This window comes from Corvus kubaryi, unplaced genomic scaffold, assembly GCF_017639235.1.
Source record: "Corvus kubaryi isolate FWS band 111438036 unplaced genomic scaffold, C.kubaryi_AGA036_p1.0 133, whole genome shotgun sequence".
In the NCBI taxonomy this organism is placed as follows: Eukaryota; Metazoa; Chordata; class Aves; order Passeriformes; family Corvidae; genus Corvus; species Corvus kubaryi.
In genome coordinates, this window is record NW_024580667.1 from 10,986,060 (window position 1) to 11,109,251 (window position 123,192).

The 123,192-nt window shown below is 40.2% G+C and overlaps 2 protein-coding genes and 1 long non-coding RNA gene across 7 annotated transcripts; 1 reads left to right on the forward strand and 2 right to left on the reverse strand.

Moving 5' to 3' along the window:
* Positions 1 to 4,905: 4,905 nt before the first annotated feature.
* SMS (spermine synthase) lies at positions 4,906 to 49,655 on the reverse strand. The gene is made up of 11 exons (XM_042036312.1): positions 49,489 to 49,655; positions 34,254 to 34,374; positions 27,246 to 27,339; positions 26,758 to 26,822; positions 24,161 to 24,336; positions 22,213 to 22,367; positions 21,215 to 21,304; positions 20,119 to 20,233; positions 19,544 to 19,623; positions 9,105 to 9,220; positions 4,906 to 7,788 (listed from the first exon to the last, which is right to left on the reverse strand). The coding sequence occupies exons 1-11, from the start codon at positions 49,538 to 49,540 to the stop codon at positions 7,746 to 7,748; spliced, it is 1,107 nt and encodes a 368-aa protein (XP_041892246.1). The 5' UTR covers positions 49,541 to 49,655; the 3' UTR covers positions 4,906 to 7,745.
* LOC121668469 lies at positions 48,742 to 60,610 on the forward strand. Its single transcript, XR_006017394.1, has 5 exons — positions 48,742 to 48,919; positions 50,867 to 50,946; positions 51,248 to 51,462; positions 55,632 to 55,679; positions 58,409 to 60,610. It is a non-coding gene; the product is annotated as an uncharacterized LOC121668469 (long non-coding RNA).
* A 10,330-nt stretch (positions 60,611 to 70,940) lies between these two features.
* Positions 70,941 to 112,179, reverse strand: MBTPS2 (membrane bound transcription factor peptidase, site 2). 5 transcript variants are annotated; one of them, XM_042036343.1, is made up of 12 exons: positions 111,541 to 111,790; positions 110,636 to 110,833; positions 106,922 to 107,070; positions 105,095 to 105,233; positions 101,175 to 101,278; positions 98,650 to 98,777; positions 94,743 to 94,861; positions 93,721 to 93,901; positions 91,166 to 91,260; positions 88,736 to 88,931; positions 78,078 to 78,153; positions 70,941 to 76,773 (listed from the first exon to the last, which is right to left on the reverse strand). In XM_042036343.1, the coding sequence occupies exons 4-12, from the start codon at positions 105,218 to 105,220 to the stop codon at positions 76,551 to 76,553; spliced, it is 1,248 nt and encodes a 415-aa protein (XP_041892277.1). In that variant the 5' UTR covers positions 105,221 to 105,233; positions 106,922 to 107,070; positions 110,636 to 110,833; positions 111,541 to 111,790; the 3' UTR covers positions 70,941 to 76,550. The 5 variants fall into 5 exon arrangements, 4 of the variants coding, with proteins under 4 accessions (XP_041892277.1, XP_041892259.1, XP_041892288.1 ...); XM_042036325.1 differs by lacking the exons at positions 110,636 to 110,833; positions 111,541 to 111,790 and adding an exon at positions 111,961 to 112,176; XM_042036354.1 differs by lacking the exon at positions 110,636 to 110,833.
* Positions 112,180 to 123,192: the final 11,013 nt, after the last annotated feature.

Consider the following 123,192-nt stretch of genomic DNA (forward strand, 5'->3'; position numbering starts at 1 on the left):
TCCTCCAGGCTAAGTAGTCATCAGCAACTTGAAAACGGTTTGGACCCATCAGTTTTAATGAGGCTGTCTCTTGCCCTACTTACCTAGAAGAGTACTAAATTTCTCTTACCTTGTTTTGTTTTCCCAGTCACACCTAATGTATCACCTTTTTTTTTTTTAAAGGTTGAAGGTGTTCCAGGGAGGTCTTCCTGCAGCTTGCATATGGTCCCCCAGAGGAATCCAGGTGAGCAGTGTCTACTGCCTCACCCACCCACTACCAGCAGGGACCCCATAGACAGGCTGCGGGCTGCAGACTTCCCTTGTGGTGAGGACAGTGGTGTACCCACAGCCACCAGTCTGTTTTGTCCCTCTCTCTGTCCTGCACCTCTGTCTCCTGTGTCTGGAACTTCCAGAAGGGAGGCTCTGGGCAAGCACTACACCTCACATCTGAGTTGGCCTAATATATCCAGTGCTCCTGGCCTGTTCTATCCTTTGTGCCAAGGTGCAAACAGCACCCACAGCAACCTGGCCACACCACACAGGGAAAGGGCCTAACTGTGGGCACACAGGGTGGGATAGGCAAGCCCAGTCACTTCCCATTCCACATGTTGATGCCCTTGGATTGTACTCAGAAGCAACATCTCCACAGTTCATGGATGGTCTGGACTCTACACCAACTGGAAGGCAACCTTTCTGTTCAGGCAAACTCGTTTTTGTCGGAACTGGTATAGATATCAAGGCGGGTGCTAGAATATGACACCATCATCTGATGTTTTGCACTATTAGGCATTTGCAGTTCTGATTCAGAAGTCCACGAATGTGTTAAGTGGTTTTGTATCTGTGTGTCCCATACCTGCCAGCTCCATCTCCCTTGCACTGAAATGTTTTGGGCTAGCTTGGTCAGCCTTCTGCTTCTGAGGTACATTCAGCAGTTCATAGCTCACACCCCAGTGTCCGGGACAACAAAAAACATGCATAAAGAAAATACAATCTGCCACATCTGTACTAAGATCATCAGGGCTCCAGGACGTGTGAATGCATAAATGCATTATCAAAGGAGGCCTAAGAAAAATGTCCATCTGACAGGCCTCCTGGAGAGGTGATGAATGCCTCAAGCCTGTCAGCATTTAAGAGGCATTTGGGCAATGCTCTTTAACAACACACTCTAACTTTTGGTCACTTTGAAGTGGTCAGGAAGTTGGACTAGGTATTTCTTTTTGCTCTAGATGTTCCTTCCAGCTGAGCTTCCATTCCATTCATCATTTTACCCATTACCAAATTGGGTCAATGTGTTGCCAGTTAAAAATGCAGGGAAGTGAACAACAAAGATAAACATCTCTCACACCCCGTTTTTTTTTCTTGGGCTCAAATTCACTCCTGCCCCTTCCTCACCCCACTCCCCTGAGGGGTGCAAGGTACCAGGGACTGTGCTCAGTCACTATCAACTCCACCCTGCTGCTCCATCTTCCACACACTTTTCCCCTGTTCCAGAGTGGGATCCCTCCCAAGAGCCACAGTCCTCGAGGAAAAATCTGCTGCCAGAGGGGCTGCAGTTTTTGCAGGAAATACCCACATGCCCCAGTGCAGGTCCTGTAAAGACCAGTGTGGATCCCACCTCCAGCCTAGTCCCCTCCAAGGGCTGCAGGACAGTCCCTGCTCCATTGGAGCCCTATCCAGAGCAGCAGGGGAATCTCTCCTCTGGTGCCTGCAGTGCTTTCTCTCCTTTTCCTCTGACGTTGCTGCCCGCAGGGTGTTCCCAACTCCACTGTGCAGCATTTTGCCACTTGAAACCCAGGCGTGCAGCTTCACCACTGCCAGGCCCAGAGACACCCATTTACCTGCACCATGAGCGACCTTCCCAGCTGCCTGGGAGACACAGGCCATACTTCTACTTTGGAGCAGTGCAGGAAGAAAAGTGAAAACCAGAAGTCTGTGCACAAGGCCATCTCCCAGCAGCCATCGAACTGCATCCAGATGTGGGTGAGGATCCAGCTGTGGGTGAAGATCTGACAGTCAGAAACAGTAACTCAGTGGCCTCTACAGGCCTTTGGGGGTTCACTTTGTGGGACCCTAGAGCACAAACTTTAGGAGGAGCAGCTGAGGCAAGAGGGTTGCTCTAGCCTTGACAAGAGACTTGGGAGACGTTATTGCTCTCTGTAACTACTGGAAAGGAGGCTGTAGTGAGGTGGGGGTCACTCTTTTCTCCCAAGTAACAAACATCAGGACAAGAGCAAATGGCCTCAGTTAGCACCACTGGCAGTTTACACTGGCTATTAAGAAAAAATTTCCTCATTGAAAGTGTTGTGAAGCACTGGAACAGGCTGTCCAGGGAAGCAGTCAAGTCACCATCCCTAGAGTAGATATGGCACTCAGGGACACGGTTTAGTGTTGGCAGTGTTAGGTTAATGGATGATTATCTTCATGATTCTATTAAGTGAATCTTGACTGTAACTTAAGACACATGGCTGTCTGCAAATCAGCTCTAGAAAATGCCAGCAGATAGCTTCCTTTTCCTTAGTATTTAGCTGTTATAGATACAGTAAGAATTTTACAATGGTAGCAGGAACATTTTACTTCAAGACAGGTAAAAAGTCCTAACTAAATTCCTAAAAATTCCTAAATTTCTAAAAAAAAAAGTTAATGAACATTCCTATAATTATCCTGTCAGTCTTCATTGGGATTTTAAACAATGAGCTGTCAAAAATTTGTTTCCTGAAAAAAACCTGTCATCCTTCCACCCCAAATAATGAACCAGTAGTTATAAAATATCATTGAAAACACGAAAGTGTTACAAGACATGCCAACCATTAGAAAGTAACTTCACAGGAGGTCCCAGTGTGGAGCTTAAGAGCAGAACCAGGACAAAGCATAGAATAAAAGAAAATAATTTTGAAAAGCAAAACCATCATGTTTCATAATTAACTGAAGTTAAATGGGAAAGCGTTAGATAACATTAGCAGCTACCAAAACAACAAAAAGCATCACAGAGCTGTATACACTCATCTTTGTTATTCCCATCTACTAAAATTATTGTTTTAGTCCACTGGTGCATTTCTGTGCCTATACAAAGAACAGTTGCACATAAATACTTGTGTATTTGGGTGCTACCCAGGCAATGTGGCACACTGTGCTGTGCATTCTCCATTGAGTCATGCAACATCCTCTTGAGCAACACACAAAGTTGTCATGGCATGCTGAAGTCAGATGGCTGTAGCAGTGCTTTTTAATCATTATTAATGTACATTTGCCAGTTCTGATCAGTATTTCCAGTTCCATGAGCTGAAGACAGCAGAGACACCCCTGGTATCCTTCTGCCTTCCACCCTTCCATGCTCACTGACAATCCATGACCATTAAATCCCACAGCTGCCTTTCTTTTGGGCTTCATGAATTTTGTATTTATTTGCTTCAGTAATCAGTCTACCCTTAAGCACTCCCTAATCTGAAGTTTCCTTTTAGTCTTCATTTAATTTCCAGCAGCTAAACTCTTTTCCTTCTAAAATACTTAGAAGGCATCTTGTACTCATTACTCAGTTAAAAAAAAAAAACCAACAAAACAAACCCAAATGTTTCCAATTTCTCCAACTTCTCTGGCCAACAGCATCAGAGGACAGCCTGGGCAGTGTGACTGGCACTCTCTTTTCCATATCCAGATGCGTTCCCCAAATCCCCATACCACTTCTGTTGTGCTGTCCTGTTCCTTGGCTCCTCCTCCCAGCTCATTTCCCCAGTTCCTTTCCATCTTAATGCCTCTTGCCCCTACATCCTTACTGCTCTTGTCACTGCACAGGAATACTTCTCATCACACTTTCAATTATGAAGTTCATTTCACTTTTTTCTTTTCCCTCTTTCTAACATCTCCACTCCCTACCTCTGAAGCTCAAGTTCACTGCAATGTACAACCACTGTATGAACTTCTTCACATCCCCCAGTTCCCATGCCACATTTCTCATTCCTTACTTCCTAAAGCATTCCACGTTTCAAAAAGGCACTTCTAAGTTGCTCAGTGCTATTATTAATCACTGCAGCACTTGCTTACTTTGCTACTTCTCTCACTTGCTCCCTCAGCATCTCTAATGACTCCAACTATTCTTCTCTTTGTGGGCAAAGTTTGTCAGCTTTCTCAGATTACCCACAGGCATCATCTGCAGTCTCCTATACCTCAATTAAAATAAGAAATTGAGTTATCTTCCTCTCACCCATCCCCTCGCTCCCTCCAGCAAGCTGTCAACACCTCAAATTCTCAAACAGCAAAAATAATAAAGGAAGATACCTTTCTTCCCTGTCATGCATGTAAGCACTCCAAAATTACTCCTTATTCTACCCTCAGTTTATATGTGAGACTTTTTTCCCCTCAGAAAGTTAAGGCTTCCCCTTTCTTTTTCTGAACTATCAAGCCTTCTGCTATCACTGTACTTAATGCAGATCTAAATACTTCTCCCTTCCAGTTATGTGGAATTCGTGTAAATCTCTCTACATTTTCTGGAAGTCACGTTTTTCTTCCATTGTATGACATTACTCTGGGGTGTGATTCAGAAAGGTTAATAACTTCTTTGATGTACCCATCCTGTTCATGCCCCTCTCCCTGTTACCTAAATTTCTGTGCCAGTTTCCATCATTCTCAATGTCACAGTAACTTCTCCTAAGCCTGTCTTTTCTCTGTGCCACACAATGAGTCACACTGTCACCCAAAGCCTACTTACCACTTTAGCAGAAAAACTCAAATTTCCACTTAGAGACCTCCAAAGAATTCACATCTAAAACACTGTACAGAAAAGCAACTCTTTCTAGGCAAATATCTCTGAAGCTTCAAGTGAGTCCCCCCATTACAAATATCAGTGTGCTGTTCCATACTACACAGTATCTTATCTGAGCATTTATTACATGGAAAGTAACAGAATTCATCTGAGACAGAAAAGATACTCAATAAAAAGACCATGAAGAACCTTTATGTGACAAAGAAAAAGGAGGTACAATGGTAAGCATCATACCCATCAATTCTGTCATTTGAACACTGAATCCACAATGGATTTAACAATTCAAACACACAAGTAACGATAGCGTACCTTTATTTTAACACGTGCACTGCACTGATGCAGTAGATACAACGCCAGCAGTTTCTCCTTGCACAAACTACTATCAGTCAATAACTTCTAGGTGGAAGCAGCATTTAGTGCAAAGAATAATTAAGAAACTTCTAATGTTAACCGTATCTCGGGAACTGTTTGCATACATGGCGCAGCAATTACAGCTGCTTCCCAACTGGCCTTAAACATGGAAAACCGATCAGCTACAGCAGTTTACATTTGGAAATTCTAACACAGAGACTTGTTTTTCTTTTAAAAAAATCTACACTACAGCAACAAATAAATAAAGACCGACAGTGTGTATATATTTGCTCAGAATCAATTCAGCAACTTAAAAAAATATAATGTTCAGTGTTTGCTGAATTGCTTTATACTGCATCTATCACTTCAAAACACTACATTTAAAAAAAGTTAAAGAAAAAATAATTCTTCCAACTCTCTTCATACCCTATTAGTTGAAAAGCTTGCAAGCACTGCTGCCTCTCAGCTATTAATATGCAATTCAGGTCCCCTGGTCATTCTGGGACTCTTTACAGAACATCCCTGCACACCCAGCAGCTTCCTGTGCAGTAATGCCAAAGGGAAGTACAAGCCCTGGTACAGTGAGCACATTAAATCATCTTCCAGTTCACAAGTTTCCTTGCTAAAAACCAAACCACCCCCACTTGTTGTGACTGATTTCTACATCTGCCAAGCTCACCCAGGAACACAGATGCTCTGAACTCTGTGTCCCTGTGTGCTTCATTTCACCTACATGAGCAATCACACTAAGAATCAATGGAAATATTCATGCTTGCAAAGTTATGGATACACCTGTTTACAGGATATCTGCATTCATCTGCGGCTAGACAAACTGACTGCAGTCCTGGACCATAAATGAAGAGTCTCTACTATATTATAGGTTATAATACCAACATCTTTTCTGGGATGCCTACAGCAGAGCTAAAACACTCAGGGAAATGCAGAAAACTATTCTGTTTAGAGGGAAGCTCTGTTCTTTGGAAGTATTTAGTGATTCACAAGCTGTAGGCCATGGAAGAACTGTGCCCTGTGTATATTCAAGAATTAACATTAACTGTGATAATTTAAAATAGTAAGACTGAAAAATGCTTCTGTTGGCTCTCCAAACTGAAAACATTTTAACAATTTTAGACCAATTATGGACTGAAGAAACAGCAAATTTTTGCAAGTTTTCTAGTATCAGTCTGGAATTCCGCACAGGCTACTCAGGTTCCATGAACAGTTTATATATGTGGGATGCAATAAAATTACTCCTTACGTGTGGTTTAAGAATATAAAGGACAGCTTTTGTTTGGTTTGTTTTCGTTAACAGTATCTTGGGGGGGGCAAATGAACTCTCTCCAATAAAACTAAGAAAATGTGAATACTGTGTGTTGAATGAAACATCATTACTGTTCAGGATTAGAGTGTTTAGGGAAATAGAATAAAAAAATGCACTGTCTTGGAAAAGTAAAAAATGCACATAATAGTCATATCCCTCCTACCTCAAATGGGATTTTTAAACACAAATATCTTAGTCAATACACAGCTCTTACAAAAATATAACTTTTGACAACATGAGAAACTGCTAAAGAAAAATGCATCTTCTTCCAGAACAGAATCACAATGCCCCCCAGCTTCTACTGATTTTTACACTGCAAGTGAGTCTAACTGAGCAATAGCCTCACACAATATGGGCCATCTGTGGCAATACAACCAGCACTGATCCTACTGAAGCACACACATACTTGCCCCTCAGAACATTCAGTACAGGTGCATATAAAGACAGATCACCCACATTTCTTCATCCTCTAAGCCAACCTTTACTTCAAAAATCTAGTGCTTCCTGTAAGGCTGGGGAGAAGATATGCCCACAAGAACCTCATTATGCTCAATTACTTGCACTGGCTGGAATGAAAACCCAGCCTTGATCTTCATGCTTCAGTACAAACCTATTGTTAAATCCATGTCAGAATCCAAATAATCAATATGGCAGCAACTGAAGAATTCCAGGATGTAAAAGGCCAAAGATTCTTCTGCCGCAGAGATTACAGCAATGATGAAGAAAACTAGGGTAAATAGAAATTTAAGACTGGCTTTCTTCCCTTTGCAACAAAGGGCTTGGAGTATTCTCACAAGATTTTTTTCTTTTTAGTTATGCCCTTGTCTATATGGAAGCACTGCAGTGTTCATTAAAAAAGCCAAACAAAAACCAACACCACACAAAAACCCTCTCCCATTTTTAAAAAGCACTATAGATGAAAAATCTACTGGAAAAACAAAACCAACAAGAACTCCATGGACCACCTTTGAGGGATGAAATGCTAAAGATGTCTTTTTTAATCAACCAGTTTGTGAAGATCTACAAAAAAATAAAAAGGATCACATTCTAAAGGTTCAGTGCAGTCAGCAGCTATATAGTTTTGCTGCTTATTCATCTTTAAGTTGACTTTCAAAAATAACACCCTAGCTTGTCAAAATATACATTTTCCATTTGCTTTTAAATTAAAATAATAATAAAAAAAACATTTAAAGAATTCACAATCAATAGCATGACTAAGCTTCAGGATCATCTACAGCATATAATTTAAAGGTTCAAAATGCCAATATGCAGCATGTGGCAGGCCTATATGCTCCATGCAGCATGTACACTTAGGATAATTTCAAATAATCTTGATGTTCAGATGTCAGTCTGTTTCTTCCAAATTGTGTAGAATACCCATCTGGAGAAAATAAGCAGTTAAGGAAAAGAAAAGGCAACATTTGTAGTACACGGTTAAAATGTAGTTCTTTTTACTTATATTTAAATTCTGAAAACTTCCAGTAGCTCATGAAGTAGGCAAAACACTCAAAAGTGAAATCTCCCTGGATTCTCTTTTTGGCTCAGCAGTTCAGGGATGCCTACACTTCAAATCACATACACATTCAATTAAGGTCTGGCAGTTGTAAAGGCAAAAATAACCTGTTTCTCTGAAACCACAAGCTTTTAAGGGCAAGTATCTGTATATCCTTCACATTCTTTTATCTTGAAAATGCGGGGTCAAATCTGAGTTTCACAGAGAGCTGACAATAATGAGAAGCAGGAGGAGCTGACTATAGTCAGTCTGGAGTCAGTAAGGGGTCAGTATGGAGGCTGCAGCATTGAACACTACCAGGGTTAGACACACAGAAGGGAGGCAAAATGAACACATGCAACAGAAGAAAGGCTGTCAGAGCATCACATGCTTAATGTATTATGAATAAGCAGATCCTGGAAAGATGTTTCCTGTCAAGAGAGACAGCCACAGCAGGCTTTACCCTGCAAAACATTTCCAGGGAGATCCCATAAAAGCAGTAAACACTCAAGGCAAAATGCAGCCAGCAGAACCACCTTACAGCAGATCAAAATGCTCCTCTCAAGCTAAGGGCTTGAAGGTTAAACTTCTAGCTCCTTATATAACTTCCCTGCTACCCACAAATTGAAGAGATTCTGAAGGATTATTTTTAGGAATGGGATGCTTCTGAGAACATGCATACCCCTCCACTTGGAATACTTTTTTCCAGTAACACTAACTAGTAATGATAGGTATCATTCTCTTCCCCATTCCCCAGTCTTAAAAATCAAGTCTGAGCTGTATGTTCGATATGTCAGACAATATTTAAAGATCTGGATCATGCTAATCTGTATGAAGTTAGTTTCTTATTTTTGTAAAACAAAAAAGAAAATAAGAAGATACATCCTTGTCAGAACTCCCAGGCAGCATTACCCTTATCGAACAGTTTATCCCACATCACACACACCACTCAAGAACATTAACAAAAACACAGCCTGTTCATGGAAGGTGCTGATCATTTCACCAGCTGTGAATTTACAGCACTTCTAGAAAACAATTCCTACAATTATCCTTAAAATAAAACTGCAGCAGTTCATTTACTATGAAAAAAAATAAGTGTTTAAATCAGAACTGCCTTTTTGCTTGAGTTCATTACCTCCAACCAATCTACGCTTGCTTGATTTATTAATACACACTCTTCAGTCTTCTTCAGTCTTTAAGGATACAATTCCATGTAGGAGGGAACGCACACAGTTTCTTTTGAAAACTCCACAGGACAGTAAAGCCTGCTAAGCTGTTCTTCGTACAGAGTCAAGGCATCAGTCAGATTGATACAGTTTCCCTGAAGAAAAAAGAAGTTCCAGTCACAATCAAGCAAATAAGCAAAATTTCAGATGAATATATACATTTTGACATTACTGCAAGGCTTCCACATACTTGAGAAGCAGATACATGCTGTTCTCAATATTTAATATTTACAAGGCAAACAATGAACAGCTTGTCTTCATTCTGCCTACAGCAAACAACAATTTGTATCCTTTCAACAAAGGGTAAGTAAGGGGGCATTATCTATATTCTCATTAGCAGAAGGAACCATTATATGAGGGCTTCCAGTTCACAGACCACCATGTGTTGTTTACCTATAACATCCACTCCCTAACCATTTTCTTAATGATTGCTTACATTTATTAGTAAACAGTATTACAACGTCCAGATTCTTCTGTTATTTAACATTGCCTAGATCTTAGTGTTTAAATGCACTATTAACAAAACTATAGCCTATCTATTTTAAACAGATTCCTCCACAAAGCACTATGACTAAATACATCAAATTATACAGAAGTTCTCTGACTGCGGGCTACATTGTCTTGAGTTTTCACGTCATGATTCTGAAAAGGAAGTGATTCCTATGATACCTTTTTTTGTCTTAGGGGTGAAACAATATTACCCAAACACATCATTCTTGGAATACAAACACATTGAGGATTACAAAGAATGAGGAATTAAACAAACAAAAAAAACCCCAAAACAAACAAAGAACCCCCCCCAGAAAAACCAATCCCCCAGATGAAAACATACAAAAAAAACCCCCAAACCAAACAAACCCCAATAAACAAAATATCCACCCCCCCCCCAAAACAACTCAAACAAAAGAACTCACCCAACCCCCCCAGCAACTCTTTTATGCAAGCACTACCTTGTCCCAAGCTAACTATTAGTAAGAAGCAGAAGTTACTGTAATGTATATCTGGGATGCCCATATGGAGAAAGCTCTGATTAGAAGACTGAATTCTCCATATCCTGGAGAACACATTTGAAGATTTAGTGGTAACAGTGAGTTCACAGAACACCAGACTGAACAAACACCAAATATCCAAAGCAATAAAAGTTATGTAAGTTCAATTAAAAAATAAAAACCTTTGTCAAGTTTCTTGCCTACATAACTGAGTAGGCTAGCAAATACTTCACAACCTTAAATTCAATGCTCTTAGGAATGAGCGAGGCAAATACAAGTTATCTGGACACTAATTTAAAATCAAGTGAAGTTGAATACAATCACCACTGCGTGGTCCACAAATTGCTCAGGTTTTTTCCAGGTATGAGGCACTGAATGAAGACTCACCAAAAAAAAAAAGTGTACTGTTGCTGTGGCACAGCACAGAGATAATACATTCTGTAATTGTGGTCACAGTGGAGATATTGCAAAGGCCCTTGGCACACTGACAGCCAAATGAATTGATTTGTGTGGTCTTCTATGTCCACCACTTTCCTGAGGAATTTTAGCTCAACCTACAGGCCCCAAACATGATAAACCAACTATGCTGTAACACTACGCATGAACAGCAAGTTATATGATGACTATAAATCTCTATTGCCCACACAGCATGTGCCAATCTGGCCATATGCAGGGCAGGATGAGATCTTCAGGAGATACATGTCCCCAGCTTCTCCTAATGGTTGGGTTTACTAACATGTAGTATAAATGCCTTTTACCTTGATGTAGCACAAAGCCTGCTTTCCATTTCTGATTTCTGATCAGCAGAAACAGAAGCATTAACTAGCATTTTCCAAAGTAGCTCTCAATATAAAAATCATCAAGCTTCCCCACGTTTTACCACTTCTAGTGGAGGAATGTTTGCCACAGAAGATAAAAAGGAGAACAAAAAGGAAATCTTTATGTTAATGAAACAGCTCCTAATAATCCAGCACAAGAGCCAAAGCCCCACAAAATGATGGCAAGAAATGCAAGGCACAGAAGTTACATATTAGAAAGTGTCTAAAGCAACAGCCTCCACCCACTGTGGAGTGGCAGGATCCTCCTGCTGCTCTGAATGACACTGGGAAGTGTTTGTGTGTACCCACAAGTACACAATTTTGGTTTTTTTTTTTTTTTTACTGACCATTGAATGCAGTATCTTGTTCTTCCTGCCCTTCAATAACATGTGTAACTTGCACCTGACTGAACCAGATGGTTCAATAAGAAAAAGCTAATCTAATAAAAAAATTTAGTTCCCTTACAGTCACAGCTTATTCAATATTTTAGGATCTCTAACTCGAAATGAGGACCCCAGGAACCTGGACTTCCTCAACGCTTCCTAAGTGTCTGACTGCCTGTGTTTCACACATCGTATTGCTCTGCTAACACACTGTGAAGCTTCTAAATCCAGAACAGTCTTTCTTAGACTCATTTTACTGTGTAAATTCTTCATGGCACTCCCATATTTTTTTAAATAGCCTTAAAATGATTATATGCACACAGGTGCAACTAAAAGTTAATTTTCACAAAGCAAGGAGCTAAGATGAGTTTGAACAAGTACTATCTGTGCTCTTTAAAACATACAACAGACAGAGGCCAAAACAAGCAGAGGTCACATTTGAAATCAGTATTTCTACACAGCTCCATTTACACTGATTTTTCCATGTAACAACATCAGATGATAACTAGAACCAAAGTGTAAAATAACTAAAACCAAAGTGTAAAAAAAAAAATTCCATTCTACCTTGGAATTTATACTATTTCTCCTACTTTTTACTGGTAGGATTTTTTCACAGTGTATTTAAAACATTTCTATTTCCAGAGGAAGTGAAAAGATAATTCATTCCACCAATCTTCCTCTGAATTTTTTGCATCATGCTCAATTTTTTTTTTTTTTTTTTTTTTTTTTTTTTGGATTGTGCTCAAGTTTTCACAAGTGAAGAAGAAAGCCTCAACTTAAAAAAATCTTAACACAGCATCTTGACAATGCTCTTAGGCACATGATGTGATTCTCGGGGTTGTCCTGTACAGGGCCAGGAGCTGGCCTTTGATGATTCCTGTGGGTCCCTTCCAGGCCACGAAATCCTATGATTCCACTCTATCATTCTATAATCTTTTAAAAAAAACATGTTTGGGAAAGCCCTCCTTCAAAAGAACTTGCATAAAACATGTTTGATTATAATTTTGATCATATTGCACAAACAAACCTGTACTTGCTTATTTGGTAAAGGAAAGTGGCATGCTTTATATGGAATTTTTCATATTTGGGTTCGGCTATCAGAAAACAAATGAGATTTGTAAAAAGGTATAAGACTAACACTTACTGAGCACAACAATGAACAGACTGCTGCAGTACAGTTCAGTAACCTGTCATTATCCAGAGGATTGTGGTGGGTTTTTTTGGTTCAGCTGCCCTTTACCAAACATATCATTTTGTTTCAACATCAGACTGAATGCAAAAGGAAACTGAAAAACAACCTGTGTGTGTAATTTGAGTCATAAATAGAAACGCTGCTAGGTAATTTACAGAGCATACCACTATTACGTAGGAAGTTGAATAGGATACACAGTGATAGAGAAGTATCCAGTTTCCCAGACTGTTGCTTCAGTATTTCATCATTTCTCCCTTCTCTAGCAAGAGACAAATCACTGCAGACACCATGGAAAACAAATTACAGGAGCAGTGAACATGCCAAGAAACAATTTTTGCTTTTCAAACCCACAACTCCCCAATTTCCAAATCAAGATCTTGCCTAAAGGTTCAGACAACCCACCTGGCTCTTCTATCAACCTGTTTCTTCTGGAGAAACACCACAGGATTTTATAGTTCTGCATTGTTACTATTTTTTGTAACTATCTGGCTTTACTCAATACAGAGTTAAGCATTTCAAAAATCAATTCTACAAAACATAAGGCTTATTTCAATAAAGTTATTGAAAAATCACTATTATTAACACCTTTCTTTAAAAGGTGACCAGCTTTACCAACCAAGGCTACAGTGTTAATAACAATGTCAATCACACTTAGATGTTCTAGTATCACTAGAGTGCCACAGGGAACCAAGCAGAGATCAGTCTAATAACCTGTGTCCACTTTAACTGCCGCTGCCTAATGAAGAGTTATGTGGTAGAGTAATGCATTGTTTGCTCTGGACAGACACCATATAACTCAAACAATAGCTAATATTGAATGCTGTTTAATAAGGTTTAAAGCAGATGACTCACTAATTAAATGCTTTCAGAAGGAAATAACCAAAATCATGTTCTTTTTTCTCCCACAGGGTTCAGTCAAATTTTCAACACACACAAAACCCTACCCAACTCCTCTGCCCAGCCCCCCGTACTTAATCTCTGTTCCACGTCAAACAATTTGACAGGTAAGAACTAGGAGATAGATGAATTTTTTTTTACTCCTTAAGAAGCATCTTTCAGACAGAAGAGTACTTGAGGCGGTTTAAACTTTGAGATTAACAAATCTTTATCAGTAAGACCTTGTTTAAGACAGATGACTCCTGAACTGTTTCACAGCCTTTGCATCCTGAGTCTGCTCAGGGCTTGCACTCACTCCAACAGCTCATGCCTGTCTCCCAACATCAGTTTTTCTGGGCTCTCACAAGGCATATATTCTGTAGACCCATGAGTTTAGTTTTTAGGTTTCTACAGCACAAGGCACAACACATTTAAATAACAAATACAGTTCTGGACCGACAAAAAACATTCCTTAAAATAAGTAGTGAAAAAAAAATTGTTTAAATTAACCATGTAAGTTCCAGTTAACTCTGCCCACCTATAAAGGGGATGTGTCCATCAACTATTAACAGGCTGAACTTGGGCCACTATGCTTCCTCCAACCCTCAGAAAGTAAACCAGTGACTTGAAAGCAGGTGAAAGGGTCCCTTTTCCATACTTGACCATTTCTTACATGTCTTACCCCACATGTCATTGTCACTGGACACCTTTGTCTGTGACTGTACGCCAGAGAAGTTTAATTTTTAACATGGGTTTCTGTTTTTGTTTTGCAATAATGTGCCAGAATTTGACATCGCCAAGGTTCGGTTTTATCCTTCCTCACTTCACAGTGACTAATAAGCAGTGAGACACTGATCATGAAACACCTAGCATAAAAGCTAGGCTTAAGTTTGGGGGGACACAGAGGGCTGTTAAGGAAATAATGGAGGCAAACCTGACTGTTAAGTACGTCCACTGGCCAAAAGATCAATTAATTTAAAGCTGAACTCTCAGTAACAAAGGGAAATGAAAATGTCTGTTCCTTAAAGCCTCTCAAACTACCAAGAAATCACAGAGGCTCACACAGCCATTCTTCCAGCATCCTTTCATGGTTCAGTCATAGAGAATCTTGCTCCCTCGTTGGAAGTGCTAATTAGAAAGCCCACACAGCAGCCAAAAAAAGGAGTCTAACTATGGAGCAACATGATGATTGTCTGGACATTCAGAGGGCTGTGTAGGAGAGTGGCCAGGAAGAGACAGCTTAGTGAAGGGCCACATGTTCATGTGGGAGACACATGATCCCTTGCACCAGGGGTCAGTGCTGTTTACTGGAACGTGTGAGTGGTCTGAGTTTCTATCCTGCCTGGGCTGAATGACCCCAACCAGGAAGTCACAAATTCCTGTTTAGAGGTATTTTTAAAGATTCCACTTTATAAACAGGCTGAAAATGATAGCCTTCTCAACCTCAAAAGATTAGATCAACAGAACAAAAACTTAGCACAGAAAAAGGCATTTTCTTAGCTACACAATCCACTGACACGCAGAAACAACCTTACAATCAGTCTCTGCATCTGCTAGACCATGGTTTCACAGCTCTTGGGACAATCCTCACATGCTACTTCGAAGGCACAAGAGAGGGATGGTTCAGAAAACAAAAGCCACAAACATATCATCTACAAGAATACATACTCACTTGAAAGAAATCACTTGGGCCATCTAAAAATCATATTTTTATGAAGTCCAATACTGTAAAAACACTTAACGTGCTCAGAAACAAGTTGCTGGGAAGGTGTATTAGAGATGAAACTGCACCTCAGGATTTTCCAAGGTCTTACATCCTCACCAACTCAAATTTCTCTCCACTGTGATGGCTGGGAACATGTGCCTCTAACTGGCTCTGCCTTGGAGAAGGTTAACACCGAGCAGACCTGGCCTCATATCGTATCATATTGTATCGTGTCATATCATTACACATTTCAAAGCACCAACTTCAGAAGAAGAATGGAAATAAGAGCATGCCATATGACCACTGAACCTCAGAGTGGTGGGATTATGTTTAACAGTAAGTTTTCATAAACAAGCTTCAAGTCTTAAACCTACAGACAGGTTTGCAAGTTCTGCAGGCTAAGGGCCCTGAAGCTCATGACTCTCTGTGTAGGCTCCAACACTCAATATGGATGATGCAGCTAGAAAAGCAAGGGCATGTAAAGCACAGCTGCTACTCGTACAAGTTTTTTTTCTAAGCTGTGATTACTATGTGCACAGAGAAAGTATGAAGGCATTTTTCCCCAAATACACTCAGACACAGACTTAAAGCAGCAGAGAATGACATTCATTAACTTCCCCTTTTACATCTTTCCAGAGCTGAAAAAAAGGTAGTCCCTCCTGCATCTTAAAATTGGCCACATAAGTTCTTATAACTCCTAGGAATACAAATAAATAGTCTGAAAAATCTTCCACAGGCAGAATGTCTAAAAATCTTAATGAACTGCCAGGCAATACCAGTTACCTGCCTCCACCTAGTGGTGACAGGACATTCTGCACCAGCATTTGGAGACTGCTTTGAGGATCACCAAGGAAGGAATCCCGAATGAACCACCAGGTGTGTTAGAGCAGCATGCGAGAAGTAATTCTTTTTACAATCTCAGATAAATTATATCCATCTGGAGTTCAACAGCACTAGACCCTGCCTGCTGAAAATTCACTTGCAGATCAGAACATTTTCTAAAACTTGCGCAGAGCTCAATGAAGAGGTGATGAGCATTTCCCTTTATTTTTCCCAGCAGTGGCATTTAGACAGCAGGCAGCAATACAGTATGTGAAAGGATGGCATTCTGTGAACACAACTCCACTTCTGGGTAAGGAATTTCTTTGGCACTGAAATAAATGACATCCTAACTAGATGCACATGATTCTGTTCAGGGTGCAAGGGGACATGCTACAAACTACAAAGAACAAAAATTTTCAATGTCAGTACAATATAATGCCAAGGCAGAAGAAGCAACTATAATTACTGGCTAGTAGTCCACAGAACAACAATCCTTTTGCTGCATTTTTCCTATGAGACATTTCCTCATCATAGCAAAGATGAGGCTCTAACAAGTAAGTGGACATTCCCTCAGCCACTTTTCTTGGTGATATTTAATATTTTTTGGTTTAGAGAACCAAAATGCAAAGAAGGGACTGGGGGGGCACACGGAGTCCTGTATTTTAAAAACATAACTGCCTTAAAAGGCACATGATGTCTTCAGCAAGGCCTGCTGTGTAATATATGCATCCTGAAAGTAGATAGCGGGTACAAAAGTAACTTAAATTCCCAATGTTAATACACAGAGCTGAAACCACTGGCATTCAACAGCAAACACAACAGAGCATTCAAAATCATTTATGAGTTCCCAGTGTGTGACTAAGCTGCCAAAGTTCATAGCAGTCATGTTTGAACTTCCGACCATAGTCTAACCCAATACTCTGAGTAGCCAGCTTCAGATAGTTTAGTTGAATTTAAATTTGTTTAAATAATTAAAACAAAGTTATAGACAGCTGATTTTCTTTAGAGCACCCTGGTAAGTCTGTTCATCCTATGACCAGACTACTGAGTTGTCTGAGGATGTGGTGGGTTGAGCCTGGCTGGATGCCAAGTGCCCACAAAAGACATGCTGTCATTCCCCTGCTCAGCTGGACAGAGGAGAGAAAATACAGCAAAAGGCTCACAGGCCAACGTAAGGATGGGGAGAGAACACTCACCAGTTACTGTCACAAGCAATCAGACTCACCTTTGTATTAAACTCAAGTTCCTCATCAAATCAGAGTGGGATAATAAGAAATAAACCCAAATTTTAGGAACATCTTCCCCTACCCCTCTTTTCTCCCCAGGGTGAACTTTACTCACAAACTGCGCTAATGGGGAATGGGGATGGTGGTCAGTTCATCCCATTTTATTTCTAGTGCTCCTTCCTCCTCCCACACTTCTCTGCTCCAGTGTGGGGTCTCCCCCCATGGGAGACAGTCCTCCATTAAGTTCCCCAACATGAGTGCTTCCATGGTCTGCAGTTTTTCATTAATTGCTCCAGCATGGGTCTCCTGCAGGGTCACAAGTTCTGCTAGCAAGCCTTCTCCAGTGTGGGTTTCCCACAGGGTCACAGCTTCCTTCAGGTATCCACGTGTTCTGGCATGGGGTCCTCCCAGGGGCTGCAGGTGGATCTCTGCTCCCCTGTGGAGCTTCATGGGCTGCAGAATGACAGCCTCCTACATCATGGTCTTCATCACAGGCTGCATGGGAATCTCTGCACTGGTACATGGAGCATCTCCTGCCCCTCCTTCTCCACTGACCTTGGAGTCTGCAGAGCTGTTTCTCTCACATATTCTCACTTCTCTCTCTGGCTGCAACTGCTGCTGTGCAGCAACTTTTCGCCCTTCAAAAATCTTATCCCAGAGGCACTACCACAGTCACTGATGGGCTCAGCTTTGGCCAGAAGTTGATCCACCCTGAAGCAAGTCTGGCATTGGCTTTGTCAGACATGGGGGAGCCCTCCCCACTCCCCCCCACTATCAAAACCTAGTCAGATAAACCCAGTACAGATGGTTATTCCATTCTTACAGAGGATTATTTTGTTTTTTCAGGCCCAACTGGGAAGGGGCTACAAGAACCATCAAATGGGCTGGGTAGTGTATCAGTAGATGTATCAAAAGCTCTGAAAGCTGTTTGCCCCAGTATTAATTGTCCTTTTCTCAACACTTTCAGGAAGACGAAGCTGCTTGAGAACACTGCTTCTATACTCCAGCCCTTTCATTGGCTACCCATTAGCCACAAGTCCAATTTTAAGCCATGTCAATTTTAATATTGTTTCTTTCTCATCCTGCCATGTACCACCTTGTTGCTTTGGGGCCACAAAATATAATATTGCATAGTTTCACAACAGCTAAAACCCACCAGGGCTGGTTCAGAACTGCTGTCCTTTCTTTCTGTGCAAGCAGATGATGGAGAGCCAACTTATCTCCTCCCGTGAGGACAGGACAGGCAGCAGGGGCTGCACCAGTCTCCACCTCAGCTGGTTTCAGCTGACACAAAACAACCCTTCTGTCCTCTGGCTACAGCACAGCCATCATTCCAGCTTTCAGCACAACCTTATTCTCAAGAGCCCTTCTGCAAAGTCCAAAAAAAACCTGTCCCCAGACATGTCTACCTTTGTCCCAATAAGGCCAGCTAGTCTCACTGTGTATGGTGTAAGTACAGTAACTGCAACACAACTTGCTCTGTTTCCAAAAGATTTAGTGTCCTTTTGATATCAAAGTCTGCCATAAATATTTCCACTAGTAACAGGACAGAAATGCCATTAAAATTTAGAGTGTGGTACAACCATGTTAATCGTATCTTATATTTCAACCACAAGATCATTTCTCCTGCTCATAAAACCACAGTATTTTAAAACAGAGCAGCATATTAGAATTGCCAGAAACCTCATCCCACAAGTTTTTCGTTTCTTTTAAAACCTGCACAGTTTTACAGTAGACCAATTTCTTTATATTTCAGAGCTTAAGGATATTATTCCAAAATACAGTACTTAGATTCTCCACACATCAGAAGACTAGTTTATGAGCATGACAAAAGAAACACAACTTCAGAGACTTAGACTTCGCTGAACCATCTGCTGGCTCCTGTCACATTCTTGTATTATTGCACACAGCTTTGTGGCATTCCAAATTCAGGATTACATGAAGTATTTTCAGTGGAAAGCTATACCACAAGTCTATTATCTATGAGGTGGCTATATTAATTTTCTCATCCCCCTGCACCTATGCCAAACTCTTACGCCTTAATGAACGATAAATTTTCATGTTTTACACTCTACAACTGAAGACATTAGCTTAAAAACCATCTCTCTCTTCATAAAGTACATCTGTTCTGCTTTTCAAAGAATTGTTCAGCTGCAATATTCTGTAGCATGCCTTGCTAAGTCTTACAATTATGCTTTTAAACTCCAGACAAAAGTTCATGAAATAATGAAAAAAAGACAAGTCAGTTAGCAAAACCTAACTTTCATGCAAAAGTGCTTGGTAAGTCATTAAAGGAAGAAAACCAGCTTGTAGTAGATTTTTAGGTAGTTTTGTCTTTTTTTTTAACTGAAACAGTGCAAATTGCAATACATACAAAGCAGTACTTCATTACACCCAGATATCATACCTGTGTGAAGTATTTTCCATCTTGTTTCAGGACTTTCATTGAGAGGTCAAGAATCAATCGCAGAAATTCCCATGTAGAATCTGCATATGGGGAGTGATTGAAAAACAACCGCACATTATTGGCTTGTTTACCTATTACATATTCAAGACTTGCAAAGTCTTAAAAAAATTTTAAAAATAAAGCCTGGATTAAAAAACCCCAAATGTAAACCATATGCAACAGCAGTGATGGCAGGAGTGCTGCTGGTTTTCTTCACAGGAATTCTCCAGAAGTTTCCAATAAACTCTAAAGTGAGGAAAATCTACTAGAGTATGAACTCCAAATACTTCTCAAGAACTACATGAGTTCATATTATTCTGGAATAAGATTTAAAAGAGTGCTAGGCACATGCTAGCCTTTTCTAATATTCAAAAAATTTTCAAAAGAACAGATGTCTTACTATCTTTTTTTTCCTCTCAGATTTGTTGTTTAAATGGAAAAAATGAAAGCAGTTATGGTGTAAGCTGTTATGCAGCAGAAGAACAGAAATGTTGAAAATTCTCTGGAAGTTTAAGAAAATAAATTACAAGATTTACCTTCTTCTGGAGATGTGGAGATTGGAACAGCTGTCAGATCATTAATTACATAATCAAACATTCTTCCTTCTTTGGCATACCTCTTCAGTACAGGAATACAGTCCTCAATTAGGACCTATAAGAATGAAATACTGTAGCTAGTCTTCAAAATACCCTAAAACTCACCAGGTAAAAGGAACAAATGTGGATTCACAGAAATTAAAGCGGAAAATATCAAAATTAAATACATGTTTAATTTTAGGCTCCACCTTCAACTTTTTACATCATACAGAAAGAAGGAACTTTGTAGGAATTATGACAATGACAACACAGGCACTCTAGGACTGAATTTCCTAGATCTGTGACCACTGTTCTTCCTACCAAATGCTGACAACAGTTAGCAGTTCCATGTAAGTATAGTAAGTTATTCATATGAAGGGTCACTGATTTCCACAGTAGCATGTGACTTATCTGTTAATTTTTTGTGTGTTTTTATTAGCTCACTCCTGTAAGTTACTATCTATCACAGCATCTATGGACCAGTAATGAAAACAAAAACAGGCTACACCTGGGCTCATTTTTAAGTGCTGTCAGATGCAGCACAAAGACCTCAACTGCAGGAATGCATGACATTTGTTGGGGTTTTTATTTTTAATATAACAGCAGTGTAATACTAAGGGATTTTGCCTGCAAATTAAAAATAATTGTTAAATGTGTATTACAAATCCGGGTATTTCCAACTGTATAGAACACCTAAGAAATACACATTTCTTCTATCTTTTTAACAGTTTAAGGTTTAACAGTTTAAGGAATGATGTTAAACACTACGTTCTTACTGCTATTTCCTCTTTATTTCTAAGTTATAGCAAACATTCTCCTATTTCACATTCCTTAAAAGCTGCATATGCATTTAATTTTAGAAGTCTGAAGACAGAGTTAAAATACTTCCAACATGAATTCCAGCTATTAAAATATGCAAGTGTCATACAAAAGGAAAAAATGCTTCCCAAACTTGAGTGAGAAAACTTGTCCCCAAAACTTTGCCATAGCAGTCTTCCAGACTAGGTCAACATGTATTTAAAATATTACTTGTAATGAAAGAAAAACAAAACATTACCTGGTAGCACTCTCCTTTCAGATTGTCTAAGACATCTCCGCACGTTTTACGCATGTGTTTTCTACACCCGTCAATCACCATTTGGTCAATGTTTGAGGTTTGTCAAGGCATAATACACTCCAGAAGTAATAGAGGTAACAGCTTCTACTTCTTCAGAAACAAGTTCTCAAAGAGGTGGCATTCACAAAGGAATAATTGGATGTGTCTATTGGTGTATATACTGCAATAGCCAACCTTACGTTCTGGCCTCCAGATTCAAATAGATTATTAGGAAGTGCTTATTTTTGGTTTTAACCAAAATTTTTGATACTTTAGGTTATCATCACCATGAAACCCTGAAATGTGAACTGTAAAACTATTAAAAACTCCATAAAGTTAAAGTAGGTTCAGATTTTAACCTGCACTTTTAAGACAATTATTTTTAGTCTTAGCAAAGGGATCCCAAAATCTAGGATGATCAACATTTCACATGGCTAACAGCAGTTTACATTACAAACTATATGAACTACACAATGTTGAAAACTTGATTTGTATTGGTATTTTTAAAACAGGGTTGGTCAATTCATCAATACAGTTCATCAAGTCCTGGCATTCCTATTGATTAAATTTTTTTGCTTCTAGGCACTATTTTTTTTTTACAGCTTTCTTTAGGAAAACAGAAGAACTCAAAAAGGCAGAACTGAGCCCAAAACACAAACTTGACAGATCTGTCTTCTGTTACTAGAGAAAGCATCAGAATGATGACAGAGGCATCCCTTTCCAGCCTTATTTAAACTACTACTCAGAGTTATAGTATGGATTGGGAACCTGAAAGCAGGTGTTGCATAACGATGCACAAACATGCAGTCACTGGTCTCTCTAAGCTGACAAAAAGAAATTTCATTTAAGACCCCATCTCCTCATGCAAGTCAGAACCTGACAGGTAACTGTCCTCAGTGCTAAGGTATCAGCAGAAAGCTCTGGTTGATATGAATAACGGGCCATTTGTCAAAGGATATCTCTACCATAGTAACCATCTTTGGCTTCAGTTTGACTATCTCATAGAGTATACCTCCATCACCACCTCCTAGGATTAGCACTTCTTTCCCAGTGTAGTCTTCCTTTCCACTGCCCATTATGGCTTGAGTATATGCCAGGTCACTTTCTGCCAGATCTGAATGGAAGGAAGAGAGAATTGGACAGCAATATTAAGTCTTCAGTTGTTCTCATTAACTGGTATTAATCCAGAGGTGATACAATACAGACGAAAGCAAGAGCATCTACAGAAACAACCTGGCTCTCAGAGACAGTGCAAGTAGTGAGATCTTTCTCAGAATCCCACACAGGATTTCTCCAGTTCTCCATGTGAACCCAACAAATGGCCACCTCAGCATTCGGAAGTACTGTGTACCAAAAGAAGTAAAGTAGGAGACCAAAACCATCAGTCTTTGTAACTTGATACTTCAGTGGCTTTTTATCTCAGACTCATCCTGAAAGAGACAGATCTGGAAATTTTTGAAAATACATTGTGGACACCAGCTAAAAAGAGCAACCTAGCCTAGATGCACACCAGTCGATCCCTGCACAGAAACAAACATGACCATTAACACCCAGGTGCTGAAGGGCCCTGCAGCTTGCCTTCTGCCAGCATCAGCTTCAAAGCAGGCACTAACACTCCCAAGCTGCAATAACAGATCTGCACTACAAGGGCCAAGCTTTGTGCAGCAGCACATCGTGGCATATCCTATCACTCTGCCTGGCAACCACCACCTCACTCACGAGTGCACAATAACAAAATGAGACAAAGCATTGTTTTAAAATCCCATGGAAGGGAAATAAGTAATGGCATATGTCCCTTTCTACAAGGCACATTGTCACAATGTTCAAGCAAAACCTCATCTCCATATTAAACTCTGATGAAAATTTCTGGCTAGAAGTACTGAGTACTACATTTGATGATTTCTAATACAGTTCTATCTGGATTAGAAAATACCTTGCTAATGCACTCAGTAACAGTGCTTTTCAGCTGTCATCTGCACAGAAGCCCTCTTGACAGTTGCAGAAAGCTAACTGAATGGTTAGAGGTACTTCCAATGATTTCAAAAAGCTGTAGTTTAATTCCTTAATTTCTCTGCCATCAGAGTTAAGACAGGTATTCTATCCCTGGGCAGCAACAGCCCTCATTTACCACAGTCAGTCCTTTTTCAACATAAGAACTAAGATTTTACAAAGCACAATCCTTTTGTTGCCTAGATTTTTTAGAAAACAGCAGTCTCCAGTTTTAAAAAACAGTAGTCCACTTTCTTCTAAGTTCACTTTCAAAAATACAAAGGTCAGCAGGCACAAAGTACAACACAAAAACCCTCACAAAGGTTGGGTTGCTATTCTGATTAACTTAAGAGTTATTATTTTGAAGAGTCAAAAGATGTTCACCAATAAAGCAGCTAAATGGTTTGAGATACAGCTGCCCTATACCTCACCAAGCAGGAAATTCCCTTAGAGAATCAAGGGAGCAGCAGGGTTATACACATACACATATGCCAGCTCCCATTTCTTTGTATTTGTTTAGAACTACATTGTGTTTTGAAGACTGACAAAGTAGCTTGTTTTGCTGTCAAAGAGAAGCTCTCAGAAGGTTGGACTGGCAACAAGAAGGAAAAGCTCATATAAAAGAATGGAGTAGAGCAAGCTCTGCTACAGAACACCATCTATTCTCCTCAGCCACTTTCTGCAGCAAAGATACTAACTCTGGAAAAATAAATCTTTTCTTTTTCAACTCTAGATTTTACACTGGTCAGCCTGATTGACATCCTTAATATAAAGGAACAGATACACATGTACATGCATAAACAGTTTCCAGCATCAGAACCATGACTCTTAGACATCTAATTAAACTGCCACAGCAGGACAGAAAACAACACTTCTGACATTTTCACACCAGAGATCCTTAAATGAGATGGTACTTACTAACATCCCCACTGAGAATAAGAATATTCCCAAATTGTTTTGAATGCAGAATTTTAATATTCTGAAAAGGTGAATCTTCATCATAAACAACTTCATCTATGTCATATTCCACCAGGCGCCCATCAGCTGTAGGCCAGTATCTATCAATGACACCTCCTCTCAAAATGGCTGGCAACCTAGAAAGAAATAATATGAGAAAAAGATTACAAAAATTGGAATGTTTATTTTTTTTAAAAATCCACTTTAAATATCCCGTGGATTCACCATAATAAGTAATATTTACAAGAGGCATCTAAGAAAACTTGCTACATTTAACACTCAACAGATACAAGAAACCTACCAGCCATATGTTAAATATACATAAGTTGCTAAGGCACAGATAATATAAATGATTCTTCTTTATGTACAACTTCTACAATGTACCTGTGAATTTCACTCTATTCAAAGAGATGGAATTTACATAACATACAAGCCTCTGTAGAAGAAACAGCTCATGATCAGAAAATAATACAAAAGCAGAAGGCAGGCAAAAAAAACAACAAAAAATCTTCAGTTAAGAATGCCATTTCTTTAAGATTAAGTGCATCTTACTCAGAAGCTGTACTGAGAGACATTTTAATACATAGAGAAACAAAAAGTGAACTATTACAGTGTTTCAAACTGAGCTGGGTCAATCTGCAGTGCATAAGCACAATCCTTGATATCAGCAGATAGTCTGTATTACTTTTTAAAAGTGGTTCAAGCATCTGCAAAGATTGTTTTGGGTTTCTTGTTTGTGGGTTTTAGGGGTTTTTTAAATTCCATAGAGATGGTTCAAATCAGTATTTCACCTGTAAAGACAAACTATCTTTGAAATGACAGCAAATGATCAAAGGGATTGTGTTTAGGCAAAAGTGCAGACACAGAGTTCATCAGATCTCCCACACACACTTGAAAGAATAAAGGGGTTTTTTTTCCAGAGGAGGGTGTAGCAGAAGACCAGAGACAAGCTGCTTCTCAATTCCCTAGTGATTCCCAGTCAACATTCCAGAAACACTTCCTACCCCCAGCGAGCCGCCAGATGGCGGCACACAGTGGGAGCAAGAGCAACCCTTCCTTACCTCAGAACAACAAAAAGGCACGAAAAGCTTCTCCAGCTACATTCACTCTACTGCAGCTGCGTGTGTGCAGCTGACACCAACACGATGCAAAACAAATTTTAAAAAAGGCACAAACGAAAAACAAGCAAAAAAAGACGCTGAGGAGCATGTGCCAAGATCCATGCCAGATACACTGTTTGAAGAGGTTCATCCTCTATACTACAGTAACCAAAAGATCTAGGTCACTTCAGGCAGATGTTTTCCTGACCTGTTTTTAAGAAATTCCTATCACAGGGATTCCACAAACTCCCTGTATCATTTCAGCATTAAAATAACCTCAAAGCTTCTCCTCAATAACACAGATTGAGGAGATCAATCTATGAGATCATCTATGTTCATACACTGTGCACCTTGTGAGCCTTTACCAGGTTGAAGTAAAGCAAGATAACTACTCTGTTTTACACACAACTGTAAAACAAATAATACTCAAGTATAATACCACTTTTCAAATTACTACCATTTTACTTGTGGTCTCTCAAACTTCAGATCTACTTTCTGCCATAATACTGCTTAACTGTTTTCCTGTTTTGTAGTTTGTTCCTTGGCTTTACTGAGCCTTGCTGATTTTACACTTCCTTTTTACTTTTCTTAACCCATTTTCACTTCTACGGTCCTTCAAGCACCCACTACATCTTCCACCATGGGCATGCCTACAGTAAGTGCTCTCTGGCTTCACGGTATCAGTCACTGCCAGACAGTCACCATGAAGACAACAACAAGCCACATCCAGTATGAAAGTTATTTCAGCACCAGGCCATGAGCCACAATTTGAGTCCCTAAAATTTAATATACAGCCTTGAATTTAAATAATCCAAATTGACAGAGGGCTTGCAAAGCCTCCATCCTTGAGTTTTATAATAAAAGTTTGCTACAAAACATATCTATATTCTTGTCAGGTCCCTAAACCACACATGCCCACAGTGAGCACCATGAGGCACACCAGAGGCAGAGATGTGAGAGAAAGAGCCACAGGAAACCTTCTCAGGGTGGGGTCTCCTCTATGGGCTTGAACTCCATTTTAGCTCTAAACCTCAGCCCTGGTCCCTGAGCTCTATCCCACCTGCCCAAGTGTTTGGCCAATCCTTGACACCCAGCTCGCCCCCAAAGCTGCCTCAGTACTACAGCCCAGCCTGGCAGTCACAGGGATGGGTCTCATGCTGGTCACCATCACCAGCTCACCTTCTCCATGGGCTGTGGGATGTGGCCCATAGGGTACAGTTTATGCCTTGGCCTATTCCCCTGCCACCCTTGGCTGCCCAGCCCTTCCAGAGCAGTCTGTTCCCACTTCCAGGCTGCATTTTCTCTCACTATTTCATGCAATCATCACAAGAAACTAAAAAAATATCCCATCTGTATCTTCATACTCCAGGCTATTCACGCATTACAGCAAAGCACAACTTGCTTATCTTTAGTAACTATGCAGACAAACCACACACAGAAGAAGAGGTACAAACTTACCGTTTCACCCTTTTAATGTTACCATGAAACAATTCTTTCATTCTTTCTTCTACTTTGTTTAGAAGCTGCAAAAAATAGCAAACATGAGGTAGAATTTGTAGATCATCACTTAATGCAAAATACCTGTTAAAATTACTCTACCTGGAAGGCAATAAAACATAGCACCTGCTATGAAAAGGCTTTGAAATGTAACTAGAAGCCCATGAGTAACTATCTTGCCTCCTCAGGCTGGTTACAAGCAGGATTGTCCATATTACAGCAGCTGTAATACGAGACCCAGTACTTGCAAAAGAGTGCGTGCATTCATGCACTCACGTGTGTACACAACTTCAACAGGTGTTACTGCTCCTCGTCAGTAATCCAGGTTTGAACTGACTTTAATATTTTTAATCTTTTACCAAGATAGACTTTGATCGACCTGAAAAAAAAAAAAAAAAAAAAAGGTGCTCCCCATGCAGTCAGATAATCCTAGTAAGCAGCACTCATACCTGATCAACTTCCTCTCTTCCTTTCATGTGATCATTGTAGCTCTGCAGATCCACCAACACTAATCCATGAGGATGAATTCTCAAATTGGCAAAACTACAACAGAGAGACAGTGATGACAAATTTATTATCAAAAATCAGAGTAAGGAAATAAAATCTGAAACGAGTTACATTAAAATTCAGAATGCATGTTTTTTCCCCAGCATCTGTAACCATTGGCAGTGACAGCTCAAGTCTTCCTCTGCAAGGAAGAGCAAACAAAGTTGCAAGAACTTGCCTATCACTACACAACTAATAAAACCAGTAGGAAGCAAGGCAGTGAAACCATGTTTAAGCCACAACAACCATGGTACAATGAGAATATGCTGCTTGCTAGTCTCAGTTCTTCAAATAAGGCCTGCTGGAGCAGGTGTGTTGGTTTGGTTTGGGTTTTTTAATTGAAAACAAGCCTTAAGAAAACAACCGGACCTTTTCCTTTTCACTTCTAGGGGTGTGTTTGTTTCATTTTGTGGGGAGGGTGGTTGGGGTTGGTTGTTTGGCTTTCTGTTGAATGGGGTTTTTTTTTAACTTTTTATAGCAACTATTCAGAGACACTGATCACATTCAAAGCTGAGTAAAAATCTGTGAGAAACAATACACATCCTGGGGCAAACCACAGCTTTCACTGGCAAAGAAATTGCCGCAGCAAACTCTCATTGATGAGCAGAGATGCAAAGTCAACATAACTCCTACTGTATATCTACTACAGGAACATTTCAAGACCAAAGAGCAAGGCTTCACTATGCTACACACATGAGGCGAACAAACAATGAATCTTGGAGAACTTGCAAGAAACAAAACAAGAGCTAAGGGCTAAGGGCAGTGGGGAAGGACACAAGAAGAGAGGGCAGCCGAGGCAATATCCTTCCCACTCTAGGGAGGAGAGAATACAAAAAGAAACAGAAAGGCTAAAAGGGGACTACATAAAGGAAATGGAGGGGAAAAACCATACACCAGAAAAAAGGAGCAGAAGAGGGGATGAGAACAGAAATGACTGAACAAAAAAAGAACGGTATTCAGAGATAGAAATGCACTAGTACAACACAGAAACCTCGGATAAAGCTGTATCGTTCTCTGAATGCTCTTTTCTTTGCCTGTCTGCTCTTATCACCCCACTCAGCCCCAAAGGAAAACACAGACTAGCTCTTGTTGTGACAATAAGTTTAGATGACCTCCCATCTTCCCACCACTCCCACCTTTGTCTCTTCCAGAGCTCCTTTTGCAAACTGTCAGCCTAATATGAACACCACCTCTCCCATGGTGCTGGGAACTTCAGCCCTTAGGTGCAGTCAGAAATAAAACCCTAATTATTCCGTTTTATCTGAAGACAACTTTTGGTAACTGTAAAATGATCAAATTATGGAAACTGACTGAAGCAATTTAAGAATAAAAATGCTCTTGCTGGCTTTGGAACAGCAGTGATCTGCAGCTCTCACGTGTTACTACTGTCACCCAGTTCTCTTCAGAGGATAGGCCCGGAAAGCCTGAGGCTTTCCTCACGACTCTGCACACAGGTCTTGCTTCCAGGAAGGAAAGGCGCTTCTATTTAACACACACATGCACACCCAGAGCCCACAGACTGTCACCACCTTGGAGCAACCCTCCCTCCAACCCACAGCTTCCCCACTAGGTGTCCTCCAACACAGGTTTTTGATGAGGGAACACAAAAGCCTACCAGGATTCTGTTTACATGATGGGTTGGGTTTTTTTAAAGGAGAGAAAGACAAAGAGCAGAACTCAGAAGATGGAAGTACTGGTCACTCCAGCAGGTTTTGGACACAACCATTCACAGTGAAAAGGGTAAATTCCATAGGCCCTCAGAGCTGTGGAACTACAGACAGAAATACATAAACACAGTTCATATGACAGCTCTGTAATTTGATTCCTTGAAAACTGGCACAGTGTCAAGTATTTTCACTGTTAGAAAAACTTTTTATCAGTTCATTTCCATATTCCAGGAGTTGTTGTTGGCACAAATAAGCAACAGATTTCATTATCCCATGACTCGAGTTCTTTTAAATTAATTTCCTCCTACAATCACATAGCTGTCATAAGATTTGACAGCTGACATCTTCACTTCCCCTTTGACTCCATGAGAGGATATTCCTGCCTCCGCTTTGAGGTAAGAGGCAAAGAGGCAGAGAGGAGAGTTGCTCTGAAAGTATAGCCACACAACTTCAGATTTGTAAGTGATGCGATGGCATTAGAATACAGTGACAATGGCACTGCAGAACCATCATTCATTTTATCAAATTGTCATCTCTACCAGAATAGCAGGGTCCTGACACCTGGGGAAAGGGGGAAGAGATGAAAGGCAGGCAGCAGGCTGTGTAATGAGACAAAAATTCAAGTTCCAAGTTTCTGGCTGATATTCTCCATTAGTTTATGATAAAAAAAAACTTGAATGAAATTCGTAAGTCTCAACAGTAATACAGGTCCAGGTTGGTTATACCTTGGCTATAAGTTATCTCGATGAAAACAGACACCTAAAGCAAGCTAAGATGCCTGTAAAGATTTAAACACGCAGCCAACAGTACAAGTGTACTCAAAAAAGGGAACAGTCCAGTATTAAGTAGTATTAAGGCAGTAGTGGTGGGCCAAAGCTGAACCCACAGAAGACTTACTAGCTTCAATCAGCAGATAGCAAAGGCTATGCTGGCTTTTGTCACTTTACATTTGTCTGCTTGGCAGAACATATATGAATGCAGGTTTTTATCAGCAGCAGCTCTTTTAATATGTGGAGGAAGGTTCTTTAAAACAATGGTATAGTTTCCATTTTCTACCTATGCAAATACAAGAAAGATTATTTTAGAATCCAAATGAGGGGAAAAATAAAGTTTGCTTCAAAATTAGCCCCTCCTATCTCATCTTTCTGAAAAATATAATTCCTGTTTCAAAAAATAAACCACTTGCCACACTTTTGGTGTGTGCTTGCATGTAATTTCATAGAAGTAGTGAGGGGAAAAAAAAAGGCTCAGTGATGAGGTATCCTCTTCCCTTCCATCTGGCAAGGAAATCTGCATCTGAAAAGCAGCCCCCACTACAATAAGGCTCCACTCTTTGCTGCACCTGCATATCTGTCACATCCTCCAGTGCAGTACTCAAGCTTTTTGTGCTTGTATGCAAACAAGCACCAACTACAGAAACAATTCTACTGAGTGCTGCATCTTACCACCTGATCATCAGGAAACTTCAGATGTCAACAAAATTCCAAACCCCACAAATCCAGAAGTAACTGCTGGAAACAGAACTAGGAAGCAAAGATCTAACCCAAAATGCGTATCATCCTACCTTACTTGCACTGCGGAGGAAGAAGCATTGCAATCTCACGTATCCAAGAAAGGTTTTCCAACACCACAAACCCAGAGAATAAAGCTGGATAGACAGACAGGTACCTACAAACTCCTATTTATCCATCAAACCTCTGATCTGCTGACTAACTTTGAGTCACTATAAAATAGAATAGTTCAAGTATTTCAAAAACAGCTTGCCACTAAAAGCATCACCTGTCAAACAACTCAGTGAGAAAGGAAATAAAAATCTGTTAATATTAGGAAAATATAAAATTTTTAAAAATGGCACGACATTGTTTCCCTAAAACATAGCCTTTTTTAAGTGTTCTTCATCTTAATTACAAAGTACTTGAGGGACCTTAAGGAACTAGGCAATCACATTTTTTCATTATACCATCATTCCAGTTCTCTTCTTACAGAATAGGAAAATTAAACCAATGACATAGTAGCTGCTGCTGATTCCTACCAACTCCTTCCTATTCTTCAGTCCATTTTTATACTCTGGGTAACTCCACAGGCAACTACAACACTTCACCCTGTAACAAAGAGCTGAAGAATGTTCATCCTGCTCCCTTAAAATATGCTGACTAGCACACAGAGTGGTTAGCAAAAGCCTAACAGAGAAAATAAAAAAGTAAACACACTCCCCTCTCCCTTCACAGTGTTAACATATTCATCAGCATCTCTGTGATATACAAACCAAATTCAACTGGGTAAAGCTTGCACTGTTGTGAACAGTGAAGTCAAATGCCAGTAGGATTATACTTCTCTAAACAAGAATTCAGAAACTGAAGTTAAAAATGGGTATGTCTATAGGGGAAGTCAAAGATTTTCTAAAAGACACTCCTCTACTGTAGAAACAATGACTTAAGTTTCAGGTTTTGGGGGTCTGTGAAGGGGGAACATGACAAAAGAGGGAGCACAGATGCACAAAGGAAAAAATAAATCCCTCATAGCTCTATGCAGTATAACAAAAGACTACTTGCACACAAGCAGTAAAGACATTAAAACAAAGTATTAGTTGAGAAGATATCAATTTCCAAAGATTAGCTTCACTGATTTTTTTTCCTTAACCTAGATTTAACACTTCTCAATCTGTTGAAATATACTGGGCACTATACAAAGTACTGTATACATTAAATAAGACAAAAACTTCACATTTTTTTAACCTAACTTTTAACAGTTTAGTCCAAGATAGTGACATTTCAGTAAAAGCATGCTGCTTAATGTGACCCTAAAACCATCCTGGAAGCAATCTAAAAACACGCAGCTCAGAAAAATGAGACTGCTGGGACCCCAAAACTCAGAGACCCAGCTCCACTCTGGCACATGCTACTGTTTCCCAAGCAGTGTTTGGGCAAGAGGATTGGCAAAGCAGAGAGGAATTGCATCCATCACCACTTCAGAGGAGAACATGAGTGGCTCAAGAGAGCCATTTCCTGCTCCACTCTAGAGTCTTGTGTTGACAACTCCATTAGTTAAAGGTTTTCAGCTGAACCTCCCTCAATTACGTTCTTTGTCAGAATAAATCACAAAGTAAATGGACCAGGTAGAGTTGCCACATATGACTTTTGCTTGCTTAGCTTTGGACAAAGGAGAACAGGGATCTGTTGCTTTGGTAATGACAATAGGAAAGCACATCTTAATCCCCAAATCAGCTCCACTTCGTTCAACCAGCAAAGTCCTTCATGGGGCTGTTCACGTGGTATCCTCATCACAGATGAAGTTTTGTCAAAAGCAGTGCCCACAATTCCACCATCTGCAGCACAGGGCTCCCTGCAGGTTATGGGGGTTATCTCAGCAAACTCTGGAGTGTAGACACTGTTTAGCAACATGTTACTATCTCATCTCAAATATTTTTCCCAGGGATTAGTACCCAGCTTTACATCAACCACACATCTTCGTTTTGCAACGTCTCAGTCACCTTTGGCTGGCTAAAAACACATTTGTGTGCACATGCTCCCAAAACCCTTACTCACATACAGCACCCACTCCATCTCTCATTCTAGGGAACTTGTGACAAGTGGCAGCCAGCCATCCTTACAAGAGCTGCTCATGACATACCTACCCCTCCATCACAATTCTTTTTTTTCCATGTTTTACTACAAGCTGCTGGGGGAAATGAAGTACACTGTTTTGCAGGGAAGGAGGAAGAAACTGCATGCCCTGGCTACTTTCTGTCCAATTGCATCAGGTAATATTTTTACACTAACTAAAAATGGATGATATTTTAGGGCACTAAGATTAAGTGCAGACAAACTTGCTGGTATTAAAATACAGCCCATTTAGTTAGTATGAAATCCTCCATATGCTCATCAGTTCAGTCTTACAACTTGTGAAATGTGTTTGTTTTGCAAGGTTTTTTAACTGTCCAGTCTGTTGAGTTTTATGGGTTTACAACCTCATTTGTTTAAGTTAACTGAAACTACATCAAACAGAAATACAAACAAACTACACTAACAGAAATACACAGTTTGGGGCTACCTTTAAAAAAAAAAATATTCAGGCTTTTTCTATAACCAGAGGAAACAAAAGTGCTGAGGTCCCAAAACACAGAAAGTTCTCCTGCACACATGTTCCCTAATTGGGAGCTTAATGGGTCTGGCAATGCGCAAAAAATACTTTAACTCCATTACAGACAGTAAGTTGTCAAACTGAAGTGAGCCATTTTCAAGGAAGATAAACCCAGTATGCACCAGAGTTCAGACAGCAATGAATATACCGAGAGAGCAATAACCATTCTCTATTAATTATCATTTAACACTGCACCGTTAAAAAAAAAAAATTGTTCACTTTGCAAGTGCCACATTTGAAAAGGTAACTGAAATATACAAAAACTTCCCAGAGCACAACTGAGAATGATAAACATAGAACTACTCATATCCTCTTACTTGTTACCTTAGTTTGGATCCCAAGAAACCCCCCACAAAAAAATCCCAATCAAACAAACAACCCACCAAACAAAACAAATCCTACCAGCAAAAAACAAAAAACAAGCAACTCCAAAGCAGCAACTGCCACCATGATGTCCAGAACAGGTAACTGAATAACTGCAAGGAACCTAAGTGCAATAAAATCATGGTAGTTACGTATAAATAAACCAGATCAACGTATACCATAATCAACTAACCCTCACACTGTGAAGCAGCATGAGGAAATAAAGTGAATGTAGTTTTGTTTTTCAGTTTGTCCCAGCAGTCTCAGCTTTTGTGTCACTAATGACACCAACCACCCTTACATGCTGTTAATTACTTCAGAAGCTGCTTGAGAATTTGCAGCATATAAAGGTGTGTAAATGCAGACAGAGACACAAAGCAGTCATTGTTCACATGCTAAGGTTAGATTCCAACATGTTTAGACATATTTAATGGTCAGAAAAATTACAAATACATTGAACTGACTGGAGCTGTCCTGCATCTGGAAGGACTAGTGCTGAGACCAAGGCACCATTCTATGGTACGGACCAGACTGATCAGTTCAACCTTCTGATATCCGAACTGCAAGATGACATAGTCCAGATTATGAAAAAGATTCTGCTTTACCATAGCTACTTCATACACAAGGCTGATAAAAGGACAGCTTACCCTGTCAACACTACAGGAGGTCCAATAGATGGAAAAATAGGTATTTTAAGGAAAGATAGTGGGGACATAATCTAGAGGAAGAAAATCCACTCACCTGCCATTTTTTTTGATGTAGGTTACTAAATAACCATGGTCTTCCCAGTTATGAACTGTTTCTGTCATTCCCTGCTCCTGAAAAATGGGCTGTAGAGCTTTAAGAACGGCATTACAATCAGCTGCAAGATTAAGAGAGAAGAAATAATCAGTGAGGATTTTCCACTCAAGTTACTTCTGCCCTTTTTTAGGGGCTGAAAAGTTTATCCTGACAGATTGGATTAACTTTTCTTTAAGTACCATGTGAACAATCTTTCATTTCCTCTTCCACCCACCCCCATTCTCCCTAGAGATATTTCTCAGTGCATGGGTATCCAAACAATTTTCCTTTAAATCAGTTTTTACACCTGAGCAAAAATGATTATCTACTATGGATGTAATGAGAGTATTTTAATTACGGCTACTATTGGTCATCTACTGTATCACAATCCACACAAGTCTTTATTCATATAATTACTTTTAAAATCACTTAACACACAAACAGCAATCCAAAAAAACCCACAGCACTGACAAGAAACTCCAAAAAAATGTTGAGCTGTAGTACTGGGAAATTACAAAGGCACTGAAAACTAACCTATCCGCTCCACCCCTACACAAACAGCCTTTTTTCTAATATCCAGGTGAGAGCAAGTTCCCAGTTGAAATCTTCATGACGCTATGGAAAAGATCACTCAGAAGAGCACACAAAAACTCACTTGGAAATAACTGACATTACTCTGGTACAATTACCTTCAAAAGCAAGGTGATAATTTGTCCATAAAGGTATTTAGTCAGTCAGAATATGCTGAGTTCAGAAGCCTTAAGTTTGCTGTACAGTTTTGTGGGTTTTTTGTTACCCACAACATAGCTTAAATGAACAATTTTAGTTTCTTCAAACAAGTGTCTCAAAAACAAGTTGCAAGTTTTGCCCGTTTATTTTGGAATTCACAAGGTGAATTAGTGGAGGATGCTCCTAAAGCTGCACTTAGCAGAACAGGAACAAAACTGGAAAGACTATTATACCAGTGTCAGTGAGGAGACCTAACATAACATTCATCTACAGGCCATCTCATTAAGGCAACTAGCATAATTTCTGCTTCACAAAACACAGAACTAAGCCACTATGGTCAAGCAATACGTCAGCAATGTAACCAGGATTTAGAGTATCTCTACCAGAGAAATCAGCTGGCACAGCCACATACATTATGGAGGCACAGCTTACAACCAAATGCTTCAGCACAGACACAGTCTTCCCCATCATGACTTTCCTAAAGAGTTATTCCCAACATATGTACTTTGTTTTACCCCCTGCTCCCAAAATGCATATGCATTGGAAACCAGTAGAGGTAGTCTGCAGACAATCAGAAATAGTTTCCAGGATAAAATGGAGTTGTACTAGCTACGAAGAACTGAAAAAAAAAATTCTTACCAAATTACCCCTGAATGTTTTAACCAGACAGACTGAAGTAATTGACAGTATTTACTTTTCTTCAAACACAAAGTCAAGAGCAAACCAACTCCCCAACAGCCAAGGATATTTAATAAAAGTTGAAAGGATTTGCTTATTGCTCATATTATCTGATCTTGATGCATGTTCTGAGATAGATTTATTTTTCACCTTCTACATCTCACTCATTAACTCCGTGTTGCAAACTAAAGGAAAATAGAACCAACAAAGCTATTCTGTGAGATCACAGTATATTGTTTAACTGTTGGTTCCTTCTTAGTCAGTAGCACCACTGACAAAACACCACAATCCACTACCATCATGAAACTTCTTCCTTTCTCTACCTTCCTGTAAAAATCTGCATCATCTGTACCAGCAAGATTTTAGGCTTCCTGTCCAGTGTCAGGTTCTACCATGGCACAGGCAATAATTAAGGCTCAGAGTACAAAGCTTGTCTGCCCAGTAACCACGGTTACAGTAGTAATAAGTGGGCCAGCAATCAAAGCAACATGTTTTTCAGACATTGAAAGAATAGATACATGGGACCATAACTATGAGCCACAGTTCTTAAACTGGTTCTGATCTCTGCAGCCTTGCACGGGGAAGGGAACTTTGCAATGCTCACTTTAAACTTGCAGCTTCTGCCAGGCATCAGCACTTGTTGGAGAAGGTAGGAGCAGCTGCTCCAACTCCAGTACATTCACAAAGAATTTGTCACTTCAGACAAGTGCTCCCCCCTTCTTCAGTAGCATTTGCTTCCTTGCCCAACTCCTTTACTTTCTCCGTCTTTTTCAAAACAAACACCTATTTCCATCCTTTACTTATGTCACTACCACAAAACCATTAAAGAACTCTGTTTACTAAAGCATGCCATACCCTCCCAGGGCCAAGAGTAAAATGACATGAAACCCAAGTTGAACTAACTAGTGTCCAACCAACCCCCAAACCACTTCACTTCTGCAGCTCCTGCAAGATAGTAGGAAGATGGTGAACAGACTGAAAACTGAAGTGCCCATAACACATTTAGCCCATTTTCAACAGCTTCAAGGAATCCTGCTAGGTGCATCTTGGCAGACACTGAAGGACAAATCATCACTGGTATTTTTCTGCTTCATGAACATACCAACCCCTCACATACTGTTCATCACTCAGCAGCAGAGTTCTTTGCTAAGAACCCAGGCACAAGGTTGATTAAGCTCTTCCTATTATGCTATTAACTTCAGGAAATTAAAATAACAACATGCTCTTTCATCAGGTATCCTTTCAGTTATACCACACAAGATTTGCCTTGGAGGGCTAATTAATTCTCCAAAGTTGGAGATTCCTTTATAAAATGTTTGAGGCGTAACTGGTTGCTTGAAGGCGTCAGGAAGTTTCAGCAATCTCAGAATCTCTCACCCAAATCCACTTGTCACCACCTCACTCCAAGCTCAGATATGCTCTTATCAAGCATTGATAAGCAAAAAGGACAATGGTGATTAGAACAATAGGAACACCTTTGAATCTACATCTACGTGTTTATTCAAGTAGTCAATTTTTGTTGTTGTTTTTCAGGAACAAAGGAAACAAACTCTGGATACCAAGTATAAAATACTGGTTTAGGTGCTTGATAATTATTTGCCGGAAGGAATGAAAAATGCCCAGAGTTTCACCCTTAGAGAACAGGAACAAAAACCACTGTGTATAGGATTTGAGATATGTATTTTTCAGGAGTTAACACTCAGTCAGAAAGTTTTTGAATCCCAGCACATTTGAAGAGAAGACTTGCAGCAGTTTCAGATGTTCCTCTAAATCTGAGCAGCAAAGCAATCAGTACTTGAAAGTAATCTGTGAATGTGATGCCAAAGTCTAGAGTCACTGTAAGCACCAAGTCTGGGCTCAAGCATCACACTGGCTAGTTCCACCCTGATACTTAAACTCAGTGTTGGAGCGATCTGCTATCGAGCCAGACTATCTCTAAAAATATTCTGGTTTAAGACTTCTTCATGCCCTATGATTAACAAAATTTAGTAAGCTATGAAAACAGATTAGTACTTATTCGAAAATATTCACCCCACTTCCAACTTCAAATTTTTCTTACCCTGATTTTAAATAACTTCTTCTAACAAGCAAGAATATAACATAACCAAAACAATAGAACACATTATAGCACTTATATATGATTCTGCATCTGATGCATTTTTCCCTTGGTAGCTAAATATTCAATAGAGAAAGGTGAAGAAAACAAATCAAATTAAGTGCTTCATTAAGAATACATTAAAGAGTTGGCATACATTAGGAATCAAGATGCAGAATATGCTAAGAGTAAACAGCAACCTGAGCTGCTGGCATATTGTTTCAGTTTAGAGCTGTTTAAGTTGTTTCAACATAGTAAAATCCTTATGTTTTGCAAGTCTAATATTCTTGCACACAGGCACTATTGATCAACTCCAATCTTCAAAAATCTTACAGGAAAAGGAAATACAGAGACAGGGTGGGAGGGCACTACATATAAATGATGAAGGGAACACACCTGATAGAAGAGATTCATTTCTAGGCAGCTGAGGTCCAGGGGCAGCTCAAGACGAGCAGCAGGAGGTGCCTTCAACCTGCTACAGCTGCACACCTGACTGCTCTGGCACTGAGCTCACTACAGTGAAACTGCTGGCCCCCTTCACCACCACCTCTTACTGAAAGTAGTGTCCTCAGGCTCATAGGTGTACAGGGAATCTCTCATTCACAGACTAATCCAAGGCATTTTTCCAGTGCCAATATTGTATCTCAATTTTAACCACGAAAATACTGCAGAATTAAGAGACGTGCAGCAGAAATGTTTAGTGAGCAAGTTGTTCATAATTAAAATCCAGAACCAAGGAGAAGCTTCAGGCTTCTATGTATTTTCCACATCCTAGATTTCCTTTAGCACTAGAGAAAATAGAAAAAAAACCAACAAAAAAGCTAAAAGTCACAACAGTTTATGGCAAGTCAACAGCCACCTCCTCCTCCTCCTAGGTCCCCCTCTCCATTGTACATGGAAGATAGAGCAGTACATAATAGTTTGCAGATAACTTGTTAACACTTAGTCATCAACATCTGCACAGCAATCTTTTTCTTAAAACTAGAAAACTTAAGAATTGTACTACTTTTGTCCTAGCTAAAAGGATCTGCCTGCATGGAAAATGAGTGAGCAGAGCACACTGGTATTTGAAACAGACTATCTAGAAAAGTTTCCACAGCAGTATCACAGGCTCAACTAAAGTCAGAATGCCAACAGCTGCCTCAACAGGTCCTTGTCCAACAACAAAATACCCCCATATCTCACAAGAATGAAAGTATCCCCTCCAAGCACACTTCAAGACCCTGCTTTCATTACTGCCCAGAACAAAGCAGGTAGCTTTTTCCTGACATGTTAACAGATGCAAATGAAAAAATGGCTTTAGCAACAAAGACCTTCTGAGTATTAAGTTTCAAAGTCTCCCATCAGAACACACACACGGGAAGAATCCTTTGTTTTGTCCTTGCCAGCTCTGCAAAAGAAGAAAACAGCAGGAAGCAGAAAACTATACTAAAATTACTCCTTTCAATCAAATTGCACCTATGAGCATCATCCTCATCATATTGGTTTAGACACAGAATTCAACAAACCATGTATGGCATGAGGCTTAAGCGGGGAGCAGGTGGAAATAGTCATCTACTACTCATCCATGAGAAAACAGATCATCGAGTTTCCTACTACACTCACTCTATTGCATTATGTATTACACAAATTTAAGAGTAGAAGGCTGCTCTTTCCAAAAGTTTCCACAGAACACTTGCCACACTCCTAACTTTTAAGGATTTCCAGCTACATGTGAATACAAGCAAATCCACCCACACTGTCACATCAGCAAGTCCATGAACTTACTGGCACTTCCATGTGATCACCACAGCCAACAGGAGTCATTCTGTGCATCCAAGTGTCCTTTAGGAAATTATGGGTAAAACAACTATGAGTCAGAATGAGCTCTCAAAATGTTAAAGATACCCAGCTACAGACGAGAGAATTCAACCCTCTCTCCTCCCCAAATACAAATAATACAAAGGTAGGTGCACTACCACCACCTCTGTATTAGCGCCCTAATCACCTTCAGGAGAGAATTCTACAGAAGATCTCAAGTTTTCAGCAAATACAGGTCTATGAGATCCATCCACTTCCATAATGGAATAAATACACTGAAAAGAAGTTATTCCTTCATCCTTCCTCTACATGATTTGTTGTATTAGGGATATCAAAAATCTAATTTACTGTACACAAAACCAAAACAGATCTTGTGTACTGAATAACCCATGTTGTTTTGTGAATCTAAAGTTCCTGAAGTTTTCTGTAAACTCACCTCAATAAAAATACATTCCAGTATCAGGTTTAGGCTGTTGCCCCTTGAGACGTAAAATCCTAGTTACTGGATTACAATATTAAAAACATCTACTATCAAACTGCAGAATAAACTAAGTACCACCAGTAAGCACATATACAGAGCAAGACTAGTCTGAAGCAGTTTTACACACAACAGCCATTACTAACTCTGAAGTCCACTTTGTAAGGGGCCTTATAACTTGACATTCATTGCATGAAAAGAGTAGGTTTGGCTCCAAATCCTAGTATAAGTGATGTAGCAAAATGCTTTCATTGGTAGCAATATTCCATTTCCATCTAGTATTTTAGGCAAGAACTTATTTTTTAAAAGGTTAAATTGTGAATTTCTGCTACAAGGATAGATAATGCAGTTACAAGAATGATTTCTGTACTTTCAATCAAAAAACACCTCAACATGGAGTTTAATTAAATCTGGGAGAGCAGAACATAAGGTTTACTAGACTATGCCACAGCATTCCCAATCTTTATCTGTATCCCACGAATTTTCAGTCAAACACATTGTAGGGAAGAAGATTGCTACTAAGGTTGCGTAGTTTTATTCATCATTGTGTAGGATCTCTGATACAAATGCATTCTTAGAGATAAGAATCCTTGTATCAAGGAACTTTTATTACTTTAACATCACCTCTGCTGCTTATACTTGCAGCAAAAGCTGAGTACCTTCACTAGAAAGGAGAGAAAGCATACAACAACTTTCTTGTCACTGTCTCTGAGCAAATGCCAGATACCTGGCAGCCATGGTCATTCAACAGCTATTCTATGGTTTGGTGTAAAATAACCATGCTGTTCAGTGCTTCTGAAACACAGCACAGGGCAAGCAACCTAGGTAGAGGGTACAGCAGAGACCAGACCAAAAGGGAAGAATGAAGTACTGAAGAAACAGACTGTAACAGCTCCACAAAACACTTTTTTGTTTTGCCTTCCTCTTCCCAGGACAGCAACCCTTCACACGAGCCAGACTGAAAAGTAAAGCATCAAAATAAAATTATGTTCTCATTCTTTCATGTAAAGCTGGTCACTAAGTCAATGTAAGTGTTATCTCAACAAATAATTTTGATGTTTGCATAAAACACAAGCACATTGCACATGAAGTTAAGTACGCTAACAAAGTCTTTTCAAGCACAAATGAGGGCCTGTCACTGCAACACACATATTGAAAGAACTAGAAGAAAGCACTTGCTACCAATTCAGAGCTCATTCACACTTTGAAGAACAATTTAACATTAGCTGTGAAAATGAAAACACTTAATACATTTTATAAACAGAGGCCATTTCCCCCCCACCCATCAACCCACAGACTGACTTCCTAATACATGGTTCACTCATGGGAAAAAATCAGAGCCTTACTGAAGGCATTTTGCATTTTAAGATCACTCAGGATGGATAAATCCTACTGACCAGTTGAGGAGTCTATGCATGGGACTGTTAACACATACTGCCATGCACTTGTACGCAGATTATTTTATTAAGTCATGTGCACATCGACTCAAGGCTTCAAACAGCTCAGCTAAGTGAAGCAGTTCAGCTTTATTACTCAACTCAACTAGTAGTAGGAAATATTTACTAGTCTCCAAATTTCTGGTACCCAGATCTTGTACCCATGCATTGGACAAGGCACACCAGCCAGAGATCAGAACAGGGCCTCTGCATTACGCCATGGTCCTGCAGAGACACCTGCAGCAACACCTGCAGCAGCCAGGATGCATCCTTTACAGGACTCTCTCTGAAAATCTGTACCAGTACAAATAGATAAGTAATCAGAGGCAGCTCAATTATGAAGAGGAGAGCTCAATTATGAAGAGCATCATCACTCTCATTCACTCTGACATCTACAAACCATTTCTATTTTTGATAAAATAGATTAAAAGAAGTTTTCCTATATGTGGCATCTAATTGCAGCTAGTTATGATGTAGCATCCTACTACAGTTAACAACTTTTTAAATGCCCATCGTCTGGAAATGTGCACAACATATCACAGAAAGTGATTCTCTGGTACCTCTGGAAAAAAACCCAAAACAACAACTTATGGCTCCACTTGAGCCTTAATATCAACAAATGTGATTTTAATGCTTCAACTCCACTAGCTACATTTGTCTCCCAGTAGCACACAACCAAAGTCCATCAACTGGCGTACAAACCTCATTTTATTTCTCCCATTTTAAACCTTAGCATCTTTTGGAATACCTGCAGCCTTTCCACCCAAAAAAACTGTAAAAGAGAAAATACACTTGGTAACAGAACTCCAGCATGTCCAAATAATATCAGCTCTCCTGGTCACTTACATCTTTCAAGCCACTTTAATTACCTATGACCTGACCATCTTCTAGAAACATGTTAAGCAAAGTGATTAGTACTTGTCCTAAAAACTTTCCTCACCTTTCAAGGATTTTGGTATTTAAAACGCATGGTCAGAGAAATGTATCTGAAATAGGAAATACTGATGTGTCAAAAGCAGTCTTCATTTCCTGCAGGAATTTGCTCTACAGCCTCAAACCAGAGCCTCATGAAGAGTATCTCCCACACTGTTAAACCTTCACCTTTGCAGGTGACAGCTCCTTCATGCCTGAGCAAGCAGCCATTGAGAACTTGACATCATGCTGGAGAATCAGATAATTATATTTTCAGAGTTCCAGTCACAAAGCATTTTAATCTTCCAAACTAGAAACCAACAAAAGCAGGGAATGAGTTCATAGCAGTCCTTACTGCTAAAAACGGAAAGCTATTAATTCCTGTATTAACACCTCCTGACAAGCCCCATTTGTGCTCTAACACTCACCAGGGCAGTTCTCGGTCCAGGCCTGTCAGGACTAGACAGTGAGACCTGCAGGGCTCAGCTCACAACAGCCCAGACAAAAGCAAAGGCTGAGCCCACACCACTCAGGAAGCTGCTAAGGAAACATAACCAAAACAGACCCATTTCTGAACTGCCAGTTGCAAACACACCTTTAGCCAAGGTTGATTACACAGTTGCAAGCTCCAGAGATATCTGAGCCTTGTTTAATCCTTATTTACATGGTCTTCACATACAGATCATAGCTAAGGAGTCAGCAAATTTTGTTCACATACCATAAATCAATAAAGTAAAGAGATAAGCCTGTCATCTGCATGTTATCACTGCAATCAGATGTTTCAGCACTTCAGACAATCCAACACTTGACAGAACCAGTCAAATTTAGCTACAAGGATCAGAGACGCCATTCCCTCACAAGAAGTTCAAATATACTTAATGTGTTTTTACAGCTAACGGCAGCCAGCTCCAGCCACAAAAGCAGAATCCGTCTCATAGGAAAAACAAAGCCCTAGCATCTCTAGCATATCAGGCAACAAAAGCACCCACCAGAGAACATCAAATTAAAAATAACTCTCTACACAGGCAAGAGGTTTTACTGATGAGTTTCATTTATAATCTTAGGCTTAAGCTAGTACTGATCTTGACAGTTTCTTGCTCTTTCATATACAAGATTGACTTACTTGAGAAAGAAACCACAAGTTTTCAAGAAAAATATCACATTTTCAATGCCAGTCATCTTTTCCTGCATTCTCTGCTATTTCCGCATTTAGCATGGAATGAACAATGATTCAATATCGAGAACTGCTGATTATCTGCTAAATAAACCAAACCAGCACCAGCTCCAAATTGTCTTTACTACAGCAAGACAGCTCAAAACATGCAAGCAACTGCATTCATGCAGCATTTTCCCAGGTAGAAATTCAGGTAGATGGTGGCAAGAAAGAGCCAACACAGCACCTCCCCCTCAGCATTTAGTTCTCTTAAACACTCCTCTTGCTGGGAGATTATCCCTTCAGAAAGCCATTTTCTTAATTAGTTCTTAAAGTAAGGAAACTCAGCAACAAGGCTTTAAAAAGCTGCAAAACTCAAAACCTTGTCAACTCTTCCCCCCCCTTCAAAAGTTTAGATCAGCACAGCCAAAAATAAGTACATAAAACTGTAGCTCTGCTCTATGAAGAACATTAAGACTTCCAATCCAAACAAAGACAAGAATGGAAATATTATTTTAACTGCATGCAGTTCAAATATTTAACGATTTGACAGCCTAAGTAAAACCTTCAGTACTGAAAGAATATTTAGTAGAGTAGCTCAGACCATCTGATAATTAAGACTTCCGCCCCTGCAGTCTCAGAATTGAGCAATGGACCCAACTCTGCAGACAGGACCAAAGCTACTGACAGAGGATGCTCAGCCCTCAAAGGTCATTCCCTTCTATCTCCATGAAAACATTAATTTGAGGAAAACCAGATCGTGTGCACACAACACATTCACTTATAATTTTTCTTAAAAATTTAAGCATTGCCCAACCCGCACTCTCTCTAAGCCCAGCATTCCCAGAGTGTGTAATTTATCCAAGAGCTTCCTAAGCATTTGTTTTAGTAACTATAGCAGCTCAGGTAATCACTGCTCTCCTCCACCAACTCACTCATCTATGCCCTGGCCCTAAGTATTATGGGCACCACTGTTTGTGCCACTGTACCCTATATACCATGTATAATCCCCCCAGCAATAATCCCAAATAGCAAACATGGAGACAATTAAAACTGATTTCTAACTAATTTGCCTTTCAAAGCAATTTTCTGAAGCAAATAGAAGAACCCAAACCTCACAAAGAGTCTCCACATTACCTCTCCTCCCACTCTTAAGAATAATCTGAAGAACATTAATCAGTTCAATACTCAACAACCAAGAAAACTAAGCTTATATGACACATTCACACATGGATGGAAACGCTCCCATGCGCAAGCAGACTTACAACATACAGTAAATCTAAAATCAATTCTGTACAAGTATAAGGCATCAAATATCTATATACTTTCATAATAAAATCCTCAGAATAAATAACTTGAGGAGTCTCAATTTCATCTCTTCTGACTAACAAAAAGACAACTAAAGCTTTCTGTGCCCCAATTAAGGAAGGCCAGTGATGTGTGTCCATTTTTATAAATGTTAACATAGTCTTCTTGTCTTTTAGGATAGGGAACACTATGGTGTTTGCCTGCTAAAGTTGACTGTTTATCTGCAGGGTCACAGATAAGCAAAATATTTCTGTTCAAAGGCCTGTGATCTACAGTTACTAATTTAATCAGCTCTTGAGAAGACTATCACTGGAAGTCAGGTTATGCTATCCAGCTATCAAAGATTCAACCCTGCTTATATTTAACTATTATTATTTCTAAAAAACTAATCAGATGCCTAATTAGAGTAGATAGTTATAAGGACAGGCAAAAGGCCTTTTTCTCTTTTGACTAGTATATAGATTTTTGTAGTATATGAAAAAATTTATTGAAAAGATTGAAAAAAAGGCAGCTTTTAGCAGAAGTACATGGCTTCATTCATCTCATGCAAATCCATTCCCAAGGCAGTATTGTGTCCCCCCCATCTCAAACCAATACAGAAGGACTTATTTTCTCTAACTCCCCAGATCCATGTTTTTATTGACATTTGCTGGCATTTCCAACAATCTTACAGGAGTGATGACCACAACACTAAGAAATGGCTACATAACAAGTTATCATTCTCAAGATCCTTACTGAGTACATTTGAATCCTAAAGAATGTACATGACAAGCTCCAGAGTCCAGTACCCCAAGACAACTGGACTGCCTGAAAAAACCAGAGCTGTTAATCGAAAGGGTTTGTAACATGCCAAGTAAGTCAGCTAGTGAGAACAACCCACCAGAATCTACACCATTCTGCAGCACAAGCAGTTGCTAATAGCTGCTCAAGTATTAACACTTGACAAAATCCCATCTTCCTCATGCAGAGCTGTGTCCTGTGGATCTTCTCCCTGCCAGCAACAAAGACAGCCTCCATCCTTTACTCACAGAGAAACTCAGAAGACTGAGGATAAAGACAAGTCACACATACCAGAGAACAAAGTAATAAACAGATCCCAGAGAATTACTAACATCTCAAATACTATTTCAGCCTTTATAATCATCTTCAGTCTTGATGGTAGACAATTACAACGATGCCTTTGGATGGCTGCTATGTTAAAAGTGAACAGTCAGAAACATATACAGATTATTTCAACCATGTATAATGGCCCTCAGACAAGCAGAATTCTTAAAAAAACCCCATGTACAGTTATTGCAAGATGCATTGCAATGAAACAAACTATTGTACAACCCTTCTACAAAGTACAGATGGCATTTATCTGGACTTCTTGTAAAGCCTTTGACACAGTTCCCTGCAACATCCTGGTCTCTAAATTGGTGAGAGCTGGACTCAGTGCATGGACTGTTTGGTGCAAAAGAAAGTGGTTGGACAGTCACATCCACAGGGTTGTGGTCAATGGCTCAGGGTCCCAATGGACATCAGTCACAAGTGGTGCCCCTCAGGGGTCCTTACTGCCACCAGTGTCATTTAATATCTTCATTAATGACAGATTAAGGGAGCAAGTGCACCCTCAGCAAGTTTGCAGGTAACACCAAGCTGAGTGGTGTGGTTGCCACACCTGTAGGATGGGATGGCATCCAAGGGGACCTGGACAAGCTTAAGAAGTGGCCCATGGGAATCTCATGAGGTTAACAAGACCAAGTGCAAGCAGCTGCACCCAGGTATGGGCAGCTCCTGGTATCAACAAAAGCTGGGGATGAACAGATCAAGAATAGCCCTGCCCAGAAGGACTTGGGGGTGCTGGTGGGTGAGAGGCTGGACATGACCCAGCAACAGGCATTTGCAGCCCAGAAAACCAACAGTGTCCTGGGCTGCATCCAGAGCAGTGTGGGCAGCAGGGTGAGGAAGGGGATTCTGCCCCTCTGCTCTGGCAAGACCCCATCAGCAGTGCTACACTCAGCTCTGGGGTCCCCAGCACAGGAAGGAAATGGACCTGTTGGAGCCAGTCCAGAGGAGGACACCAAGATGCTCCAGAGGGATGGAGCATCTCTTCTACAAGGACAGGCTGAGAGAATTGGGATTGTTCAGTCTGGAAAAGAAAAGGCTTTGAGGTGTCCTAATCACAGCTTTCCAGTACCTGAAGGGAACTTAAAAGAAAGCTGGAGAGAGACTTTTTCAAAAGGGCATGGAGTGACAGGGAAGAATGGCTTCAAACTGAGAGTAGGGTTCAGTTAGATGTTAGGAAAAAGTTCTTTACTGTGGGGGTGGTGAAGCATTGAAATGGAATGCCCAGAGAAGCTGTGGATACCACATCCCTGAAAGTGTTCAAGGCCAGGTTGGATGGGGTTCAGTGCAACATGGCCTAGCCCAAGGTGCAGCTGCCCATGGCAGAGAGGTTAGAAGCAGATAACCCTTAAGGTCCCTTTCAGCCCAGGCCATTCTATGGCAACTTTAGTTATATTAATACCTACCCAAAAACATACATTTGTCAAAAAGCAAGGACACAGTTATGTTTTGAGGAACAAGAGTGTGCATTTACCACGTTTACAGATTTTGCCTTCTCCAGAATGCAAACAGAGACTCAACAGCTTTAGCTGAGACCTAGAAATAACATGTTATCCTCACAAGATCTGAAGGTCCAAAACCACACATTTTACTAAATGCCATTTCATGGCATTCCAGACCCTTCAAAAGTCTAATTGTCCACCTAAATTGGGGAAAAAAACTCAATTAGTTGACAGTCTATGATTAAGCTTTGAGGTTTAACTCCTGTGACACAAACTACACATGCACATGTCCTATTTAGATAACTCTTTGTGCTTCGGACCCTAAACACTAGATGAGGGGAAAAACTCCACATAAAAAGTACAAACCAACTACTGAGCTGTCACAGCTAAAAGAAAGTTCTTCATGTTTCACTGAAGATGCCTCTTGCGCTAAGACAAATGTAAGCAGGGAAAAATGTTTCTTCCCTCCTTTGATCTACACAGCAACACTTCTACAGTTGGGCCCATCACCCCATCCCCATTTAGGTACATCCATCTTGGTCAGAAAGACCTTCCCCAAATGTACAGGGAAGTGGAAAAGCCTAACTAAACCCAAAGCAATAGTTAAGAATATTACTACATTCTCTTCACAGTTAACGGCATTGATTTTTATATCACAGGGGAGCTAACACACCTATAGCCTATTTTCAATACACCTACTTTTCTCCCCAAAGCAATTTTGATCCTTCTGCAGAAGCCAGTCACTGATGTAACTCCTGAACCCATGACAGTTCAGGGAACCACACAGGCAAAGAGGTCATTGTGGAGGCCGGTTGGTTTCCATGAAACTAGTTTTTACACTAATCTGTTTTACCAATTCTGCTCATACTAGATTAGTCCAGCACAAGGAAAACAGCAGGACTATCTCATTTGCCATTAGGTCACCATTAGTGGCTAACCTGCCCTGAAAAAAACTCAGTGTAAAAGGGAAACGGAAAGGTTTTCACTTCGAAAACCAGAGAACGCTATCCTAAAGCACACTATCTGGGAACAACTGCAGTAACACCTTCCCCTCCCTGGCTCTCAGAAGTGCACATGTAGCAGTGCCACAAAGGGCACGCTTCGCAGCAAAGCCCCTGTGGTCAGGAACCTCTTTCTTGAACCAAGCTTTTAACAGATTTTGTCTGCAGATGCAGGGAACTACCTCCACTGGAACTACCAAACTGGGAAGGAGAAAGGGGTTCGACACAGGAGGCCAGGCCGGCCCCGGGCCCCAAGGGCGGGTGCCTAGAGCGGGAAGGCCACACCGAGCCCGCGGCCTGGCTCAGCACTCAGCGAGGCGCTTTGGCGCCCACGGCAGCTCCCCCCTTCCCCCATCAAACCCTTCCACCCAGCTCGGCCGCTGGGAAACGTGGTTGTCGCCGCGGCCCAAACGTGCCCCCTACAGATACCCGCGGGGTCAGGCCTCGCCACAGCCAGCGGCTCCAGCGCTAATCGCGTCCTCCACCAGGTTCGAGCAGCCCCGCAGTGACACCGCACTCCCGCGCCGCACCCGCGCCTCGCTCGGCGGCAGCCGCCAGCCCGGTTCGTCGCACCGGCCTCAAGGGCGGTGCAGGGGCGGCACAGCGGCAGCGCCGGGGCGGCCTCACGGGTGGCCGGGCCCGGCCGCTCGCCAACAGCCAGGCTCCCCTTCCCTTCGCCCGGCCCTGCGGTTCGGCACCTCCCGCCCCCCCTGCCCCCACGGGGAAAGCGCGCCCTGGGGCCGCCCGGAGCCGCCGCGACCGCCCGGGCCAGGGGAACCCGCACGTCCCCCCGCCCCCGGCCCGACCCCGCGGGCTCCCCCCGGGTCAGGCAGCCCCCGGCGCGGCGGGCTCAGGGCAGGAGGCCGCAGCGGGCCGCCCGCCTGCCGGGGAACAGAGGCGGGTACCAGGGGCTAGCACGGCCCGGCGGGAACGCCGGGGAAAGGCCGGAGGAGGGAGGTGGCGCCCGCACGGGCCTCATCCTCGGCGGCCCTGGCGAGACACCGACACGGGGGGGGTGGGGAAGGGGTGCGCCCCCACCGTCTTCTAGCCCGGTTACCTGTGGCGCCGAGCAGGAAGTCCAGGGTGCTGTGCCGCGCTGCTGCTGCCATAGTGAGATAGAGCCTTGTGCCATACCTGGAGCGGCGGCGGCAGCACGGCCGTGTGGCGGAGCGGCCCTATATGCGCGGGGGCTGCGGCGGCGCCGCGGGGGGGGAGCGCGGCGGGGCGGGGCCGGGGCGGGCCGGGGCGGGCCGGGGAAAGCGGCGGGCCCTGAGACCCCGGGCTGGGCCGCTCGGCATGGCCGGAGAGTGCTGCGGAGCTCGCGGGGGTGCGGCTGACCCGCACCTACCCCCTGAAACGCTGTAATGGTGCCCTGGCGCTGAGGCCACGGAGCGGTCCCAGCGGCAGCAGCGGCGGGGCTGCTGCGTGTCACCTGCTGCCCGCCGTGGGCACGGAGGAGGCCTGCTGTCCCTCCCTGCAGAGGGACCACCACCAGGGAGTCTTCAAAGCCTTTTGTTTAAAGTCTTTTTTATTCATAACGGATAACTGTAAAACAGCGTGCTGAAGCCACAAATTACCTTAATCACATGCAGTTAGTTACCAACCCAGAAAAATAGTATCCAGAAGTAGTTAGCTATAAGACTGATCACAGAATCACAATATCACAGAATCAATTATGTTGGTAAAGACCTCTGAGATCATGGAGTCCAACCTGTGACCGAAAACATCACCCTGTCAACTGGACCATGGCACTGAGTGCCACATTCAGTCTTTCCTTTAAAACGTCCAGGGATGGTAACTCCACCACACCTCTGAGCAGCCCATTCCAGTGTCTAACTAACCTTTCTGTGAAGAAATTCCTCCTAATGTCCAACTCAAATCTCCCCAGGTGCAGCTTAAGACTGTGTCCTCTCGTCCTGTCACAGGCTGCCTGGCAGAAGAGACCGAGCCCCACCTGTCCACAATCTCAGGGAATTGTAGAGATCATAAGGTCACCTCTGTGTCCTTTTCTCCAGGCTAAAAAACCCCAGCTTCCTTTGCTGCTCCTCATCAGATTTGTGCTCTAGACCCTTCCCCAGCTCCGTTGTCCTTCTGTGGACACGCTCCAGCACCTCAATGCCCTTCCTGAATTGAGGGGCCCAGAACTGGACACAGGACTGCAGGTGTGGCCTCACCAGTACCGAGTACAGGGAAAGATGTTTGACTGTCAGTTACTAGGAGCTTTGCCAGCTGGCAAATTCCTTTCATTTTATTGCATGAATGAGAGTGGATTTGCACAATGCCATAGCATCAGTGGTTTCACATGATTCCTCAATTAAATGAAAAGATTTACAAGTAATTGTTAGTGTGTAATCTAATGTGCTACCGTGATTATTTCTATAACTTTCAATAAGGTTTTTTTCAGGGCAAACTTACAGTATCCTTGTTTTCAACAGTTACAGTTCCACACAGGCACCCTGAGCAAAGCAGAAACATTCACTGGAGGTGTGCATCAGAGACGCACAGACATCTGCAGGTCTGTAGTAACTACACTTTCTTCAGATGGTCTTCATTTGACACAAGTCATGCATGAGAGGCTGGGGGTTTTATGATTAATTAGCTAAAATATACAGCTTTGCAGATTCCCATTCAATATCTTTGATCCAATCCTGGATAGTATAGGGGATTACGTAGTTCTGTTTGGGTGGCTTGTGTATGCTTGTTGCCGTTCCATCAGGAACTCTGATTTTTCTTAGTGCCATCTATTTTTTATTTTTATTTAACCAAAATAATTGCTTCCATACTGCTGACTTCAATCTCTCTACTGTTTGTTTGAGGTTTTTTTTTCCAGATATGCAGCTGCCACAAGACAACCAGTAATATCCCTGCAGTTTACAATCTCTTACATCTCAGCTTCAGTTGTGGCTGCTGCAGTGGTTTCAGTTACCTCATTCCATAAAGGATTGATTTTGACTCTCTTCAGTGGGAGCAACGCCTTGTGTTCCATTCAACCTATTACATTGTCTTTCCACTGTGGAATAATTGGAAGAAGGTAATATCAATGCTGCCACCTAAGTACCTTCAAATGTAATTGTTCATACATGCCAAGTGCCTTGCTAAATTATGCCCTTACAAACAAACAAACAAACATCTTTCCTGGGTTTACGGGGGGGAAAAAAAAGGAACATCAATATGTCATCCAAATATTTTCCTGGCATTAGCTTTGCAATTTAAGGTTGACCATTCCAGACTGGCACTTAAAGAAAGTTGAAACATCATCTTTTCAGTTAAATTTGCTGTGGAAAAAAGAACAGTGGCCTTACTGTGTCCTTTTTTATATGGATGAGAATTTTGTGGTTTAGTAGTAGGTTGAAGAGCTGAAGAGGCTAATGAATTATTACAAAGAACAGTATGAAGCCTCTCTTTCTTAAACTTTGATTTAAAGAACAGTTATTAGCCATAAATGGCTTTTGCAGCTGCTCGTTGGGCTAGGTGGAACTGGGAAAGCTGGCAAAACAGCATGAGCAAATTCAAAAAACAGCAGAAAAGAAGAGGTTCATCCTGGAAACTTTGGTAGAGCTGAAGGAAAACATCAACAAGAGGAAGAAACCTGCAATATCAACATGTAGGAACGAAAGCAAACAGTAAATTACATATGGTTTTACAGAAAAATGTAACAACAAAGCCCACAGAATTTAAGCCTCCGTGGGAAGAATCCCATCACTGAGGAAGGAACTAACAGAATTCTCTTCCACTTCTTTGGCATGAGTACTCTGTGCATACTACTTAACTAGGTCATGCCTGGGATATTTTTGGGAATCTTCTTGTTAGAAAATTACACCGAAGGGAATTTTAAAAAGAGCAATTAAAATAATTAGAGAGATGAAGGGATTGATTTATGAGACAAGATCAAAAGATCTGGAATATTAAAACATGTTTCACAAATGCTGTGGAGTTTGGATGACATCATGTTGTTAAGATTAGCACAGACTATTTGGAAAGAGTTTATTCAGTGTGAGATTACGTGCATATTTTGAAACTAGTAGAAACTGAAAAAGTGGGAGAGAAAAAGGTTGAGGCACTGGTTTTTGAAAAGCTTTGTGCTGAAAATCAAGGGCAGAGACCATACCCTCTACAGGTAGATTGGACAGATTAGATAAAGATACCAGCTGATGGGAACAATCTTGCACTGGCAAATAGCTGGAACAAAGGCCTTGCACAGTATGCAATAACCTGCACTAGATGTGTGCTTTTGGCTGAATAACCTCTGTTCTTCATACAGGACCACAGCAGGCTGAAATAGCAAGTGTTTCAAGTCTCAAGGGGTTTTTTTAAGCAGAGTGTAATAGCATTTTCAACCACAGGTTCCCAGTTCATCCTCTCTGACTACATCCACCTCTGATCATTGTTCTGAAAATACTTCACTTACAACTGCCACAGCCCAAAGTTCACCTAGGGAATGAAAGTTAAACCCAACTTCTTCTCATAGACAGCTAAGAAATATCCTTTAAGAAAAAGATTTTTCCTCATTTTTACTCCCTGTTCAGAAATTCATTAACTTCAGGTCCTTCTGAGTCCAGCCTAGAGTTCACTAGGGTTGCTTAAGAATAGTAGACTTTTTTCCTGAATGGTTAAAAAGTTTCTAAAGTGATGACACATTTAAGACAGGAGTTCACAAAGGCTGTGTTAGCCCTTGTTTAGGAATACTTGTGTATCTCACAGATTTATCACTGAGGAATAATGTGGACATCTCACAATGTGAATTGAAACCTTGAAATGAAATGTATTTATTTAAAATATACATACACATGAGTTCTCCCTCCATGCCTGGTTCTGTATATTCAAAGTATTGTTAAACATTAGTGCAACACAATTAAATAAGCAGAATAACATGTGCAAACATGTTACCCCATGCTGAAGTGCCTGCTAGAAGATGATACCAAAATGGGAAAAGCAGGGGCTGCAAACAGAAGAGGCGTAGAACTTGATGCAAACCCTTGAAAGTGCCTTCATCATCTTCGCTGTTTGTGCATCTGGATCAGTTTTTCCCCAGGAATTTTCTTTTTTTGAGCACAGCTCTAGTCCTTAAGTATTTGCTTATCATTGACAGAAGTCATGGTAAATTTTGAGGGGTAGGAGAGGGAAGATAATACTTAATTTTAGAAAAATATTGGTAGGGTGGGATGGGAAAGGATCTTGTAAGTTAGTGGTTGTTTTAGAAATTCTTTGAGGTAATAATGTGGTATCACAATTTTGACCAAACATGAAATTCACCACTTTGCAAAACAGCATTATCTTACTATATAAGACGAAATTAATGTTTTCTAGAGGTGAATAACTGTTTAATACAGCTAAGAAAACTAGAACTGATTGTTGTAATGAATTTACTTCTTTAATTCTTATTTCTACTTTTGTGCCTGAGCATGTTACTGTTTACTAAAACAAATACAATTTATCTCCCCTCTCTTGGACGCTTTCAATCTGATATGTAGGCTTGCTGGGGCATAGCTCTAGAGGCTTAAGAAAAAAAAAAGATAGAAAACTGTCAGTTTCAAATTAAATTTAGGCAGTGTGGAGGCTACATCATAGTGGAAATTATGAGAAAAATCTCTAACTTTAAAAACAAGCATATTGAGTTCAACAGGAAACTTACTCAGGTAGATTACAAGATGAATAAAGACTCTTTTCTTTTTTTCTTTTTTTTTTAATTCTGCAAAGAAAGACCCAGGAGAGTCAAATTATATCATAGGATGTAAGAGTTCTCACAGAACAAGAGAACAATTTCAGGAAGTTAGCAAACTCAGATAAGAGTTGATTACTTAAATAAGTGCTACTATAAATTATAGCAGCTATTATACTCTCTGCTTTTTGAGAACTCTCTGCTGGATTTCAGCCAGAGTGCTGTGTGTGAACCCTTGGGATTTCCTTTGGTCCAAATAGACTCCAGTCTGTTCTCTTTGTGCAGAGGTTATTTACCACAGAGGTGAGACCTCAAGTCCAGTCATCCCAGGATCCTGGTGATCCTGCACATCTTCTTCGGAGACACCTTACTTGTGTTAGAACACTCGCTAATCAGGTTTCAATCTTGACAGAAACTAACAAATTATTTTGATAACACTGAGAAGTAGCCACAGAAACCACTGACAGACCCTTCCTTACCTTTGCCTTCCCAGCAGCATCCTCTTAGCTTAGCCCAGGCCATGCCTCTTAACCTGCACATAATGCAGGTTTGGGGTTGGGGTTTTTTCCTAACTGCCAAAATGCCACAGACGCGGCAGAGTTTCTTTCTGTGTTTCTCTATAGATGTTTGACCATTTGACAGAATTCTCCAGAATCCCAATAGTATTTCCTCACCCCCAAACCAAATACAAGGAAAGGCTAGGTGAACACTGCTTTTCCATCCCAACCACAGTCTTGCCTGTGAACTCACCACATGATGCAGCAAAATTTGATCAAGCTTTCCCTTAACACCCATGTCATCTCTCAGAATAATTATATCCTCTAAGAATTCCCTCTTGGTGTTTGAAAACAGCCTTTGAGGACCCTTTTTTATAACTCCTATCAGATTATCTCCACTATTAGCTCTTTGTCCCTAGTCATCATCTGATCCCATGGGCAGCTCATCAGGTGATTCCCAGTAACACATCAGATGATCATGATCTTGAACAGCAACCAAAGGACTTGCCTGGCTTGTCCACCGTCTGTCATGCCTGTCACATTGTCTGGAGGCACCTCCTCAGGCATCGATAGGGCTTGCCAGTGCTAGTCTTTCTTTATGACCTAAGCTATAGAAGTTACATCTGATGGCTGCATCAGCTTGTTAGAATTACCTAAACCACTCCCAAGTGGTGACTTACAGAGTACAGGACAGGACCTGTGGTTCACAATCAAAAAGAATATAACAGAAAAAATTGGATTCTGTTGCCTCATTTCCCTTCACACAAAGCAGAATGATGGCAAGCTCAGGTGAGGTCAGAAAACTAGTGCTGGGGGTGGCTGTGTGTGACATGGTTGGGACTTTAGGATAGCACTCATTTCCACCAGCAATACAACAGAATCTTTTTTCTTTACATTAAGCTGGTTTTGTTAGTTTGGGTTTTTTTCTGTTTTCTTTCTGCTTTGTCTCTATTTCCTAATAATTACTGTCACAAAACCAGTCATGCACTGGTTTCCCCTGTTACAGTATCTTGTCTATTGATTATAATTTCCCATGGTATGCAGGTGACTTCAGGAAGAGGTTACCCCCAGATATCAAAATACACTGAAAAGGTAAATCTCTTCTTTTTCATCACAGCACTCTGTATCCAGTGGACATAATTCTCCTTTCTTTTTGACCAACATCAGCAGCTACAGTTGAAATAATGTAAATATTATAGCAAACCAAAAGCAACCTGATCAGGGTGAAAGAATTTCTTTTATACCTTGTAAAACTCTTTATATTATGGAAAAATATACATGGGGTGGTAATTTGTAGTCCTAACCTCTCATAACATGAAGATAATAATATTCTTTCTGATCAAAGTGTGTTTATGGAGGGATGGAATCCCTGCACAGAGAAGAATGGATAGTAAATTGATTAAAATTAGAGTAATGAATTAATCCAGACAGCATGGAGGCAGTAGAACAGATGAGCAAAAGAGAAGCAGTGTAAAAAAAACCCACCACAATAGAAAAGATGTTTTACCTTAACTAGATATCAGTAATATGTACTTTATATGCATGTTTTACAGTATTATTTATCATAAAACTGTTCCTTTTAGTTACCTTTTCCAATTCTCTTTTGAGAGATGATGCCTCAGTATGCACTCTCTGAGAAATGCTGATAAATTATAGTGTGAATTTTATTCTCATATCTGTATTATATATATTGGATTCAGGGCTTGCATGAAATTCTGTTGCCACTGAAGTCAAAGAAAGACTTAATGCTGACTTCAAGGGAGCCAGAATGTCAGCATTTGTCTGGTGCACTGCAGACAAGGTTAGACCAATACTCTTTGTCACCTGGTCATTTGACTTTCCAGGCAGAATTGTATGTAACAGCATTCAAAGTATAAAACCAAGGAAAATGAACAAAATGCTTAAAAACATGCCAATAACTCATACTAGCTACAATTTAGTCATAAACTCAACTCAACCCGTCAGAACTCTATAAGGGGTATTACTTTATTGATGAGTTCAGCTTTCTTATTATGAGACGAGGTATTACCATTATGCCTGTGATAAGTGAACCTTTTGGTTGCAAGTGTAATACAAATTCCAAATTAGAAAATGGTCTCTTCCTCAAAGGGATTTCCAGATTAAAGAAAGGTGCCTGTCTAAACAGGACAAGGTGCCAGTGCACAACAGCTGCTGCACGTCAGCCTCTCCTGTGAGCCCTGCGCATGAAGTTCATCTCCTCTAACTCAGATGTCTACAACCAGAAACCTGTCTTTGATCTGGTTGTCTTCACTGCATTCAGAACCAGCAGAGAGCCAGTTTTAAGATGTAGTTCATCACATCTGCATTTTCAACCAGAGCAGATAAAATGTGTTCTGGTTCTATCGGTTGTCTATGGACAGTTCAGGTGAATTCCACATTCGTGGAGTGCTTTGAACAGATTGAATGAATTCCCTTCTATTCAGAGATACTCTCAACATGAAATAAGAATTGCCATGTGGGGATAAGCCATGATTACTTTTTTTAAGTTTTCTCCTTAGCAGAAACTTTTGCACAAACTTCTCCACTTTCTATTGTAAATAAGAAACAGCATGTGCTTAGGAAAGAGAGATGAGTTTTCCAGGGGGAAAAAAACAATACAGTAAGATAATACTGATCCACTCAGCTGGCCATGATCTCATTTTATTGGCTGTCAGACCATTGCTGAGTTCATTAAATAACATCACAGAAAGTCTTTGTGAAAGACTTTGTGGTTTTTCACAGTCAGTTCCTCTAAGAAGTTGTCATGTAACATCTAATTATAAATTTGTATGGTTTTTAAATGTAAGGTAAATCAAAATGTAGAGTCAAGAATATAATCCAAAGTGATTGATCTACAGCTCACCTAAGTACTTTCACAATTAGAGCTAAAGTGCATAAAACAAATTTGGAGAAACAGACAAAAGTTTAGTAGTTAATCCTCCAAAACCTGTGTAAAATATTGGCCCTATTGACAAGGTAATACAATAACAATGTATTGCAATCTGTTACCAAAAGTTCACCAGAACTCAATAAAGTAATAATTGGCAGTAATTACAGCAAAGTGCCTTTTGGAATTGACATAAAAATTTTCAGCCTGAAACAGCCTGATGTAAATATCAGAAAATTTGTGTGTCCTTGCAACCCAGAAGATTGGCAGATAACATATACTGATTGTAGAAGTTAGGTACCAGCTCAGTCTTTACTAAAGTGCCTCTGCTGATGCTTTGAGAGGAACTAGAGCAGTAGCTTAGGAGTCAGGAGATCAGTGTTTTAATGCTTCAATTGCTAATGATTATTCCACCCAAAAAGAGATGATAACAGTACTTTCTTTCTCTATTAGTTTGTACACCCATGAGGATGAAAACTGTTTCAGCTGTGACATTTTAAAAAAATACAAATTCAACAGGCAGCTCTAAATTCCTCTTGTGAATAATGTATATGGTATTCTACCCAAATTTCCATAATGGTTCTTTATTACTTGCGTTTTATTATCTGAGCAATTCCTTGCACAGTCTTTAATATATTCTCCAGTTATTTATCAGGTTGGTTTAGGTTTCTTTTTTTAGGTTTTTGTCTTTGTTAAATTTAAACTGAAAGAACTTCTGGTGAACATAAAATGGCATGTAACGATATTGTCAGTGAGCAAGCAGTTGTTCAAGAGATAACAAATAGTTTGTTTAGAGGTTTTGGCTGCAACACTTATATAATGACTATTATTGCCAGCAACATTAGCCTAGAGTACAAGAAAAACAGAAAAGTAATCAGATAGGAATACTTACCATATGCAAAGTTCAAATGTAGGTGGTTTTTTTTCCTCCTAGCATCAGAATTCTGGAAGGTTTTCTGCAAAGTGGTGAGAGGTGAAAATCTGGAGAGGGAAGATTTTCAAATTTTTAAGGGGATTTCCAATAGAACCTGCAGCTGCTAGTAACACCTGAGGATAATTTTCAAAGGTAGGACTTTTGACTACTGTATCTATTTTGACTTTTGGGCTGAAAATGGTGAAAGAAATGCAGACTTGGAGAAAGAGACAGAGCAAAAGGATTTCTTATACAAAATTCAAATTGTCATTAATTTCCTCTGTCTGGACAAAATTTGAAACAAAAACCTCCCTTGATGAGAGTTATGTCAAAGCATAGGCACTGAAGATCCCAGTTGCTTCAATAGACAAAGACTGTACACATACATAAAGGAAGGGTATTTGTACAGGGTTCTGTAAACTAAGGACTTCAAGTATCTTATGGAATAACATGGAATTTTATTTTCTTTATTTTAAAGTAAGGGTCTTACTTTTGTGAGTGCATGAATCCTGAAAAAAAGCAAGTAGCTATTTTGTTTCCTGTCACTTCCCAATCCCAACTTTACTAGCATGACATGCAAAATTAAGAACGTCAGTAATAGGTAATGTCATTAGAACTTCTCGTGTGGAAACATTTTAATTTTTCAATTTAAACTTCATAGAAGAGTTGGTTTTATGACCTAAAGCAAATGGTTGGAAATTTAGTTTGGTCTGGCTCCTATGCTTTCAGTATTTTGGGATTGCTACTATGCAGGGGTTAAGCTGTAAGAAGAAAAGAATGTATTGTCGTACCTGCAGGATTCTAGAAATCCTGGTTAGGTTTCTCTTCTGATCTAGGCAGTGATATGGTGGCCTTGCTTTTGTACTCTGATGAATTCAAGCTTCGGTGCTCTGAGTGCTCACTACTTCCGGACCTTTTTCCTATTTTGCCCAGTTTTCAGGGGCTATCTGTCATAATCAATGATACTGTGTTTCATTGTGCCAAAAGAGCTCAGTTGGTGTCTTGCCAGTGCCAAAAGACATGGATTCAAAAAGATATTTGAGAATGCTGAAATGAAACTCTTGGATTATATTTTCTTCCTGATTCCTGTTTTAAATCGTGCACTATTGTATTTGTCTTCATCACATACTCAAACTGACAGAGCCCCATGTAACAATAAACAATACTGAACTGCCAGCCTTTTACTGTTTGCTTAGGAAGTGTGTGGAAACTAATGAGAAAGTGTATGAATTCATTTTTGGATCAATGAATGCTGAATAACAGATTTTGCAATAAAAATGGCTCAGGAAAAGACAAGATACATTTTCTGTGTGACAGCCACTTTTGGGTATGTCAAACAAAGCTGTAAAACTTAACCAATATGTCATGCAGACTTCTTGGAACAAATTATGCAGTTGCCTGACTCCATTCTTTCAGAAAACTTTACCACAGATTTTATTGCACTCTGACATGGTTTCTCTGCGGCACTGAGAGCCACGGACACAAGGAGCCCAGGGCTCTCCTGGTGGATGGGACCACTTATCCTTTGTGTTATGGGCAGCTCGGTGCAGCCAGACTTAGTGTGGAGCCTTCGCTGGCTGCAGCACTGCAGGAGTGTAGGAGCAACACCCAGCTCTGCCTTCCCACACACTCTCCTGCATCGAAACTATGTAGATGGATTAAAAGACTCGGCCCTAAGAGATAACAGCTGATCCTGTCATAAACCAGGCTTGAGTACTGATGTCGGGGTCCCTCTGATCTGCAGGCACGGTGTTTGCTGTAGTGCTTCCTAGTGGTATGGAAACAAGTCCCGTGGGATCACATGGCTGCAACAGAGCTGCAGGAGGCAGTCAAGATTGTCAGAGGAAATACTAGTAAGCACCTTACTCTTAAGTACTCTGCTTCCCTGGAAATATGTTCTTGTCAGCATTTCTACTGTCGGATCCCTTCTAGTTATGAGACCACATGATTGTAGTTCTGCCAGGTAAACCCAAGGGACTCTGAAAAATTTCTTTGATTTCTGGATAAGACAGCAAGCCCATTATCACTATGCATTATAGGACTGTTTAGACTACTGACCACTTGGCAACAAATTGGCTTTGCTTCCTATTAGATTTATTTGACGTGCTGGAGTGAGTCCAGAGAAGGGAAACAGAGCTGATGAAGGGTCTGGAGCACAAGTCTTATGATGAGCATCTGAAGGAGATGGGTTTTTTAGCCAGGAGAAAAAGAGGCTCAGGGGAGACCTTCTTGCTCTCTTCAACTACCTGAAAGGAGGTTGTAGCCAGGTGGGGGTTGGTCTCTTCTCCCAAGTAGCAAGTGACAGGACAAGAAGAAATGGTTTTGAGTTGCACCAGGGTTGGTTTAGATTGAATATTAGAAAAAATTTCTTCTGAAAGCATTGCAAGGCATTGGAACAGGCTAGCCAGGGAAGTGTTGGAGTCGCCATCCCTGGAAGTGTTCAAAAAACATGTGGGTAGGGCACTGGGGGGCATGGTTTAATGTTGAACATGGTGGTGGCACTAGATTGATGGTTGGACTTGATGATCTCAAAGGTCTTTTCCAGCCTTAACCATTCTATGGTTTTCCTATTGTTTTTCTTTCTCATTAATGAATAATATCAAGCTAAAAACACAATATTTTTTTTCCTGTGTTTTGTTCAAAATGTAAATGGTACTTTTTGATGGTAAAGAACCCATAGTTTTCTGCTTGTAGGTGATATTTCTGGTCAAATTATGTTGTGAGTAGCATTAGCTTACTTTTGTTAGTAAGCCTCACTTCTGCCTTTATAATAATTAATGAAGCTCAGCTTTAAGGGACAGTGCATGTGCTATTGCCAGAGTAGTCCTATTCATATGGCATCCATCATGCATGGCATATTCCATTTCCTGGATTATATGCAGTCTGTCTGAATGGTAGCCTCCAGTAACATGTTTACAGTATATCCTGTTGAAAACAACAAAAAGCTCTATTTATAAACTGTTTAGGAGTTAAATGTCTCATAAATGTTCCAGCCCTTAAAAGCAAGCATTCCCACTTCCAATGTATTAGTGAAATGCACACATTTATTCACAAATCATTCTGTGGGCTAATTTTATCAATTCTAAACCACAGCTGAATTGATGACATTTTCTCCCTTCCTCTGGCTTTCAGTCAAGCCCACAATCACTTTCCCTGTGTGCCTTGAATATTTAATTGGTAAACACTGCAGGATAATATTTAACTACAAATAAAAATCTATCATTACTGCCATATCGTAAACACATAGGGAAATTCCAGTTTAATTTTCTGAAATTGCTTGCTTGCAGCACTAAATATGTGGGATTAAACTGACTTTGAGAGAATGCTAACCGAGAAGCAATAAGATGCTTTTGGCCCTGTGCTGTTTCTGAAGGCTTTGCAAAGATGCTATCATGCAGCATTTCAGTCATGGCAGGAATGAACTGGAAATTTCCTGAGAAGAGATGGTGGGTAGGTAAAAGGTTGCTATAAAACCTTAAGCCTCCCCTAAGGTCATATTGCAAGCTGCTTGAAATAACAATTATTAAAAACATGTAATGCAGCTGTGGTGTAAATATATAAAGTGCTGCATGAGTAAGAAGACAAGGAAATAAAAAACCCACAAAATATGAGATACCTCTGAATGAAGGAGAAGTAATGGCTATCTATATGACCCCTCTTTAATCCTTACACTCTTTCTGCAGTTTCAAGTTCCAGTCATCTCTCTCATTCCCACTTTCAACTTCCTGTCTCCTCAGTTCCATTCTCTCTTCTTTCTTTCCTGTGATCATCACTTAAAATCCTCACTTATTCTTCAGTGCTCTCCCAATTATTTCCTCCGTTAACTTGGTTTTTCTTTTGCTGCATACTACTCCAGACCTGCTTCTGTCTATAGCTCTTTGATATTTGATTTACCTTATTATCTTTCATTTATCTTAGCATCTTTATCTGTTATTTAGAAATCAGCAGAGCTTTCTCCACCTTCCCACTCAAACTGCACTTTTGCCCACTGAATGCAGCACTGTTTGTTCTCAGAGCTTCTTCCTTTCTTCTTCTCAATCATACTTGATTCTGTTTGATACTGGTCATTTGCATCCCCTCCTGCTGAGTCCTTTGTATGATGTTAGTTCCATCAGTTTCTGATTTCTCTGCTGTCTACAACTGCCTTTTCTTGTTCTGCTTTCACTGTTGCTGACTTCCTGACTGACTTAATTTGCAAAATGCATCCTGCTGTTGGGGTTTGGACTTTGTGACAGGGATCATGTTTAAAACCTAGTATCTTTTTTCTAAAAACCAGTTTTTCCAGTGCACACTACTTTCAAACCATCTTTTTATCAGTACTTGGAGCCCCTCTCTCCAAAGAGAGTTATATCCTCACATCACTGCACTCAGAAAAGGGAGTTTCTACACAGAGAATTTATGATCCAAATACTGAAAACAAAAGGGATCAGCAAATCACCAAAACATTATTGCTCCTGTTTTACACAGGCTGAGCTGAAAGTTTAATTCAGATCTTGTAAAACTGAGTTCAGTTTATTAATGGTGGAAATATTCTGTAACTCAAACCATCATCTTTCTGCTTCTCCAGGAAGCAAACCCAAGCCTGGGCAGATGTGGAGATTTTCTCAGCACTTGCTGTAGTTACTCAGCATCACATTTAAGGTGCTGCTGATTTTGATGACAGATATATTGCAGGCTTTACTGTGAAGTGCAGTCGCCCAGTAGAAACCAGTCCAAGGCACTAAACCAGGCTGCTATTATTTCAGCTGTCCAGGAAACTAGTGTGATTGCATGTGATAATATGGTTAGTGCCCTTACTAGCACCTGTCTTCAGTTTTTCCCACCATTTTATTTTTTATTTCAGTGGGAAGCAAATCAGTCACAGATACAAATGCAAATGTAAGTGCGTGGCAAGCAATGGTTCTGGTTGGCTCTTTTAAAAATACTTCATTTTCTGTTCTCTTGCATTGGTAAAATAAATCCTTTAGATTGAGAATTCTAAAAATGTACCCAGATTCAGTAGTCACTTTCCAAAATCTTACCTGCATCTTTACGTGATGCATGTAATGCTTATTCACTGTAAAAATGTCTTTCTTCCTAAAGCAAATCATCCTTCAATGTGAATCCAGGTTTTTCCCTAATATATCTAATGCCCTCAAGGGAGATAAAGCATTAAGCAATAGATTGTATGAAAGTATGTAACCTGGTATATATAAGCTAATAATCTCTGGCCAGAAGTGCAGTCTTTCAAATAGTTGCCACAGCTGGCAAACTGAACATAATTACATTGGGAGTCATCTTTCTCTAAGCAGTCCTTGTCAATTGTATCACCACAGTCATTTCTTTTGAAGACATGTAAAAACCAGAAAGTCCGACAAATATATTTGCTAATTAAATCCCCAGCTAAATCATGAGTAAAACACAGATGCCGTGCTCCTCCTTTGCTTCCTCCTGACTGCATAGGAATGGCTTGTTGAGAAATTATCACTTTTTCATTTAAAAATCATGTATTACTGACAAAACAAAGGCAGGCAGATACTAATAACTCTGCAATGTGGTTCTGAATTTGTTAGTGAGAAGGTGAAGTCAAAGTGAGGAGGTGGGAGAGGTGCTGGGAAAAGCAGGAGGTAGAAAAAACACAGGTTGTGAATTCAGTGTCAAACTGGTAATCATAGAATCATCGAATGGTTTGGATTGGAAGGGACCTTAAAGATCATCTCATTCCAACCCCCCTGCCATAGACAGGGACACCTCCCACTAGACCAGGTTGCTCAAAGCCCCATCCACTCTGGCCTGGAACACTTCCAGAGACATCCCCAACCTGGACAACCTATTCCCGTGCCACACCACCCTCACAGAATTCCTTCCTAATACACAATCTAAATGTAATTAATTGTAAATTTGCAACTTAAACCCTTTTCCCCTTGTCCTGTCACTATGCACCCTTGTGAAAAGTCCCTCTCCAATGAATGAATGTGGCAGTCAGCAGTGACAGGGAAGTTGTATCTCTAATTGGCTTTCCAGCCTTGAGGCTTGGTCTTGGCAGAAAGATAAAAGGCTGGTGAACAGTTCTGAAGGTAAAAAGTGATTATTTACAACGACAGCAGAGATGTACGGTGTGGGAGATGGACAGGGATGATGTGAGGCCACACATGTAACTGAGAATGCCTGTCTTCAGGCATTCATTTGGCTTATTTCTAAGCCTGTTCTAGATAGGTTGGTTTCTAAATCACTGTCTTCATCATTAGTACTTTTAAGCACTATTGTTTACTTTTGAAACTCTTTTTATTGTAATTGTTACTTTAAAAAATAAGAAGAGATTGATAGTTCCAGATACCTAGCAACTACAAATTATTCATCATGTTTCAGTGGTCTTAATGACACCCACATATATAAGAAGAGATATTGTGTTACTAGACTGAAATGTTTTAAAACTGTGAATCATTAAGACCAACAGTTACAGTTTTTAGAACATGTTCTGAAACATTCTCTAGAGGAATATGGTGTGTGTGAATAAAGACCTTTTGAGTACTGTAATCAGCCACAAGCCAGTTTATTCACACCAAGCTTTTTATTTATAAATGTGTTGTGGACCAAAGAAAGAAAGAGGAAATAAGGCAGTGTAGAAACCAACACTCATTATTCTGTGCAGGTGCTCTGAGCAATCCTATCTATTAATGTAGTCCTTCTGCAACATGGCTGTGGAGCAGGCTGTGCCCAGGCTGCTCACCCAGGCTGGATCTGCAGTATATTGGGTGAGAAGCAGCCCCAGAGCCTGGTGCTCCTCACATGGCTTATCTGTGGTGGTATATCTGTCTTTATTAACTCTAGAGAGAGGCTGGGGTGACTTTCCAAATGCCTACAGCAAGTGACTCAAGCTAGGTGGGGTTCAATCCCTGAATTCCTCTCCTCATAGCAGGAGCCTGTTCAATCAACAGGCAGCCTTGAAAGCTTGTTACAGCCCAAAGCAAAAAAACCTTCCAAATTCCATTTGATTGCTACAGCCTTATGCTTCAGTACAAAATAACTTTTACAACATGTGCTTGAAGAACAGGGCTATGTCTTGCACTACAGAAGTAAAGAGCTTTGCAAAATGCATTAACTACATCAAGAGAAACCCCTTCCTTCATTCTCTAAGTTGAAGCAACTGTTTTCCTCCTTCAGTAGGTCCAATTCTGACACTGTTCATTAGGCCATGCCACTTTATTCTGCTATTGCTTTAACACTTGATACTCCCCCCCATGTAGGGCCAGGATGTTTCCCACTAATGTCAGTGTACAGTGGTGGCTACACTGTCTGTGGTGAATGAAGATGGAAGAAAGGAGTCCTTCACATTTTCATATTGATAACAGTCTTATTGCTCGTGCATAACTTAGCTCTGTTTTCACATGCATATCATATTCAGGGTCTACTTCAAGGACTCCATTCAATTTGGACCTGCAATTTCCTGGTATCAGGTCTAATTGTCTGGCTGCAGTGTTAGATTTCATAGGACAGCATTCCAAAGCCTGGGATGCACAAGCAAAAATTTCTAATTTCAGATGCCTGACTGACTAATAACTTAAGCTGTTCTTAAGACAGCTGGCTTTCCTTACAGCTAGACAACTGCAAGCTTTTATCAGCACCAAACTTGTGCTGATACAGCAAAGTCAAACATTTGGAGCAATTGAAGAGGAGACAGCCCATTTCAAAGCTCCTGTGTTCATAAGTTTCCATGGCCCAAGCTGCACACTTCCTAGACTTGGAAGAAAGTTAAAATGTTTTCTTAAACATTGAAAAGGTATTTCAGCAAATACTGTAGAAAAGCAGAACAGCTTTTCAAATATTAAAGCATTTTTATTCTCTAAAATAAAAGCATTTTCCCCTAAAGCTTAAAATTGGCAGTATCTCTTTAACATTCCTCTCCAGCAAGAAAACACCTCATTCTTACATGTTTTGTATACATCTGCAGATATAGCAAAGATTAAAAAAACCCGAACAACCAAGATACCATTTAAAACATTTCTGGAAACTTCGTGGCTCTGTCCTGATTTTAAGTAGGTCCTGGCCAAGACCTGGAACTCACCTATAGTATTACATAAACTGGCCAGTGGTTCACTAAACAGACACTGGATTGTACCCAGGCTCTTTCCCATCTGCTGTATCCTGCTCCCACCCCTGCACACAGCATTTTCAAAGACAGAACTAATGGGATGCTGGATTTAAAAATTCCTCACTGAGACCGAGTGCCATTGCCAGACCCCAGCCTGGGTGTTGTACCTGAGCTCTTCTGCTGCCAGGGCTGGGCACGTGCAGAAAGAGCTTGGGGCTATTTTGGGTAAAAATCTGAGCTTGTTCTGGAGGACCTTTGACCTCAGGGCAAGAAAGGTCTTAATGGTGGAGCTTAGTGAGCTCTACTGGCCCACGTCCCTGCTAAGGACTGCAGGTGCCTTTCTGGGGCTGGCCCTGAAGGGTGCTGCAGGTCACACAGGGAAGCACAATGGGATGGATTCCCGTCCTGCAGGCTGGCCTCACAGCCCAGCCCCAGACAGAGCTGCTCGACCATTTTTCTTCAGTGCAAGTTGTGTTTTATGGATCTGACAGTGCCACTTCACTGCAGCCACGACCTGTATGGTTCACAGCCTTCTAAGGCCGCTAACACTCATTATTTTTATCTAAACTGATGCTAGTGCAGGCGAGCAGAAGTTAATCAAGTGCTTATCAAATTCATATCTCTGTATATACACAAACCCATGGCAGAAGACAAGAGGTTTATTTTGCCTTTTAACTCCTTTTTGATCTAGAAGAGGACCTTCATTTAAGGGGCTTTCACTCCCAATTTACTGTAATTAATAATAAAAATTATTATTTTTTTAAACTTGTGTGACCATTAATTTTTTGGATTATTTTTGCTATTTTATGTCAGAATATGACAGATTCGTTTTCATGACCATATAGATGAAAACAGAATGATTTAGACATTTAGTATCACTTTGTTAAATTATACAGTTTTATTTTTACACCATCATTTGCATGTGCTAAAAGAGAACCCCTCTAAGTAACCCTGTAAGTGAAAGCTAAAATGTTCTCTTCAGAATGGCTTTTGATATTTTCAATCAAAATGAAAAAAAAAAGTTAAAAAAATGTGCCGTTCCAGCTAGTTAAACTCTCAAGTGAACAATAGGTTTCTGCATGTTTATGAAAAATTATCATTTGATAGTATGCTGAAGTTTTCACAACAATGACAGTAGTATTTTAACTTCTGGTCTAACTTCTGGTTCAGCTACATTTAATTGCAGAGGTCAATGGTACACAGAGGCCAGTTAGGTTAACTACTGAACTGCTCTTCTTAGGAATACCTTTGAATATAAATGCTGGAAAAATAACCAGATCCTTCATTTATGCCAAAATAATCTTATCTGTGTTGGTTCACTAAATGAAACAGTGAATTCTGTTGTAAAAAGCACACTATGCAAGTTTTTGTGTTGCCCATTTTTTCCTTCCTTCAGCACTGCAGCACGCTGAGCACTGCACATGCTTCACAGAACATTTCCAGGTAATAAATTCAAGCATCTAATAAAGAGCAGTAAACAGTCAAAGTGAAAAAAAAAATTAAATTTGTTGGTGGTAAAACCAGTGGTAAATACCCAGGAATTTGTGGTTTATAATGCACATTCATAATCTGTCTTTGTTGATTTTGCAGCAATGATAGAGATACAGGTGGTTTGGCCAAGTATCTGCCAGTTATTCAAATAGCTGCAGGAATGAAAACAAAGCCAAGGGGCAAAACATTAAAAAAATTTATTTTCTTAATAATTGTATCTGTAAGGTTAACTCATGCTGAAGGGAGAATGTGGAAACAGAAGGAGAAAAGTTCTGACTTTGCATCCAGACTACCTGAAAGTCAGATTGGTCCTGATCCTCGGTCAGGGAGAGGGACACAACTCCGAAGTCTGAACACCCTGAACTGCTGTCTAGAAGGACTGGCTTTTATTGCCCCTCTGATCTTACCACCAATGTGTTTCTACCAGCGATGGAAGTTTGTTAGTTCTAGTTGCAGGTCAGCTCTATAAATGCTTCAATGAAAAAAAATAGTAAAAATGCTTATTGTGGAGTTATTAATGATTCTGTAAATGAAAAAACCACCTCTCTCTATCAGTCTCTTCCCCAATTTTATCCCGTTCTTAACTGTGTCACAATTTCCTTTCTTCTGCAAGTTAAAAACCAGACAAATGCACAATTATGGCACTTGGCTGAGATGATCACAGTCCCCTCACACAGCCTTATCTCTGCCTGGTGCCTCCACAGCTTGAGACTGATGGGATTTTCCTTGTAAGATCCACCTTCCTTTTTCTTGCTGTAGGTAAGGCAGCAACACTAATTTCTGCTGCTTCCAGGCGTAAGGTCAGTGCGGGAGGACAATGCATGTATTCTGCTAGCCTGACTTTTATACAACAGTCTGGATCACACTATTCTGCATAAACAGAAAAGCTTAGATGAATTTTATGTCAGATATACTCACTCAAAAAGTCTACTGTAATTCATGAGCCAAAAAGTAAAAAAAACACAAGGAAGAAAAGGAGGCTGTTTGGCTTGATTTGTTGCCCACGTGTAAGCATCTGGTGTGATACAAAATGCCCTCAGGTACCTTTCCAAGTATCCAGCAGCTGGTCCAGAATGTCTTTGATCTCCAGTAGGGCCTCACCCACATCTGCCAGCCCCATGTGTAGATCTTAGAAACCCTAAAACTTATCCACCAGGAGACAAAAGGAGACAAGTGGGGGATGAGTTTCAAAACGTTGTTTCAAGTCAGATTTTTAGCCTAAGAACACCTTAGGATATCTCAGATCACACCAGATGCCTGCGTGGGCAACTGAATCAAATTCAGTCGGTTTGGAGAAATTAAAAAAAAAAAAATCTAGTAATATCTTAATAGAGGTCCTCAAAGAGGCATGAGAGGGAAAAGGACAGGAACTTTTGTAATGCAATAGCAAATAAAAAGGATGACATTAAAAAAAAAAAGAAGGGAAAAAAGTATTTCAGTTTGAAAGATTCCTTTGAGGGGGAAATAAAAAAGGATGTATGACCATGTGTTTTCAAGACAGGCAGAAGTGGCAGTGACATAGTATTCAGCCACCAATATACTTGCAAAGAACTAAAAAGAGGTAGAACTAATCATAAATGTAGAGAATATGATACATAATTGGTAAAAATATCCAATTACATTTCAACACCACCAGAGCCTTAAAAGTATGAAAGCAAACACCAGACCCACATCTCTCTGAGGTAAAAAAAGGGGAAAACTTTAGTCTACCTACACTAGTCTGTGTGCTTAGTCCTCATAGATGTTGTGAATTCTCCCAGTTTACCACCATAACATTAGAATCAAACCTTAAATTGTACTTTGTTTATTAGGTCACATCAAAAGATCATAAAAATACTTTTAAAAAAGTATTTAAGTGAGTTCAGTGCATACAAATCTACTGCAGATGTTTAGGAATGCCTCTGCTTGGTGGTTCAAACTGGTATGATCAGAGGAAGAATTATATTTAGCTTTCTATATAAAGTTACCAGCAATAAGACTCATAGATACAGGATTTCTTTTTAAATCTTACCCTGAAATTACATTAGTGAAGAAAGCAACATTCCTCAGGATGACATTAGGATATAATTGATTGTTTTTTCAGACTACAAGAGGAACATACCTAATCACAGTAAAGGATAACATTTTCAAAACCAACTGAAAAACCTCAGAACTCTCCTAAAAGCTTACATGCTTCAGCAAAAAAAATATGCTATTGTCTCTACCTTTAACATGGGTAAGAGGAAAAATAAAAGGCATTTCCTCATGCCAGAAGAATGCAATTCAGAAAATTGCAAAAACTGCATAGCAACCTATCTGGGAAATCCTACCAATGTGTCCGATCTGTGCTTTGTGCCCATTTCTCATGGTAATCTTTTATCTGGGAACAAAGCCACAATTGCTGAAACAGCTCTGCTTGTATAAAGTAACAGCGTGTCCAATAAGCAACAAAGGACAATTTAGTTCTCAGAACAAATAACCTGGCTGGCTCCAGATGAGCTCGCTCAAGAAACAGAGCAGCAACGCCTCCCTCTCAAACAAAGCTGAGGTACCCGGTTACGCTGGGCTAGTGCAGCCCAGACACCACGTGCATACCGAAGGAAACCTGTCCAGAACCAGCCAGGGAACGTGCCCAGCTCTGGGCTGGCCTGGACAAACAAATCAAAGGTAGTGAGATGTAAGTTCACCTGTGAAGATCTGACATTTTAAGTTCTTCACACAGGACTGGCCAGAGCAGTGGTTTTGCTTACCTTGACGATGACCTCCTGTATCAAACACTTCAACTATTACTGTGATAAACTGATAAATAAGGGAAAGTAAAGTGATAGTTATTATTATTTTTAGGAGGTGGTCAGACACGAAAAAGGATGGTGTATCTTGTTGGTGTATCTCGGCAGAAGGAATATGAATCACATATGAAGAGAATGAGAATATATGAGAGAATATGGCAATTGCCACTAATAAGGAATTATGTCACTCTACCTTATTTTTACAAACAGACTTAAGCACATCAACAATCAGAGAATGAATTTATTTGCAGGATACATTTATCATACATAGAAAACAATATTTATTGTTTCGTTAATTAAATAGAGAAAAAAGGCAAAACAAAACTACAATACATTATTCAGTGTTCCATATATTTGTTAGCCGACATTTTCAAACTGAAGCTTTCTTTTTTTTCCTTTTTTAAAAAAAACCATGATCATGAACAATGCATAGTGGGAACAAAGGGTCTAAAAATCTAACATTCCACAGCTGTGAGTCAGTGTGAAAAATAAGGCCATGTAGAGGAAAAAAAAAACCTACAGTGAATTTCTAAACAATACATATTCTATTGACAGGCTTCAGATAAGATCAACTAAGTATATGAAATCTAAAAGCAATGTTATGTAAGGAAAAGATGAATTTAAAATATCAACAAACAACTTGGAAATAGATTTTTCTAGTGATGGCTTGGAAATAGCCTCCAAACTTTCAACCAAGTATCAATGAAGATCAGTTATACTATGATGCTCCAAAAACCATCCCAGGATGAACATCTAGAGGTGAGAAATATCCAACTCCATTTTAAAAAATAAGCTACAGCTACCCATGCTACTTATTCAGCACATATATATTGAAGGAATGAAAAGTGTTAAGAAAAAAGTTTGATCACCACTCACTGAATGATTCAGTGAAGGGCTGGAAAACACATCTTCCTGCTCTGAAATGTTAATTACAACTTCTTTTCAGGTTTCATGACAATGTAAATGGAATGAATGGAATTGCAGTGTCATATCCTGCTCTTTGTTCCTGTCCTTTCACACCGGGTCAGCAGTGTGAAAGTTTCATAAAGCTGCCATAAGCTGAAGTTCTTCACTGCCCCTAAACACTGCCATCTGCTCTTCGCATGATGGAGTGGATGAGCCCAAGCCAGAAGTCACAGAGCTGCTGTTTTCTGGCAGTCCTCAGTGCGATGTTCCCAAATGCTGCATTGATGCAGGGTGTGTACCCCAGGTAACTCAGCCACATTAAATAACTAATCAATAGAAAGCGTTACATGAAATTCAGGATAAAGAAGATATAAAATATTTGCCAATATTGGATCTTACCTGTGTTAAGATTCAAGGTTCCTTACTCACAAGATTGCAAGAACAAAGCTGAGGAAAGACTGGTTGTGGAAATTGGTCTGAATGCAAGTGTACAGAATGCATATTTTACAAGTAACTATATCTAGAGTTTAGCTCTATATATAAATAGAGACTAGGCTATACAAAACTTTATAAGCCTTCTTCATCTGTCATTAGTGATATCCAGATCTGTATTGATCTCTGAATTAGTAAGACATACATAATTTATTTTAAAAATATTCCTACAGGTCACCCTTTGACATCATGTAAAATGTATGGGAAGCTATGGGAACGCTGCGACTGTGCTAAATGGAACAAAATATATCCTTATTAAAAGAAAGCTGAAACACCCTGCCTACCATGGAGAGTTCTGTCCTGAAAACTGTTTCTTCAGTATGGTCTACACAGTCTTGTTCATCCCAGTTATTCAGAACAGCACAAACAGCAGCAATAAGAGGGTGATGCATTCCAAGGCTGATCTCTTTTAGTGGCCCTGAAAAAACTGTGTTTACCATGCTTGTAGCTGAGGCTTCACAGAAAGTAAGAACCATATTTTAAACATCAGCCGAACAAAACTCATGCAGCTGTGGTTACATTATGTCCCCATCACTTGTCTTCTGTTAATAAAGAAGTTAAGAATTACTTATGGGGGAAAAACATAAGTTTCTGTTTTCAAATCCAGAGAAAACCATAGAGAGAATTCACAGAGAGAAGGAAAAACAAAAGCCTACATTGCAGAATATGGAGGACTGCTCTAAGTTATCCCTAAAAAAGCACTAATACATCCTATGGCTATGTACGTATTTGTTATACAAATGTATGTATACACACACATCCACAAATGCAGAATTATCACTGAAAGAATCAGTATCAATATCGTTGGTTGTTTCCTTCTAAATAAAAAGGATGAGTTAACAAATTTTCCACTGTGGCTCATAATTTGGGATGACTAATCTGCAAGTTTGTCTACACTTTTTCTAGTGAAGCCTCTTTCATTTAACTTGTACAGAAGCAAGCTGGTTTTAATTTCCTAAGTTAGCAAAGAGCATGTAACATCCCCCATGCTAAGGAGTTTGCCATTTCCATGTCGTATCATGCATTATCAGAACATGCTATGTAAATATTTGCTGATATAAAAAATTTAATAAAAAACAAGTTAGAACAATGATTATAATTATGGAATTCTTCTGGAAATTTTCAAACAAAAGCTAAGTATAACATTTCTGAATATTAGACATTACTTTTTCCATCTGATACAGATTTAAAATGCATAGTATATACATAAATAGTAGCAGCCATCCAATCTTTAAGAGTGCTGTGTTTTATAGTCCAGTCAATACGCCCTATAATTATATTGATGGACCCTGTATTAAAGATTCTGAGGGGCTAATTAGACTAAAATGTAGAAGGATTTAATTTTAAGGAATTACTTCCTTTCTATTTTTACAAAAACAAAAGACACATCCCAAATACTCCAGTAAAAATCCAACACACAAAAATTACCCTGTACTTTTGTGTTTTCTCTTGCTAAATAAATGACCAAAACCCCAGGAAAAATCCTCCCAGTAAGTGTATGTATGGCCCATGCTTATCAGAATGTAATCCATATGTTAGGATTATGGAGAATGAAATGGATCCACTGAACAACTTCTTCTTCAGAGAGTGGTCCAACCTACCTATTACCTTTGTCCACATTAATCTAAGATACCTAAATCAACCCTTACTCAGTAGAATTTTAGCGTATGGAGAAATGGACTCATGAATTACTTTTAAGCACTTCTAGTACTCTCTCTTCCATACAAGAGATCTAGGGTCTTCACAGTGCACTAGTTTGTCTGTTTTGCTAAAGCCATGACCGATGTCTTATCCACCCTCTTCTTGCTTATGAGGTCAGACACAGACTGAAGTTCTACTTGGTAAAACTGTGGCCTTCAGTGACTGTGTAAAGTAAACTGGCTTTAGCTTCATTTGATAAAGCTGCATGTTTTGGTAGCACAATAAATAACCAGGAACAGCCTGCCAGCCTCATTGTAGAAGATGAAATTTGTGCATGCCAATTCAGAAGCTTTGGGTTCTTCTAAATCTGTTGCCTACATCTCCATGAGAGGCACTATGCTGAAGGATTGTTCCAAGCCATTGTAGTCAACATGAATAAATAAATATCAGACTTGACATGTTTTGAAAGTAAATATCCTGCCTTACTAAATTACATTAAATTTCCAAGTGCAAATTAATTTTTTGGAATGTAGATTGGATGAGACAGAGGAAAGTGTCACAGAGCCATTGAAAGGAAGAGCTCAGATCAGTAAACAGCCACTGAGGCGAGAGAGCAGTCTGGAAGAGAGCCTTAGAGCCAGGCCTTGGGCAAGGACCAGGCTGCTCCTGCCCTCCTGTCCACAGAGGGATGGCAGAGTGGCCCATCAGAACGGCTACTCTGAAACCTCTGTATGTTTCCAGGAGTGATGACAAGTTAGACTTACAGGGTGTAGTTTGTTTTTTCTTTCTTGCACTTTGTGTTACTTTTAATGGTCCCCAGAGGGACGAGCTCACACTAGATTGGAGGATTTACTCTCTCCTACCAGGACCCATCCCAGTTTGCCTGGGTTGAAATGACTGAAAAGGAGAGGCACAGGCCAGCCACCCCAGAGAGGTGAACTTCAAGGGCCCACCCAGCCTGTGGCAGCACTGGAAAGGGATGTAAACCAGCCAACAACAAATAAATAAACATGGTCTCTCATTACTGCTTGCATCATCTTAAGAAAGGAGTCCATCTTAAGTGTGAAAACTACTGTGCAAAAGTACACATCAGTGGGCAAATGCAAACATCAGTTATGAATCTGTGCAGTAGCACCAGGAACTGGGCTCAGCCCCACTTTGAAATTACCCAGGCTTTCACCTCAGGTGCCAAAAGAATCTATTTTACCTGGTCATGGATGTTTCAGTACTCCCTGCAAGCCAGGATCCATGAGCTTAGGTTCCACTTTAGCTCCTGACAGAAAGGCTGTTTCTGTAAAGGAACTCTGAGCTGCAGCAGCTCCTGTGGGGAGCACTGTATGAGGCAGAAGTTGCAGGGTATTTTCTAAAGTTTCCTATTTCAAATATTGAGGCTCCCGAACTAAAACGTTTTTGTTCAAATATCAGCCTATATTGAGGCAAGGCTCTGATTGAACCTGTTATATATAAACTAGGCAATATATCACAGGAGGACAAGACATTCAATATATAATCCTACTGGGTACAAAATACTACAGACTTAAAGGGCTTCAAAGCATGTCAGACATACTTCAGTCAGTAAAATACTGACTGTTCTTCCACTGTTCATTTAAGAACAAAGATATGGTCTGTATTCATCTCAGAAAGCAAAGCCAAATATTTAAATAGTTCAAATCACAATCATACTCTTCCTCTAAATAGTTCATATGTAAGACCAGCTTCAGCTAAATATCTTTGTTAGCTATCTTTGAACAGAATGAATCCTAGCAAAGGAAAACAACCCTTTGAAATACAGAAAATCATCAGTGAGTTACTGTACATATTACATGCATAGCATTGGAGGATAGACACCATAAAAACAATAGGTTTCACTTTCAACTGTGAACAGGTAGAATACAGTATTATTTTCTGAGTAAAACACCACAAACATTACATATCACTTAGGAAAACTATGCACAACATACTTCAGCACTCAGAAACTAAATTTCAGTTATCTTGTAGCTATTGCTGACAAATATTGCCTTTAAAAAAACTTCAGCTGCGTATGATAATATACAACTGAAAGTGTAAGCAACACAAATGTGGGCTTTGGTATCCTCCCACATGCTTCATTTTTAGCAGACATTGGCACTTCTCATCTACATCCTGAGGACGACGTTCCTCCAGTCATTTTGGCCAGGTGAAAAGGAAAGCCACTAACCCATATGGCTGCTCTCCCCCATTAACACATGGTATGCATTTACCTAGCTTTTCCCCATTTTGAGACCACACTTTAGGGCTTCTTAGAATCCAGTTTGGTGGAATACCAGGCTAGAAAAGCCAAAACAAGTCACTGAAGACTATGCTGATTGAGAAATGATCAGAGCCCACACAGATCTTCTGACAATTATAAAATAAAATTAAATTTAATTATTAATTAATTAATTATTAAAATTATAAAATAAAACTGTTTTTTCCTCCCACTTTACAAAAATTTGAGGCAAAATAATTCCCTTATTTCAAGATGTGAATTAATGAAGTCTGATTTTTCCTATGAAATCTTAAAATGCAATTTCTCCAAAATTAATACAGTGCTTAAAGAGTGATTAAAAAGGCTCCTACTTTTTCCTATTAGATTTCCCATGACCACAGGCATGGTGTTGTAAAGTTTTAAATTAAAACAGCAACCACCAGTTGATTGTTCTTTCAGTGTCATTTTAAGGGAATTATTTCAATCTCAGTACTGGACAAATTTTAAAAGGCAATGGATTCATTATTTCTGTGTACTTTGAGAACTGATGGAAGAATATCCCATGTCCTATCGTGCTGTCACCATCCAAAGTCCCAGTGCAACATTGGCAGCCAAAAGTGCACTTCCAGCAAGCAAAATTAAAAAGCCAACAAGCTCTCTGTTTTGTTTTTCTACAATTAGGGAGCTCAACGTGGCTTCCAGGAAGGAATTTAATATCCACTGACCATCCAAAGCAAAGCAGGGTACAGCATTGATAACTGCCAGTGCTCCTGATAGTGAGATGAGGTACCTGGTTCAATTTAGTTAAGGTTCATAAGAATATCTGAGAAAATGTAAAAAAAAAGTAAAAAAAAAAAAAAAGATACATGTATTTTATTTCTAGTATGCAGAGAGAGACATATGAAGGTTAATTTTCTAGCTGCCATTCCACAGAAATTATATGAGTAAAATTAGTTTTACACCATAACGTACCTGGTCAGAGAATTGCCCTTGCAGATTTTTATTTTTTTAAGAGCTAAGTTTGGATACTTAAACCTGCACTCTTCACAACTTGAGTGAAAGCAGGAGACAGAAAAACCACCATCTTCTTTGCTTGCTTTGTGTGCTTTTGGAGGAAGGTTATAGCTCTGACACCATGCCTGAACTAAGAAGGTATTCTATACTCAAGTATGAAATCATGATTAGCAGTATTTTCCAAAACACTCCCTAGTAAATGACTAAAATATAATCAGAAATCTGACCTCTCTCTCCTACTTACCTGTCAGCCAGAAATCTGGGTGGATTTCTGTACATGTGTGTGCACGTGAGAACGAGGGATGGGTAGATAATTTTTACTGTTGGTAAAGGCTTGCTAACTGCAGTACCTACCTCCATCCTCAGTGGCCAGGCAAGAAGACATGAGTCAGAAAGCAGCTGGGGCAGTGTGAACCCTGATGTGTTCCCAGAAAATGAGAGCTTATGTGGTACCTTTACTCTAGTTCTATGGACTAGTTATTAAACTGAACTACATAGTTTAATTATTCTATAGCCACGCATGAACATTTCAGTTTCTAAGGCTAAAGGTTCCAACATTAGCCACAGTCAAGTCTACTAATCTATATGTATGTGTATATATAATCTTGTTCACGAATAAGCAAGTGTTAACCAAATTATCCTGTTTTTTGAATAGCTATTTTCTTTTCTCTTGAAGAAAAAAAATAAAAAACCCAACCATATCCTGTTATTTAGTTCAGTATAATGACACAAAAATAATAAAACCCTGACATTGCAATGCTAGCAAGAACATCTAATTTTTCCTGACTTAAATTCAAGCTTACTTTGGCTCTCTTGTCACATCTGTTAAGGCTCATCCTCAAGAGTTAAAAAAGCACTGACCAAAAATACACTCTTAAGCTCAAGAAAGTTAGAGATTTCATTTTTAGCTTGGCACAGGGACAATAATCAATGCAGAGATGGGATAAAGATGTCAAATGTCTACAGAAATATTTCACGGCATCCTGTCTAGAATGATATCCAACTGAAATTTCGCTGGGTCACTAAATTCTAAACAGTTCCCTTCTTACCTTAAAAGAACAAACATACTTCAAAGGATACTTGCAAAACGTCTCTATCACCACAGGCATGTCGATACTTAGAAAGTTTTGTCGTGGTACAAAACTGCTGAGACTTACTGAAATGAAAATAAAAAGATACACAAAGCATGAAAAGTCATTCCAGGGTTATAACATTATGAGCTTTAGATTATAATTTTGCAGAAAAATCACATGGGAAATGACCTTGAAGGACAAATAAATAATAAGGGTCTGCTTGTTTTTTGTTTTTACAAGACTGCAGCTGTTACATTTTTCTTAAACATGGTCACTATCACGGTAAAGTCACTACACAAAGCACAGTTAGTATTTCAGTAAAACTAGATCTAAAATACATATTTTCAGAGGCATTTTTAGTCATAAAGACCCCACTGTGTGATTCCAGTACTTTTCAAAGAAAAGAGATTATAAAAGTTACCAGACTTTTTCAACATATGCAGTCCACATGCATACTGTGGTTGCAGATGTGTATTTTCTCTGAAGGCCAGAAAAATCTTCCCTTGCAGTACCTGCAGAAGATCTCCCTAACCTGAGGCCAAGCTCATGGTGTACAGGAGTAGGGGAGATGGGGAGCAGAATTGTGGAGTCCCTCTGAGAAAGCAAAGGCTACAAGGGAATGCACAGCTGCATCACACAACACCAGTCAGCCAGTGTGTAAGTGGCTTCTCTTCTGTGTTCAGATGGTAAGTGACTTCAAGATAGAACTTGGTGCAACTTAAAAACCTGGGAGGGGGGACTTGCCATCCTTCTTAAAAACAGTGACTGGAAAATTGCAGTGTCGAGGACCACAGGATCTTGAAATACTTTATTACTGTACACACTGTTCCTTGAAGGTGTACATGAACCTTCAGTTGACTGCATGTCAAATGTTTCTGAGAGATTCTTCAAGGAAAGTGTGGTGGTTTGAGACCTACCAGAAGGCACTTTGTTAGTAAAGGGCAGTTCCATCTGGGTAGCAGTCTGAGTCTGCCAGCACCAAGGACTGTTTGAAACCCTCTGTGACAGCTGCAGGAAAGACACCTTTCCTACTAAAAGGAAGGCACAGAGAAGTCTAACCCGCAGAAGGAAGAGGTTAGGGTAAATTGATGCAGAATTAGAAAATCACCTTGATAATAAACTTGCACGATACCACCAATACTCTTGCTGTCTTTGAAGTACAACTTTAGATGTGAGTTGCCAGCCACAATGGCCTGAATTTTCCCTACTTACGTGGAGAAAAGTTATAGCCATAAGAAATACATACCTCCAGAGAGATATTTGAAGGCAAGAGATCAAACCCCACTCAATACAAACATCCCTTGGGAAAGGAACAGTTTAACTGACCCTTAGAGAAATTTTAACCATAGGTGTCATAGGTTAGCAAGCATAGTCCTGGAAGGGATGTCCTTGCTAAGGGGTGCTTACAGTTTCCTCTGGGAACTGATAGAACCTATCAGCTGGCCAGTTTGAATATGGACAATTCTCTAAGCCACTTAAAGTTGTGACCACCTCTGTGATCCACATTTAAGAACAGACAAACCCCCCCTCCAAGCTCTCTCTCGTTTCCAGTGCTGGGACAGGTGGCTGCGGGCCCCGTGTGGGGGCCAGCGGGCCCAGCCAGGCCCTGCTTGGGCCAGGCCGGGCCGGGCCACGGCCATCCTGAAGCCATGGACCTGTTCCAGCCATGGAACCCCCCCCACTGCCTTGCCATGGGCAGCTGGAGCGGCTTGGCTCTCCCCCCTCTCCACTTCGATAAGAAAGATTCAACATTCCAGCTGCAAAGCTGCAAGGCTGAGGTGAGATTAACCCTTTTACTGCTGTGAAGAGCTGAAAACCTGAGGGAAGAGAGAGAGAGGAGATGCTTAAAGCTGAAATTCTGTTGTGAAGCTATGATATATCAGAGTATCCTGTTGTAATTTCATGAAGATATGGGGGGTGGAGTGTTCAACTCGTAAGCAGAAGCACCTGCGCTGAGATAGGCAGATGCTGATGCAGCTGTAATTTCATGAGGAGTTTGGACAGGGAGAAATGAACCAGATGAGGACTTTTGCTCCAAATGGGAAAGGAGAAAACCTCAGTTCCTAGAGATGCTCCCAGAGATAGTCCTAACAATGAAGATGATGAAGACCCTTTGCTCCCAGGGAAGGAGAAGGGCCTCTGTTTTTTTGTTTCTGAATGGCTCAACCTTAAAATAGTACCCCAAAAAACTTCAAGAGTGGATCCTTGAAAGCAGTTGTGGGAAAAGCTGCAAGTCGGGGGAAGGGACTCACACGCAGGCAGAGAGACTCCTCTTCCTAAATGGACTGAACAATATTTGGAAGTGGGCGGCTCTCTCGTTGTGATAATGTTTTCATAGCATGAGCAAGAAGAGACTTCTCTTTCTAAATGGACTGAACAAGGTTATTATGGAAGTGGTAAACAGAGTGAACATCTTAAGGGTTGTCTTTTTACATTGTCAGTGGGAGAAGGGAGGAAGGTGGGGGGAGGAGGAGAGTTCTGAAGGTGGTATAATTTTTTTTTTTCCTTTCCTCTTTAAGGTCTGTTAATAAACTTCTTTATATTCTTTAAAGTTTGGTGCCTGCTTTGCATTTCTCCTAATTCTTATCTCACAGAAGATAAACAGTAATGAGTATTTTGGACCAAACCACTACACTAAATTGGTGTTTCCTCCCGGTTACAAACCGAACCTGCGACAATAGGCTAAGAGAACACTGGGAACAGAACATACCAAAAGTGCTGCTAAGTATATCTTACTTAAGAGTGAGATCAGATTTCTTCAGGTTTGATAAAGAATTCAAGGACACAGCAACAAAGGTGAGGGAAAGTATTCTAAAGTCACGTAAGGCAGAGAACGGTCCATTTGGTCACATAAAGACATTTACTTCTGTTAGCAGATGCCCTTCTGATAAGTCCAGCCAGCAATCACACCATGGGTTGGAAAGACATGGATAGCAAGGAGAACCGAAAAAAGAATGGGTTTGATGTGGCAACAAGCAGAGAACTTTTCAGTATCAAAACTGCCAGTGCGCTTGAAAGTCATGTTTTTTCTTAAAGCTTAAGACCAACCTTTGATTTAAGGGAACTGGGAGAAAATAAATCTGTTGGACAACTGAGTGAAGAACACAACAGACAAACCCTGGACACTACCCAGATCAGAAAGTCAGAGGTATCCAAGTCAATCACAGAATCATAGAATGATCTGGGTAGGAAGGGACCTTAAACATCATCTTGTTCCAATCTCCCTGTCACAGGCAGGAACATATTCCACTAGACCAGGTTGGTCAAAGCCCCATCTAGCCTTGCCTTGAACACTACCAGGGACAGGGCATCCACCATTTCTATGGGCAATGTGTTTCAGTGCCTCACTATATTTATTGAAGAATTTCTTCATTGTATCTAATCTCTTTCTAGAAGAAAGCCTGTATGATGAGTCACTGATTATAAGAGATACAACTGCAAAGTTCTTTGAAACATTCTATGTGTTTGTCTAGCAGTATTTAGTATCAAGCTATGGCAGTAAAAATATAGTTGAACCACAAAAAAAGCCCCAAAGATACAGTATTTTTCCCTTACATCTATTCTACACAAAAAATTAATCAACTAAATGCAATATTTTATTAAAATACTCATTTAGCCTTATTTTAAAAATTGCACTGGTTAACCAAGCAGACACCACAGCTTTCTGCAGCTTGACACAGGAGCTTGCCTGAGTGCAGGTGCAGGACCTTGTACTTGGTCTTATTGAACCTCATGAGGGTTCTTTTCAAGCTTGCTCAGGTCCCTCTGGATGGCTTCCCATCCTTCAGGTGTGCCAACAGCACCACTCAGCTTGGCATTGTCTGCAAACTTGTAGGAGGTGTACTTGATCCTGCTGTGGGGAGGCTGTGTCCCAGCCCATGGGTGGAGCTGCCCTATGGGATGTGCTCCCCTACCTGGGAGGGCAGCTTCCCAGGAGCACCCTGAGTTCCATCCCCACACAGCCGCACCCTGGCTGCCCGCTCATTCCAGGGCCATGAGGTCACACAGGCCCAGGGGACTCCAGCAGCTGTCCATAAGCACCCTGAGTGCCAGCCCCACACAGCCCTGCTCCCTGAATACCATCCCCACACAGCTGTGCCCTGACTGCAGGGGCCATGAGGTCACAGAGCCCCATGGCACTGCACTGGCCATAAGAACCAACTGCTCAGCCCCCATCCCTGACTGTGTGGTGGAAAGGGGACCATGGCACTTGTCCACCATCTTTTCCTCTCCCTCCTCATCCTCCTGATGGTCCTGCATCCTGGGGCTGCCAACTATGCTCCACAGAAATCACAGGAAGCAGGTAAGCTGCCAGCACTGGTGCAGCCTTTCATGGGCTAGTGGGGTCTTCTCACCAAGAAGATGGTTTTTCCTCCAGTGCTTTACTGAGGGTTTCCTCTCTGTGAGCGCTCTCCTGCTAACAGAGTCCCAAGTCCATCCCTCCTCCAGGGGTGTTGCACATTGTGTTTAAAGAGTGCTGAGCTGCCAGCTCAGAGGTCCCTGGGTCCTCCTCTGCAGCTCTGGCAATCCACTGACATCTGGCTCCCACGTTGCTACCTGACCCCCCATCCAGTGCTTCTGTACACAAAAGCAGAAGACCCCAACATGCAATGGAAACATTTCTCTGTGCTTGCTCCTAGCTGAGTCTCTAGCTGATTCTGTGGCAGCTTGGCAGAAAGATGGTTTGGAGCCCTTGGGAAAGCCCGGAGCAGGTAAGTTCTCAATGTTCCTTCCTTTGAAAGAATAATTATCACCAATGTGTCAATAGCTTAGTAATGAGCAATTTTCTTTAAGATGGCTTGCTGAAATCTTCAGTCGTCAAACACATGCGTAATCGCACAGGTAAGTTAGTTGGAGGAAGATACATTTACCTTTTAATCTTCCTTCCATAAGAAATGCAAGTTGCTCATTCCAAGGCCGATGCCAGCCACTGGCATGGCCAGGTAATTGCTGTCCTGTGGTCAGCACAAGACAGCTGTGTGGCAGCAGGCTCTTTCCCCAGTGCCTACTCTTGCATGTCACATCAGCAACTGAGCTGAAAGTGTGTTGGGTTCAAGATATCTGGATCCCATTACAGAGACAATGAGAAACAGGACTCTTGCACAAACATAGCTCCCTCTGTAGCTTCATCCCAGAGCTTGCCCTGAGTACCCAGATGACCAAAGCACAAAGGTAGCCCCGAGCAGGATCCCTCTCATGAGCTGAGGTCCAGATCAGTGTTCTGACTTGCATATTGGGCAGGGAAGCTAGAGGGAACCTCCCCATCCTCCTGCGTCCTCCATGCCTGAGCCATGCGGAGGCTTTACCCGTGTCTGCTTTTTGGCAGTGCTGCCAAAGTCCGGAGAAAAACAGAATGAGAAAGCTGCTCAACCTCCTCAAGCAGACTCAAAGCAGTCAGGTACTGAGCAGTCCTGCTGGGATCCCTTATGGGGAGACACATCCTGAAACGTGCAAGTGGCTGCAAGGGGCGCTCATGCTGGAGAAAGGGCAGACAGGGAAAGCAAGCTTTAAGTGTCTCCTGTGAGGGCCTGACTCCATCCCGTTGGGGTGTGGGAGCTGGCCCAGAGAGGGAGAGTTGCAGGTGGAACTCCCTAATGAGTTTTTGTCAAAGCAGTGACTGGCCAAGCAGCAGTGCTCCCCACTGTGCTCTCCTCCTGACCATTTGAGCTCTGTTCAAGGGACAGCCTGTCCCCATGGGGTGGGAGTGTGCCTCCAGGACCAGCACTGGGGAGAAAACAAGAGAACATTCTGGTGATATCAAATGTGCTGCAAGTTCACCAGTGGTTAACTGGCAGACGACAGGCTAACATTTGGAATTGCTCTCACAGAAAAGGCTGGAGAAATGACCAAACAAGTTCCTAATGCCCGTGAGCACATCGAAAGTATTTTCTGTCATGGAGCAGGCTGTATGATAGGCATAGTGATAGTCCTGGTTGCCGTGCCAGCTGGGATACTGATGTGCTCTCTCGCAATCTGCTGGTGGTGTGAGAGAAAACGGTGAGTCACAGATCCCCCCACAGCTCCTGCTTCCTTCAAAGGCAGCTCACAGCCACAAAGCATTTCTAGTCAGGCTGCTGTGCAGCAGCTAGTGGTTGGTCGAAAAACTCCTCTGAGGCTTCTGCAGCTGTCAGCAGCTTTAACTGGCCTCTTAATTTCTGGGTCTTCTCTTGGGGAGTCTACTCGGACTGGAGCCAGTGTTTGCTCAAACTGAGCCTGCCTGGACAAGAACAGCTTGCATGAGTGTCAGGCAGAAGCAAAACAAAGTCAGGACGAAAAAGAGTGAGGGGTGATATTGCTCTAGAAAGCAAGAGATGCATTGGCACCTGCTGCAGACCAGCGAACCTGCCTGGAGGAATATCCCTGCTTGGTGGTGCCCTGGCCAAGGTGTGCAGCGGTGAGCCCTGCCAGCTCTGGGCCCTGCTGTGCAGGAGAGTCCCTGTGTCTCACCTGCAGCTTAGCCACCTCCTCTCTCCACAGGCGTCTCTCTGGAGATCAGCAGGAACGCACCGGCCTGATCGCATGCTCAGACAGCCAGCCCAGTTCACCTGAACCTGGTCTGCCACTGTAGTAGCCCTGAGAAACTCACACATCTGATCCCTGAGCTGTCCTTCCCCTGCCCCTCCTCGGCTGCCCTTCAGCAGCTGTGGAAACTGCCCAGCCCCAGCCACAACAGAAACAGCCACCTCCACCCCCAAACCTGCTGGCCCAGCCCTCCAGACAAAGCTGAAGGGGGCCTGCCAGGGTAGGGGATGGGCTGACAGAAACATGACCAGCAGCTTCAGGGATCAGCTCTTTTTGTCTGAATAAAAGGGATAGTTTTCACACAAGTATTTGCACAGTATCAGAATATCCAGAGCTGGAAGGGACTCACAAGGATCACGAAATCCAACTCCTGGCCCTACAAAGAACATCCCCAAGAGTCACACCATGTGCCTGAGAGCATTGTCCAAAAGCTACTTGAACTCTGTTAAGCTTGGTGCCATGACCACTTCCCTGGGGGCCCTGTTCCACTGCCTGACCACCTTCTGGGTGAAGAACCTTTTCCTGATACCTGACCTAAACCTCCCCTGGCACAGTTTCAGCCCATTTCCTGGGGTCCTGTCACTGGTCACCAGAGAGAAGAGATCAGTGTCTGCCCCTCCACTTCCCCTTGTGAGGTTGTAGACCATGATAAGGTTTCCTCCAGGCTGAGGAAGCCAAGTGACCTCAGGTGCTCCTCAAATGGTTTCCTGTCTAGACTCTTCACCATCTTCGTAGCCCTCCTTTGGATGGTCTCTAATGGCTTTTACATCTCTATTATATTGTGGCAGCCAAAACTGTGCCCAGCACTTGAGGTGAGGCCGCCCCAGTGCAGAGCAGAGCAGGACAATCCCCTCCCTGGCCTGGCTGACGATGCTGTCCCTGATGTCCCCAGGACAAAGCTGACCCTCCTGGCTGCCAGGGCACTGCTGGCTCATGTTCAGCTTGCTGCTTACCAAGACACTCAGATGTCTTTCTGTGGGGCTGCTCTCCAGCCTCACATTATCCAGTTTGTCTGTACACACAGGTCAATTGATATCCGAAGCAAACTTGACAAGTTGAAGGCTGGTATCAGAACATCTGATCAAAACTCCTGTTTATGAGCCAAAATAGCAAAATGGCTGAGGCACCCAGTGTATTCAAAGGTTTCAAAAGACATACACTGCAAAATACTGTAGTTTCAAAGCTTGACTGCCTCTTGACAAACACCTTAACGGCCACTACCAAGTCACCATCCTGAGCCTGGAGTTACGTCTACGTTGAGAATGGATCACTGATCTTCCCATTTTGTTACAATAAACTGTTGTCACTGACAGCCACTAGACATGGATCTAAACTCCAAACCTTACTGCTGAAGCAAGCTTCAAACACAAAGAAACTTCAGGAAGTTGCTGGACTGAGCTCTAGAGACTGTAACATGAGGCAATACATTTACTGGTTGTAAGGACCAAACCTAATGGCAGTACGTGAATTTGTCCTCTGAAGAATAACAAAAGAATTACAGAAATTATGGTCCCCAGGCTTGTCTTCAAAAAGACACTGCTGGGAAGAGGTGAAGAGCAATGAGCGTGGGTGAGAGAAAACAGTCATTGTTTTCCCACTCTAATTAAACAATTCTTTGACCTGGAAATAACATTTCTTTTGTTGGCTAATGCTAGATGGTGTTGGCAAATATTGAGAAGAATTCACAACAGATACAATTTTAATTAGAAGTGACTTGAAGACTAGGTTGACCAAAGACCTATTCCAAACTTCTTTGTGGGGGAAGGGGCATGTATGCTGTGGAAGAGACAGACAGCATGGCATGAGTAATTTCTGTGTGGTCTCCAGAAGAACTGTATGTGTAACCCTTTAAACATGGGTTAAAGGCAAAGAAGGACCATCCTCAGCGGTAACGAACAAGCATGGAAATGCTGAGAGAACAGGCTGTACCAGAAAGGCCTTCATCATGGGTTATGGCTGTTGTTGCTCATAAACATCCCCAAAGCCAGGAAGTGGCTTCTTTTTTTCAGAAGACTCGGATACAACAGAAGTAGGAAACTGGTCCATCTTGAGGAAATTATCTTCTAGGTAAATTCTGTCTTCTTTTCATGAAGGAAATCTTACAGGTTTTGGTCCATGACGGACAAGAGTAACACTCAGGGGTATGTTTCCTCAAGTAGTGTGAATTCCCAACACAAATCTTAAGTCATCAGACTCTTCCCAACCAACAAGGGCTGGAGAAGGAAGCAAAAATGTTGCAGTATTAGAAATGACAAGAGGGAATAAAACCCCTCATACATAATAAAGAAGAAACACTGCAAATTTGCATGGCAGTACTGACAGGGCCCTCCATTTCAACCTTACATATCAACTGTCCAACACAGGAAGAGCCTCTAGAGCATAACTGGGCTGCAATAAGAAAAGTTTAAAAGACTTAATACCATGTGTATTAAACTGACAGTATGAATTTATATTGGATAACATTAGATACTTTTTACAGAAAGAATGCTAATTAAAAGCATTTATCAATGTGTCTGTCCCAAACAACATGCACTCCTAATCATTTTTCTGTTTTAGTTTTGGCCAAATCTCTGTCACTGTAAGTTCATTTAGGATTATAATTCTTTACAGTTTTGCTATTTTTTAAATACTGGAAACAAGTGCTATATATAGCCTCCATATCAACAAAAAATATTTTTGCTAGTATACTTTAATTTGAGACAACGTAAAGATTTAACAGAAATAAACTGTAGAGGCTATTTCTTCTAAGTAGCTAACGCATTTAAAAAAAAATGTTATCTGGAAGTTATCTTCAAACGAAAATACGAAATAATTACTGTTTCTCCATAAATCAGGACTAACATGACAACAATACAAGCCTAAGCAGAAAATAATACATGCATAATCTTAGAATGTTATTCAAACATTACTTTAGTGACATTTCTAGAGAAAATAAAGTCATAGTACTAGTACTACAATTCCCGTATCGTGTTGAGTGTTAAATGTAGCACTACTCTAAAAAGTAATGCTTCCTGCAGGCAGAAAGATCACACTAAAGAATAAGGCATTTCATTTCACTACAAAACATATTCCTATTTCAAAGCTCACACAGTAGCAAAAGAAATTATATTTTAACTAAAAAACCAGTTACCACATTCTGATCAGTCACATTTAAAAAAAAAAAGCACACCAAACCGGTTGGCCCCAGTCAGTATTGTACAGTGCAAAGCTAAGTCTGAAATATTTAGTTGTTCCATTGGAATCCATGAAACTCTACGATTGTACAGTGACTGCCTGCTACCCAAGCCATGGTCCTATCATTTTAGGTCTGGTGTTTTTCCAAAGGGAACATAGAGTACAGATTGCATTTGCGGTGAAGTCGGTAATAAAATCAAGCTTTTAGCTTTCAAATTAATACATTCTATGCAGAATTCCAAGGGTAAATCACCTCACAATTATATTCCTACATGTATGCAAACAGTATTTTCACTAAGTAACTTCTTCAAGAAGAACTACCACTTTAAAGGTAACAACATTCTTTTTCAACTTCTGAAAGACCAGCAGGTTCAATTCTTTTGCAGAATTACTGTTCAGGAGCAAACACCAACGAAAACGCCATTGCTCCAATGTATTAGCAAATGTTGTATGTTATTTAATTTAGAGCAGTCAAATGAAAAAATAAATAAGGAAAAAACTGTTGTGAAAACACTTGTGGCTCAGTAGTCACGGCAATCTGTCGCAGGTACTTGGTTATTAGGTATGATTTAAGCAGTCATTCTAAAATTCCAGGCAAGGTGTTGGAGCAAGGTGCCCTACAGATTTTACAATAGCATTTTGAGACATTTATGTGTTAGGAAAATGCAGGTACCTGGTTCCTATTACTAACCTGAATAAGATCTATTCTAGAAATAGCCCTTTCATACTTTTCTGAAAAAACATCCATCTCATACCACACATGGTTTCTATTACCTTCGTAACTCATTGCACTGTGCACATTTCATTTTAGGCCTGAGTAGTCCATGTCTCTCCACTGGCTGTAACAATAAATGCATTCTGCTTTAAACAAATCAACTACGAAGCACTCCAAGACCTTGTTTAAGCAGCCAGGCAAAGAAAACCATATTAGAAATTGTTTTTGCTAAACTTTCAATAAATAATACCAACCTGTATACTGAAGATGCATGGGGTGTCCTACATATAGCATGTCAATATGGGGTGGATGCTTTACCCTGATTAGCCTTGTTTGGTTCTCCAAAGAAGGAGTTACACAAAAGCTTGGAACAAAGTCCTTATGGCAGTCCACGTTGGTTCGACAAACCTTGCTGGCTTCAATAACTTTTCGTGCTGGCAGACAGGCATACTGCAAAGGGCATTTAAAAAGATTATGAAAGGTAAAGGTATTTTCCAACAGATCAAAATAAAAGGAACTATATATGCCTTTTTAAAGCAAAGACATGTCTCACTGATATAAGCCAATGAAGTGCTGAAATCCGATTTTTTCCTAGTTTTTTGTTGTCAAATCCTGAAGAATCTCTACCTGATACATATTCAATCAGTCATTCCATATTTTGTGCAATGTGGAAGGGAGGGTGTATACATATACCAAAATAAAAGCAAACCAGAATTTCTAGAAAGATACACACATGCACAACAAAAAATCATGGCATCTAAACATAGTTCAGTGATTTCTAAAGGACAGAGCCTGTATCAACATCCTAGTGACTTACCTGTTCAAGCTGAAATTTTAGCAAAGAAACCAACAAATCTACCAGGTGAGTGATAGCTAAGAAACCATTCTCAACTAAGATGAACACAGGATGTTCAATGCAGTGCTGTGCTCCAACCCCTGCCTGTAACACTCTTTCACTCTGTAAGTCTGACAGACCAGATCTTTCTTGCTCCCCACAGGCCAAAGACAGTACAGCAGAAGGGAACAGGAAATTAGTTTTCCCCTTCACATCTCTTGTAAAATCTCAGTGACACTTTTCCTTTTGTTCTAAAAACAGAAACAAGGAATCCTAATCTACTGTTTGTCTTAGGAGGAAAAAAACCAGTCAATTCTACCTTCTCAGCCTGATCATTGCACTCCCCATAAATGCATGAGTGTCAGACCCTCACCATTAACCTCGACACAAACTCCTTCTAATCTAGTGAGAGGGAGAAGACACACTTCAAAAACTGCTGCATAGCTTGCGAAGACCATTTAAAATAATTTTTCAAAAACTCACAGCCAGTCTAAGGACACTTGAAAGCCACAAGGTCTCAGGCTCCTGAATGTTTTTCTTTCTCCTCTGTTTATAAGTAGCAGCTATGAGCTCAAGAATGCCAAGGCTCAAAGGGATAGTGATGTATCAAATCTTGCTGCCACTGCCATATTTCCAATGAATTGCTGGAATGTGTTCAATTCTTAGTGGTTAAGTACCACAAAAACACCCTGGAGTGGGAAGTTTATCACTGTAGAAACTGTAAACATACTAGATTTGGAACAAATTTATTTGAATTTCTTCAGGTATTTATCACTAGAGTTCAGAAGAATAATAAACTGGTACATGTAGAAAAGTTTACACAGTTGATTCTTGTACTCTTTTGCTTATAATGAACAGAAATATTCCACCTCTGTCAGTATGGAACACGTATTTTAACAAACATTTCTGTATTTTCATAGACTCCTAGAATGGCTTGGGTAGGAAGGGACCTTAAAGATATCTCATTCCAACCCCACTCATGGGCAGGGACACCTTTCCCTAGACCATGCTGCTCAGAGCTCCATGCAGCCTGGTCTTGAATACTTCCAGGGATGGGGCATCCACAGCTTCTCTGGGCAACCTGTGCCAGTGCCTCACCACCCTCACAGTAAAGGATTTCTTCCTAATATCTAATCTAAACCTGCCCTCTTTCAGTTTAAAGGCATTCCCCCTTGTCCTATCACTACATGCCCCTGTGAAAAGTCTCTCTCCAGCTTTCTTGTAGCCCCTTTAGGCACTGGAACAATGCTAAACCCTTTTATAAGGGAGTAAGTCAAAATCCTACAGAGAAACTTTACGTTTCTATGTGACAAGAACATCAACATGGTGAAAAAATATTCAAGTATGGCCCCTCATTTTGAGAAACTGGGCAATCTCTAGGACCTTCTCCTGCATGTTTTTATTTTAATTTAGGGAGTAGCACTGCTGGCTTCAGACAAAATAACTGAACTGATAGTCCAGGGTTTTGCTTTCCATGTAGTGCTCAATACCTTTAAAGACTGAAACACCAAAATAAGCAATTTCACCTTCTTCTCAAAAGCTGTTTTTTCTCACCAGTATTGTGCATCCAGAATACTGAAAATGACTGAGGTGATCTTCTGCCTAAAGGAATGAGGTGTCTAAGATTTTTTATGATTCTTCCAGAGACCCCCTGTTTGACTACGGGAAAAATCAAAACTAATATTTTGTGGTTTTTTAAGCTATAATTGGGAGAATAGTATACATGTATACCTTTATTACAAACTGTAGATATTCTTGAGTATGCTGCTTAAGTGTCAGTAAATATTTCTAACTTAATATAAAAAAATTTAGATTTACCAAAGAGAATTAGCAGTTTAAAGTAACTTACCAGATGGCTGTCCAACTTATTGCTGTATGAAAAGCAAATGTCTGTGAGGCTGTTGTTACTACAACATTCAACTGTGCCATCAAGTCTTCTGTAGACTAAAGAACATAGGCATAGAGCAAATAATCAGTATTATAGTAACTTCCTGAAAAAAACTAGTCTCTGAATGAAGTAAAACAATCATCCTATGGCCTTCAAGAATTACAGTAATTCATACAGTCTAGCTGAGGCTCAGTCATAACTAAAAATAAAGCTTCACCACCAATATGTGTGAATGTTACATGATTTCGATCATGTCACATACTGATTTTTTCACCTTAAGGAATCTCCTTGAGATACTGGGGATCTACTACTGCAATGGTTTGAGCATTACAAGTTGCAAAACACTTTTATATCCATTGCCCCTAACCTACACCAACGTTTGGAATAGAAATTTGTTAGCTACTACTGTACTGATTTCACTGGCTGGCTATGGAAATGGCCAAGACTCAAAACATACTTTTTAAATCATGAAAGCCTTTACAAGACTCAGATTCTGAAAGCTTTCCAAGCCTTGAAGGCTGCAGCAGTGAATAAATGATGTTTTAAACCATGATTTAACTTGGTAAAGAACCTTTGTACATATGCTCTTTAAATGAATTAAGCCTAACTTACTGTCCAGCAACAGCTTAAACACACACACACACACAAGAATGGTCACAGTAAGGATCTGTATCACAGCAACTGTAGTCCCTTCCTTAAGCACATCAAGCCTGGGATACTGGTTGCTGATTTATCACTGCATAACCTGCAGTCCACTGACACGGAGCTGTATGCCTGGGGCTTACAGGTGCATGCACTGTACTGTACAAACCTTTTTTCAAGTACCCTGAGGCTAAGAAACGACATATATTTTTGAATAGTGAATGACCATGATATTAGTTTCCTTATAAACTACATTGAAAACACTTTTTTTTTTTTTTTTAATTTCAAGAAGATCCTTAGGGCACTGTTTTTTCTCTAGCTTCATACTCAGATAGTTCACTCTCCACTTGTTTTATAGTCAACTAGATGGAGTCTATTTGCTATATACATTTTTATCAATATTCTGTATTTATGTCAAGTTGTGAACTGTCAAGATTTTGACAAATGACAACTGCTGGAGACCAGAGTTCTTTTAATTTCAGAGGAATATTTCTCACTGCTGGAGGCTTATGACTCCAAAAATGCAGACAGACTGGTCTGATTAGAAGGCAGCAGTGAGGACACTGTGCTGCTAACACAACACAGCAACCAGGCTTGGAAGCAATATTGAGTCTCCAGCATTAACCCTCTAGTATGTCACTCTAAATGGGACTGGTTCATCTGCAGAATATGCAGTTTTATTACCCATGACTCTGACACTGCACTTCAGAGAACAGCAGAATCTGAGGATATATATACCTACAGCATCTGAGAGTTGGTTCTTGCCATCCCTGCCCAGCTGCAAGCAGGTGCCAAAGTTGCCCTCCTCTTCAGGGGCATAATCCAAACTGTCAGATCTCTAAAAGCAGGTTCTTACCCATACTCCACTAGTTTCCAGTTTAAATATTTATCTTAGTACCAGCTATAAGATCACTTTCTTTATGTACTAAAAAAAAAAAATTCCTTTTTCAGCCTCACGAAAGTACTATGCATCAAAACCATGGACAGTCGAGTTGCCTGACCTGCTGTTTATTTCCAGTATGATGGAAAAATGCAGTGACAATTTTAAAGCTCTGAATAGCATCATATAGATTTTGCTCAGCAACAGCCCCTTACCTTTGGAATTCAGTTTCCATGAATGCTTTCATGAAAGAAACTTTAGAGAGCTTCAGAGCATGTCACAAGACAGTCAATTTAACTTGACTGTTCCTTTTTGTTCTACTCGATTTTTGTTTATCGTTCTAGTTTAGTCCAGTTCTTTTTTTTTCTTTTTTTTTTGGTTTTGGGGGTAAGCCCTTACAGCAACAAGCACTCTAACGTATAAATGGAAACAGAAGGAAGTAGACTGACTTCCAGAAGCAGTATGTGCAATCCAAACAAAACTGAGTTTATGGGCAATGACATAAAACCCTATAGGGAGACATATCTGAAGAAGTGACGATAATAAAGCACATCATTGGGTTAAACCATACAATTTGCAACATCATGCTGATCAAAGCTGTGAGGTAACCCGTGGAATTTACATCTGCAGAAGATCACTGAGTTGATCCATTTAACAGAACTTAGAGGAGATAAGAGATAATTGTACTACTGCTGAGAACCAAGTTCAGCAATATCCTGAAGAAGCAAATTTTATTATGCAGATCATACAGGGTATTTGTACAGAATGACTGAAAGACAAGAGAAATTCCTCTATCTAGCCTTCCCTCACTTTCAGTTTCCACAAAACAGCATGGCACATTGGTAACTGCTTAAAACAGGACAGCAGACTTCACTTACAAGAAATCTGACCCCAACAACAAATTCTAAATCCAAAATAGTCTTTAAGACATGATAAAATTAAAATATAAATTAATTAATATATAAAATAATGAGGAGAGCACCTTAAGTCATACCTCTAGCTGGAAAGCTTAATTGCTGTAGGGTGGCTGCACTTACACAGTAGCCGACCTGTGACTTCTCTGAAATGTCTCCCAGACAGGAATTCCAGTCTTCCACATTATAAACTGGGCAATCTTGTAGGTTAGTGACAAGGTCTCCCACAAAAAGACCTCTCGGTCCATTGGCAGGTGAATCCTGAGAAAAACAGTGAAGTCAGTCATATTACTATAGTTAAAACCACAAGGATTTGTTTACAGTTCTACTGAATACTATCTTTAGGTTAAGACACTAAAAAATGGTGGGAAACGGGGAAATGGGAGGGAAAGGGAAGTCTCCAAGTATCCTGGAGACATCTGAAAATTTGAATAATTATTTTCACACAGGTTAAAATGGTAAGAAAAATCATAACATATTAAGTTCAAGTAACTTAAATTAATACTCTGAACTTTTCAAGAAAGCAGGTGTACCAATACTTTCAAAGGTAATATTACATAATAAATGTCACTTTCTCCCGAGTTTTATCAGTTGACTTTCAGATCCAAGAAGGATCATTTCAGTTCTGCTATTCAACTGTGCTGTATTTGATTAAGTCAGAAAAAAATCATTCTTTTCCAGAATCCCAAAAGTCTATCTCTACTTTGCTTTCAGCTGACCAAATAAGGAAATCAGCTCAAAATAATCTTTAACATTAAAAACAGATAGCAGTAACTGGAGTGATAATGCAGTTTCCGGTAGATTTGCTTTGTGCCAATACTGAAAAAGAGAGAAAAAATCCCCAGAAATAAACCTGCAAACTCATCTCAAATGTCTCAACAGTTTTATAGTATGCTGATTAGTCTATCATTATTCACACCATGTTCCTTTATTTACTGATACTAAAATACATGAGACTGAGAAGAAAACTTACAGCAAGAGGTTCAATATATTAGATTCTGCAAAGTGCTGCACTGACCAAATCTGATTGTGACATTAAGAGATACAGGTACATTTCAGGTCACAAAGCATATAATATAGAAACAGCAAATATCTCTCTTACCTCTGCGACCTCAGTGACAAGTGCCCCAACACCCGTGTAATAGAAAGGGAAAAGAATGGCCGGCAGCAGAAACAAAACCATGAAACTTGCAACAGCAAGAACAAAATTATGCCATACCCCTAAAAAGAAGGCAAAAAAAAAGTTTCTAAATAAACACTAATAACAAAAAAACTGGTTTGGAAATGATCCTACAGCTGCCTTCTAATTAACTTTCCTGAAATAATTACTGTAAGAATGAATTAAAAGTTAATTTGTGAACACAGGCATAAAAGAAGAGTACACAGATTACTTTACAAACTTTAGCTTCTATGATGGCACATTGTAAGGGAGTTTCAGAGAAACCTCTAAGCCCCTGAGAATTATACTATGAAAAAAGACAGGGGAGCAGTACATCCATCTCTAAGGTGTCACTCCACCAGGATGAGAGTTCATGTACCACTACATTTCTAAGTATCAGTGGGCAGTGTACCCCAGAAGAAAAACTGGGCTTCTGAATCAATTATTAAATACAGAATGAAATGTATTACGTGTTACCTTCTACCACAATAAACTGTTGAATTTAAGAATCTCAATAAATGGGCTTATTTTTGAATACATACTGTTTGTCCTAGAGAGTAAGGTGTCTGAAATTTACTTGCAATTTAGTATTTGTGATGGTAATCTACATTATTTAAATTAAAATTATTACATGTATATGTGCCAAACGAATTTAGAAAATTATTTGGAAAAAAGACTTCTTCTACAAGAAAATATGGACCTAAAACCCCATCAAGAAACTAAGTTGTACAATCAGCATTTCCTGACACATTATTTTGAGGAACATATTTGCAATTGCCATCTTTACAATATGTGGTTCTCCATAGGAAGCAATGAGCCACTATCATAGGACACAGTTGGCGTTCACCATCAAAGCTTTATGGCTTTCCACATTCAGCACTACACAAATTTTCTCATTTAGTTTGTGTTCTCAGACAAAAACTTTTGTATGAACAAGGCAGGAAAACTTTTCAATGTTGAAGAGTCTTTATTTCCTTCTTACAGGGCTTCATCTTGTTAAGAGGAGTTTATTCAATTCTATATTTACAGTGCAGTTACAGGGCAGGAATTGAAGTAAATATATTTAAAAATATATTCAAACTTTCTTGCAGTGTATATAACACAGACATCATAGCATATGGCAGACTTATCTCCCTTGTCTATCTCTACATCTCATCTGGTCTTCTTTTACACTTCTAATGCTGCAAAAATGAGAGACATTTCTGGAATTCTTGAAGTAAGGATTTGTTGCCAGTTCCATAGTAGATGCTTCTTAAAGTTATTTCTTTCTATAGTTTTAATTGTATCTCATGGAAAGGAACTCAGATAGAGGAAATGTTTTTGTAATCAGTTCTCCTTATTTCACATAGACACATTTATGCGCAAAAAATCCAGAAGTACTGAGTAAATATTTTAACTTTATTGTTTTAACCTTTTTATTTTTTTTCAGCTTAACAAAAGACAAAAATGTAAAATGGAAACAAAATTATTTTCACCAGTGTGGCTGCTACACAGAATAAACTGAAAAAATCCTTAAAACAGTAGTAATAAAAAAGAGGTGATGGAACTGCTAGAGAGTAACAAGGAATACTTTCAAACATCTAGGAAACATGGGCCTTGCTACCAAAATCGACACCATCTGCTGGGTGGAATACAGCAAAATATCTAAGACAGAAAGGTTTCAAACTCATCCCAGGTGATCCACAGAAAAATGCTCAAAATGAGAATACCTGTAGAGGCAATTGCTCAGTTTACCTTCAACTTCATCTTGCTAAAACAGCCTCGTTCTCGGATACCTAATTCCTTACATTTAAAAGGGACACTTTACACAACCCTACCTAAAAAACCTCAAAATAATTAACTATTAATTAAAAAAAACCCTTAAAATTATTTAACTCCTGTTAAAGACAAGATGAAATGTATTAAAAATTATCTCAGAAAATAATACAAATATTTGAACTAATTACAAGAAAGTGCTGCACAGAATCAGTTTTCATCTATCTAGCAGGCATGGAATTATATATAATTATATATATATATAACTATAAATATCACAAGTCTTACAAGAACACTCATTTCCTGTTCTTGAACTCATGATGCCATCTGCTGTACAACAAATGTATTTTTTAATCTCCAGACTATGGCTGGACTGCAAAAAGACTGTTTGGTATTGGCCTCTAGTCTAGCTCTGTTACATAGCTGCCGTACAAAAATCTGAGAGTGTGTCTCTCTAAATTCAAATTTCTGAACACCAGGAATAGGTTCATCCAACTGTTCTGACAAATAAAACCAAATTCAGTCGTTTACTGAATACCACATTTTATCATTATCAAACATCCTAGTTCTGAAACATATCTATCATAAACTGTAAAACAATGCACTTATTTGTTACACCTAACTGAAAACAAGCCATTCATGCTAACCAGTCTTGCAACATGTTTGCTCCTGCCTTGTATTCCCCTATTTCAGGTTTCCCAAGAAACATGAAAAATTATTATAGGTGTTTGCTTGTCATCAAACATGCAAGCAATTATTTTCTATTACAGCTTAGAATTCTATTTTTTCTGATAATGTCTCAGGAATCTATCAACTCAGGTTCAATGCACTACATCAACCCATTCTGAAATTCAGAATGCCTTTTCTTTCAGTTCTGCTCACAGTAGATGGAAATGGAAATAGATTAACAGGGCTTCATAAAAGGTAGCCTATTGTAGTGAATGATTTTTGTTGATTAGGGTATTTGGAATACAGATATATTTACTTACCTAACATTTGTAATTATTTACTTGATTTATGAAAGTTTGAAAACATGCTTGCTAAAGGGTTCTGTATGCCCACCCTCTATATGATGTTTTAGATACAATAGTCAAGAAACAATGTTGGTAACTAAACATTACAACAGGCTGGCTGCCAGCCTACTGTGCCCTGCAACAGAAAAACATCAGTATCAAGAACTAAACCAAGATGATAACTTTTCTATCTCTATTCCAGTTCTTTGGGAACCACCTTTGTCTCTAGAAATAATCATACAAGTGGTTCAGGCAGAACAATACAGTCTCAGTTTGACTTTTCACAGCAACCAGGCTCTACTTCCCAGTAGCCAGAGACCAAAAAACATCAATTCAAAAATATCTGGAGATCATCTGGAGCCACAAGGTATGATTCTCTTTGGATGTTTGTGTTTTAACCTTTATTTCCTCCTGATGGCAACATAAAAACACAGTGACCTGTACAATAACACAACTCACTGGTCAGTGAAAACCACTCACAGTACTACTGAAAATTAGATTGCTCCTACCGCAGAAAATGGTAGTGAATTGCTCAAGGATGTTGACCTGTGATAGGAAGTCCTGGTCTCATACCACCATTCTGGCTGAGTATTTCCCAGCTTGTGTGCTCCAAGGTTTTGCTACTTAGGCCATATGATATGCAGAAATATCCCAAGCAATACACAAACAAAAAAGACAGAGGAACTTCTGCACCTGGTGTAACAGCTCTTTCTAATGAGAGGAAGATCAGAAGCCCCACTTTTTCCCCAACCACACAACTGGAATTTCTTATGCATGACTACTCTGAATTGGATCTAGATTATAATAATATTTTTCATGACAGGAAATTGGTACTCATTTAAGATCCTAGAAACTGACATCTCTAGCCCAGAAAGCAGCTCAATAAGGACAGCAATGATTAAATGATTTTCTGAGATGCCAATGTAGGTTCAGAACAGAAGGATCAGCATTAGGTAAAGAGAAGCAAGCTTTGGTACTTATTCATTCTAAACCTTAAATACCCAATCAAAGATTCACAAATGATGCCTTAGAATAAGTAATGGTGCTAAGCAAAGATTTAATAAAAAAGCACAAACTATTACCTGCACAAAATATCCTTAACTGCTGGACAGGAGATATCAGCTGCAAGTGAGTTGTGAAGAGGTCAACAAATGCTCCAGGATAGACAATGAATATAAAAATCCCAAATCCATTGAATCGTACTTGTTCTCTTAAAAAGAAAAGAAAAATGAAGTAGTGTAGCCGCAAAAAAACAAAAGAAAAACTGAAGAGATTCTACATCACACATTTTTTGACAAGAATGACTAAAATTTTATTATAAAACTAATTTATTTTTGATACTATCAGTAATTGAAAGATAATTAAATGAAAGGATGTTTTCTGCAGTACTTGCCATTTCTAAGAAGTATACGTTTGTACGTTTGGTAAAAACATAAAGGATAAGTTCAACTTCTTTTCTGTTTCCTGGTAACAAGAACACATAAAATACTTTTTAAAAACCCACCCAACCTTCATGTTAAGATATATTTCAATGTTTGGGGTAATTTTTCTTTTAGGTAAAAAAAATGGTAATTTGTAGGAAGCAGTTTCAAACCCATTTATGTAAAAATATTTGCAAGAAGAAACTGCTTTCCTTTTAAAGAAACACTTCCACAGTTCTGGAATTTTTAATTCCTCTCTTTCTCCTAAATGGAATTTAGAGTACATTGGAAACTAACAAAAATGAGGGAAATGTCATCTGAAAAAATGAAAACAAGTCAAGAGGTTAAAAGGACAAATGCTAATGCCCTTCCAAACCTTAACACTCTATAATTCTATTTAAAAACATTTGTAGCTGACACTATTATACAGATAGTATCTTTTTTTTTCAGGGGTTTTGCAATTACTTTTAAATGGAATTTTTTTTAAAAATTAAATTTTTGAAAAATCAAATTAATTTTTGAAAAACATTAAGGTTTTTTGAAGCTAGAAATTGCATAAGGGACTTAAGAGAAGCATGGCACAATCATGTTCCACGACAAACCAGGCACAGATCAGCTAATCCCATATCTTTATTGAGACAATACACTGGGTCTAACATTTTATTTATTCACATTTATCTATTAATATGTATATACACCAAAAGTAGACAAAGCATTATACAATCTATTCAGAATTAAGTCACACACTAATACTCATCCCATGCTACCAATTAATAATAGGCAGTTTAAATTCAGGATTTCATGACTTGGGTAGAAGATATACAGGGAAGACAAACAAGACATTTTTGGTACAAGCCTTGACTAAGCTAAGGCTCAAATATTTAAGCTCTTGTAGTTCACAGCTAATGCTCTCTTGAACTGAGGTGGGCAAAAGTGTATTAGATTTCAGGAGGGCTAAGTGATTTGCCAGAATAATAAAATTTGCCCACAGCACAGCTTTTTAGTAAAGTTGAAACCCTGAGGATTTGCAGTAACAGCACTATAGACCCAACCTGTGCTAGGAGGAAAATAAAAAAGTCAAGCAGAAAACAGCAGCAGCAACATTGGCTGCCAAGGTACATTGGAGCAACTAATTTCTCCTCTGGAAATATCAGGAAAAAAATTTTTGACGAAAACGTAACCCGAAATTGAACATTCAAAGTCTTTGCTCTAGACCTTGAAGAAAGATATCACACCACTAGGATACAAGAATTATTCCTTCCTTCTGCTTAAAAAGAGCTCTGTAGTAACACCTAGCTTCTCTGCAGTCTGTCAGCAACATGTAATAGAAAGAAAATTTTCTTTTTTTTCCTGTGATGGGATAAGCAAAAGGTTCATCCTCCACAGAAAACTCCCTGTGAATATTTGAGGGAAAAAAGCTGAAACACAAGCAGAGCATGTGAAACACAGAGGGTCCCAAACCACCCCTTTGAGTGAGAACTCTTGGGGTTGTAAAAAAGGTAGTATATGGGTTAAAAAGCAGTCGTGACTCCCTACACTCAGGAAAATCAGAGAAACAACTTAGGGCGTCATGCTAATAGGACAGATAACGATGCTGTCAGGGAGAAATGCAGAGGACACCTCACCATCAGTCCCAGAAATCACTGCTTAACCTTCTTATGCTGAAGTGGCATTTAACAGTAATGACTAACCTTGTCAAATAACTTTTGTGAAGTAATTATCACACTTAAGGACGTTAAAAATATAATCTTTGATCAAAACTAATACATCACTGAGGTTAACAGGGGCAAGTCACATTTGACTGAGTTACTGCTTCAACCTGTTCATATGCTGCTTCATAAGCTATGTTTAAACAAATCAATTAAACATCGTTTTAAAGTATCACTGTGCAAGAGAACAAGTTCTTTTCAAGTGCCACAGGTGCAGAAATGAAAAAAATAGTATTTTAAACCTGATGCTATATTTGCAAAGCCAAAGTCCTTTCTCATGATCTGTACAACAGACACTGTATTAAAACTCTTCTTTAATTGTACACCCTTCCGAACTTCAAATCTAAGGAAGCTAAGAATTACAGACTACACACTCTCTCTGGATAAAACAAAGCAGTGCTAACAACATTCACGGGTGAGTAAGTGCTCTGGAATATTTGGCTTTGTTGTCAGAGCAGGAGAAAAGCAATGTATTACCGAATAGCTGCCACCCCATGGCCGACTTCATGTATCACACCGCTGATGAGGATTGCAGAGAAGAAATAAGTCAGCTGGCTGACGGGCAAATTGACACCAGGCACCTGTTGATGTGGGCATGACAACAAAACAAAACATAGGAGGAAAACAAGAGGTACAAAGACAAATCATTCTGCTCCTAAGCTTGCTGCTCTCACTCAGCTTATTCAGACCCACAACAGAAGAGGGGCTGTTCTCATGCAGTACTATCAGTTTGTATCTCTTTTACCAACTTCTTCGGTGTATTTTAAAGTAGATTAAATACATATTCTTTGATGAACATTAAATAGCTCTCTGGGCACAAAAGCCCCTCTCCCTGTCCTGTTTATTCACCACAGCACTGACCAAATGTGTCCTACTCTATATTAAGCTCAAGAAGTTTATAAAAATGTACACAGACTTCCACTCAAATTAAACAGGTTTGGCACTGTGAGCATTAGTTTATAATTTCCTGCAGCCAGTCATGTAGCTATAGAAAGGATCCTCCTTTCCAAAGAAAGTAATAAAAACTCTATGGCACTTAAAACAGAATGAACATGAGAAGTTCAAAAATGAGTTGACAGCTGAACAGTCAGTCGCCCTTCACTCTCCCTATACAAATCACAAGATTATCCCAGTTTACAGGGTCAAAAAGAAAAAGGTAATTTTCATCTGTTGTTCAGGTTTTGGTAGTCTACACATGGCAATTTAACCTTAAAAACCCCCACCTTGAAATGAGTACACTATTTTTATTTACCTAAGACACAATACACAGGCCCCTCATACTCTTCCTGTTGCTGTGGATTCCCACCACTCCCAGGTCTTTCACTGCGCTTCTCATGAGACACCAACTGCTTCCAGACAAGCTTCAAAGTGGCCACTAGTCAAAGCGTAAGGACCCATCCCCTCCTTCCTCCTGATGGACCTTCAATACTGCTCGGTTCCGTTCCCCCTCAGCTCCTGGGCTGCAGTGGGATGATAAGGCCACTTCTGCTGCTTGCTCTAGGACATTTCTCCTGTCCGACCTACAGCTTTTTCCACTCTAGGCAGGCTGCACTCCAGTATAGTCACTAACAACTGATGTGAACATAACTTGAATTGCAATCCAGTTTCACAAAAGAGATGCTGTGGGCAAAAATTCCTGGCCTCTCTATAGAACTCTGTAAAAACCACCCTTGTGGAAAACAAAAGGCTGCATATCCCAGCTACGCAGGTTGAATTCTACCTTTGTTCAGTCCTGCACATTCCCCACTAAAATGCATTTACCTACCCATGCAGCAGAACTTTACAAGAGGTTGTTGAGACAATCTAGCTAAAATAAATCCTTCAAAAGGATTCATTAATGTTAATCATCTCACAAATCTGTCTAGAGTGTGATCATGACCAAGGTATCTACCTAAACTGGCTCAACTGTGGTACCTCACAGCATGAAAGACAGCTACACTTTATTTGTTAAACATCATTGCTTGCACTACATCATCAGCTGGTGGCACTAATGCATCACTTCAGTGGTGTTGCCTCTGCTATGGGAGGACAGATGGCAACAGCAAGAGTTGCTATCTCAATTCCACCATGACTACAGCCTGCTAGAACACAGCACCAGATGCTTTCAGACTTTACGTCAAAGAAGCTATTTTAAGATTCACCTAAAACAGAAGCTACCTCTCATGAAGGGCTCTGAAACCAATAGCAGTATTTTGTTAAAAACCACACTGTCTTGTATTTTATGGCCTTCTGGAAATGCCTTTAGTAAAAGAAGATCCTTTGCTAGTAACTACTCTGCCTCTTTCCTACTTTTGTCAGTAGGCAACCAACACAAGAGGGGCACCTGAAGAGAAACAGCCCAGTTACCTACAGACAGGTATTTTAAATCAAGTACATGACTGAACAAAATAGGAAGTGTACAAAAATCTTAATAAGATATAATCAGAACTGTTTCTCCCTCTCTCCACAGCCAGAGGCTAAAGGCTAAACAGGTTTATGCCATAGGCTAAAATTAAGTTTAAAAAGAAAAAGTGGGGGGTTGTTGTTTTTTTTTTAACTAATTCGCTCTCTTCCAGGCAGTCAAATACAAGTAAATAATTTAAATGAGAAGGTCCTCCTAAGCCATTCCTCACCTCTTTCCAACCACGTAAGTCTCTTTTTGGTGTCAATTTATACTAGCACATTCCCCTTAAAAAGAACATTGAAACTCGCTAAAGGCAAAATTACACAACTGTGACCATTCAGAAATGAAATAATGAGATATGAAAGGAAGAGAACCACAACTCAAATTAGGAGAAGTAACGTTATCCACACACATGGCATTACATTATCCCTATAAATTAAATTGTTTTCAGTGCCAGTCAATCTTTGGTTTGAATGCAGTGATATTGCCAGTAGGCAGTCACAGAGGAAATAATTCCACATTGAACTGTGAACATCATCCTGCTTTTCTGCTTTCATTGTTCCAGTTCACACCAGATTCATTCCAAAGGCTCATCTTTACTTTGGTTGTGTCTGTTGTTTCCTCCAAAAAGCAATATATTGTCAATGACCACTTCACTCTGGTGTCACAAAAGTGGATGGATCCATATAATGATCTTAGGAAATGAAGATGTAAAGGAGGCTTTCCTTACTCCAGAATGGTTAGGAGAGATCCTGTTGTAACGTAAATTACAAAATTTTCTGTCTCATCTTCAGCTCGTGCCCTCCTGGATGCATAGACTGCCCACTCCTATCTGCCCCTGGAGGTAATTCAGGAGCAGGCTCTGGACAGGGGACAGCAGTGGCAGTGACAGTGGTCCTCCCTCAGGTCTCACTGCCTGCTTTTGCCAACACATACTGCACTCTCTATATTCACCCTGCTTGTGTGGAACAGACCCAACCATCCAAAGGCACTGAGATTATGCAACATGCTTAAATCAGGCTTCCTGCACTCATGCCATTTTGTAAGTCTAGCTGCATGCAGTCAGTTTAGCATTTACAGGAAGGTCTGTTTTGTCTGCACACAATTCTCAACTTCTGTTCACTAGAATAGCTGAGTACTTAAATAGAGTAACATGGCTGGGCACCTCTACTCTAAGCCATGTAGCAGAAGGCAGAGTAATCCCGTAAGACCTTCTGAATGTCTGGAAAATGACCATACATTTTGGCCAGACTGCACTCTTGGTATAAAAAAGGTGACTAGGAATCCTTCCAGGTTAAAACTGTTGTATGGCAATGTCAGTTCTTCCATTACTGCCTTGTGAAGAGATTAAAAAGACAGCATTTGCAGTCTCTCCTATCCTGTGAAATACATTCCATTCTAAATCCATACAATATATTGTCCATAAAACAATTAAATATATCATTAGACTTTACATAGATATTGCCAGAAGCAGCACTTGAAATTTCACATTGTAAATTAAGTCATAAGTCCTTGAAGAATCAAAAAATACTTCATCACTAATGAATCTTTGCTTCTACTATCACACAAAGCTTTTTGCCCTCCTTTCCTTTTCCACTGCTGTTTTGTATTGTATTAAAAGAAACAGAACTTGTGTTTTCTTGTCAATATGTATGAGCTCTGCAAACTTTAGTGTCACTAGAGCCTCTACACTGCACAGGTCACAGGAAGTGAGTTCTTAACTCAGTTTTATATTCTTAGTACTATAATTAAGGGCTTTTCAAAATTACTATCCAATTCCCACTCCTCAGAATTTTTAATATAAACTCTTCCACGTTTGCCTTCATTTGCCCTTTTACTATACCCACTCCCCCATTTTTAAGGCTGGTAATACACCAGCGCATTTTCATGGAGATGAACATCAGGAGTTGGGTTATTCTTGCATGGGAATATTTAAGCATTTTATACCCTATAAAGAAGCTGCTTTAGATCTGTTCACAGCTCTCAAACAAAGACCCAAGGAGGGAACACTCACCACAACTTGCAGCATTTGATCATTTTGGGCTTTCGGAGCCTCAGTGAGCATCTGGGTCAGTGTTTGCAGCAGGGTCTTTCCCAGCAGAATAACAGAGCCAAACATGGCAACTATTCCAAACACCATTCCTATGCTGAACCTACACAGAGAAGCAAATAGTTCAACAATGCACAGCCTCAAGAAAAAAAGGGTATAATCTCTGCTTTATAGCACAAGTTAGCACACAAAACACAGGGCAAAACTTACATGATGCAACCACAATTCATCAACAACCCAGTACAAAAACACTAGATGAAACTAGTAATAATAATAAATAGTTAATAACACTAACAACATACATTGTCCGTGTTTAATAAATGTTTTACAGCCAAACCATATCCTGATCAATTTTAAATACTTTTATTCAGTTACCCAATACGTGTAACTTGTCTGTAGCTATGAATATTTAAATTTATATGAATATATAAACATAACTAACAATGTATAATTGACCATGTTGCACCACACCATCACATATTTAGAGACCTGGATCAAATGATAGGGCAGCTTATGTACTTATATATATAAGCTTCTTCGGTACATTTTGCATCTTTTTCACAAACAATAAAAGGGGCTAAAGAACAATAAATGAGACAATCTGTTTTAAAGAACAACTAAAAAATACAACCGCAAGACCACACTAACACCGATTTCTTAAGCTACATTGTTCTTCTCACCAATTTATTTTCCATTAAAATCAATGTTGAAAATAATTTCAATTCATGTCACTCCACCTAGTGACAAATTTTTATTCAGCATTATTATTATTCTTAATTTACACTGTCCTATAGTTGAAGGATGTCATAACTTTTTTTTATAACTGGAACACTTCACCACCAGTCCTCCTTCCTCTCACAACACTGTAAGAGTTCTCTTATCATCCTTAATGGAGCTCACAGGGAATTAGTAGATTTATTTTAAGCAACATGTACTTGTAATGTTAATTAAAGACACTAGTGGAAACATTATACTGTAATAAATCATACACATTAAAAATTGTAATTGATATAGAGCTATTTCAGACTGATTATTACAAAATCATTACATACTAGAGAAACCAATATGAAGCAGACCTCTCTTTTATTATTATCTCACTGAGGGTAGCAATACAGGAAATGAAAAGAAATTCAAACCTTACTCACTTTATATTTTCAGAGCAGATACAAAGTAAAGCTAGGAAAGCAACTGAACAATAGTTTTCTAAACCAGTCCAGGCGCATCCATACTAAACCAGCCTACTTATCTACCCATTCCCAGCACTGTGCAACCTTAGCATGGAAAGGTGCAGGCAGATAAAAGACAGAAGGTGAGCAAGGTGCTTCTGAGCAGGTATCGTTGCTGAATGTCTGGGCAATGACTAACTGCAGGGACACAACTGTCTCTGAGTACTTTGTAAACTCTAGTGATTGGGAAAGCTAAGTGTACAGCGTTGGAAGTGATTTAGGATCCAAGAAGCTGCTTTCAGATCTACTTCTGTATGCAGTATTGCACATAACAGCTGTACTCTTCAGAACTACGCATAGTTCAAACCACAGGTACAAATAGTTTAAGGATTTCTAGCTTTATAGTATCTCAATACACAACCTGTATTACAACTATGTATTTTTTAGCAGAGGAGAAAGACTTACACTGGCACAGAACAATTAGAGCAACCACTCTAATTGGTTTTATCATTAGCCTATTAAAATAACCGTGTCTATCCACTGCCCTTCTAATGCTGAAAGGCACCAATGTGGTTCAGTTGTTGACTCTGTATTTGACAGAAGAAAAAAGACACAGAATTTATACCATAAGTAGAGAAATCTGGGTCTCCATCTCCCCCAGTTGTAGAACTGGCGGTTGAAGAGAGCTGTTTGCCACCGCAGGTGGAAGGGAGAGACGCTCAAGCCGTACGTCAGCAGCCACTCCTCGTACGATGCCTTCAGAGAGTTGGAGGACTGCAAAGCAATGGAAAACCAGTTTAACCAAAACATTCTAGGAAGATTTTGTAATGTGACCAAGCAGTAAATGTGATCTGTTTATATAAAAACAGATGTATGGCTTCAGATAAATGTCCTACACATTATTTACATTTTGACAAATAGGTAGATGTGACGTGTAACACGAAAAAGTTATGCCACTGTTTTTATGTCATTTGCAACAACTGTAGGTTTGTGAGAGAAATCGGGTATCCAGAGTTATCTGACAAACAAGATCTTCCATCATCTTTCCTAGTGTTAAATCACTTTCAGTAATTCTATCTTCTGGTTGGAAAGCTACAGACTGTTGATGCTATTCTTTCAACATGAAATTACATTCCAATAAACATTCTAAGAACTACAATAATGAAAAATACTTCTTTTATCTTCAGCTGAAAAAAACTTTCTAATACAGGTGAGATATGACTCAGTATTGCAGATACCTGTTAGCAAGGATAGAAACGAGGTCATTTTTCAAACACAATAACGATGCCTAAAGAGGGTCTGAAATATCAGATCGTGCTAACAAAGAACCACAAGGAATTTAAAGTTATCAACCTGCATTGCAAGAGCAATTTCACTATAATAACTTCCCAGCATTTCAAGATACTTCTAGTACTTCCAAAGATTTCTCTTGATGAGAAATGTGACCTGTAAACCACATGATGAATACTTATCTGCAGAATTATCTTGAATTACAGACCAGTAGACATGGTTTTTGCAATTGCTAACTTTATATTATATGGCACCTGCACTCTCAGTAGGCTTTAGTCACCTGCTTCATGGAAGCTTGTGTCAGAAACCCAGATGAAGGAATGCTTTCCTTGGAGGAGAAAGAGGAACTCAGAGCTCAGGAAAAGCACACATGAGCTTTGAGCCTTCTGACACGGGGCAGTTCCCAAGGCAGGAGTGTCTCTGACACAATCCAGACAAGTCTTCGGAGCTTTCTGAACTGGAGCATTGTTCCCAAGGTTCCCTACGAGCAGCAGCACCTACTGAAGACATCCGGAATGTGTCGTTCACAACAGGCTCCCTTCTCCTCCCCCATGAGGAACTTCACTAGTTTCTGGCTGTTGTTCATGGCTCTTTGAACAAATTTAGAACTTGCCAATTCCTTGCATTCCTCCTGCCCTGCACCACAGTGCTGGTGGGGATTGAGGATCTCATATTGCACAACTGCATTAACAACTTTTCTCATTTTGTCAAATTAATTAAAACTTGAACACTAAAAGTTTATTTCAAGTAACAAATTTCCTCAGATGTGAGACCCGTTTACTTGAGTCACTGTTCATGTATCACCTATTATACCATTTATTCTTTCTGCCAATATATTTCTGCGTCACTTCCTTCTTCTTCACCCTACTGAATTCAGCCACATTTTTCTTCCATCAGCTGAGGGCACCAACAGGAATTTTCACTGTAATGCATTCTCATCAACACCACTCACTCCCTATGACACCCTAAGTTTAGTGTCCACAATCAGATCAGCTTTTGCTAATTTCAACAGAAGAGATCACAAAAATTATTAGACTTGCACACAATTAGTGATGTATAAGCCAAGGAAACCAAGAAAAAGACCTCCTCATATAATCTACTAGATAATTAAGAACAAAAATACATACATCATTACATACCTCTGATATGAGAAACTCTCTTTTGTGAATTAAAAACCCCCATCCTATTCATTCACACAGTCAAAAAAACCTCAAAACCACCCTAATACATTACTCTAATAAAGTTAACCATGTAAGTGTTGTCAATGTAAAAATACATTGACTTGGCACTTGAAAATGTGTTCCTTTTATTACATGCAAACCCCACTCTTTTTCCCTAGAAATGCCACAAATTCATCCCTTCAAATTCATTCCAACAACATCACAGCCCCATTGTATTAGCAAGACATAAACAAATATGAAGTTTTAAATGAGAAATATGGAATCACTGACCATACAGCTGTCAAATGTGGAAAAGAAAGGTACCAAAAGTTTTTCCTTTTGTATTTTCCTCACAAGTTGTGAAAACATTATTCATGATCACTAAATGACTGCAATCCTTAGCAAAATACACTAAAAATCTCTTTGCAAACTTTTGCTCCTTCTGTCCTGATCCAGTGGGATCACCACATTATACACACACCTTCATGCCTGGTGTGCTTCATTTCAAGCTGCCTTCACACAGGCCTTGGCTGTGCTTCTTCGAGATCTAGGTGATCTTTGCTGTATTAGTTTTACTATAAAAGCAATACCTATTTATTTATGCAAGCCTTCAAAATACCAGACATCTGCTAAACACTCCAGGAGCTCCACTGGTATGTGCCAGCAAGCAGGAGTCCTTTACATTCTTCTTTACTGACAAAATCTGTTCAAGAGCTCTGAATCACTTCAGCTTCCTGATCTCAAAAGCTGAGAGCCAACCTTGACTGAATGTGTCTAACGCATCCAGTATTTCTCACAGCAGAGGAGGGACAACCTTCTACTCTTCCCTCATTCCTGATCCTTCAGGCAGAATGAAATGTGATGACTTAGGATGCTGGGGAGAAGGAATTTAGGGATCTGAGTGATTCCTCTTCCAGAATCCAAGCTTCAGTGAAAACGTTGGTGGCAGTGGTAAAATGAGGAGCAACAAGAGGGACTTAACATCCAAATTCCAGTTTGATTTGGTATAGCTTTAGTTTCCTAACACAAGTGTATCTTTTAATTCTAGCAATACGATAATATGTGGATTTATCTGGGCAAAAATACATTTATACACAGTTATACTTCCTATACTGTAGTCTAAGAGTCAGACTGCCAAATAAATTATCTAAAATCTGAACAAAACCAGTAAGGTAACAAACTGAGCAAAAGACATTGCACATTGAACAGGTTTACAGAATAAACACTAACTGCAAGTTACAGCATGCATCCTTCTCTCACCAAAAGTATCAACAGGAACATGCATGGCAAAGTGCTCCTACGTTACTCTTCACTCACGCTCTGTACATCCTCTTGGTGTAATTACACTCAAAGTGATCTGAGGTTTAAACGGCCTGCCTTTTGCTGTGGTTGCTAGCAGCCTTGGGCTGTGACTGTGGTAGGAGATTTACAGTATCAGCAGAAAAACAAGCAACCTGAGTTTCCTAATTACATAAGTCTGGTTATTTAATCCAGATTCTATTTCGACTGTGGTACTCACAGTGAAACCTACGATTGAGATGTACAACATGAGATCTACCAGTAAGTTCACTGAAACTCAACAGCTCCCACGTAATTCCTGATGATTAATAACCTTGGACAACTTTTAGTTAAAAGATCAGAATTAGAATTTAACTCCTGGACTCTCATGCTTGCTGTAGAATTCTAGGCATTCTCCCTTCTTTTTCAACATAAATCAGGCATTAAGCAGGCTGCAATGTAGGGTTTTTTTCCTCCCTTGCTGCTGCAAGAAATGCAGTGGCTCTCCTTACTTACAAAAGAGAATTATTTTATGGTCTAATGCAGAAAGAGATCTTCAGAATCTCAGAGATGCAGATCGTCTCAGCATCATGGCACAACAGGTCTGGTACCTGAGCTCAGTTCTTGCTTCACAGCCCAAGATTCTTCACCAGACACAAAGCTGCTGCCAAAAGAGAAGCAGCCTCCTGGCTGACCTTCCTGGTGTGTCTCACTGCAGTCACAGCACGTTCTTCTGGTACCTGGCCAATCTTCTAACGCGTTTCAAAACAATTCTGTATTTTTTTTTCCAAATACTTAACACAGACTTGCTGTAAGAAAATTTGAGAAGTCTTCAGGTAAATGACTGTATTTATTATTGTCATTATGCACAGACTAATATTTTGCAATTAACAGCTCTCATGATTTACAGAGCTACATTTGCTCTCCAGTTAGCTGCAGGGGGAGACGCTTTTCCAAGTTTTCTCAGCACCTGAATTTTCTTGTATTTCTTCCTATATTTTACAGGAGTGACAAAATGAACATTTTTTACTTTCATATCACTATGTCTTATCTGTGTTGGCAGAAACAGATGCAGCTCCTGGACTGCAACATTAAGAATCATAGATCAAACCTTTTGTTCTCTCTCATATTTAACCAGCACAGAGTTTACTTTGCATGCATGCTTTGTAATTTCAGTCATGTCTTAAAAATCATACCTCTGAATCTTTAAAAAAAAAATCAAAACAATGCCACACCACTTAATGAAACTTGAGCAATGCACGGATGCATCCCAGATATAACAAACTATGTCTTGGTGTATTTTCTCTTTAAACCTTCCCCCCTACATCAGGAAGAAAAGGACAAATTCTCCAAGGATCAAAATTTATTTCTTTAAAAAAGTAATTGTATCGAGTTCTGTCTCAACTTATTTTTCTCACTAAAACTAAAGACATTCAAAAGAAAGAAATACGCATTAATTTTTACATTTTTAGAAAAATCATCATTATAAGGCACATACTCCACACCGCAAACTTACAAGGTTGCCTTTTAGGTTTTTTTAAGTATAATAACAATTAAACTCCAGATAACACATTAAAATGCCACAGAACTGCTGAAGCAGTAGATTAAAAGCTGACTTCCTTAACTTTCGGCAGATTTGGTCCTTTAACACAGACCGAAGCCCGTGCAATCTCCTGGCAGGCGTTTTGAACCCAGCGCCGGGCGGAAGCAAAACAGGCGCTGCCTGGGCCCGGCTGCGGGCGGGGAGGCGCGTCTGGGCCACGGATCGCCTCAGCCGCCCGAGACAGCGCAGCAGGCCCGGGCAGGCCGGCGGCCCCTCCGCCAGCCCGGGCACCGCAGCGGGGCCCGGGGCCGCCGGGGGCTCTCGGCGGGGTGGGGAACGGGACTGCTTCTGCCTCCTCCCGGCCCCGTCCGGCTCTGCGCCCTCGGCCCTCACCTTGAGCAGCGTGTCCGCCAGGTACACGGCGCACCACCCGCCCAGCACGGTCACCACCACCGGCACCGGGATCATCGCGGGCCGGGCCGGGCCGCGCCTCAGCGGGGCAGCCCCGGAACGCAACCTGCCCGGAACCTTTCTCCGATCGGCTCTACTGCCCGGGCGGACGCTTCCGGGCAGCGCGTCGAGCGAGGGCAGGTGGCGGCATGACGTGACGGCCCGGGCGCGCGGCAGCGTTAGGGGTCGTTAGGGCGGGGCGCGTGCGCAGTGGGGGCGGGAGGGGCGCGGGGCGGTGGAGGCTGAGGGCGGAGGCTGGGACACTTCTTCGTGCCTTGGCTGGATTTACCCCAGCTGCGGCGCCGTGCGGGTTCTTTGCGGAAGATCCATTGACAACGATCCGGAAATTGCGCGGGAGAATAAAAGTCGTTTGTGGTGGCAAGATCAAAGCCGGTTGTGGAAGTGCTTCAGTAACGAGAGAGGAACAAGATTCCCTTTAACTGGTGACGTTCTGTCAGAAATTCAGCACCGACCTCGTTGCACAGTAAAATCATTCCTTGAGGCTGCTAGTGAGAGTGGCTGTGTTTCCTTCCCAGGCCACTGTCTGCTAATTCTCCGGCCGTGTGCCGGTATTGGGTCTGGCTGACATGGAGTTCATTTTCCCACAGCAGCCTCACATCTTTCAGGGGTACCTACAAAGGTGTTGATAACACACCGGGGTTTTGGCACAGCTTCAACACTTGTCTCTCCGACATTCTCCCCACCAGTGGGCTGGGGGTGGGCAAGGTCCTGGGAGAGGATACTACTGGGACAGCTGGTCCAAATTAACCAAAGGGATATTCTATGCCGTGTGGCATCAGATACAAGAAACTAAGGAAAGGAGGAGGAAGCATTTGTTATTTGTTTGACTTCTAGAGCAAGTGAGGGAAAACAGCCCTGGGCAGTCTCTCATCGTTGGCACTTGCAGGTGCAGAGCAGTAATTGAACTAGTAGTCGATGCTGGCTTTCACTTGTTCTGTTTGCTCAGTTTCTTTGTCTTTCAACTCAGGGATTGTCTTCCCCCTACGTTTAGATTTTCTATCATCCTAACAGCCCTACTTTGTGATGGAAGCTGTTCATGTTGACTGATGCCTTTTGAGAACTTTGGAAAGACCTTCATTTGGACACAAAAGCTGACTAATTACAGGAAGCGCATCCAGCCCTGCATGCAACAGAATTTGAGTTTATGCACTGACATAGATGACTTTGAGATGTGCCCAGCATCTAAAAGGAGTTACAAACAGTCACAGAATATTGAGATCTGATAATGGTTTTTTTCTGCACTGGTTCCCAGTCTAACAAATGCAGCAAATTATTGAGAAATTATGCAAATATGGTTTATTCTAGACCTTATTAACTGAAAACTCAAGTTGTTCCATAGTCCAACATGAATTTAATATAAATGTACAGACTCTAAAGCAGTGGTGGTCTTCAGAAGCAGTGGAGAGGAATTGCATTCAAACAGTTGAGAACACAAGTATTTAACTAGTGTCATACCCTTACTGAAATAAAGCAAACTAAAATGGATGTGTTTAAATGAACCAGTTGATAAACAGGTTTTGTAGCATTATTGTATTTTCACTTCTATATTCAGTGTACCATAAAAATACAGACTTGAATTTTGTTGAGTTTTCATAGAAATTGGAAGTGCAACTAAAAAAGGAATGAAAATAAAATACACAGTCTATATTTTATTGCTGGAAAGTTTATCTCCAGAAAATAAACAAGAGTAAGAATTTTCTAGAACACAGAAGATGGATATTCTGAGAGACTGCCAGCCCCAGAGTTCTGACTTGGGTAATTTGAGCAGATGTTTTGCCCATGGCAGAGAGGCAAAGTTTATCCTTGTTTCCATGGAAGTAAATTGTTGTGGACTGTGAAGTGTTACGTGGAGTGGTTGCATTTTAAAAGTAAAGGTATTCAGGATCAAAGATTTCCACTTTAAAATGGTTCAGGAGGTAGCACAGATACTGATACACACTTTACCCCTGCTTGGTTTTACTTAGAGCCAGATATTAAGCTGGAGCAGTGGCCAGAGCAGAATGCCCCACAGTAACCACATGAGTGCACAGTGTCCACACGCTGTTACAGAGCAGTTCAGCTGTCAGAGTTTCAGGGGTCACAGCTGAGGGGTGCATCAGGGGAGGGCATGGGCGGACCTCAGCAGGGCAAGCATCAAGGATTGTTGGAAAAGGTTAAACATCAATTATCATTCAAGAGTATCTAAGTCCATGCAAAAAGGTTAGACATAAAAAATATACTCATAAGCAATACTACTAATTAAATATAATTTCTCAAGTAAATACCAAACCGAATCTGTTAATAATACAGTAATTAAGATATTATCAAATTCGTGATTTAATATCATAGGTATCTTTTTGTAGACATGGTAAATATATCTATCTTAAGATTAATTATCAGTATGTCTAATAATTAATCTCTTCAACTTTGATCTGTTATTGAAGTAGATATGTGATTATTCAGCTGTTACTATAGAAGACACATTGCAAAATAAAAGTAGAACTAGCCTGAACAGCACCATCAAAAACCCTGATGTCAGAGGAGTTTGCAGGGTTTCAGGGAAATTGTACCCAATTGCAGTTCATCACAGGCTCAGACCTAAAATCAGCTAAGATGTTGATTTTGTCGAGGAGAGGTGGTAAATTTTGTCAGTTTGAAGACACTACAATCAGAACATGAATTGATTGGATAAGTGTTTGAGCCTCAGGGAAAGAAAATGGGATTTTTGATATGTTCTGTGTAGTCTTCATCTCTAGATGGCTGGGCATGGAGATGAGCTAAGGACAGGAGAGGACAGCTGGGATAAAACGGGACTCTGCAAATGGTTATGTGCCAGTGTAGCTTAAAGTGAAGGGGTGGTTTCACAGAGTACATGAATGTTTCCAGAATGAGCCTCCAAGCCTAGCTTTATTTAAAGTACAGAGTAGAATTTAAAGTACAGACTAGAATGCATGAAAGAAGGAATCCATGGGTAAAGATGAAATAGATGGTCCATTAAGTACTTCTGCAGGGTAGGAGATTGCTTCTGGAGGAAATAAAGAGATCAGAATAAAGAAATATGAGACACAAAAGGAGACATACAGACTGGCACACTACAGAGATGTGTGTACTATTGGTTGTAAAAGTATGAAGGAAAAATATGTTTTCATTATTTTACTAATATTACTGTATAAAGAAATCTCTGTATAGGGGAGAAACTCAGGTAATGGGAATTATGGAGATATGTTATATGTATGATCTTTTAAACTGAAACTCAGACAAGAAAATAAAAAGATCCTTTCATCTTTGCTCTGCTTAAAAAACGTAAGAGCAGAATGTTACACAATTTTATTGGTTTGGGTGTTTCCATGTTCCAATTACAGTATGAAACAGTCTAGCTTTATTTAAATAGAAATGAGGTCAAAATACTCTGTTAAGGTTCAGGATTTGTTTGCAGTATTTAACCTGGTTACCAAAAACACTTGCTGGAAAGGTGGGATTTCGATTCTCAAAACAAATGACATTTTTTCTAAAGTCACTACCCCTATGAAAACATAGGTAAAGGAGAAGCACAAGTGTTCCTAGAAACACACCTTTACTAGATTATTCTGCAAAACACAGTAGTCGTACATGCTTTTTCACCAGTTGTTTCACGGTGTTGGTCTATAGCAAAACAAATGATAGGTTTTCCTTATTTGCTGTCAGTTTGCAGCCTTTACCCATCTGTTAACTCTGTTAGGCAAATCTCAGCTGGAATTACATCTAAAAGAGGTTCCTCTAAAGCTGTTGCGCTCCAAGGAGAAGTAAGTATCAGACTTTAAAGAAAAGCAAAGGAAATGGTGAAACTTGAGACATGTGGCTTGAATATTATTCTAGAATACATTTCCAGAGGAATACTAGTTTCAGGCTTATACTGGCCATTTTAGATTATAGTCTTGCTTGTACCCTCTGTAAGCATTTAGAAGTTATGAATGAGGAAAAGCATGGAATATCTACTGGAGAACAGCTCTTCAGCATTAGCTCTTACGTTGGGAGCCCTTTACAACTTTAAAAGTCTATCCATGAAAGTGAGTTTACCTAAATTACAGGAAATAAAGGGCTTAGTGAAGGAGGAGAGCATAAAAGGGCATAATATCAAACAATTGTTTCAAGGTTTGGGGGATTTTTCTGCTTTAAATTACCTGTAAAGTTCCTATGGACACAATCCCCTTATTCTACTGCGGAATGCAAAATAAATAGAATAGTTTCAGTCTAACAGGTATTGTTTCATGCTTACTGTAACCTGAAATAAATGCACATGATAGCGTTAAACCTATCAACTTTTAACCCCAAAACCTGTAGGGCAGCCTTAAACCCTAGGAAAAGAAGTGGCCTTAGCATGGAAAGTCAAAGTGAGGTAACAGTTTGAGACAAAGTAGTTCATAGTTTCATAGGCTGTTAAAGCCTGAAGCATTTCTGTTCATGGAAGCATAGATAGGGTTGGGTTGGGAGGGGCCTTAAAGACCACCTAGTTTCAATCCCCCACCATGGGCAGGAACACCTTCCCCTAGACCAGGTTGCTCAGGGCCCCATCCAGTCTGGATTCATCTATGCATGTGTGATACTTGGCTGTCTAACAATAGGAATGTCTTGCACAGGATGAGCCAGTGAGGATATCCCCGTAACTGTCCACTTGGACTGTACAGATGGCTGAAGGAGCTCCTGAATTGCTTCATCATGCAGCATGGCACTCAGTTAAACCAGCACTGATTTTGTTCTACCTCAAGGACAGAGGTGAGCAGCTTTGTGATTGCACAGCACTGCACACAGTGGATAAACTAATTTTAACTGGTGTCCCAGTACTACAAATCCACTCTGCCCCTTGTCAGCCAGAGCACCAGAACTATCCATGACGGAAGAGTGGGTTTGCCTTACAGAGACCACTTTATGTTAGGAGCCTAAGCTAAGAACATTTCCTTTCTTACTAATAAAAATAAATGGTTTGAGAGTTGACTGCAATAAAGCTGTGAACGTCTTCATGGATACTCTAGTCAGAGCATAAAGATATGCTCACCAAGAGCTGGTGGGCAAAGGAAACACAGAGCAGTCTGCAGTTCTCAAAAGTGATTTCCAAGACAAATTATTTTCAAGCATCACTTTTAGCTCCAGATCTTGAGAACTGAACTGTGCTTTGAAGAGCCACCCCTGTGTTGCACAGCCAGAGGACACAGAGTGAAACAGCTTAATATAGTTTATTTTTCCAGACTTGTTTCTATCCTTGTATAGAAGATATTGCCTGTCCACAACTCTAATTCATATGGGTGTAAAGTGAGATGTGAAGATTTTAAAAACTCCTTCATGTAATTTCCTAAGAGAAACACTTTTTAGTCCTGGAGATTTGATATTTTATTGGAAAACATCAATGCCCAATGGAGCAGTGGGAGGAATTGTCTTTCTGTGCTAACACTGAATTCTTTTGGCAATTTCTCTCTGAAAATCTGCAATATTTGTATGGCAGAGGCCTCAGATAATTGAAGAATGTTCCTGTAGCAGATTTGATTTAATAAAAATAAGGTTAGATAGAGGTCATGTTTGACTACTTGATAGGTAGGTATAACTAGTAGATTTATTCATGTGTTCACCATAGAGAGCATTCCTTCTTAATGCCCTTATTTTTTCAGACCTTTGGAGGTGTGACAAGGTAAGGATTTTTTCCTTATGACTCTTGAGAACTAAGGGAAGTGCCCTGATATTGATTCAAACTTTAAAAATCTTCACACCCACGATTTAACCGTCTTTGTCTTTTATTTTCTGTTCAGCAGGTACAAACCAAAGATAGCAACTGATAAATCACATATAATTCAGCAGGTTGGTGCAGTTGTCCTTGAGTTTGGTAATTTTTTATCTAAAGGCAATAATTTATTTATAATGTCCTTGAAATTCTGCTCCTGCCCATTTCCTCATCTTACTTGTTCTGGGTGCATCTTTCTACCAGACAGATTTTTCATGTCTCGGACATGTATTTCTTTCCTCTCAATATGCCATTCAGATGAGAAATCATCAGAATTTAGTCGCTGTTCTCTTTGTTAGACTAGAGATGATTGTGCTAACAGAGGGACCATAGCTGCCATTTTTTGTCATGGTTTATTACAAAAGATAAATAAATTACTTTCTGTGGTGCTGAGTCCCCAAGTCCTCTGGTATATCTGTACCTAGTTCTCATACGTATCTCTGGGTTGAGTCAACAGCAAAATGCCTTGCTGCAGTCAGGTAAGGTCTTAATCTGACAAGATATACTAGTGCACAGCTGATGTGATCAACTGATGGGGATGGGCATCATCAAAATAAGTGTGTGATGGGATTGAAAAAGATAGTACATGATTACTTGAATTGTTCTGATCTGTGAAAACAATTAGTAGTCTCTCTGTTGAAAGTTTCGACAGTGATTGTCAGTTCCTATTTTGTCAAAATTGCTTGCTGAGAACAGTATCTCATGGTGCAGTGTCATGCTTTTGTTTCTTTTCCAAATAATTGTGAATCGTTACAGTAGACAGGATGTTTACAAAAATCAGCATGTAATTTAAATTTCATATTCAAAATCTGCCATTAGCCTTGCTCTTTCTTATGCTATCAGCTCTGCCAGATACACTGGTTAAAGCTGACCAGGAGAAAAGTGGAAACAAATTTGTTGCTTGTGCATCATCATCATCATCATCATCGTCATTATAATCATCATCATATTTCAGTTACCAAAACATTTAGGTAACTAGAAGTTCTACACAATACAAAGGAACAGAGAGTATGGCTTTTGGGTAATGGTGGTCAAAGCTATGATGTTCTAGAATTTGTATGAGTTATATTCATAAGGCAGTTTTCAGAAGTTACTGCAAATTCGTAGATGATGCTAACAACACTATTAATGATTCTGTAACTCTGAAATTCAGAACAAGGTCACTGCGCGCCTTTAACGAGACCATCTCCTTAATACAAGGCTAATTATTTCTCTATGGAACAGTCTGTGATAATAATCATCGTGCTTTTCTGTGGAAAAGAAAGAGAGCATGCTGGAGTTTAATTATTATTTAGTAGCCTAGAAATGCCACAGAAACAAAATAAACTAACTTAGATTTGTATTTTATTGATTTCCTGCCTATTAGACAAACACTTTTGCATGCTATTTTATGTCATTCATTATTTAAATAACTTGATGTTATTGTTGTTGGCATAACTATACAAGTAGAAACTCAAGAGCAAGTTCTTGATTTTTTTCTTGATATTAAGAAATAAAGATTGGGCAAAATGGGGAGAAGTAAACAACCAGTAGATGATACTTCCTCAAACAATTTTTCTTCTGACAAAATCACTGAGGTTTGATACTCTTTCTGCAAGCTAGGATTCAAAGTTGTTTTCTGTTAAAACCAAGCATAGGAATGGTTTGTGATGCCTGGGAAAATTGGTAGCTCCACTGTATTTTAAATTTCTGTAGTTCTGTCTGACTGCCTGTGACTGGGTACCATTGCTAAAAGGCTCTGCCTTTCATCAAGCCTATGGGCCAAGTCATTGTTGCATGGATGCATTTTTACTAAGAGGAGAGAGCCCAAAAATACAAATAAAATCTGAGTGAATTAGAAAATGGGTGGTGAGTTTGGGGTTTTTTTCACTATCCTCTGCATTAGTCCTCTGATAAATCTGTCTGATAGCAGGTTTCTTATTTTTACATCTTAGTCAGTAATTTAGGTGTGTTGAATGAAGAGAATAGTTATACTGGTTACACTGCAACTTTGGTTTTCATATTCTTTATCAAAAAATTCAAATGAATGTAAAGATAGGAATTAATTAGCCAAATACTTAGTATCGTGGACCCACTATTCTTACCTGATAAAAAACTGTAATTTATGTAGTCAAGATTAAGACAGAGAAGCAAAGTTTTGCATTGCTAAAGGTCTATAATATGTTGCTACTACATGGTAATTTAAAGCAAAACTCCAGAAATATATTTTTTAGCTTTTTACTTTAAAGAAGTCTTACTTCAAGTGAGCAGAGGTTGTGACTTCTTATGTGTGGACTTGAATTTTCAACTGTATTACACTGTTTGCATTACACTAAAACATTGTGGGCTACATTAGAAAAAAATTCTTTTGGGATGCTCAGGGAAGTTTTGTCTGTGCTCATGAGGTTTCTCAAAAAGCAAAACATTTACGTAAGTGTATTAAGTAGTGACAGGTTTAAAAAACAGTTCTGACATTATGCAGTGAAATATCTCAGTGGAGAAGCAAGACACATACACATTTCTGTTAACCATCAACTTCACTTTCAAAACTAGTAAGTTGTGCCAGGAAGCATATTAATTAGACAAGCTTCTACCAATGCCACGGAAGTCTATTTTTAACTATATTGGGATTTTATACTTCACATAAATGCATTTCTACGATGTCTGTTGTATCTCTATACACAAGACACAATAATTTTATGCCATGTGTGTCAATGTACAAGGCCTAACTTGCCAGACACTGAATCCATCATCTGAAATGCACTTATGCCTCATTATTTACTTACAAATTCATCTGCTGCATGTATTTAACAGATGACTCTGCAAGTCATGGGGCTGTGCATCCTAGAGGTTATTCAACGGCAATGATATGCTGCAAAATAATGCTAAGAGTGACTATTTCCCCCTTCAAAATCTACTCAGATCTGCGTTTTCTGATATTAGTGATAAAATTTGAGTTTACTCCTTTTATCTCCACAATTTAATACAATTCAGGTGTGATAGTTACTGGGTGTTAGGTAGGTGACAGACTCTTTTCCTGTTTACTCATCACTAAGACTATTACTTGTCACTGCTATGAAAATTTTTTGAAGGGAGTAGTATTGAGCTGGTATTTCTTAGGCATATTTGCAAGATGAAGATTGTAAAATCTAAACAATGGCCTACCTTTGCTAAATTAACAGCACATGGAAGAAAGAACTCTGTGTTCAAGAGCTAGTTTGTAATATTACTATTGTAATATAAACTGAAATAAGGTACAAGACCATGTTACAAAAACATACTGCCTCTTCCATTGCCTTCTGGTACTTTTGTTGTAAATATGAACCTTCAGAAGGAGATATGTAAAGTCACTTAGCTGATTCTGGCTTTGTTTTAATGTGGTCTCGACCACTTGGAAGGCAGGGCCTTAGACTGACTGCAGACGCCTCTGTTCTAGCCAAAGAACAGCTCTGTGAGCCCTGTTGCGACCTCCAGCATGTTTCAAGTGCAGTAATCCTCTCATGCCTCAAAATGTTTGACAACAGCCATAATCGGCCTTACTGAGGAATAGTCCAAGGGGTCTCCTTGGACTGAGCTGATTGCTATATGTACATCCATCAGTCCTGACCTACACAAATGAATGTTGTGCACCTAGTTCTGAGTCGTCCATCTTGTTGTGGCGACTTGGGAAGGGGGTGGCTATAAGGAGTCAGCAATCTCCCAGGGCAAGTCATCAGCTTTATCGGCTTCCAGATGACAGCATTTTTGGGAAAGAGGGCAGTGGAGAGTGAGTCAGGCTTAATGAAGCAGCCTGCTTGGTCATCTTCCTCTCTGAGATACTTGAAATGAAAAGAATCAGTCATCAAATGAGTTAAAGGGAGATCCTCTCTGAAATCACTATCCCAGCCATGCGTTGTTACAACTAATTGCCACCCAGGGGGACCTTGACAGGCTTGAGAGATGAGCCTGTGCAAACCTACTGAAGTTCAGCAAGGCCAGGTGTAAGGGCCTGAATTGGAGCAATCCTAAGCACAAGTATAGGCTGGATGAATGGATTGAGAGCAGCCCTGGGAAGAAAGGCTGGAGGTGTTTGTAGGCAAAAAGCTCAGTACGACTTGGCAGTGTGCCCTTGCAATGTGCCCTTGCCCTTGCAGCCCAGAAAGGCAAGCACATCCTGGGATGCGTCAAAAAAGGTGTGACCAGCAGACTGAGGGAGATGATTCTCCTGCTCTACTCTGCTCTTGTGATATCCCACCTGGAGCACTACATACAGGTCTGGGGTGCCCAGCATAAGAAAGATGTGGACCTGTTGGAACAAGTCCAGAGGAGAGTCTCTAAGTTGATCAGTGTGCTAAAGCACCTGTTTTCATGAAGACAGGCTGAGAGAGTTTGACCTGTTTGGCTTAGAGAAGAGAAGGCTCTGGGGTGACCTTCTAGCAGCCTTTCAGTACATGAAGTTGGCTACAAGAAGAGAGGACTGGAGAGGGACTTTTCACAAGGGCTTGTAGTGATAGGACAAGGGGGAATGACTTCAAACTGAAGGAGTGCAGGTTTAGATTAGGTATTAGGAAGAACTTGTTTGCTGTGAAGGTGGTGAGGCACTGGGACAGGTTGAGAGAGGTTGTGGACTCCCTGTCTCTGGAGGTGTTCAAGACCAGGCTGGATGGTCTTGATGAGTAACATGGTCTAGTGGAAGGTTCCCTGCCCAGGGCAGGGGTGTTGGAGCTAGATGATCTTTAAGGTTCCTTCCAAAGCAACTCCTATGATTCTGTGATTCTTTGATAAATGTCTTTAGCACTAATTTTGAAAGTTGTTGTTCTCCTAAAAGTGGCAAGTAGCAGCAGCAAGTGGCCAGTACAGTATTGCTCATAAGGATGCTGCTCTTGTCACCATTACTGGTGTGGATCTGGTGGAGAACAGGTACAGCAGAGGAGTGAGGAAGAGAGAAATTCATTCTTGTGAAGATGCACAGATGACCAGAAATCTGTGCTTCTGGAAGTAGAAACCTCAGGATATGCCCCACACACAACTTTGAGATCTCCATCAATAGCCCTCACTAAGACAATACTCCAGCCAGCACGAGCACAACTGTGTGATTCACAAACACACACACACACACACACGCTCTTCCTTTGGCTTTTCTTCATCCCCATGCCTACAGGCTCAGCAGCTGGTCGCTATGGCCTCGCATGCTCTGGAGCCCTTCCCTGTGAGCAGGGCTGTCCTGCGTGGGGGAAGGCTCTGCCAACACCTCAGGGCAGCTGCTGTGTGAGCTTGCTCCCGAAGCAGCAGCAATGCGGTCACGTTGGTGTGTCATTCACCTCCCCTAGATAGTTCCTCCGAGGTGACTTCTTCATAATTACGTCTCCATAATTATTTCCTTCTCCAGTGTGGCGTAGGCAGGCACGCACTGCCCCAAATGCCATGGGAGGAGTTGTGCATTACCTACTACCGCTGTATGCCTGGCA

What these genes read in the sequence shown, in the direction of transcription:
- SMS (XM_042036312.1), bottom strand. Translation starts at nt 49,540, where the DNA reads ATGGCAGCAGCAGCGCGGCACAGCACCCTGGACTTCCTGCTCGGCGCC. An exon ending in TACATCAAAAAAAATGGCAG is followed by an intron (nt 27,340 to 34,253) that starts GTGAGTGGATTT and finishes TCTCTGTTGTAG; the next exon opens with TTTTGCCAATTTGAGAATTC. An exon ending in AGATGGTTACTATGGTAGAG is followed by an intron (nt 21,305 to 22,212) that starts ATATCCTTTGAC and finishes CAAACCTCAAAC; the next exon opens with ATTGACCAAATGGTGATTGA.
- MBTPS2 (XM_042036325.1), bottom strand. Translation starts at nt 112,035, where the DNA reads ATGATCCCGGTGCCGGTGGTGGTGACCGTGCTGGGCGGGTGGTGCGCC. An exon ending in GTTAAGGATATTTTGTGCAG is followed by an intron (nt 94,862 to 98,649) that starts GTAATAGTTTGT and finishes CCTTCTTTTTAG; the next exon opens with GGGTATGGCATAATTTTGTT. An exon ending in GTGATAGAGACGTTTTGCAA is followed by an intron (nt 76,774 to 78,077) that starts GTATCCTTTGAA and finishes AAATTGAACCAG; the next exon opens with GTACCTCATCTCACTATCAG.